The sequence below is a fragment of the Aethalodelphis obliquidens genome, unplaced genomic scaffold (assembly GCF_003676395.1).
Source record: "Aethalodelphis obliquidens isolate GAN/ISIS:26980383/991018 unplaced genomic scaffold, ASM367639v1 scaffold11, whole genome shotgun sequence".
Classification (NCBI taxonomy): Eukaryota; Metazoa; Chordata; class Mammalia; order Artiodactyla; family Delphinidae; genus Aethalodelphis; species Aethalodelphis obliquidens.
The window spans coordinates 16,124,525-16,268,703 of record NW_020837955.1 but is presented as its reverse complement, the minus strand read 5'-3'; the positions used below and the strand labels follow the sequence as shown (position 1 = coordinate 16,268,703).

The window sequence follows — 144,179 nt, the reverse complement described above, 5'->3', positions numbered from 1 at the left end:
CTCTGATCATGTGATTCTAGTGAGGTTGCCAATAACAGTGGCCTGTGCCTGGCTGAAAGGATGTGCGTGTAACCAAGGCCTCATCAATTCCCTTCCCCATTCACAGTGACTGGTCAAAGGGCTGGGCATGTGACCCAAGAAGGGCCAATTAGGACATTCTGGGGGATTTGATATAAGGACAACGGGAGAGAGGTTCATCCTCCATGGACAGTGACCAATGATGAAATAAGCCTGGCAGTGACAGTGGTCATATTCCCTACTACATAGAGAAAACTCTTCAGTGAAGAAGAATGAGGTCCCTGTACAGAGAGAAGAGCCAAGAGATGGAGTAATGAGGAGAGAGGTGGAGAAGAAAAGAGAGATGTAGGAGAGGAGAATGAGAGAGACAGAGAGACAGGAGAGAGAGAAAAGAGCTCTCCTCATAGTTGCCCTGCATCCATCCAGCCAAGTCCAACGCTAGCGGCTCCTCTTTATTCCTAGTTCCATGAGTCAGTAAATTCCACTTGGGTTATGTTAGTTTGCAGTGAGTTTCTGTTGTTTGCTATCAAAAGCATCCTGATGAATTCAGAGATGCACACATAAGACATGTGCACACAAATGTAGCACAATCCAGGCAGAAGGTAGTAAGCACCACAGAAGACATGCCAGGTGAGAAAGGTGAGAAAAGATACAGGGGAACGAGAGTCATGTCTGACAGGCTAAGGTAGATGGTGATCAAGGAGGGCTTCCTGAGAGAGGTCGCTTTTCCAGCAAAGCCTCGAAGAAGAGTAGCCTGTCAATGGATGTTGTATTTATTATTCTACCTTTTAAGGACCAGCAAGAGCATACCTCTCTTCCCCCACATCATCTCTTTCCGACCCGGACAATAAAACCAGAAGGCGATGTGAACTTTCCCTACTTTCCCATGACTGAAGATTGAATTCGTGTTAAAGAAAATGTTTCAGAAAAGTTCCCAGAGAGGTTTTTCCTCAGCCTTGCAGCTTCCCCACATCCCCCACCTCCCCGAATACTAATCAGGTGCCAGCAAAGTGGGAGGTGCTAAGGATATACAGTTAAGCAAGACTGACTCACACCCCCAGCCCCACGGAGCTGACAGTCCATTGGGAGTGGGCGGGGGCAAGACCTCACAAATACTGGTGAGAGCCATGAAAGAAAGCAACGAGGAGAGAGACGGAAAATGGCTGTGGGGTAGAGAGTGCAGGCAGCCACCTCAGATGGGTGGTCCAAAGCTTCGTTCAGGACTGGACAGAGAGAAGGAGACTGTCACTGGCTCATCAGGGCAAAGGACCCGCGTGTTCAGAGGCTCGGAGGTGGGGAGGAGCGTATAGTAGGGGAACTAAAAGAAGAGCAATATACGGGGTTTCCCTGGTGGCACAGTGGTTGAGAGTCTGCCTGCCGATGCAGGGGACGCAGGTTCGTGCCCCGGTCCGGGAAGATCCCACATGTCGCAGATTGGCTGGGCCTGTGAGCCATGGCCGCTGAGCCTGCGCGTCCGGAGTCTGTGCTCCGCAACGGGAGAGGCCACAACGGTGAGAGGCTCACGTACCGCAAAAAAAAAAAAAAAAAAAAAAAAGAAGAGCAATATGGATACAGCAGGACCAGGATGAGGAGCCTGAAGGGGGACGAGGCCCAAGAGACAGCCAAGGGCTCGATCACGCAGCGTCTTGACGGTCATGGAAGTTGACTAGGTTTATTCTGTAAGTATAGGGAGCCCCTACAGAGTTTTAAGTGGGGAGATGACACTTCCAGCCCAAATCCTAACCTTTGCCCCGTCAGCCCCACGTGGCGGGATCTGAGGGCCTCGCTCACCCGGCAGAGGCGCCTCTTGGAGGCCCAGTGCCACTGTCCTGGCGGCCGGCCCCTGTCTTGCATCTCCGTGCTCCAGCTTCAGCCTTTACTTGACCCAAAGCCCATTTTCTCCGAGATTCGGGCCCTCCCAGCTCTCATCCCTTCTCCTGGACTGGAGTTGCCAGAAGTATTGCCATCCCCCGCCGCCCCCTCCCAAGCATCTAAATCAGAATCACCCAAAGGAGCTTGTGCAAAACCAGCTGTAGAACCCTCTCCCCGGAGAGGCTGATTGGACAGGCCTGGGGTTCTAAGTTTATAGAAGATTTGAAGGCTTTAGAAGAATCCCCAGGTGTGAGGCGGGGCTCCCCCTCCTGGCATCCCTCCCCAGGGCCGACCTCTGCTTGCTGGCCCACCTGTTTGCTGTCCTGCTAGACGTCCAAACATGGACGACCTACCCAGAGTTCCCCCGCCTCTCCAGACTCCAGATAGCCGAGGCCATCTGCCAGCCCCATAACCTGGTTATTTCCTGCAGGACATCCCCCCGAGTGCTGGACATCTGTCTGAGCCACCAGCACCTGTCATCACTCTGTCCTCCTCTCCATGGCCCCTGGCTGCTCAACTTTCCCCCTTTGCAGCTTGGGATCCGCAAGCCCCACAGGCAGGTCTGCTCCCCTCACCACCAGGTGGCTACGCACGTGGGCTTTATGGCTGCACAGACATGACTTGGAATCCTGGCCTCACTACGGGCCAGGTGGGTGGCTGCAGGCAGTTACTCTCTTTGAGCTTCCATTTCTTGTCTGGGAAATGGAGCTAATAATAACAGCTTATACTTTTGCTATGAAGATTAAGTGAAAAATACATTTAACAGTTCCCAGCATATAGCCAGCACTCACTAAATTTAGCTACTATTGCTACCATTACCATGGTTACTATTATTATTCCCGGTCAGGGGTGATCTGCTTGACAACCGTTCTCTTAAATAGTGATAGGAGCCTTCCTCCTGACAGGAGCTTCTTCTCCCTGTTGTCCCTCCCTGAGTGAGGATGCTGGTCCATGCACTGTCATACCTGGTTCAGGAGATGGGAGATGGCAGGAAACTATTGCTCCAGGAAACAGATGTCCCCTTCCCCTGGCTGGGGCGCATGACCTGTGCTGAATTCTCAGGAAGGAGAGGGTCTGAGCCCCTGTCCTCTCCTCCCATTTCTGCTGCTCTGGCTAAAGTCTATTTTTATCAGACTATTCTGTAGTCCCATGAGCTGAGATGTTTGGCTGCAGAGAACAGCTTCTCCAGGGAAAAAGAAAACACACGACCTCCAAGCTTCTCTCTAAAATCAATTGCTTGAGTGGTTCTGCTGCCCTGGCACCTCTGTGTACTCCAGCTGGGGGACCAGCTGTCTAGGAGCGGGGGCCACTGAGCTGGGCTGAGGCATGCCTGGCCCTGGATGAGAGAGGAGTGCATTTTCTTCCAACCCAACTGCCTGAGGGTGGCCAGAGAGCTCCAGGGACAGCGCCAAGACAGACACAAACCCACATGTAAGCCATCCCCTTACCTGGCACCTTCAGGCCGCGTCAGGAAGAGAGCTGCCCAGAACCACACCTATTAGAGTTGGCAAGGACAACAGAGATCATCTCTTTCAACCCTTCCATTGACCAGCTGGGGAACTAACATCCAGAGGGGGAAGGCACTCTCTTCTCTGCGTTCTCAGTGAGGCAAAGCCACAGCTCCTGGCCTTACAGTGATCTCCCTGGGGACTCGCTGGCTGGGCTGTTCACCGGGTCATCTGTTGCCTGGAGTAACGGCTCCACACTTGGCTTGACCGGCGCTCCTTTCCAGCCATATGGTTGGCCCCTGGTCCCACTCTGTTTACTGCCAGCATTGCCTTCCTGTTTGTTTTCTTACGGGAAGAGCCAGAGGGGCCAGGCAGGGCCACAGCTACTGAATGGCTCTTCTGAGAAGCAGACTGTTATTCCAGCAGCTCTGGAATGTCTAGAAGGATGAAATGGAACTGCTGTTTGTAGTGGTGGGGAGTGACCTGGCCCCTGCTTCAGCTCTGTGTATTAGAGGGTCAGAGTTTTTAGACAATGCCAAACTCCAGATTCCAAAGCACGTGCGTGTCATTTTCATGCCTGCGCCTCCCAACGACCCTGGGAGGTCAAGGTCAGTGGGCTTTACAGCCACCACAATCTGTAGATGATCAGCTGAGTTCTGCCCAGTCAAGTGAGCAGCCCGGTCTACAGCTCCCATACTTCCCGCACTGAATTGAGGGTTTGGAAACCAGTTTAGTACCACGTTCCCAGGGCCAGGCACAATTGGTGGAGTGAGATTTTCTCTATGCATGATACGGCAAGTCCCTCAAAATTTATGGGGTTTCCAAATAGAGGACACTCCAGCCTATGCAGCATCCTTGCGCAAAGTAGAAAATAGTTCCCCTTCCACGACCTGTTGAGAATTGTGGTAACATATTGATTTTGTTAGTACAAGACACCTGATTGCCAGGAAACTGTCATAACTCATTTACAAATCTGTAATGTATATGATATGAACGGGGCCTCCACAGCTGTGCGATGCCTCACCTGCGTGGCAGTGTGAGGTGGCCTGGGCTGATAGCTCTGCTCAGCCTCTTATCTCAGATCCTCCCAAACTGGCCCCGTCAAGACCTTTGACTGTCTGCTTCCGTTCCCTGAACAGTTGGCTCAGCCTGGGATGGACAGCCTGCAGTGCCCCATAAATTCGGACAGTCTATTGATGGGGCCCTAAGTGCCTCCTCCACCCTCCCCAGCACAAAGAAATGGCCTGAGGCCCCAGGGCAGAGAAAGGAGCCCAGGCCAACATCTGCTTGGAACCAGAAGAGCTGGGCAGGAGCCTGAGAGCTGCCCCTGGCAGTGTAAATAGAGGATGCTGTTGGGGGTGATATAGGTGTAAGGAGGCAAGACAGCGTGGGAGAGAAGCAAATAGAAGCACAAAGCCAAATGCGTCCAAAATGCATCCCTGCCTCCAGGGTCTCTCTCTAAGCCGGGAAAGGAAAACTCTAGCTAACTTCCCCTCCAGAGGGAGAACATGAGAGGGGAGGGCTGGGAGAGCTGACTCCTGGGTCTCGTTCTCCTACACAGGCTGGGGAAGAATAGCCTAAACTGTTGGATACTCTCCACCAAAATCTCTCCAAATGGGGGGAGAAGAGAAAAGTCAGACCTGGGCGGGGGCGTGCGGTGGTTAGTTAATTTTCCCCTTGCTCTAGGAGCCAGAAAGACAGCGTTGCTCCCACTTCCTCTCATTCACCCCACGCCCCCCCCTTCCCTCCATCTGGGCCCTCACCCCGGTCACCGCCTCTGGGCTCATTATCTGCCCATTGATATTCAGAATGATTTCATTAACGTCATGGCAGATGCAGTCATGGAGAACTTATTAAGGAAGTTCGAACTGGCCAACGCTTCCCACAAAAAGCCAATTTAAATACCAAGCAAAGGGTCCATTCATGGTGTCAAAGACAACTCCCAGTGCATAGGGTCAAAGAAATATCGTTGCTTTTGGTTAATGCAGATGGTGCTGCCAGAAAGCTGCAGTAAAACTGTTAATATCTATTTTGGGAAAACGTGGATTAAAAATAAACAGCCTTAGCTGAGGGCAGACATGTGACGATGGAGCAAATGTGAAAGGCAAGTGCAAGGATGCTCAGTCACAGATTTCGAGCCTGAATGATCAAGCTTTATTTGTTCCCTGTACGGTTCATAATTTTATTACACAAAGCAGCCAGTTTGGTTTTACACAGCCAAAGGAGGCTTGGCATGATTAACAGATCGCATTTGCCAATCACTTCATCTATGAAAAGGTGGGTTAGCTTGAAAGAGATTAAGTTATTTTCAACTCTTTAAACATGGAGACATGGGCAGCCTAAGCCATCATTCTCTCCCGAAAGCTGGTGCAGAGAAACATGTACGGTGGGTATGGGAGTGCATGGGCTGGCCCAGGATAACCCCTGGGGTCCTGAGGAATAAACCCTCCCTGTGTAGCCAGTGAACAGCCTTCAGCCTCCAGAGGTTCGTGACAGAGGCTGAGCTACCAGGCAGAAGGGGTTAGGCTTTGTTGGTCCTCGGGAGCTCTCCAGGGTCCTGGACAGCTTCTGCTAAAACTCTTTCTGACCTAGTGGACCCTCAGGCCTTGAGCTGGGTCCACCGCCTCTGCCTTCCTGGCTTTGCCCTCCAGATACCAGCTACACCGAACATGAACAGCTTGCCAGTGTCTGCACCCTCCTTAGTCTCATACCACATGAAAAAGCTGCGAGGTGTAGTTGAAAGAGGCTAGATTTTCAAGTCAGACAGACATGGGTTTGAATCTGTTCTACACTCATTGTGTGAGTTGGGAATGTTATCTCTTCTCCTTGAGCCTTGGCTCCCTTTACTGTAAAATGAGATAATAACATTTGTCTTTTAGGGTCGTTGTAAATGTTTTAAAAGTTGGTGAATATAGAACACTTATCTGTGTCTGGCATACAGTAGGTGCTCAATAACAAATGCCTAACATTATTATCTAGTCAGCTTCAATGCTGTGCTTAGGCTGCTTTGGCAGCCTGTCAATCCCTGGACTGGTGACCCTTTTCCCTGTTCATGAGTTGGGACTCAGTGGTGGCAAGGAACAGAAAATGGGCATTGGCTTATGTAAGAAAAAAAAAAAGTCGAGGTTGCATTACAAGGACGTGGTAGTGTCTGGTGGAAGCCAAGAGCCTGGTGCACCTACCTCACCAGGATGCGCCACCATCTCCCATCTCTGGTCCTCTCCTTATTCCGTCTGTAGGCGGTTGTCTCTGTTATTCCATCCACCTGGCAGAATGTGCCCTCCATTGTTTATGAGTATTCACTTTGTAGGTCCAGAGTAGAGACTGGTCCAGACAGGCTCCATTCTCTCAGTCCCAATTCCAGTTTATTAGAGAGGGAAAAAAAAAACCGGATCGGACCAGTTTGGTATGACCCTTGACCCAAACAAGCCAGACTAGGGGCAGGTCACCCAACAGGAAGATGACTACTGGGCAGGGAGAGCCATTCCCAGGGGAGACAGGGTGAATGCACATCCAGTAGCATCATTTGGATTTCCAGTCCAAACCACTTTCAGATGCTGGTTGATGCATTAAAGCTGTTAAAATGTTGTACCATAGATACATAGAGAATAGATGATGATGATAGATAGATAGATAGGGCTCTAGGTGTGATAGACACAAAGGTACTTTAGTCACATATATTTTACATGCGTTTTTCTTATCATCAGACTCATGCAAAATAAAAAGCTAATGCCCTTGTCAAAGTGGGACATACCAATGCTGTCTGATAACTCTCACTATGTAGGGGCCGCAGTGGGAAACATTGCAAACTTGTATTTTCACAGAAGACCCCAGAGTCATCCTGTGTCCCTGGCAGGGAGGATGTCAGAGTGACGGGGCCTCTGTCACTGCTCCAGAGGCAGCATGACCCCAAACGAGATGCTCCTGATCAAGAAGGGCTGGACATACCTAGAGAGACCCGAATCTAGCATCTGCCCCCACACAGCCTGTTCTAGGAGAAACGTTCAGCCCGAAAATGCCTAACTGCATAGCTTCATCCTCCAGGTCCTTCAAACCCTTCCCTGCATCCTTTTCTCCTACCAGTGTGTCCTAACAGCCTTGCAGCAGCCTCTGTTATTTGTCTAGGCAGTGCTTCTCAACTTGGCTGAACATCAGAATCATTCAGAGAGTCTTAAAAATATAGACATCCTGGGACTTCCCTGGTGGCACAGTGGTTAAGAATCTGCCTGCCGATGCAGGGGACACGGGTTCAAGCCCTGGCCCGGGAAGATCCCACATGCCGCGGAGCAACTAAGCCCGTGCATCACAACTACTAAGCCTGTACCCTAGGGTCCGAGAGCCACAACTACTGAGCCCGCGTGCCACAACTACTGAAGCCCACGTGCCTAGAGCCCGTGTTCTGCAGCAAGAGAAGCCACCGCAATGAGAAGCCTGTGCACCGCAATGAAGAGTAGCCCCCGCTCGCCGCAACTAGAGAAAGCCCGCGGGCAGCAAAGAAGACCCAATGCAGCCAAAAAAAAAATTAAATTAAATATAAATAAATTAAAAAAATATATATAGACAGATCCTAAGACCACCACCCCTCCCCTTCCCAGGGACTGTTTTGAAAGCTCAGTGGTACTGGGTCAGGGGGTAGAGGGACAGAAACTTATTTTTAAACAGCTTCCCCAGTGATTTGGATTTACTTCAGACTTGACAGCCCTGAACTAGGGTAAACAGTCTCACGGCACAAACATAAGCTGAGGCTCTATTGTGCTATGCCCGGGTGTAAAAGCTTTAGATGTGATTTCTAAGAACTGCCTCTGCTTCATTCCTCAAAGGAAATGATGGCTTTCCTTTTTCTGCACTGGCAAGCTCGCCAGAAACAATGCCTTGGGGAGCACCCCAGGCTGATCCACAGGATGATGGCATCTGTACTCTTAAGGGTGTCATCCCATCTTCCCAAGAACCTTCAGAAGAATGGTACCCACAAGCCTGCAATTTGAGAAGAAGCAGTATTTGAGGAAAAGACAGCTAAATCAATGCCCATGGGGCAGCGGGGCAGGGACTTGCTGTGATTATAGGGTTATACTCTGCGTTGAGCCACTCTTTACATAAATCAGTAGCCAAGGCTAATTGCTAAGAGTTCATTGGGAATGGGAAAGAGAGAGCTCCCAGCCCCCCTAAGAGGGACAGAGAGGCCTGGGCCTGGGTGGGAGAGGGCAGTTAGGACCATCAGAGAATCAGGAGAGCTGGACCAGAAGCAGAGAATAAGAAGAAGCTAGAGGGACAGGGAAGCTCAGAGGAAACTCAGGGCTAAATCAGGGGAAGGAGGGAACTAGATAGAAAATACTAATTCTCAGGAAGTCTAGGAGAGAAGGATACTGCGCAGAAACAAGCTGACCTTAGCTGGCCTGCAAAGACTTGCGGGCTAAGTAATTTCAGTGTAGCTCATGGAGAGACCTTGGAACTCCCCCACATGGACAGAGAAGTTGGCCTTAGCGATGGGCATGTCTCTAACAAGCTGTGTGACCTTGGGCAAGCTGCCTAAACTCTCTGGGTCACGGTTTCCCCATCAGTAGAACAGCAGGGTGGGAGCGGTTGATCCCTATGTTCTCTTCTAACTCCAAGACTGTGGATGCTGTTGCCGCCGAGCTGGGAAAAACTCATCCCTGGCTGCCGTGCGTGCTGGAATCTCCCCCTCAGCCCCAGTCTGGGCCCTGTGAGGACCCTTCCACCACACCGAGGGGACCACCTGTAATGACTGAGTGGGAGGACAGAAGGTGGCACTGGGAGGGAACCATGGGAGGGGTGTCACGGCCATCTGGGGAGCAGAGAGGCCTGCAAGAATTAGGAGACCTGAGTCCAGATCAATGTTCCCATCGTGGTCTTCCTCCCTCACCACTGAACCCCCACCCCAAGGATCTCAACGGACCCTGCAAGGAAGCCTAACCACTTCTAAAGACAGAAGGGAACACATACTCTGCTCATGACCAGGTTACACAGGCTGACCAAGGCATCGGGTTTCTTCGCGTTGGGCTGGAACGGCCTCATTGCAGCGTGGTAACTGCGTAAGTTGGCAGACACCCACGCCTTTGACGGATGAAAAATGACAGTGAATTACAACTTCCTCGCGTAGTCTGTTGGCAGCCGTGGGTCTGTATCAGTCAGTGTCTGGTAGGGTAAACAGAAACCACAGCAGTTATTTTAACAGAGAGAATTTGATCTAGAGAATTGCTTAAACAGGTGTTGGATGACTGAGAAGGAGGAGACACAAGGGAGGCGAGACGCTGAGAAAACAGAGTGTAAGTGCAAGAGCAGCTGCCACCCCAGGGCAGGAACAAGGAAGGTCTGGGGTGTGGGGGTGCTGAAGCTGAAAAGAGGGGTTCAGGGGGAGGAGCCAGGCCCCGGGCTTCTGAGGAGGGGTGCTGCCCAGCCTGCCTGGCATATCTGAGTGGGCACAAAGAGGCTGACTCTAGAAGTGAGGCAGAAAAGCTGGAAACTGGAACTGCCTTCTGCTGCCAGGATGTGAACCACTGTTGGGGTGAGGGTGACCAGAACAAGAAGCAAATCCAGTCCGGGAGGAGCGAGTCCCAGCTCCCCCCTCCCCCTGCTTCTTGTTTCCCCCTGGCCTCCCCATCAGCAGAACCTACCAGGGACCCGCTGGTGTGCAGGGTCCCAGCCTGGGCGCCCCAGAGCCCCATCTAGAAGAGTAGGGCTGGGCTGAGAGCCTACATTTGGCAGCCGTGGGGTCTGCGGCAGGTAGGGAGAGTTAAGAAGGCCCGGGGTGCGGTGTGAACACGAAGCTACAGTCTGCCGGGCGCCCGTGGAATGGCAAGGGCCCCCCAGTAGCTGGGTTTGGGGGGAGGCTCAAGCCCGGCATGGCCATGGGCTGCTAGCCGGCGCCCCTGGAATTCGGGGCCAGACAACCCCATTCTGGAGACAGGAAACCAAGGCGAGGCCGGCTTGCAGGCTCATCGCCTCCACTTCCAGCACCTCTCCTTCCTTCCTGCGGAGGACTGGATGCGGACGCAGGGAGAGAGGGGCAAGCCCCGCTCCAGGAAAATCTCCCCCTGAACAGCGTCCCCTCGGGGGTGGGGGCACTGCCTCTGCCTCCACCAGCTGCCGTCCTTGCTGGGCCTAAGCCACTCGGCCCCCTGGAAGGAGGGACGGGAGCGCTTTTTCTCGTCACAGAGATGCCAGCAGCGTGTTGGGGGCGTCGGCCCATCTTCAGGGCTGCAGCGCTGTTGAAGTGTGGAGCCTGGGAAGCAGCTGCTTGCACGGGCCGGGCGCAGAAATGCAGCCCAGCGGAGCGGCCACACTGTGCCAGGCCGCTGTCCCTCAGCCTCTACTGCCTCCGAGCTGGCAGCCCAGCCTCCACGGCTGCCAGCACCGCAGCCTGCTCTGCCGTGGATCGACGGAATCGCCCTAACCGATGCCTGATGGAGCATAAATACCCCGGTTCCCTTGCTCCCGGAGGGGCTAACTCTGAGTGGCCGGTCTGTGCTGTTTCCCAGCAGAATTCAACCCCAGATGCCCACAGTAGTAACTCGCTTGGTCATCCTCTCCTCCCTGCTGTGCCCCTTCCTGCTCCGGCAGCAGTGTTTCCTGGGACCCACCTCTAGGTCTGCGGGAATGAAGAGACCAGAGAATGGGAAAAAAGGAGAGGGGCCTCGTGTCCAGACAGAAGCCAGCCCCAGGAGAGGAGCCAGCCGGGGACAGTGTGGTGGGCTGAAGCCTCACCCTCTGCAGGCGGCCCCAGCAGCCCCCTCAGGAAGTGTCCGCAGCCGGCCTGCCCTTTGGCGTCTGGCCTGACCCTCAGGCTTGAAGTTTCTCTGAGCAAGGCTGCAGCTGTGCCTGACTGCTGTGTTTTCCCCAAGACTGTCGTGCCGGTAGCTACATGACACCCGGGGCTTTGAGCTCTGCGTGTACTTTTGAAAAGGGAAAATCTGGGTCAGGCAGTCACCATCCAAGTGTGGTTTCAAAGGACTTTCTATCCCCCAAGGCTTTCCCCTTGAACTTAGACAAAAGTTTCCTCCCAGGCTGATATTTCTTCCACAGAATTGTAGCCCAAAGTGAAAAATGCAGGGCCTCGCTCACCACCAGCGGGTGGGGTTGTTTTTGAGACTGATGAGTAAGCGAGGAAAAGTACTGGCAGCTGAGAGGCCAGCGGCCCAGGCCCGCCTGGGGTTGCCCCACTCTGTGCCAAGGCCTCGCCTGTCACTCGTGACATGAGCTGCCACGCACGGAGCCCCCGTCTTGGAACCACAGCTGGTGAAAAGCACCGCCTCGGCCTTTTCTCCTCCTGCTTCCAGTACGGCCCTGTGGTATGTGGGTCGCCCCAAGAGCTCCAGCTCAGACAGGGCCAGAGGCCACTACCAACGTCGGTGTCACCACCCTGGGGGCCCTGTCCTGCATCCTTGGGTCATCCGTGCCTACATGCTCCGGGCTCGGTTGGCCAATCCAGGCTGACTTGATTCTGGAAGTCTTTTCCCATTCGTAGGGTGGAGCGACCGGGAGTCGGTGGCCCTGTGTATGCGTGTGATTTGGGGGTAGGGAGTGGGGTGGAGGGTTGACTTCCTTTCTCCAGGACCCCAGCAGGGCTCAGAGGGACAGCAGTACGTCAGTCACACCTCAGTCCCCACGGCCACCCAGCTACTCCTCAGCACCCAGAGGAAAAAGGGCCTTGGAGCGTCTCGGCCAGTCCAGAGAAAGCCTCAGGGCCTGCTGCCCTCACACCACCCCAGCTCCATGAGGGGGAAGGAGGCGGACACTCCTCCCAGAGCTGAGGGGAGTGCCACCCAATAGGCCCGAGCCCAAAGCAGAGTCAGAGCCGGAAGCAGGGCTCCGTCCTGCTGGTTTGGAGAACAGAAAGGCAGCTTCCACGAGGATGCCCCCAGAACGACCCTCCTCCACGTGAAGTCCCCCTTCCTGTGGCTGTCAGAGCTGGATGTGTTCCAGCAGTGGCGGGTCTTCTTTTTTACTTTCATTTTGTTTTGTTTTGGGCGTAGAGTTCTATGAGTTTTAGCGCATGTAGAGAGTCACATACCCCCCACTCTCAGGATACAGGACAGTTCAGTTCCCCCAAAACTGGTGCTGCCTTTGAATCATACTCTCCCTGGCAACCAATGACCTCCTGCCAAGGTCAAGGTAGGGAGAGGGGAACCCAGTAAACGGCAATGAAAAGGAAGTCTAAGAAGGAATAACGTGGTGGGCCGGGTGCTTGTGAACCATCTGGGACTTTCCGCTAAATCCCAGGTGCGCTTAAGGCTGAGAACACCTCAAGTTGAGGCTTCAGGCGGATGCAGGTGGACGTGAGCATCACGGGGAGAGACTGGGCTTGGTCACGGGAGCACCGGGTCTCAGCCTGGACTCGGCTGTGTGCCTGTCGTCAGGCTTCTTGGCTTCCCTGAGCCTCGGTTTCCTGGATTGATCCCTGTAGGCTTGATAAGGGCGCTTCGATCTTGAAGTGGCCGGGCTTTGTGCTGAGCATAAGAAGGTCTAAACAAAGGCTTAGGCCCGGCAAGCAGCTGACCTCCAAACCATGCTGAGGCAAAGAACACCTCCTGGAATATTGAGCAAAAGTTACTTCGTAGCTACACAAAAACTGTGCTGCACAGCTCCGAAGTCTCTGGTGCTGTGGGAACTGTTCTCAGACTTAGGGGACAGGGAACCCTAAGGGGGACAGATGTGATGAAGAGGATAGAGACCCATTCTGGCACAAGTGGCGAGTATATCTATGGTTGTGTCTGGACTTTCTCTCTGGACCGTGCCATGCCTCTGCCCTTGCCTGTCTCCCTAGGTCTGGATCTCAAGGATCTAAGCCTCCGCCCCCCTTCCCAACTCAACAACAGAGGGCTGAGAGCTTGGGCTTGGTACCAGGGGGACCTCATTCAATGCTGAGCCACTCTCTGGCTGGGTGACCATGGATAAATCACTCACCTTCACTGGCCTCAATTTCCTTGGTTGTAAGTGGGGTAATAAGTGTGCCTGCATTGGAGGGCTGTTCTGAGGGTCAAATGAGGCAAAAGGTCAGTTTTGTTTGTGGCCTGGTTTTGGTTATTGTTGTTTTTTAAACTTCAGAGATGGATGTTGGACCTCAGATCTCTAAACTCCCTCCCAGCTCTTGTGTTAATTAAAACAGACTGGGTCCTGCTTCAGCCATTCTAGAAATTTAAAGTTATGCAAAATTGATTTACTGGAAACAAGAGCTGCTCCGGAGGAAGGGCTAGTTCTGGCCCCGTTTTAACCACTGAACCCAAACTGACTCAGCGTCAGTTTTCTTGACTGTAGAAGACCAGGAATTCCTCAGCATCTCCTCCTCGCAGGTGGAAAGAGTCGCTGCTGAGAGGTCAGGGGCCCAGGGCAAGGGCTTCTGGAGGCTGAGCGAAAATGCAAGAGGGGAGCTGCGTGTTCCTATCTCCTCCCTCCCCCATCCACACGCGCATCTACCCCTCATAACACACTCCGCTCCTCAGTGACCCTCCAAACTCATGTTTTAAGTCACAGAAGTTTGCTTCTGGACTTTGTTTCGGCCACATGAGGGGAGGGGACATTCAACCACCCCCGACCTTGTAAATATACAGACAGACTCCATTTTGTCTCAACAGGTACCCGAAAACTGCATAATAAAATGGATTGTAGTAAAGCGGCCCACATTTTCCCAGAGGCCCAGGGTTGTAATTGGTGGTTACTGGTCTGATCAGTGGTGACTTAGCAGCAAATTTATACCACCACCAGCATCATAAAAGCAAACAGTGTATGTCTCCATGATCACCTGCAGTGCTTTAGTTATGCTCCAGGTCCTATAAAATGGGCATAAATATACACAACACTTTATTACATGAGAGGAACCAATGGCCTACATGCAATATATGTGTAGCTATAAAAAATACAACCACGTCATAAATTTGAATTAATATTATTGAACTAATATTATTGAACTAAACTAATAATATTGAACAAAACCAATATTCCGGCCTTAATGGGCATCAATTAAATATTTAGTTAATGCCAGTTTTCCCCCACTTGCTTTGAATTCCAAATGAATTTGGGAAGGATGATTTCAGTAGCTCCAATCTCTTTTAAAAAGTGCCCAGGGAAGTCTGAGTGGTTACCTTTGTCCCTCAATATATATGAAGGCCCCAGAGGCGGCAGCGGCATCCAGCTCAATGCTATCGGCTCGGAGCTGAGTGACTTTGGTTGTTAAGAATGGTGTTTATCCCGCTGGAGAGTATGTGCCAAAGGAAGGGCTGCCCCACACAATACTCCCCTGGCCTCTCCACCTCTGAACTCCACCCAGTTCCCCAGCGAGGCTGGGGGCCAAGCGCCCGAGTTACGGGAGGGAGGGCAGTTTTACAGAGTTGCCCTGGGAGTGTTGCGAAGGACCATTGGCATGAGAATCATGGCAAGATGGGTAAAATGCAGATGTCTAGGCCTCACCCTAACATCCTACTCAGTATGGCTGTGATGGGGCCGAGGAACCTTCATTAAACCAGACCGTTGGTGACTCTGGTGCACAGCGGGGTTTAAGAATCCCTGAAACGGGGGGTTATTCTCATCTCACCCCCTCCCGGCCATGCATTGCAGGCCACCACTGTTCCCCAGCTCTACAAAAAAAACGGGGCGTCAGGGCCCTCCTCACACTGTGCTGTAGCTACCCTCCCTTCCCTGGAGGTAACCCCGTCAGTCACTGGCTGTGCGTCTTTCTGGACCACTTTTTAAAAATGTATCTGCACACTCCCATATGACAAGAGGCTCGTACCATGTACACCAACAGCATCGTTCCACAGGCTTTGGTGTGGAACTTGCTTTTTTCACTCTACAAAGTGCAGGGAAACCATTCTGCATCAGTGCGTGGAGATCGGCCTCGTTCCTTTTCTCTTGCATCATATTCCACACCAGGGCTCTGCCACGGGTTATTGCATCTTCCCTCCGTCCTTTCCTGGTAAACTACCATGTTTCTCTGCACAGGTCCTTGGGTCCATTCACAATGTCTCACTTCCAAGGCCTGGGCCCTGGGCTGGGGGCAGGAGGAGGGAACAATGACCCGAGCTGTTGACGCTCCGCACGTCAATGAAAAACCTTTAAATAATCACCAGGCCATTAGCTCAGGTGTTAGCTTCTCGCGCTAACTTGCCCCCGCCTTAACTGAAGGTCCTCTTCACTTCACACCTGGGGTAACCCCCCAGCTATTTCTCCACTCAGGGGTCTCAGCCTGCGCTGCCAAACTGCTCTTCCTGACCCACCACTTGATCGTTGCAGCCCCACTAAGCCTGCAGCAGAGGGCAGGGGCCCGAATCCACACCCAGGCTGTCGTGCTCCCTCACCCCAGCACCGGACCCTCCTTTCTAGCCTTACCTCCCTTTGGTCCCCTGCACTGATCTGATGTTCCAGACAGGCCGGGAGTCTCTGTGTTCTCAGGCCTGTGTGGGAGGCTGTGGAGATGCCCGCCCGCCCTGTGTGTATCCACACGGGAATCCCCCTGGGATTGCTCGTAGTGCAAGACTCGCCTCCATCCTTCCCAGACACTCCCCAGGCGCTCATGTCCCCTCCTCCACTGAAGTTCCTCCCTCCAAACGGCTGCTCCCTGCGTGCAGGTCTCCTCTTCCCAGCTGGACGCGGCCCCTCAAGGGCAGGATTGCCTCTGTGCTGCAGGCATCAGGGCTAATTCAGCACAGTGCAGACGCTCTGGGCCCTGGTGAGCGGGTTCTGAAGGACACGGATGCTGCACTCAGCTCCTTCACCCCTTCCCACTTCCCGCGCAGGACCTAAACCTACTTGCTGATGAGTAAGTACATCTCCAGCCCTGCATCTCCCAAAGTAAAGACGACACTCCTTAGCTGGCTGCTCGAACTATCTATACGGAGGTCTCTGTGTGCCTGAAACAGGAGATAGAACCTGCTGCACTCTCCAGCCTCCGTGGTCTCTGATGCAGCAAACGAGCATGGCCGCCCAACCCTCTTCTCACCCGGCACAGGCCTCTGAAGTAGTTTTATTCTCAGCCTCCTCCGCTGAGCCTGTCTCAGTGGGAGTAAGGAAGCTCTCAGCCTAGTGGATCAGCCTTACCAGGGCCCTCGGCTGACCCAGAACGAATCCATCAACAAACGACGAGGTGCTCACTCCCCGTGGCCGTAGTTCTCCGCTGTAGCGTGCATGAGCTTCATCCGGGGGATTTGTTAGGACACACATGGCTGGGCCTCGCCAGTTCCTGATTCAGGAGGCCTAGGGTCGGGCCTGGTGATTGGCACTTCCACTAAGGGCTCAGGTGATGTTGAAGCTGTTGATCTGAGGACCACGCTTTGAGAACCACTGCCTTTCAGGGTTTGGAATTGGTTCCTGCTGCCCTAATTTTGGGTCAGAGGAGCCTGAGGCAGATCCCTAGTTACTTCACATCTGCCTCCAAGTCTTGTCTTTTTGCAGATGGTTTCAAGCAGCTGATAGAGAAGTTACCCGGCAGGGCTGGTGGCCAGGCTATCTGGCTGCTGAGCTAAAGGAGGAAGGGCCATTTTGTGGGGTCGTGATAGAAGGGCTTCAGGGACTCCTGGCATCAGCATCACCGTGGCTCAAGTCCCCCCTCCTCTTCCCTGGCTCAGGCCCTCTATCCCCTTTATTTCAGTGCTTTGTGTCCTTTGCAAGGTCACAAGACTGTGAGAATCTGATGAAAGCAATAAATTCCTCTCCCTAGAAAAGCTTACATACAGATAATTTTGCATCAGGGGACATCAGAGATACCCCCAAGGCCCGCCAAAGATCTCAGGTTGAGGACCATGCTAACTCAGTGATTCTTAACCTTCGATACCCAATAAAATGTCACCTGGGAAGTTAGAAAATACAGATGCCCTGAAACGCCCCCCTGCCCCCACCACTGCAGAGATTCTGATACAGTGAGTCTGGGCTAGACTGAGGCATGGGTCTTTTTTAACGTGCAGTCAGGTTGAAACGCTGCAACTTGCCTCCTTGCTTTGACCTAGCCCTTCCTCCCCTTTCTACGCTGCCTGTACCTGTGGCATCTCCAGGCCTTCTGCTCAGTGGGGCTCCTGGACAGGCCTGAGCCCCTGTTGCTGCCATGATGATTATGGGTGGATGGGGTGACTTGGTGTCTGTCCAGGGTCACCTCTTCTCAATTGTCATCCTCACAAGGGTTCACGGCCAATCTCTAGGCTGTGTCCCGTCTCTTCTCTGCGAGGGCATCTGGAACAGCGAACTCCATCCTTCCCACCTGGGAACGTCTGTATGCACCATTAACCGGGCCGCTCCTTCTCACTTAGATTCAGATTAGCAAGAGGAGCTGCTACTGTGTCCTGTCGTCAGAGACAATCAAGATGAAAAAGTATCTCAAGCAACCACGTGGAAATGTTGGCTTCAGCACAGGGTGTCCACACGCCTGTGAGACCCCCAGTGCCTGTGGTAGCATGCCAGGAGGACGCTCTAAGATTTCCAGAAGGCAGGACTCTATCATCAATACCTGGAGACAGCATAGGCGATTGTCATTGATTAAGTGAGATGCTTAAATAGACCGATCACAGTCTAATTATCGCTCATCGCTGACTCGAGGTACCCTCTGAAGTTATAAAAAACAGTCTGTGTCTTCTCCTTACTCCTGAGGAACTGAGCAGGAGGAGTAGAGATTGGGGGAGGGGAATCAGGGTGGGAAGAGGAACAGGGGGCTGGCTGTTGCCCCTGGCCTGGGCAGCTGGGGTTTCTGCCCGCCTAGTGCCCTTGCCCCTTTGTGGTATCAGCACTCCAGTTTCCCTTTGAGGAACTACCCGCCCCCTCCATTCCAGGATGCCTTGGTAACACTGTCAAAGCGCTCCCTTCCCACCCACCCCCTTGCCCCTGAGCAAGCTCTGGCCCAGAACAGCATCAGCCCCAATCAGACCTTCTGGTTGAATTTAAACTTGAGTGAGACGACCTGAGGCCATTCCACGCGCAGCAACCGGAGTCAGCTGCCCTTTCGTTCCTGCTAATAACCAGGTTCCCTGAAGCTGTTAGCCTGCCTTTAACCAGCCTGCGTTATTTAGCTTTTCCTGTTTCTTTCCAGTAAGTCCCTTTCTTGTTTAAGTTAGCGGAAGTTGGTGTCTATGGTCTGAAAGGTCAGAAGGATGACGGATAAGAGGCTGTATCCCACGTCTCTGTCAGGGCAGGGCCTGGGCAACTAAGCCACTTCAGGGTTACCGAAAGTGGGGTCACCATGCAGGTCAGGGCCATATTGCCGCTGAGTCCTTGTGGGATTTTTTTTTTTTTTATTCAAATGGAAAGTCACAAAAATTATAATCATCCTCATCAGTTCACTCAGTCCCATGTAGTTAATTTTTTTTATCTTGATCTTTTGTTAGCACTTTTATGAATTCATCAGTTTTCCATTAGGGTTCTGAAAATGCTTATTCATTCAGTTCAGCAGTATAGTCAGTTACCAGAAACCTGTATTTGTCAGAGTCTTTTCCATGAATTCCTTGAAGATGAAACCCTTTTATAGGAACATTTTTGCAGGTCAAGGTCATATTGAATGGGTACAAAACCCACAGATATGGCCAGCTGAGTCACATCAGGGATGAGGTCCATGAGGCCAGCAGACTACAGAGTGGCCACATCCCAGCAACCAGAGGTGACACAGCAATGGGGTAGCCGCTACATCTTTGGGGTACTTGGTCCTCTCACAGCAAAAGTTTTAGTCCGTGGCTGGTGTGCTAGCTTCCCGTGGCTGCCGTAACAAATTACTACAAACTAGGTGGTTATAACAACAGAAATTTATTCTCTCACAGTCAGAGGCGGCCAGAGGTCTGAAATCAAGGTGTCGGCAGGGCTACACTCCCTCTCAAGGATTCTCAGGAATCCTTCCTCGGCTCTTCCAGTTTCTGGCAGCTCTGGTTTCTTGACTTGCGGCAGCCTAACTCCAATCTGTGACTTCATTTTCACATGGCCTTCTTCCCTGTCTGTGTGTCTCAAATCTCCCTTTCCTTTCGCTTATAAAGACACCAGTCATTGGACTTAGGGCCCACCCTAAATCCAGGATGATCTCATCTCTAGGTTTTTAACCTAATTGCATCTGCCACGGTTCTTTTTCCAAACAAGGTCACTTTCATAGATTCAGGGAGTTAGGACTTGGATATATCTTATTCGGCCAGTTTCACAGGATACAAGGTCAATATGTAAAACTTGATTGTATTTTTAGATGCTAGCAAGGATCAAGTGGAAATTTAAAAACTTTTAAGTGCCGTTTACAATAGTACCAAAATGTGGAATACTGAGGCATAAATCTAACAAATGTATGTTATATGTGGGATCTTTATGCCAAAAAGTATAAATTACTGATTAAATAAATAAAAGGAGAAAAATAAACGGAGACCTATACCGTGGTCATGGATTAGAAGGCCCAATTTTCTTAAAATACCACTTCTCCTTACCGACTTATAAATTCAGCACAATCCCAGTCAAAATTCTGGCAGGCTTTTTTGGGTAGAAATTGACAAGCTGATGCTAAAATGTATACGGAAAGGCTAAGGAATTAGAATAACTAAAACAATTTTGAAAAAGAACAAAGTTGGAAGAGTCACTATCCGTTGTAAGACTTACTCTAAAGCGATGACAACACAGTGTGATATTGGTGAAAAAATAGGCCAGAGGCCAGGGAAACAGGATAGAGTACAGGGAACACAGCACAGCCCGGTCCGGGAGAGGCGTTTCCTCACTCTGAGGGCAGGTAGCACCATTGCTTTAGAAGCATCAACAAGTAGCCCCTCTGGCTTGGAGTTCAGCATTTTTGGCCCATGAGCACTAGCTACAAATACATGAAAAGTTTTTCTAGAAGCTTCTTAGGTAATGGACATCAGTGGTGGTGGTGGGCAGGGTTGGGGGTGTAGAGCTGGGTGGAAGATTATGGAAGATGCTGCAACCTAACTGTAGCTTACAGCCTGCTTTATGAGCGCATGTTGCCCACACCTTGAAAACTCCTAGATGTAAACTGAGTGAGATTGGTTGGGGGGGTGGGGTGGGTGCTGAATGTGTTACCGGAATAATAGAGAGAAGAACCTGGAAAATATTGCCTTTACTGTTACTGTGACCCCAGCAGTACCCTGGAGCCTGGGAAATTGGGTTAAGTTTACTTTTCTGGATTTCCCAAAGTGGCTACATAAATAATAGATGCTTAGCAAATATCACTGAACAAATAAGTAAATGAACCATCGGCTCCACACAAACAGATTGCACTGGCTGATGGAATTCACGTAACTCACATAAGGATATAAATATAATTCATGACTTATATTGAGGGCAGGAACTGGGTCTGCCCCTTGCCTGTGCCTAGCAATGTGTTCTCTGTGCAAATATGACAGATCCACGCCTAACATTTCGTACAGGATAATGCTCCCATCTGAATGAAACATTCACCCGTTAGCTCCGGTTTACAGATCCTTGCCCAAAGCATAAGGCGTTAACACCAAGCTCCCGGCACACCACCGCACCACAGTGACAGTAATTCAAAGAGGGCTGGTGGGCAGAATCATATGCTCATTAACTGGTAATGAGGAGAGGAAATTATTTCCCCTAAGAAGTTAAGTTTCTGCTGATATCTTGGTGGAATTCCTTCTCTCCCACCGTGTTTACTAGCACTCAGTGCTAAAAGGAGACATCATTTATCTACATTTTTTCTGGATAGTTCAGTCAACACTTTAGGGGTCAAGCTGTCCTAGGAAGAGTGGTTTTCAGTTAATGGCTAGGAAATGAAGCTTTTGTTGTACTTTCTGGGCAGTTTCCTTTGTGAACATATCAACAACCTTGTAACTGTTTAACTCCTCTCTGGCCACTGGTGTATCCAGAATGGTCCAGGACTAAGAATTGTTCCTGCAACTCAGGATTCACTGGGCATTATGAAAGCCAAGACCTACAAGGGGAAGGAGAGGGCATTTGCACGGGGCTCCAGGTCCCTCTGCCTGCCCAGAGCTGATGGACGGCAATGACACCTGTTGGCCAACCCCAGACATTCAGTCTTATGTTCACCACGGCGTAGATTTCTGTGGGGTTGGAGAGATGTTGAACTTCCTGTCATGGAGGAAGAGTCTGCCAGAAGCTAGATGCTGGCCTGACCTCCCACTCCTGGCCCAGCACACGTAGGGCCTCCTAAGGACATAACGAGGAATCCACCACCACACACGCCAATGATGTGCTCCTCAGGGACACGGAGGTTCTGGCAGAACTCTGCATAGGACAGACGATACGGCCCTCCCACCCCACCATGAAGGGACTGAAATCCCTTTGGGAATAACTGCGATATAGAAGACTGTGACCCTCAAAAATCAGCCCGTCGTACAAGGAGGGGGTCCTTCATAATGCAGGAGGGGCGCCGAGGGGGCTGACCCACCAGACAGGTCTGAGACTCCTAGGAAAATGGCATCCACAGGGCCCCAGACTCCGTCAGGCAAACATTTTCTGAGGGTGTGGTCTAGAGGTGGTTCTCAAATGTTAGCAGGCACTAGAATTATCTGAAGGACTTGTTAAAACACAGATGTTGGGCCGCATCCAGGGAGCTCCTCATGGAGTGCGTCCGGGGTGGGGCCTGATAACTGGCGTCTCTAACAGGTACCCAGGTGACGCTGATGTTGCTGGTCTGGGACCACACTCGGAGTGCTGCTGGGCTGGAGCTGAGCTTGCCAGCCTGCTTCCTGCCCTGTCTGGTGTTGTCTGAACAGATTAGCCCTGCCTTCTGGTGCGGCTTGTCTCTCACCCCTTGGCCCCCAGACTCGCTGGTTTGGCCTTTGACCGCCCTGATGCCCGTGGCTCCCCGTGTCACCTCTGGCTCTCGGCCCGGTCTTGGCTTAGCTCCTGCTTCATCCAGGGATTTCCCTTGACCTCTATTGTGGCAGGTCCCACCCTCTGCCCTGGGGCAGGCCTGGTCAGGGAAATTCCCCACGGGACAGCTCCTTGCTGCCCCCTCCTGGCTCCTGGAAGCTGAACATTGGCTGGTGCGTGGAAAATTAACCCTTCGTCGTAGTTTGTCAGTCCCAGCCTTGATCTTACATTCTAGCTGGGGAGATAAAACCAATTCTTCACAAAGAACCTTAAAAACGTGTGCAAAGCTCTAGATCAACAGAGTCAAATGCAACAGAATACAAAACCGTGTTTAGGTTGCCATGTACCTCTCTCTGGTCTATAGCTCTGTTCCAGAACTCATTCATATTTCTCACTGACGGCCTCAATTAATTCCAGAGATAATCCACAAATGGTTGATCTGGGGCTGTGAGTGGTAACTAATACTTTCGCGTTCAGTTTGGCTCGGCCCCCAAGTAGTCAACGATCTTGCCAAAGGGGCCAAGAAGAGGCAAGGCCCTGGGTAAGGGAGTGTTGTGCAAACTGCGAGGTTCCCGGTCTAGCCCACTAAGGCCAGCTGACCTCACCTGCCACAGGAAACCCGGAGAAGCAATGAGGTTACTGTATTAGTCATTTTAAGAGATCCAGGAAAATACCACGGAATAAGAAATGGTTTTTAATTTAACTTGTCTGGTGTCACTTGAGGAAAAAGGGGTTCAATTACTGGCGGGTGAGAAGGTCAGCGTAGTAGACTTGCGTGAGATTCTGAAGGGACCTCGGGGGCTTCGGGACTGTGGCACTGAGTCTTCATTGCATCTCATTTCTCCCAGAACTTATGACTTCCATTTACCTGAGTAGAAGCACGTCCAGGCACTGTGCCCATGTTTAGCTGCTGAGACAGGGAAACCTGGGGTTTGCAGGTGGAACTGGGGGGAAGAAGGAGAACGGGATGGGGTCATATTCTTAAGGGGCCTGGAGAAGACCCATCCCGGGCCCTTGGCAATGAGAGCGTGGAGTCCTAACCACTGGACCACCAGGGAATTCCCTGGGGGAGAGTTTAGAGAGGGGTGTGTGGCTGAAAGGGAAGAGGCAGGGAGAGAAAAGGAAAGGGGGGAGCAGGGCGTGGGGAGGGGTCTAGAGGGAGAGGGAGGGAATGATGATGGGTGGGGAGGAGGACGATGGTGAGGATGACAGCCTTCCTCAGCCTAGGACTTAACCTGAGACGCGAGATAATGAGCTGAGAGCACGTGTCTTCCTGCGGACGGAGGTGGCAGAAAAAAGGCTATGGGGCAAAGATGAGGGAGAACTATTGGTGTCAAATCAGATGAAGAGCCAAACATCTGTGGGAACTCAGGGCCTTTGCGCTGGGGATGCAGAGGTGGAGGCGGAAACGGGGGAGTCTCAGTCGGGCTCTCTGCCTTTTAGCAGCTTACTGGTTACTAAGATCCTCCCTGTCCTCGCCCCAGCTCCCCGCCTTTCCCAGGCCCTACCCCCTCCCACCAAAAGCTATGAATCCGTGAAGAGTTATACCAGCTCAAGATAGTACCGGAAAGATTAAGGTTCCTACAGCCCAGCTCTAATCAAACCCACCCCCAGCCCTCCTGGGAAAGCTTCCATGGCCCCACACCTGCCGAGGTAGGGCAGGGCCCACACCTGGCTCTGGGGCTGGACGGCCCAAGGCTTTCTTTTTATTTATTTATTTTTGGCTGTGTTGGGTCTTCGTTTCTGTGCGCGGGCTTTCTCTAGTTGCGGCGAGCCAGGGCCACTCTTCATCGCGGTGCACGGGCCTCTCACTGTTGCGGCCTCTCTCGTTGCGGAGCACAGGCTCCAGACGCGCAGGCTCAGCAGTTGTGGCTCACGGGACCAGTTGCTCCACGGCATGTGGGATCTTCTGGGACCAGGCCTCGAACCCGTGTCCCCTGCCTCGGCAGGTGGACTCTCAACCACTGCGCCACCAGGGAAGCCCGGCCCGAGGCTCTCTAAGCAGAGCTTGAGTGACTTGATACCCCATCCGCAGCCCCAGAGCCCACCTCGAAGCCACATCCCCGCCTCCTCATGGCACCTCCTCCCCCCGCCCCCAAGACTGTCCTTAGACTGGGCAAGGACTCCCTGCTTCAGGAGGCATCACTGTGGCCCTTGTCCAATCATGGTCCCCCAGAGGACGTGGCGTTCACAGGGCCAAGGGGATGTGCCCAATGGAGCCCACACCCAATTTCTAAACCCAGGCTCGGGGAATTCTTGCCCAAGAGGCCCGAGCCAGCTCCCAGCCCTTCCTCCTGAGGGTAGACTTCACCCAGGCTGTGCGCCCAGGCTCAGGGGGCCAAAGGGCCACGGCTGCAGAGGTCTGGACAGGGCCTGGTGTGCTCATGTTTCTGTCACAGCAGAAGGACCCTTGCCGTGTGGGATGGAGCAGAGGGTGGGAGGGGGAGGCAGGTGGGCCAGGCTGGGGCTCAGGGCCAGGGGTAGATACTCCCTGTAATAACATGTTTGACACAGAACTCCAAGAAGTAGAAAGTTCTGGATTCACACCTGGCCTATTCCAGGGCTTTCCAAAGGTGTATTTGTCAAGGCAGGAGGACAGACCATGTTTTATTTGACAGTGAGTGAGTTTGATTTTTAACTCTTAGATACGTGGACATACGGTACGAGGCCCCCTTTGACTCATGACCAAGCCCTGCAAATATTATTAACAGAGATTTTCCGGAAGTTTTCAGAGGAACAGGGAGGAAGACGACATTCCATATCACAAAGCAAAGCTTGCTAACGTTTCCACTGAGCCAGCTCTTCCCTCACATGTCCTCCCCTTACCCAGCAGACCGTTCGCTCCTGTCTCCCCAGGGCCCATCTCCTTGGTGAGCCTCTCCAGCCTGGCTAGATCCACCTCCTCGCTCCCCCATCCCTAAGATTTCTTAAGGTCCCCTCAGCTCCCACTCCCCAAACCCCACTCTAAACACAAGCCTAATAAACAGCTCTCAGCAAAGGGAAAACCTGTCCTCTGTTGAAATGGTCTCTCCTCCTGCATCTGTCCTGCTTTGTGTTATCACGGTCTGCTCTCCACCACTCTTGTGTCTTCGAGCCATCTCGCCCACTAGGCGGTGAGCAGAGACTGTGTCTGGTTCAGCGCCGTGACTCGGCCAGCGCCTTATATTTTGAGAGCATTTATGCAAGGTTTCATGGACGAATTCGTGGAGAAGTTAGAATTGGAGTTAGGCCTGGAGAACAGGTAGAAGGTGGAAAATGAAGTCAGGAGAAGAAAGGAACAGAGGGGACAGGAGAAGCAACAGTGGAATCACTGTATCCTGTGGGCAACAGCGAGCCACTGAAGATTCTTGAGCTAGGGCATGACAACACGTTAGGAAGATCCATCCGCGCAGGATTTACTGAAGTCAGGGTCAGCCGAGATGCAGGGAAAAGAGGAGGGCAGTTTGGCCCTGGGATGTCAGAGGGCAGGAGTGCAAAGGCAGGACAAATGGATGCTGGAGGCCGTACACTGGCCTCAGCAAAATGGCTTGCCTGACGCCACATGGCTCAGTCAGTTAGAACTAGAATTCAGGTCCCCAGTTCCCAAGATGTACAATTTCCTCCATACTGAGTCTCAAAGGAGGTGGGGCTGAGTCCCAAAGGCTGCTGAGGAGGAAGTTTTGCCCAGCGGGCATGGCACTGGGTACTCTAGCCAGGTTCTCCCCGGGCGGCTGCTGGCAACGTGCGAGATCACAGCTTTGTGCAGGAGATTCGGGCCTTCCCACTTGGGAGGAAGGGCCAGGCTCTGATTTGGGCGAGGACGAGGAACACCCCGTGGGGAAGGGATTCGTGTTAGCTACTGTTTAATCTCTCAGCTCCTCACTCAGAGGGGTGGGCAGATGGCAAAGCTTACACCTGGGGCCCTGGGGGACTGGGTGAGGGGTGAGGGGACATGGGAAATTCCTGACATCTGTAAAGTGCTCCATGACTTCCAAAGCTTTATTCATGACCACCCCACTTTCCCACCTCTCTAGCTAGTGAATCATAGCCACCCTCCAAGGCTCTTCTTCCATGAAGGCTTCAATCCTCAGACTTCCCTCTTCTGTAACCTCACAGCCCTGTGCTTAGGCTCCAATCTACCACTTGCTACCCTCTGCCGATAGGAGCTGTGTGACTTTGGCCAACTCACTTAACCTCTCTGTGCCCCAAGTTCATCATTAGTAAAAGGAGGGTAATGAAAGTATTGTCCACAGGGATTTTAAGAGTAAATAAGATGACACAGGGAACAACAGCTCCACACCTGCAAGCTGTTATGATGATGACGATGACGCCTCATCTGTTTGGCTGACTGTGGGTCTGTCTCCCCCACCACTCTGCAAATTCCCTGAGGACAGGGATCTCACATCCAGCTTGTCTGCTTTTCCACCAGGTCTGGCTCAAAGCACAAAGCAGCCCATTTATTCAATCCATCAGCACCTATCGAACACTTGCTATGGGTGCTAAGCCCTGTGATAGAAACTGTGTTTAGAGATAAATAAGAAGCTCGAGGGGGGCCCCAGAGTCGAGGTGGACACAGACCTGTATATCAAGAGCGCGGCAGAGGGTTTTGGCGGCAGCTGAGGCTGTGAGCACAGTCAGGCACGAAGGAGGAAGCGGACAGTCTCCATCAAGTCAAAGCTTATTGAGATGAACTGAATTGTCCCATTTGACCCCCAGAGCAACAGCATTTAAGGATGAGGAGATGGCCCTCAGCTGAGAAAATCCCACCGCTAGCACGTCATGGAGCTGGGCCTGGGACCCGAGCCCCGCCCTTCTGAAGCAGGGGGCTCACACTGACCCCCTGGGAAGTCCCTCCTTCCACTGCTCCCCAGCCGCAGCCTCTGCCCAGACTTGTAGGTTAAAGGACTTCTGGGCAGCATCCGTTCATTCCCTGGGCTCTAGCCCAGGCCGGGCCCTGGCCTCCAGGGTATTTTTAGTTCTGGGCGGCCAGGCCTGGGAGGGTGATTGGCAGCAGGTGGAGCCCATGTTTTTCGAGCTTCCTGTGTTGTTCCTGGCTCAGCATGAGAGGTGGCTGGGCATGGGGAGGGGGCCGAGGCATACCTGGCACCCCAGCCCACAGCGGGCTCATTGTCCCTGGGGGAGGGGCTAGGCCACTACTGCTGCCACTGACCAAGGCTGGAAGCATTCTTTGCTGTTGATTCATCACAGGGTACTCTTTGAGCCCAGCTGGGGTGGGGCAGGGCATTGGGGGGACATCTGGGGCATGGGCAGCCAGGGGTGAACACTAGTCCTCCAGTGGCCAGGTCAGTGTGACCTGGCTGTCACCCAGGAATCAAAAAGGTCTACCTTGCCACCCTAGCCCTTATCACATTCTGCCTTATAGTGATGTTTGCTCACTTGCGTCTGCCTCCGGGACCAGACTGGGAAGCCCCTCCCATCCACCCCTCCCATCCACCCCCTGCAATGTCTAGCAGTCTAGCCCCCTGTCCAGCAAGTAGGAGAAAATCAGAGATGTGCTGAATGATGGAGCCTTTGGAAGACCGTCAGGCAAGGTGGGGGGGAACAAGGGGAATCATACTGCACTGATCTGGGCCTAGGGAGGAAGCTGGGAGGCTGGAACTCTGACCATTTTACAGACCGGGGCACTGAGGAACTGGGAGGAACCAGGACTGGGGGAAAGAATCTGGAGGAACCAGGCTGGGATTCAGGCGTCTGGGTGCCCCCCAAAATTGATGGGACTCCCCTCTGTCAGCCCCTCCTACTTTTGTCTTATTCCACCGTCTCCCCGCACCCCACCCTCCGCATACACTCTCCGCCTAGGAGCCTGTCAAGGGCCAGGGCTGCCTCATTCAGCTCTGTAAGCGGTTGTAGTGGAGGATTTCAGCTTGTTCCATTATTGTTTATTACGTTGGGGAGCAAGTCGTGTCTCTTGGGGCTCAGTATTCCCAACTGTACAAGGGGCCTCATGCCCCCGCAGTACTCAATAAACTTCGAGGGACCAGGGCAATGGAGAGGACTGCCTGTTACCCCAAAGACAGCACACCTACACCCCACCATCCCGACCTCATCTGAACAGAGCCACCTCGCCACCCTGCCCGCCCCCGCCGAAAGGAGCCTGCGTTGTCCGAAGTAAACAAGCCGGTGGGACAGTGAGGCGCTACCACGTGAAGGGCGCTGCGCGTCTTAGGGACCCACTGAATGTAATCCCCAGGACAGCTCTGATGGTGGCCACACCACCTGGCTTTGCAGAAGAGGAAGCTGCGCCTCCGACAGGCACTCACGAGGCCACAGCGGCACTCGGGCAAACGCAGCCAGCTGGCGCCGAGCCGCAGTCTTTTCCCGGGAACGCCGATCCTCCCACAGTCCCTCCTGCTGTAGCGCGCCAGTTTCCTCCACGGAAAACAGCTGCCCCGACCCCCGCAGCCTAGCGACCCCGGGACTTCCCGGGCCGGCGGGCTGCAAGTGGGCGCCGGGCCGCGTCCGGGGGAGGGGGTCGCCGGGCCCTCGCGGGGGCGGACAGGGCGGGGCGCCCGCCGCGTCCAGGTCCGCCCGGGGGCGGGGCCTGCGGGCCTCCTCCGCGGCTGGCGGGCTGGAGGGCGGGGCGGGCGGAGCGGGGCGGGGCGGGGCGCGGGCGCCCGTGGGCCGCAGCTGGATAAAAGGGCCCCAGGGTGCCCCAGGAGGCCCGTTAGCGCTGCCCGGCCGCGGAGCCCCGGCCCCAGCCCCGCAACGTCGCACTGCAGCTGGTGAGCCCCTGCCTGGCCCCTGGCCAGGTCTGTCTCTCGCTGTCCTGCCTGTCTGTCCGACTTCTGTCTCTCTAGGGGTCAGCAAGTCTCTGAGGGTTCCTGAAGGCTGGGAATGGCAGGCGTGGGGGTCCCATGAACAGTTAGCCTAGACCCCTAGTCGCTCACCAACCTGCTGCCAATGGAAGTGACCGAGTTGGGGAGCTTGGCCCCATGGCCGCCCAGGGTGGTGCGTCGTGGCCTCGGGGTGCCTGCGTGTCTTGTTTGTGGACACGCTGCGTGTAGTGTAGCCATTTCTCTGGCCTCTCCCGGGGCAGGGTAGGGGGAGGCAGGGGAAGGGACAGGTGGGTTCAGACGTCATTCCTGTGACAGGGTTCAAAGAGGCAGGGTGGAGCCGGGCTCTCTGAAAAAAACAGACCAAAACTGAGTATGCTGGGGGTCGGGGGGAGACTGGGGACAGAGATGGAGGGTGGGCAGAGGGCTTCAAACTCTACATGTCCTATGCCTGGACACGTGGATATTTGCTGGCACTGTGTCAGGTCACCACAATCAGTGGTCCCAGGGAGGCAATCAGGGCTGAGAGGGGAAACCCCACCCCCTCCTCAAAGAGCTAGAGAGAAGAGGCTTCCAGTGGTTCCGGAGCCTGGTTCCCACCAGGACAGCACCCCAGCGCTCTTTCCTGAATACCCTTGGGCACTTCCAGCCTCTCTAGCAAGGCCAGGTCAAGCCAGGTGCCAGAGTCCCCTGGCAGCACCTGGATCAGGCGCCTCTCCCCTCCAAGTGGGCAGCACCTGGATCAGGCGCCTCTCCCCTCCAAGCTGGCAGCACCTGGATCAGGCGCCTCTCCCCTCCAAGCGGGCAGCACCTGGATCAGGCGCCTCTCTCCTCCAAGCTGGCAGGATCCTGGATCAGGCGCCTCTCTCCTCCAAGCTGGCAGGATCCTGGATCTGCCACTTGGTTGCCCTCAGCGCTGGCATCCAGCCCGATGCCCTCACACCACGGCTGGGTCATAAATCAACCAGCAACAGGGTGGAATTTCATTCATCTCCCTGCCTCCCTTCCTTCTTCCCCTGCTCCCGTGTCCATCTCTCTCCTGACTGGGAACCTGGTGCTGGAGCCAGGCTGCCTGGGTTTGAATCCTGGCTGGGCAAGTTACTTAGCTTCTCTGGACCTCGTGTCCTCACCTATAAAGTGGAGATAAGTATTCAATAAATATTTTTAAATGTATAATAAACTTATTGTGATTAGCCTGCCCTCCTCCTCAGCCTCACTCTAGCCCTTTCTCCTTCACTTTGGAAAAGATCCACTTTTGAGGCTGTTTCCTTCTCTGAGGGGGGCTTCTCAGCCTGGTCCTCTTTTTGCTCAGCTCTGGGGGAGCAGTTATGGGAGACACTCCCCTGGGTTGTGGAGACAGGAAGCAAAGACACCAAGTGCTAGGAAGGTGGGGGTCCGGGCAGGGGACTTAATGGAGGGGGTGACGTTTGAACTGGGTGTGGAAAGATGTGTAGGAATTTAACAATCTGAGATTGAGGGAAGGGGTACCCCAAGTAGAAGGAACAGTGAGAGCAAATGCTTGGAGGCTGGGAACTGAAGGATGTGTTTGGGGAACGTGAGAAGACAAGTGTGATGTGAGCGAAAGCTGCAGTGGGCAGGAGGGCTGGGAAGTGGGCTCTCCCTGCAGATGACTCGGTTCCTGCTACCGCCCATCCACCTCCTGGGCGGCTTTCATAGAAGGGAGCTGATCTAGCACCAGGATCCTTCAGCAGAAGGCCACCCCTGTCCCCACGGAGGCCCCTTGGAGGGGAGGGGGCCTGTAGGCCCAGGAGTGTCCACAGCCTCTAATAAGACCTCCACAGTACTCTGGGGATGTCAGCCACAGCTACACAACTGACCTTACCAGCCCACCCCCTGGCCCATATCGTAGATGGGGGACCTCTAGTGCCACCCTCTCATTTTAGAGGTGTTGCACCTGAGTCTCAGAGGAAAGCATCTGAATCATGTCACCTAATTTGGTGGCAGAATGAGGAGCATCCTGACTGCTGCTGACAGGGAGCGGGGTCATCTCTCAGGCCAGACCCAATGTGACCCCTGGGTCCTACCAGCTGGTGGGCCCTGAGCCCAATCTTTCTATCCTCTCATGTCATCTGGGGGAGGTCTCTATCCACAGTGACTTCGGTTTGGCTCAGTCACTAGCTGTCCACCTCCTCCTTAGGGGTGCAGGGAGGAGGGAATGGGAACATCCCAAGCAGCAGAGAGCCTTCTGCATGTGGTGACAGCCAGCAGGGAGCCTCCCCCGGCTCCTGAGTGGGGAGGGACATGAAGAAAACAGTGCTTAAGTCTGAGAAGGAAGTGTCGCAAAGAAGGGTAGCAGTACTGGGGACTTGATGTTGAGTTGGGAACGCGGCCTCCATTCCTTCTTTATCCAAAGAGAGGCTGGGACCAACCTAGACCAATGGTTCTGTAGTAGCTGTTTCAGTTGCTGTTAATAATAGCTGTCAGATGAGAGCTTGCTCTTCTAAGGGCTTAACGTGTATTCATTCATTTGATCTTCACAAGAATCGCACCCCCATTTTATAGAGGGGATAAACTCCATGAGAAAACTAAATCACTTGAGATTGAGAAACTAAATCACCTGCCCAAGACCACCCAGAAACCAATTGGTGGAGGCGGGACGTGAACTCAGGCAGCCTGACTCCCAGTCTGCACGCCTAAGCGCAGTGCTATGCCACCTTGCACCCACGCATCTACAGATATCTACGGGGTGCCACCTACATACCTGGTACTGCTCTGGGCACTGGGGGCACAATACAAAGTCCCTGTTCCCGTGGAGCTTCGTTCCTGAGCTCATCATGTGCACTTCTAGGAGCCCACTGCCCCCAGCCCTGGGCTCACCAAAGCAGGCGGCTTGGTAGCTGAAGTGGGTGGGACTGGGCGCGGCCAGGAACAAGGACCGATTCTCAGCCAGAAACCGGCTTGTGGGGAAGGGAATGGCAGGGGGCCCTGTAAGACGCTCCCCACTGAGACTGACCAGCTAAGGAATCCCCCTAAGAATAGCAGTGGCCATGGGAGAAAGAGGGAGTCTCCCCAGAAGGAGCCCTTTTAAGCCTCAAGCACCGAAGAGGAAGCCCAGGACCCGACTTTCTCCCTCCACTTCCAGGCCAGCCTCAGCTTCCCGTCAGCAGTAGAGCTGGCCGTGGAGGAGCTTCGGCACTGGTGGCTGCAGATACTCTAACAGCTCCAACCGGGGATGACCGTCCTCTGTGCTCGTCCCAACCCTGCTCCTAGGAGCAAGGCTGCTAATGTATGAGGGGGAGCCCCCAACTCGTCCCCTGTAAGGACCCAGAGAGCATATGACAACAGCTTCCTGGAGATGGGAGCCCTCTTCTGTGTGTGGTCACTGCCTAAAACCCTCCCAGGGCCCTTTACTTCCTGCAGGATGAAGGGCAAACCCTCTGCACGGTGCACAAGGCCCTTGATCATCTGGCCCCAGCCCGTCCCTCCACCTCAGTCCCCTCCAGGCCCCCAATACTGCAGTACAGGGTTAAGAAAGGGCACTCCCTGCTCTTGCACAAACTCACCTCTTTCCCTGTTTCCCTCTTTCCTCATCCTGTTCTCTCTACCTGGAATTCCCCTTCTCTGAAGGGGAATAAGAGAACTCTTATTCATCCAACAAGGCCCTGGTTAAGTGTCCCTTCTCTGATTCCTCATCTCTGAGCTTCGTGAGGGCAGAGAGTAGTGTCTGATGTGTTCACTTCTGTGTCCCAGCACCTGGCCTAATAGTTGGCCTGAAGCAAATATTTCAAAAATGTTCGTTGACTCAATGTACAAACTATGCATGTAGGTGGACCTGGAGGTGGAGCTTGCTGTGTGGCTTGGGCAAGTCTCTTAAACTCTCTAGGTCCCAATTCCTTATGTCTAGAGTCAGGAAGTTGATCCAAATACCCTCTATCTCCTCCAGCTCAGACAGTCTAGCCCTTGGGGGCTCCCCATGACTCAAAGTGTAGGCACCCCACCTTCTACATATAAGACGACATCAAAAATGGCTGTTCATCGAGCACTGGCCGTGTGGCAGGCTCGTGATAAGCACTTTATGTAGGCACTTTACATCCATACTTTATTCAACACTCACAACAGCACTGGGAGATAAGGATTACTACCCCCACTTTACAGATGAGGAGACTGAGGCTCGGGAAGGCTAAACTTCAACTTCCTCAAGGTCATATGGCCAAGGAATGGTGGGTTTGAACCAGATCGACTAATCTCAGAGCCCAGACCCAATCCATGCCACCACACACACACACACACACACACACGCACACGCTCTCGGAGGGACCTGTGCTACCCTTTGTCTCTGCTAGCAGAAGAGACCCGAGGTCAGGGGTAGACGTGGTCATCATTGTCACATTTACTCGTTCCCAGGTGCCTTGACCCACAATGTGGTCCCTACCAGCTGCCTTCCCTCCTCTCCTGCTGCTCCTGCTGCTGGGCCAGACCCCTCCCAGCAGGCTGCAGTCACTGAGCACCATGAAGCTACGGCTGGTGGGCCCAGGGAGCAGGCCGGAGGAGGGCCGCCTGGAGGTGCTGCACCAGGGCCAGTGGGGCACCGTGTGTGATGACGACTTTGCGCTTCAGGAGGCCACGGTGGCCTGCCGCCAGCTGGGCTTTGAAGCCGCCTTGACCTGGGCCCACAGCGCCAAGTATGGCCCAGGGGAGGGTGAGTGACCGGTGCTCCCCTGCAGGATGACGAGGAGATGGTAGCGGGCTTCTCTCAGGGGCTGGGCTCCCTGAGGCTCCAATAGAACCTGTCACGTTCCCACCAGTCCTTTGATACCCAGCTCAAGTGACCACCTCTGTGAGGCATTTCCTGAGTGCTCCAGCTGCAAATGACCTGTCGTACTCTCCCATTCTCACTTGCGGTGAGGCCACCACCATCACCACCATCACTACCACTCAACTCTCAGTTCCTTGAATATAGCAATCACACACAATGGGTGCTCAGCAAATGCTGTTGAGTGAATGACTAGATGGATGAATGAGGGAACAGGTAGATCTAATTAACAGACCTACCTGGCATTTTCCAAAAGCAGATTCTATGGGACCTGAGGCCAAGAGGAGACACTAGGCAGGGATGTAGATACCAAACTTCCAGGAGAACCAACTCCTCTCTCCACCCCCATTTTCTACTCAGGCTTTGGAAGAGGAATGTTGATAACTGTGGGGTCCTATCCAGGAGGTAGAGCCCGTGACTTGCCTCTCTGTGCCTGTCCCTGAGCATCACTCATCCCCTCCCACACAGGACCCATCTGGCTGGACAACGTTCACTGTGTGGGCACAGAGAGCTCCCTGGACCAGTGCAGGTCTAATGGCTGGGGCGTCAGTGACTGCAGCCACTCGGAGGACGTCGGGGTGGTGTGCCACCCGCAGCGCCAGCGTGGCTACCTTTCTGAGAGGGTCTCCAATGCCCTTGGGCCCCAGGTGAGAAGGCCGTTCAGGCCCCGGCCTGAGCTGAGGAGGGGGTCAGGGGACAGAGGGCGTCCAGGTGGTGAGCCTGGAGGAGGAAGGAGAAGAAAGGGAGCAGAGCGCGGGCTGGGGCCCTGAGGCCTGCTTGTGGCCTGGAGCAGGTGCACGGGTAGAGGGCCCCAGCTTGAGAAAGGGCGGGCAGGGAATCAGAGGCTGGGTCTGCCGGAATCACTGAAGCTGCTCCCCACGAGGGAGGCAGCAGCAGGTAGGGCTTGCCTCAGCCACAAGGCCCAGCCACAGTTGCTGTCTCTTCCTGGCACAGACAGCTCCAAGCTAAGAACAGCCCAAGCCGAACAGCAGGAGCAGGCAGGGCAGGTCTCTCGACTCTACCCTCTGCTGCCAGACGGCCTCAGCCTGAGGACAGCTGGCCGTGGCCCACTGAACGGGGCAGGCCCTGACAGGGGGCTTCGCACCGGTCTAAGTCATCCAGGGTTAGGGCGGGGGTCTCGTGGGCCAGAGGATCCTGCTGGTGGTCTCAGGCAGCTGGTCTGTGCCCATCCTCTGCCCTCCCCAGGGTGGCGTGAAGAAGGCCCCCTTGTGCCTGGCGGAAGCCTCCCAGACTCCAAGGGCTCCCATCCTGGCCCCAGGAGAGCATGGCTCTGCTTGGTTCTCCTGGAGTTGAGGAAAGGACCCTAAACAAACCGAGCTTCTGCCTCCTACTCACTGTGTGGCTTTCAGCAAATGCCTCCCCATCATCCCCGAGGACCGAGCCACGTGGCCTCTGTTTCCTGGCCCGTCCCATGAGGGCGCTGGGTGGGGTGATCTCTAAGTGCTCCGAGCCCCAGCTTTCCCACGTGAAGACCTGCAGCGGGCTCAGCGGGGGCAGGAATCCTGGGGCCCACGGTGACCACGCGTCCCACAGGGCCGGCGGCTGGAGGAGGTGCGGCTCAAGCCCATCCTTGCCAGTGCCAAGAGGCAGAGCCTGGTGACCGAGGGAGCTGTGGAGGTGAAGTACGAGGGCCACTGGCGGCAGGTGTGTGACCAGGGCTGGACCAGGAACAACAGCAGGGTGGTGTGCGGGATGCTGGGCTTCCCCAGCGAGGCGCCTGTCGTCAGCCACTACTACAGGTAGGAGGACGGCTGGCTGGAGGGCCGCGCGGAAGGCGGGGTTGTGGAAGCGTCTGAGTGTGTGTGTGTGCGCGCGCGTGCACGTGTCTGTGTGTGATGTGGGACCTTGGAGACTGCAGTGAGATTGGCAGGAGTAGTGTCTGTGGGAGGACATTCAGTGGGTGTTGGGATTGGGAGGGAAACAGGCCCGGTGGAGCAATGTGCCTGGGTTTCCTGGGTTATGGATCCCTCAGTAATTAAGACAAGAGTGAGGATGAACTTGGAGACCCTGGGAAGTTTCTAGAAACAATCAGAAAATAAACATCGTACTTGCCAATCAGATAAAAAGAATTGACTATAGTGCAGAGTACTCCCCAAATGAAATGTAAATAAATGTAAAATTGTGTCCCTGATTAAAAAATTAGACCTAACTAGTAAAGATACAGTGCTACTCGCAAGTACAGATGGCCTGGGTTCTGGTCTAAGCTTTGCCAACAACGAGCTGTGGGCCTCGGTAGGGCATCGGGGCCTCAATTATCCAATCCGCAGGGAACTGTCTGAACTTTGTCTCAGTGAATTTCCTCAACTGCGATCCAAGCCAGGCTCTGACTGGGTTGCGTCCAAGCCAGGCGTGGGGTGGGGCGGCATTTGGGAGAGGGAACATAAAAATATTCTGTCAGAAACGTGACAGAACTGTCCCAAGACTGCATTAGCCTGTAAACGATGACGAGTCATAGTTCTACCAGCTCCGTCAGTGAAAACTTCGTATGTTTCTCATCAAGGGATAAACCTCCCACGAAACATCTGAGTCATCTACCCTTGCCCATCCCCAATCACTTTTAGTTGGTCTGTCCCGTGTCTCTGACTTAGATGACCCTGGTTTCCAAGGCCAGCCACGTGGCCCCATCCTTGGGGATGACTGGGAGCTGGGCCCCTGACTCCCTGCTGCCCGGTAATTGCACATCTGGGCCTGGCTGGCTTGCCTACCTCCCCTGAGGAGGGCAGCCCTGATTATAGCCTCAGTATCTCTGCCTGGGCAGCTCCCACCAGAAAGGCCTTCAACTTGCACCTGTCCCCAGAGGACTTTCCCCAGGGCCCCTTTTCTCCGGTTGCCCCCTGAAGGCTGACCTTCATCTGGACTGGGGGAAGGGCGAGCTTGGAGCTGCCTGCCCCAGGGCAGCCCGGTGCAGAAGAGACACCCACTTCGGGCTTAGTCAAGGGAACTTGCTCGCCCTGCTTTCCTTCCCTGTAAAATGGAGATCATCGTTATCTGTGGGGTGGCCACTCCCTCAGGACTGTGGTGAAGCTCAGCATTGAAGTAAGATTAATGAACAAGTTTACAAACCGAGTCTAGTACAGACTCAAGGACAAGTATGGAGAGGCAGGGTGACGGCGGGTAGGACTTCTGCACCCACTCGACTCCCCGCCTGTTTGTTCCCATCCAGGAAAGTCTGGAATTCGAAGATGAAGGATCCCAAGTCTAGGTAAGGAGCAGCACCCTCAGGGGAGGGTGCAAAGGGGTGTGGCATGAAGGGCCTGCTTCCCCTCCCTTCTCCTCCCCTCCAGTCCCCTCTCCCCTCCCCAGTGCCTTGGCCTCCCTGAGTCCTGAGCACAGCCCTCAACCCCTCCCCTGCCCTCAGTCTCTCTTGTCTTCCAGACTGAAGAGCCTGACAAAGAAGAATTCCTTCTGGATCCACCGGGTCAACTGCCTGGGAACAGAGCCCCACATGGCCAACTGCCAGGTGCAGGTGGCACCAGCCCAGGGCAAGCTGCAGCCGGCCTGCCCGGGGGGCATGCACGCTGTGGTCAGCTGTGTGGCAGGGCCCCGCTTCCGCCCTCTGAAGGAGAAGCCCGGGAGCAAGGAGTCCTGGGCAGAGGTGGGTCCCATGCAGGCCTGGAGGCACAGGCCCCACCCCACGGGGAGGCGCTGATGGGGAGGCAGGGGAGGAGCGGCGAACCACCCCTATCAAGGGGGCATCAGTTCAGACCGGGAGGAGGAGAGCAACTCACAGGACGTAGAACTTTGGGATTTACTTAAAAGGGACAGTTATAACCCTACCGTAAATGGAAAGCTGACAACTGTAATTACATTGTAGCTACATCCCATTGAGGGCCGAAGGTATGGAGCCCGAGCCTGGCCCTTCGTCATAAAAAGCAATGAGCAGGTGCTGGTAGGCACTGGGGCAGGGCAGCACCATGTGAGGTGGTCTCCTCGATGAAATCGGAGCAGGCGGGAGGCCATTAGAACGGAAGTGACTTGCCCACTGTGCGTTTCATTGACACATGTCCCCGCAGGTCTCTAAAATCATTTCACAGATCTGCTGCGGAAGTGTTGCTCTGGGTTCAGCCCCAAAGGACAAAGCAGCAGTGAGGCTGGGCAAGAGGAAGGGACTCGCCTAGTGAGCAGGTGGCAGGCTGTGAAGCCCAGGGACCCCCAACTCCTAAGGCTCTTTCGTTAGGGCTGGAATCTGTGATTACTGTGGCCGCTCTTTGTCACCGAGGAAGGGGGAGGTCGAGAAAGAGCTTATTCAGAGGAATAGCCACAGAAGTCAGAACTCCAGGCCTTGGCGCTGCCTGTCCTGAAGGGGCTCTGCCGGGGGTGTAGCCCCCACCCCTGCCTCCTCGGCCCTCCCTGAGGCCGGGTTTTCTCCCAGCAGGAGACGAGGGTGCGCCTCCGCTCGGGGGCCCAGGTGGGCGAGGGCCGGGTGGAGGTGCTCAGGAACCGCCGGTGGGGCACGGTCTGCGACCACGGGTGGAACCTCATCTCCGCCAGCGTCGTGTGTCGTCAGCTCGGCTTCGGCTCTGCTCGGGAGGCCCTCTTTGGGGCCCAGCTGGGCCAAGGTGAGCGAGGAGGCCTGGGGTGGGGTGGGAGAGCCTGGATGTGCCACCGGTCCACCCTCTGGTGGTCCTGGGGTGCCAGGGCCCAGGCCGGTTCTCCCCTTCTGTGGAGGGGGAGCCGCAGGTGTGGGGTTGCAGAGATGGACCTCCCATGGCCTCTCTCCCTCCCTTCTGCAGCGCTGGGGCCCATCCACCTGAGTGAGGTGCGCTGCGGGGGCTATGAGCGGACCCTTAGTGACTGCCCCTCCCTGGAAGGCTCCCAGAGTGGTTGCCAGCATGACAATGATGCTGCCGTGAGATGCAACATCCCTAACTTGGGCTTCCAGGATCAGGTGAGCCCCGAGCTAGCCTGGGACACTGCTTGGAGCCAGTGGGGAGCGGTTCATGAGAGCCTGCCTGGAGCCAGCCTGGAATGCCCTCTCCTCTGGGAGTCTCCCCTGGCCTGGACTACTTCCCCTCAGGGCCAGGTTCTAGCCTTCAGAGTTGTCAGAATATCAGTGGGACTCTTCAGGTGCATGGGCTCTCCCACCCCACCCTCTCAGGTCCCCTGTGAAGCTGAGAGAGACGGTGCCTAGGGCAGAGGGCCACAGGATGTCAGCACCCGGGAGTGGCACTGGGAGGCTGGGTGGGGTGGTCAGAGTTCAAGGGTCACGCTAACATGGACTGTGGGCAAGTCTCTCGCCTCAGACCTTGGTTCTTTTCTGTAAAATGGGGTCAGCTGTCCCATAGGGTCATTGTGAATGAGACGATAGCTATGAAAGCCCTTGGCAATAGGCACATTGTCATCAGTGGTAGGATTTCAGGTAGCAGGAGGGCAAGTACCAGAGTGAGAGCCCCAGGTGCAGGCACCCAGTCAGATTTCTCGAGCGGGCAGGGACGTTAGGGACTATCTGATAAAACGTCCTCACTTTACAAAGGAGACTAAGCCAGAGAAGGGGAGTGTCACGTCCAGGGCTGCAGGTTTCCAGGCCGGCAGCCCCGAGCTCTCCCCTGCTAAGGCGCCCCCCCCCCCCCACCTCACACACTCCTGACCGTTGCAGGTGCGCTTGGCTGGCGGACGCAGCCCCGAGGAGGGGGTGGTGGAGGTGCAGGTGGACGTGAATGGGGTCCAGCGCTGGGGGGCCGTGTGCAGCGACCACTGGGGCCTCAGCGAAGCCATGGTGGCCTGCCGACAGCTTGGTCTGGGCTTTGCCAACCATGCCATCAAGGTAGGTCCTTGCTGTGCTCCAAAACTTCCTGTGCTAAAGCTGCTGACCCTTCATTCATTCACTCAACAGTTAATTATGAGTGAAACCATGTGCCAATATAATGCTGGGTGCTGGGATACTGTGGTGAACAGGACGCACAGTTCCTGCCTAACGGAGCAGTCAGTCGCCACATACAGTCAAGTGAGGGATGCAGTCATTCATAAAACGTTCACACAACAGGCACATGATTGTGTCTGTAGGAAAAATGAATAGAAGTGAGCCAGACGAGGTGGGGGAGGAATAAAGAGCCCATGCGAAGACCTTGTGGCCGGAGAACGCTTGACTCTGTTGAGGAAATCAGGGGCCGGGGGTGGAGTGTGGCTATCAAGAGGGAGTGGCGTGAAGCGCCAGGGTGAAGGAGGAGATGGGCCACACCATTCAAAGCCCGCAATGCAGACTTTTAAAAGATTTCTTCCTTGCTGTGCGGCAAACAGTTGGGGTGGAGATTAACATGAGTACAGAGAAACACTATTGCAGTAGCCCAGCTGAGAATGGTGCTGGCTTGGACCCGGGGAAGCAAGTGGATAGATTCCAAAGATATCAAGGAAACAAAATCAAGAGGCCTGGGGCATGGCTGCCATGGAGAAACCTCTTCAGCTTCGCCCACACTGGCCTGCCAGGCAATACTGGGCATACTTCACCCGGGAGAACTGGGCTCAACCCCGAGCACAACCGACCATCTAGGGTTGTATGAAGAACAGCTGGGGAAATGGGACAGGCCTGAGTGAACAGGAAGGGAACAGGACCTTCCTCTTCAAACAGCTGAGGTCTGCCGTCAGGGAGAGTGATGGCAACAGGGCCAGCGGTGGAAGCCATAGCAGTGGATTTTTGCCTTGACACGTGGAAGGCATTTCTAATACCAGAGGGGTCCAGAGTAGCATCACTAAAGATTTCAGGCCAAGGCTGGGCACAGCCCGGTGTGGGTGGTCTGATGGGGTCCAAGCCTCAGATGGGAGTCAGGTGACTCTAAGAGCACATCTCAGCCCTGACTGGGTGATGCTGGCTGTTTTCTTAGGACACCTGGTACTGGCAGGGGACGCCGGGGGCCGGAGAAGTGGTGATGAGCGGGGTGCACTGCTCAGGCACAGAGCTGGCCTTGCAGCAGTGCCAAAGGCACGGGCCGGTGCACTGCTCCCACGGTGCAGGGCACTTCTCAGCCGGAGTCTCCTGCACAGACAGTGAGTAACGGGAGGGGCCGGTGGGACAGGCTGGCCCGGGCTCCCCTAATTTTGCAAGCCCACACCTCCTGTCCTCAGGGAGGGCCCTGAGTGCTGGTCCCAGCTCCAAGGCCAGCAGGGTTAAGGGGTGGAAGGAGGGCTGGATGCAGAACACCAGCTCTGCCATTTACCACGTGTGGGGCCAAATCACCTGCCACACGGGGATACAAACCCTGCCCTGCCCATCTCATGGAGTTACTGTGAGAATTACTGTGAGTTACTGTGAGAATATGTGAAAATGTAAGGATACACAACAGTGTTTTCCAATCGTTGCATCACGACCAATAGTTTATAAAAACAGGATAGAAAACAATGATGTGATACATTTAGTAAGGGTAATATTTTTCTCTTGGAATTATTTATGTGTGTCACATTAAATATATTTCTTACTACAGTCTGTAGTAAGAAAAGAGTTTGAAAACTGTTGTAGAGGGTGTGGAAATGTGAGGACACATGGGGCCTACGGTGAGCTGTGGGACTTAGCCAAAAGACTTTAGGTCAAGACCATTTTGAGGCATCGGTCTGCCCCACACCCCCAGATTCTTGGGGTAGAAGCATCTGTTTGACATCTGCCAACCTGGTCTGGGCCAGGATAACCGTAGCCAGTCCAAAGGCTGCAGGCTGCCACCAACCTGAGTGGCCACTTGACCTTCTTCCCAGCCAGGCTTCAATGCCCAGACATCCTTAACTCTTGTCAGCGAGCTCTAGGGCTTCCTCTCTGTCCAGCGCACGCTGGAAGAGCGCCAGCCCTTACAGCACACCCTGCCCTGCAGGGCGATGGGGCTTGCTCCCAGCACACTGGGGCCTGCTCCCCTGTCTCTCCCCTCCCAGGAACATGTACCCCTCTGTCCTTCCTAAATGCATTTGATGCTTCACAACGGCTGAGCACAGACAGCCAGCCTGCCATCTCTGTGGTCATCCCCATTCCTCCTCTGTCATTTTTCTCCCTTCTTTCTTGCCTTTACCCTCTCTTCTTCTCTCTGAAAGCACTCTTTTCCCTCAGGAATTCTGGGGTCTGTCAGTGGGCATACCCTTAGCTCTCTCCAAAATATGCCTCAGGAATTCCAAGAGCATTTAGTGGTAGTACAGACACCATCCAGCAAATAAGCTCCCACCCTCGACGCCCGTGTTCCCATCTCACCATCGTCAGTGCAAGCCTCACCCATATGATAGCTCTGCCCCAAATCTAAAGTGTAACCCAGTTTTTGCATGAACAAACATTGAGAATTGGCAAATTTCTCTCTTGACGTTACATGCAAAAGCTGTGCACTTCCTCATTTCTGTGCTGACACAGTGAGGGACAACACGCTGGCCTCTGAGGAGGGTAAGAGCCCCCGTGACAGGAAGGGAACGGGAGAGGCACTGAGCAGCTTACGGAGACACAGGCTCTAGCATGTTGGATTTTTACGCACCAGAATGTCCACGATGCCTCAGAGGAGAATGCACAGGATGCCCTGGTACGAACACCCCTGATAGCAACCAGGGTAGAACAGGACCCTTGGAAGAAGCACAGGCTTAGGAACTGCGGCAGAATGCACCGGAACGGTAGAACCCAGGGGCAGACTCGGTGCTTAACCCTTCCAGCTCTCCAGCCCTCTCCCTCTGCCCCTCGCATTGCTGGAACTGAGGCCCAGAGAAAGAGTGAGCTGAGGTAACAAGCTAGGGGTCAGCAGAGCTTACTGCGGGGTTATATGAGCTAGGCTACAGAGGCACTTATGGGCTGAAACGCATTCTACAGAAGAAATACTAGCTTACATCAACCGCATGCCTACCGTGGGCCAACCATGATCTAAGCACGTTACAGGTACTATCACACTAACCTTCTTCTTCTTCTCCCCGTCATCCAGATGAGGAAAATGAAAGACAAAAGGCTGAGCAAGTCCCAGAGCTAGTTAATGGTGTAACTAAAAACCAAGCCAAGAGAGGAACCCAGGCAGTCTGGCCCCAAAGCCAGCAAGCTTAGGCTAAGGTGATAGAGCTTTCCTGCTATTAGAGCTCACATCTCCTGACTCCTAAACCGCCCTACTCTTCCGGCGCCTCCAAAAGAGCTTAGTCTGGAGGCAAGGCTGTCCCCTAGGCCAGGGAGCCAAACCGGCTGCCTTCCTAGCCTCTGGGTCTCCACCGTGCCCAGGTGCTGCAGACCTCGTGCTGAACGCCCAGCTAGTGCAGCAGACGGCCTACCTGGAGGACCGCCCGCTCAGCCAGCTGTACTGTGCCCATGAAGAGAACTGCCTCTCCCGGTCCGCTGACAGCATGGACTGGCCCTACGGACACCGGCGCCTCTTGCGCTTCTCCTCACAGATCCACAACCTGGGCCGGGCCGACTTTCGTCCCAAGACAGGACGCCACAGCTGGATTTGGCACCAGTGCCACAGGTTAGTGCCTGCTTAGGCCTTGGCTCTAGGGGAACAAAACCAGGGTCCAGGGAGCCAACCGGTGTGGTCTCTTACGGGCAAGCCTTCCTGGGAGGGGCGTGCGCTCTGGGAAAGAGCCTTCCTTCCTAGACGCCTCACTGGCCTTGCCTCCGGGAGGCAGTGAGGAATCCCAGGAGCATCAACCTGCCCTCTCCATCACTCCGTCGGCTGCCCAGGAGGTACCCACGTGTCCATCTCCACCACAGTGTCCAACAGAGCAGTCCTTGCCAGCAGAGCTGGTCTCTGTTAGAATGATAGTGGACAATTTTTCTGTTGGCCCTGAGGCCTTGTCTTTAAAAGCCAGGTGAAGTGGGGACTCCTAGAAACCTGGAGACCCAAAATAGCCATCCCGTCCAGGATGCTGGCTGTGCAGAAAAAGCTAGCTGGTTTCTGCAGCAGCAAAGCGAGGCCCGCAAGGAAGAGCTGCTGGCGCTGGAAGGAGACAATGAGTGTTCTTTCCTATCAGGAGCCTCCAGCCCAGACAGAAGGAGAGGTGATGTCTGTGACAAAGGCAGAATGGAAAAGGGTGTTTTTTTCCTTCAGGACACAGCTGTGGGTGGGGAAAGCTGAGAAGAACAGGCAGTGACTTTGGGACTTGGCCTTGCTGAGAAAATAAGTACCTTTCCCGGCAGCATGAAGAGCTGTCATTAGAACTGGAAACAGTGGTAGCAATTTGGGCCCAGGCTGGCAGGGAGCAGAGGAAGCATCCCTCCTCACTCAGCAACTCGGCTCCTGGGCTGGTCCCTGGACGTGTCTCTTCTTTCCACCTGCAGGCCTCAGGCCTTGTAGCCAGGCAGCCTCCTGGAGCTTTGACCTCTCCTCACCCGGGTGAGACCCTAGGTGACGAGGGCAGCTGTCTTGCTGCCTGGCAGGGGTGCCAGGAAAGTAGGCCACGGGTCACACTCATCTTGGGTTTGAGGGGGAGAAGGGCACTGCCCTGCTATTGTAACGTTCCTCTCTGGGTAAGGATGGGGCCTAGTGCCTCAGCCTTCCCTACCAGCTCCTCTGTGAGGACCCTCTCCTGTTGCTGCTGGCCTGACAGCTCTGCCCCTTCTGCAGGCACTACCACAGCATTGAGGTCTTCACCCACTATGACCTGCTCACTCTCAATGGCTCCAAGGTGGCTGAGGGGCACAAGGCCAGCTTCTGTCTAGAGGACACAAGTTGCCCTACAGGTATGTGGTTTCCTGTCGGCATATCCTCCTCTGTTAGATTCCTCGGCCCCTTTGGGCTCAGGATCCCCTCTGCCCTGCTTAACAGCCTCAGGCAGCTGGAGACTCCAGCCTGGCAACAGTCAGCACTCAAGGCGACTCAAAAAGATCAATTTCTTACCCTCTCTACTTCCTCTGCATTCCCAACATACTGTACCACTTTTGAAATGCTTAACGCTTTCTCTTTTGGATAATAGTTGCAGACCTGTTTCACTTCTAAGTCCTTTGGGACTTAGCATGGATTGATTGTCTGACTCCTATTCGCACACCCACAGTTCCTAGCCCTTAGAAATGGCATGGTAAAACACTGGCTCTCCTCAGGGTTGTATGGGCAAATGAATTAGCGTAGTAGGGCTGGAATCTTCTAATCACATTTCCTAGGCCAACAGGAATTTCCACTAGTGCATCCAAAGAAATAATCTCTGTCACAGATGGGCTTTGCTATGGTGCTGGATTCATGCTTAGTAGGAATTCTGGCTCCAACAGGCAAGATATTTAGCTGAAGCCCAGGCCCCTAGTCTGACTGCATTTAATTGGCAATTCAGGGACTCAATAACTGTCAGCACCCTCCATTACAGGAATGCAGAGGCGCTACGCATGTGCCAACTTTGGGGAACAGGGAGTGACCGTTGGCTGCTGGGACACCTACCGACATGACATTGATTGCCAGTGGGTGGATATCACAGACGTGGGCCCTGGGGATTATATCTTCCAGGTAAGTGAGCTTAGGGATTCCCCACAGGAGGTCCATTTCTTCCAGATGTTCCAAAGGCTCCCTGAGGTCAAATGAAGAAAGAGAGCTTCATAAATAGGATCTCTGCCAGGTCTGGCGCTTGAAGGAGCTACACCGTAGGGGAAGGGATCAGAATCCAGGACCTAGGTTTGAGTCCTGATTCAGTGAACAAGGGGCACGTCACAACTCAGTCCCCATCTATAAAATAAGGACCTTACTGCCTCCTTCCTGGGGTGGCTGTAAGGGTTAATGAAGAAGACGAGCACAGTTTGCAAGACAACAAATGTAAAGGATGTCACAGCCACTGTCAACTCAGAAGCCCAGTCACCTGTTCTCAGCTGGCCCATCTCTCACCCCAGGTGGTTGTGAACCCCAAGCTCGAGGTGGCAGAGTCCGATTTCTCGAACAACGTGATGCGGTGCCGCTGCAAATACGATGGGCAACGGGTCTGGCTGCACGACTGCCACACAGGTGACTGCGGGCCACTGTGAGACCAGCCCCATGCGAGCTCGGGGAGCTGGAAGACCCTGTGTCCCTGTGTGTGACTTCAGTGTGTGTACAAGGCTGGGGAGGGGACAGAGATGAATTGCCTTTGACAACTTCATAGAAGTTCATAGATTTCTGGAACAAGCTGCATCAGCCCCATCCAGTAACTATTCCTACATCCCTCTTTGTCCTTAAGGTTGTTTGGATTGTAATCTCAGTCTGCCATCTGTCCTGGAATCTTTCCTGTTACTTCAGGCCATGTCAGGATTTCCCCTTTCCAGCCTGTTATTTCTCCCCTTCCTTTCATAGGGTCTTTCTTAGTTGCCTCCATCCCAGGCTGACTGCCTCACAGGCAAACGTAGAAGTCCCCCGGATCCGTGTTGCTACCGCCAGCCCTGATCACTGCTTACAGGACGCAGACCACGGAGAACAGGGCTCAGGACACTTGCAGGATTGGTAATTTCAGGCAAAGAAGCAACAATCCAGTGGGGAGCAGAGTAAGGAGGTGGCTGCCTCACTTGCCTGTACAGAAAGGAAGCAGTTCCTCTACCTTAGAGTTTAAAGTGCTTGTATTTGCTGTGGGGTGTGTGCAGTCACTCCCACGCTTCGCACACAGAGGGTGGGGCAGGTGTGTTCATTTAGTCCACAAACATTTATTAAGACCTACCTCTGTGTTGAGCACTGCCAGGCACTAGGAACAGAAATAGGAGTAACAGGCAGAGCTAAGTGTCAGGTAGGGTAAGCAGACACGCAAATGGGTAACCCCAGTCCTACTGGGTACCCCAGAGCGCTGTGAACCACTGCTGAGCAAGCAGAGCGCCCTCCGAGCAACCACCTGGAGGCCAGCCGGGGTTTCACAGAGGAAGGGACATCTGAGCTGGCTGCAAGGAGAGGCACAGGCCAGAGAGGGGACGAGGAGAAGGCGCATAGGATTTGGCTTCAGAGGGCTTCACTGGGCAGCAAATCCAGTTCCACCACCTTCTGGCTTTAAGACAGTCAGGAAATCTCCTCCTCAGAAGCTGTCTCTTTTGTAAAATACGGCTATGCAGTCACACCTACTAGAGCTCTTTGCAGGGAGGGTTACGGTGGCTCCTGCTGAGAGAATGGACTTGATCCCGTGGGCTTCTGGGAACCACTAACAAATTTCAGCCAAGGAGGCAGGGAGATCAGATCAGATTTTCAAAAGATAACTCTGGCAACAGATGGAAGACAGTGAGAAGAGGAATATAAGGATTTGAAAATCGTGAGACTGCGTAGATGCTGCTGCCATTAAGTGAGACAGGAGCGTGAGCGAGATCAGGGGTTGGAACCTAAGGCTGCCGGCGTGGAGGCACAGCCTCCGTGATGCTGCGGGCAGGCTGCAAGGGGGCCAGGGCAGCAAGGAAGGAAAGAACACTACCCAGCTCTGACCCCTCCAGGGTCCTTGCAGGAAACACAGGGCACACTCAGGTGAGAGTAGGTTGTTATTTAATGAGAGGACTACACTGAGGTGTGAGTAGGACTAAGGAGATGAGGAGTGTTGAGACGTCCAGGGATAAGCAAAAGTGGAATGTTGTTATCACCTTGGGCTTGAAGGGGCAAAGTGTGTCCTGGAGCCAGGCGAGCGCTAGCACTGAGGAGGAGGGAGCAGCGGGCAGGAGACCATCACTGCACAAAGAGGGGAAGAAATGCCCTGGCCTCTCTCCTTCCATCCTCTAATCTCGTGCTGTTTCTTCCCAGTGACCTACATCAGTCGGCAGTCTCTAGGGGTCAGGTCTCCAGGGCATGAGAGAACAAGAAGGGTAGAGAATGAACCTGGGGAGGGGCGAGGGAGAGTGGCCAGCACAACCCTTCCCACTCAAAAGCCTATCTTCCCGATGTCCCTGCAGCTACGCATCTGTTGGCATCCATTTCCATAAAACGGATTGTTTGTGCCCACGACTAACCTGATGGAAAGGCTGAGCTGGGCAGGATGTCTTGGTGTTTGTGACGTTGTCAGGGAGGGGATGAGACTCCGGTCAGGTCGACGACTTACCTGCCCTCCTCTGGTCCGCAGGGGACGCACACCGAGCTAACACAGAGCACTCCCCGGAACAGGAGCAGCGTCTCAGGAACAACCTCATCTGAAGGCACCCCTGCGCACCCCCAGCTGCTGCCCACACACCAGATACCTCAGCTTATTGGAGCCATGCCCTTCACAGAGCCCTAACTCAGAGGGTAAGGGGCCAGTGCCAAGGGGCACCAAGAACCAGCTCAGGAAGCCTTCTGATGGCAAGATCACCACACCAGGGCGGCACTGCTCCCTCAGGATGGCTCTGGGTCTATCCCCTGAGGGACTTTGGTCTCTGGACTATGGCCTTTGGGCTTTGTTCAGCTGAGCTCCTCTTCCATAGGAGACCCAGTCCTTCCCGGATCTTGCCCCAGAGTTCATGGTTCAAGAGCTATCAGTTCCTTAGGAATGGACTGTGGCCCAGTCCCCCATCTAAATGGTGCTTTGCAAATGTCTTGGAGGAGGACCGAAATACACAGGAGGAGAGGTCAGCTCTCTGCTAGGAGCTCTGTGCAACACAACTTGTATCAAAGTCACAACTGGCAAAGAAGCTGGTGACTTCAGTCCCTTGCTTGATAGGTCCGCATTTAGGATTCAGCTACCATACGCTCTAAGAGTCTGTTCTTTAGTGCCCTTACCTTTATCCTACTGCACATATGGGTGTTTCTAATATCCTGGAAGCTTAGGCCTCAGGCATCCCCTTATCTCCTGACGGGCCCAAACCACCAGTTACCGAGTGCTTGAGACGGGGCAAGATTCACAGGAGTGGCCAGATATGGCCTTCCCGCAGAGCAGCAAGAGGAGGCCGAACAGAAAGAGTCCCGGGGTGCTGTGGACCCCAGCTGCTGCCAGGCCCTCTGCCAAGGGAAGAACACTTGTCCTGACCCCGGCAGGCAAGGTCACTGTGCGCCTCAGGACCGGCCTAAAGGTCGGGTCCCCCAGGCTTCTGGAGTGAATTTTGCATTGAATAAAGTTTTGCAGTGGAAAGAACATGGGTCAAACAGGCCGCTCATCTCTGCAGGAAAAAGAAGACAGGTCTGGTAGAGTGGAGGACAGGAGACTACGGAGAGGTCAGAAGGGGAACATTTAATTTAGTTAAGGACTAAACCTAGGAAAGGCCACCATCCCTGCTTGACCTGGCTGTTGGCAGGCCCTTGCTCAGATGGTATAAAATCCCATGGTCTTCCTGGACATGATTCTTAATCCTGTCTCCACTAAGACACACTTGAGAGATGATCCTTACAGGTCTGATGCCCTAATGCCAATAAAGGTTGCTCACTATGGACTGCTACAAAGACGAGACTGGCTGTGATTCTTGGCAGTTCTCAGCACCCTAACTCTCCCCCTTTTCACTGCTGGTGACCTGGTTACTAAGATGTGTGGAGCCCACATACTACTCACAACAGCCCCACTGCACTTCTCCGACATCAGCCTACAGTCTGCTTCACAATTCCCTCCCTAGGCTCCGTGGTGAAACATGGGTTGGAAAGGTTAAGGGATGAAAAGTAGGAGGAAAGAAGAAAAAGTCCAAAGATGGTAAACTTTTACAACCAAGGCTGCAAGGCCAGAGTGAATGGTGGTAGATGGGGCAAGATTACAATAGTCCTCCCGTCCTCACATACGAGAGCTGCCCTTCCTTAGCCGGTAAAAAGGGACCCGCTCTGGGGTATCCTCTGTGAATACAAAGAAGCGCGCTTTTCCTTCTCCTCTACCATCCCTCTTCTCAACTCCCTCACCTCCTTCATTAGGGCAGAGGGAGAGCTTTACTTTGGCATGGCAGTTTAGGTAAACAAGGGAAGGACTGATTTCCTGTTGGATCCAGCAAACATCTCCCAAACAGTAACAACATTATACTCGCACATGCACCCAATGGTCTGTGAAAGAACGTGTAGCTGGCGGGGGAGCGTGTGGTGACTGATGACTAGATTCAGGCAGGGAGGTTACCTACAGCTTCTGGCTGGATCCAAGTTTCCAAGAAGGCCAGAAAAAGCAGGCCAGGCAGCCAGCCACCGGCTCTGGTCTCAGTCTTGCTGCCCACATCACACATTTGATAGGTGCAGCCAGTTCTAATTCTTGGAAAAAGCTATACAAGGGTTGTGCCGTTACACCTCTGACTTGAAAGGGAAGGATATGGGAAGATGCGGCTGGCATGACTTGTAACTAGATGAGGAATGTTAACAGAATAGCAACCACCAAATTCCAGACGGAACCAAAAATGTCTGATGATTTTCACCTCGGCATTCTTGTCTCAGAGAAACTGAAGTACTAGGAACCTCAGCTTACCATTCAGATGCCTAATTTATTCCTATTCCACAAAGACTTCCACTCCATGAGGAGTATACTGGAACTCAAGGGGAATGTCTCTATCTACTATAAATTCCAGGTGATACTGGGATTCAGAAGTTCAACATACATGAAGCAACATATAACACACAGCAGAGTGCGTTAGCTGTCTTCTCAAATATCTACCCGAGGAGCCAGTGGCAGCTACAGGGTGCTCTCCAGTTAGCTCAGTGTACAAAGGCATGGTGTAGATATGACCAAGGATCTGATTCCTGTCTGGACAAGCTCAAGTAGTCCGTGCTGGGTCAGGGCAGGTGCTCTTTCTTACCTCCAGCCAGTATACATCAATTCCAGCTACTGGAAAAATACAACTAAAAAGCACATTCTCTACTAAGGGCCGAAGCAGGAGCACTCCTTAGCTTTCAGTTTTGGCTAAAAAAATCCTTTCTCTGGATCTACTTATAAGGATAAATCTGAAAGTTAGAGGTGGCTGACTGTTATCCGAAAAAAAGTGTAAGTTACTAGCCACCAAGTACACAGCATTAGAATGAGGACAAAAGTAACTTCTTGAAATTATGAGTACTACAAGAAAACTGGGTAATAAACACGGGACTATGTGTTACCATCAACAATGCCCTTAGAAGCCAAAATGCTGCCAGAAAGGGGAAGCACCCTCAAAGGCAAGTGATAGGAACAATCACTTTTTTTTTTTTTTTTACCACCCAAGGCCATTCTCAGCCTTGAAGAATCAAAACAGAGCAAAGGTCTACCTCAGAGGTATACTGTTCAGTACGAAACCTGGCTAGTTTCCTGCATTTCCTTTCAAAGGCAGCCATACTGTTCAAACAGACTTCCCTACGATGATAGCACAAGCTGTACAGCCAGCTGCCCTAAGCAGTGCTGGGGCAGAGGGTCGAGAGGACCTAATGACCCCTCCAAACTTGGAATGGAGGTATTGAACATGAACAAGGGACAGTTTCAGAACAGACAAAGGATGAGAAAAACAATGCTGAGGAACTGTAAGAGGGCTCTAAGACCGAAACAGCAGCAGGGATCAAGACCCACGGCCAGTGTCATTTGAGGAACGTTTGGACGGAGCCCCACTACACCATCTTCTAGGCAATGCTATAACCCATCATTGTCATGGGCACTAAATCATACAAAAATGAGGCTGCTGCCCTCACTGAAAGCACAATGAGACATCATTTCTTGCTCTCTCAGCATCTGGAGGTCTACCACTACGATTTCTTCAAAAACACTGAGAATGCAGATATGAGAAGGATAAAGCCTGAGCTGACTGTTCTGACTTGTCCACGTCTTTTAGGAAATCTCTTACTGCCCAGAGGTGTGTGACTCGCTGCTCTTCACTATAATGGACGAGCTGGTATGGCTTTTGCCAAATGCCTGTGGCAAAGGCAGAGAAGATCATACCAAGAACATGCTGTGTGCCAGATGCCTCCTGCAGGATGTCAGATTGGACAAAAATGGCGAAAGGCAAGAGGGTGGGGATGTGCAAAGAGGGCAAGAAGGGGAGAGGAGCCACCACATACCAATCCCAGGAGAGTATTTTGTAGTATACTCTGGGGCACAGAGATGATCAGCAGTCTACTGCTGATCAATAAAACCAACAGATCCACCGAATCCACGCACAGCATTACAGGGGTGAAGATAAGGGAAGAACTGCTCTCTAATTTCTTTAGGGGCATGACAAAACTGGCCAACAGCAGAGTGATGCATGTCATAAAATGGGCTTTAATGTCTTTCTCTTACAACGTGATAGTACTGCTTAAACTGGAACTGGCACACAGCTCCCAAGACCGGCTTCCTGTAAGGAATGAAGCGGGCATGCCCCAGGCTGCCATGCGGCTGGAGCAGCCCCAGGCACTCAGCTTAGTACAAGCTCTGGAGTCCAAATACCTACACCTGCTGCAGTTCACCAACTTTGGGGTTCTGGAACCGGCAGTGCAGATTCTGTGAATACCAAGCACTCCAGATACCGTTCCATCTCCTTGTACTAACAGCTCCCTCCCCTCTGACTGCCCACCTCACCCGCCCCCTGCAATACTGCTGTTCTCAGCTTTGTGAGGTACTAAGGAACACCCTGCCTTTGCGGTGCCTTAATCTCCCATCATCACAGGTTTGAATCCTCTGTTTTGCATTTGCTTAAAACATCTTGGAAGTGTGACTTGCCCTGTCCAGAGGACTCTTGGAAGTCACATCTTCCAAGTTTCTTCCTAGCTGATGGCTTCCTTCCACGTCCAACACAGTTAAGGCAGTTCCAAAGAACTGCATTTAGGAGTGAAGACAAACAGGAGTCTGTCTTCCTCCGATACCTCATCAGCCCTTGTCTCGATCGCTTATCTCTTTCTTTCGTTAACATGCACATCTGCATGTACACAGAGCTCTGGAAAAATCCTCTGAAGACTGGAAATATTTTCTGAATTCCTGGAATTATCCCTGTCATCAAATGATGTTCAAACTGCAGACTGGTCTCTGCCTTCCCAGATGTCTTCCCGTTGCTTGGCTTCCAATTGTTTTCTCTCTGTAAATAAGGGCAGTGTTAGGATGGTTAAGTATAACTTCACATAACCAGTGACTTTCACTTAATCTGAATTACAAGGCAAACTTTAATCATGAGACAGGTGAATCCCCTGGTTTTCTCTTACCTGATTCCAAGAGTCAATATTTTTAACTTTCCAAGTGCTTTGTAAGTGGGAACAATGTTTCTCTTACTATATAATAAAAAGAGAAAGAGCTGTGGCTAATAGAAATAAAAAGCATATGGAATAAGTCAGAACCGAGCAGGATCCAGATTTTTGTCTTGCTGATAATATATTTATTTTAATTATCTTTCTAAACTGTGTTAGTGCTTCAGTAAAATTGCCCATTATTCCCAGTCTACTGATCTATATAAATATTTCAATAGGCATCAAGAGTATGTTTCAATATTTTTCTTCTACTTTTTTGCTCAAATGGAAATAGTAGCCACTGGGCTTTAGTCATATCTCTCTAATACAATTCTACAAAAAAAAGAAAGAAAAAAAAATTTCACAGGAAAATCAAATTTCAATATTTTCAGAGCACTTTCAGGAGCCAGAAATCTTCTGGAACACCAATTCCAACATGGAAAAATGACCACATATAATGGAGGGAAACTAAGAACTGTTTCTAAAAACAAAAAATGCACAAATCTGGGCAATCCATCTTCAAATTTTAACACAGAAGCTTAGTTTCCATTTAACACTTCCACCAATACCTGAGACAATAAAGCCCTGACACGGTGTGGTGACCCAAGGACTTCACTAGATGCCACAATACCAGTTCTAATTTCATGGCTAGTCAGTCATTGATCTTGACACCATAAAATGTAGATGATTAAGCCTAAGTGCTTCCTTCCAAGGGCAATTATTTCGACTAAAAGATTTTGCAAGTCATGAACCAGGGGGATTACAGAAATCAAGGTGAGTTTAGAGTTAATTCTTGCTATTCTGACATATCTTTCCAAATCAGCAGAATCCCTTACGGAATTCCTATACTATATTTGACTCAACTTTAAGGGCAAAGAACTTGATAAGGAAGCTAACTGGCACTTGGAAATGTGAGAAAGAGAAATTTGCTGCTATTTGGGCACCATCTTGTGGCATTATCTGAAAATAGCAGCAAAGTTACAAGAGGCAAAAAATGGGGGTCAGTAAATTCCAAACTGAAGGCTCAGTGTCATGTGACTCAGCTTTAAGGCAGGCTTAAATTGGGTTGAGGTTCTCCAGGGAGATAGCACGAAGGATAACTGGCTTGTCTAAAGGATTCTGGGATTTCCTAGGAAGGCTGACTGTGGTTCTGATTCAGAGAAAAGTTAGGAGAGGATCTAAAGGCAAAGGCAACCTTGGATGAAAACAATCAAAAAGTGGTCCTGGGTTCCAAGAAAAAGTGAAGAGACTAGAAAAGTGAATTATTAGAACTCAGATTTTTCAATAAACTCAGAAACTTAAACCAGAGAGGCAATATGGAAAGCTTTAGGAAAAGAAATCCAGGAGCAGTAGAGAAACGAATGACTGGTCCATAATCCACGATTTCAAAATCGAAGTAGCACTGAAAAAAAAGTTTTTTGTTTTTTAAAAAGTTTGGGGTCAAAACTCCTTTGGTGGTAAATATAACCTGAAAGGACATAAGGCCACAGAAATATTAATGCTAATGTGTTCGATTTTGGTGTTATGAAACATGTATTAATATATTATTTTTCTAAAATTGGAAAAGTTTAGAATTCTGAAACATTTCCTACACTAATGCTTTCCAACAAAAGACTGTAGATCTGTATTACCAAATATATGTAAATATAAGAGGAAATTCTGGTGGTAAACCATATGATAAAGTCAGCAAGAATAGAGAGACAAACTGAGAAGCACAAAGAAATAGTGAAAATGTGAGGCTTAAATTTATAAATATAGAACATGAACAGAATACAGAAATACAGGTTAGGATGAGACCTAAAAATATTTTCTTCATCTTAAAAGAAAAAATGGAAGCTTGGAGGTGTTAAGTAACTTGCCTACGATTACATAATCAGTGAAAACCTGAAGCTGGAACCCAGGTCCTTAATTCTTAAATCAGCATACTTTCTACTGTCCTGACCTCTGAAGAGAGGATCTGAAAATATTTACACAGAAAAGGAACAAATGTGGGGGAAAAAAAGTATTTTGCGAAAGATAAAGAATAAACATGTTTCCACTTTATCAAAGAGAAAAGAAAGTAGGTAATAGCTGATAGACTGTATTAAAAAAGCTCCTATTAACTTTAACTCCACCAATTAAAAAAAGTAAGAGAAAGCCCAACAGCAGCCATAAGGGCAAGGAACTAAAGAAGAATATAGTGTTAGCATGAAATGACTAACCTAAAGCACTAACGTAAGCTGGCCCTGAAGACTTTTATTTCTCAGTATAATAAATAAATTGGCAGAAACGATTACATTAAATGAGTTGACTTCTCACTGAGGGAACAGAAAGTGCTAAAGACGAAAAAGGGGCCAGTTTGGTGTTGTGTTTACAAAAATAAAGAAAAGGGATGGAAATTAAAACCTTCAAAATTTACTTCTACACCTAAGAAAATAATGAAGAAAAATCATCACAAAATCCACTTGTAGCCACCTACAGAGTAATAATCAACCTGAAGACTTGAAGTACAAGTCTGGTCAAACTAATCTAACTGCCTTCTTTTATGGATTGACAGACCTGGTAGATCAAGGAGAGGTAACATAAATGACCTCTTCGTTTTAGATTTCAGGCTTACCAAGTATGTATTAATCATTAATATACTGGGAAAAAATAGTCTGGCTCACGTAAGTGTTAAGGGAGCATTTAACTCTAGAGGGTGGAATGATTATCAATGTATTAAGTATAACACGTGTTATTTACTTAGCAATAATTGGTGAAATGGTCAGTCAGCCCATAAACATTTTCATCTCTGATATAGGCCAGAGACGTGAGTTTACTAAACAGCAGGTGACACCAAAAATATGGATAAATACTGCATTCCACAGAAAAAGGTCAGATTAAAATGAAAGGAAATGTGGTTAGAAATGAAGGGAACTTCACGTCCAGGGAGAAAAGACACCAAGAAAATGCCGTAAGACCTAGATTATGAGTCAGCAACGCAGCACTGTTCTTGAAGGCAGAATAATGGAATTCCTAAAAAGGATTTCAGAAGGCAGCTGACTGTGATTAAATTTTTATTACAGTTGACTAAGTATCCTATAGAGATGATTTTACTTTTAAGTTCTCAGTGATTTCATTAATCAAACTAAGGGATCAAATTATTGTTTACCTAACTCTGCCTCTCAGGCCTATGACCCAAAAGATGGCCTTTTAGAACCAGCCAATTAATCATATACCCCCCAAGAATAAAATGGAACAAAGTTATGAAATAAAATTATGGCAGGCTTTGAAAATGAGAGTGGCTTATTCTGAAAACTTTGATTCCAACTTTAGGTGGGAATCAAATGTTCTGATAAGTGGAACATGGGGAAATTTTACACGTATTCCTGAGTCTGGTCTTTAAAATGTGGTTTTATCATTTAGTGTGAATCCTTGATTTAAAACGTGATTAAGTCAAATACAAAGTACTCAAGGACGATCTCTGTTTTCATTTCCCACTCTTAGTATAGTTCTAATCTGTCATGCGCTCTGCTAGACTAAAAGATCTATCTGTTCCTCACACTCAGGGACTTGTGTCTAAAGTTCTTATTTTCCAGATATATAAAATATGATTTGCTTAAAATGATTTGAGTACTTCCTTTTTCTCGATTCTCCCCAGAGTAGCTTTAATTTCTTAATCTCCTTTTTAAGGATTAAGACAAAGACTTCTCAATAAAAGGATAAGAAGACCAAAGTAGGGTAAAGGAAGTTATCAGGAAAGTATTTATACCTCAAAATCCCAAATTCCAAATTCATTAATTAGAAGGGTTCCATATGTAATGTTCAACTCTGGATTTTATAAAGAAAATCATGGAGGACTTGAAAGGGTTCAGAGTAGAATCATGAGTGAAATAAGACATATGAAGAAAAATTAGAGTAACAAATGTCATTCATGTATTCAGTCAATGAATATGCACACTGAGTATCTCTTTATGAACTAGGCACTGTGCCAGACAGCAGAACTCTTGAAGTGGGAAAAAGAAAGGCTAGGAAATTATTCTATAGTATTATTAATAAAAGTACCTATATCAGAATGGCACAAAGATTTCAATTTCGATTTCTATGCTAATTCTGATCTATTGGCTACGGTCAAGTCAAAACTCACCAAGAGTGTCATGACTGATTAGCACTGTCTGTCATGGATAATGAACGGGGAGCAACAGTACACAGTACACATTTGTCATTACTGGCTTATATTATTATAATGAATACTAATTTCCCAAGAGTCACATAAATAATAGTATTCTAAATACGTAAAGCACCTTTTAAACATTTTTATACATGTTAACTTATGTTGCTCAAAAAATTCTCCATGGTTAGGTAAGTCAGGCATTGCTTTCACTTTGTTGGAAACTGGGGCGCAGAGAAGTATAAGAAAATTGCCCATGGCCATATAGCTAGTTAACGGCAAAAACTCTATTATAGCCCAGATCCTCTCACTCCTAAATGATCTGCCCTGATCTTTACAGTTAAAGGCTGTTAGAACAGAATGATGTCCAGATGTTCCTGAATTTCTACTAAATAAAAAAGAAGAGGAAACTGTTTTAAACTATTGTACAGATTTAAGTTAGACCTATGGAAGAATTTTCTGACAGTAAAAGCTCTAACCATTGGAAAGGATAACTAAAAAGAAGCCTGTCATATTTTATTTTCTGAAGACCTTAAAATGTTTTAATTTTTTTTTTTGGAAAAAAATGTTAATTACCCCAAAACTCCTTCAAAAGGGATTACACTATTATAAAAGGAACATGGGTTTTAATTAGAGAGGCCTAGGTTCAAATGTCTCCTTTCAATTTACCAGTTGGGTGACCTTAGATCAGCTACTTCACCTCTCTGGGCCAGCTCTAAACTGGAGATAATACCATCCCCATCCAGAGTTATCATAACATGTTATATTGCCAGGAATTTCCTTCCAATCCTTTTAATTGCAAAAACCTCTATGTGGCTTTTAATCTTAAAATCTTCAGAACTGAAGAGAGAGGAGAAACAACTGCTTAAAATATCAGGTTCATATTTTCTTTCTTACTCAAGGCAGATATCCCCACCAGACTGCAAGTCTTAAGGAGAGGAACAACATCTTGCTGTTTCTCTAACTTTCCTAATTAGGGAGCACAATGCCTTGCACAGGGTAGGTACACAGTGAATTCCAAATGTAGTTGATAGTGTATCACAGGCAATTGAAAATAAAAAGAGTAATGACAAGAAAAAAATACGTACTGGAATCTGTGCTGGACTCACCATAAAATGATATTTTGCTACTATTACTAAAAACAGCAGCAGCTCATATTTATCACACACTTATTATAGGCCTAGAGAAACAGAAGGGAGAGTGTTCCTATCGTTTTTAAAGATGACTAAGTATCTTTTGTGGATTATCTCACTTGATTCCCATTTTATGGATGAGGAAACAGAGGCCTCCAGAGAGTAATTACCCAACTGGTAATTTGCCTAAGGTGACATAGCCAGTAAATGGCAGAGTTTAGATGTAGACCCAGGCAGTCTGATTCCAGAGTCTATAATGTTATTTCCTATGCTGTACTGACCCCTTTCCCTCCAGTGGAAGAAGAACTGGAACAGAAGTATCTGTTCTGTTTAATACCTAAACAGTACTTTTAATTTCCACAGAAAAAAATCTTTAAGTGAGAAGTCTTGGGCTCCATGCAATTACAAGAGTATATGCTCAATGCATAAAGAAGCCAGAAAGCTATATCAGGAATTTTTCCATACGCATTTTGTCAGATATAAAGAATGGGAGAGTTCTGAAACATAATAAAGGAAGAGTCCTCTATAACCTGTAAAGATTCAGGACCAATGGATAGGAGAAACTTACCACCGTGGGTCTCTATTCACAACTAAACGCCTTCTTTAAAAAAGTAAGTAACAGGGTACCCACTTAGCCAACAGCCTCATTTTTAATTTCATCACTGAAATGTCCTTTGCATAGCTGAGCATTTAAAACAAATTCAAGGGGAACAGTAGTATGCTGATGTGCCTACAGAGAAACAGAGGGGGATACTCAGGTGATAGCCATGCAAAACTATTATTGCAGTACCTGTAGAAATACAAGTGATATTACACACATAGGGAAGCAGGAAACATTGCAAAAAGAATCATATCTCCTTTTATAGATACCATTGCTATTACCCTCTATTGATTTTCTGAGATAACTGTGGTTATCACAGAGAAATCATTTTCCTCAGAGATAACCAATTAATAAAGGGTTAATTAATTAGGACACTGCACATTCTACTTTAATCTAGCTCTGACAGTGCCATATATAAAAACCAGAGGAATCTTCCCCTGTTTCTATAGTCTGTAGGAAGCCTTTGAGTCAAGAATGCATGGAAAAAATCAAAACTGCCTCATTATAATCATTAAGGTTTCAAAAATTAGTTGGGTTCAACTCTGAAACTCTAGCACCTGCCATGACACCCTCTGTCACTGGTTATCTGGCCAGTGCAGCTGAGAGTCTGCAAGCTGCCTGCTATCACCAAAGCAGAGTGGACAGGAAGTATTAATGGCCTTGTTAGACCGGCAATAAACAAGGAGTTTGAAACTTCCATTCGTTTAATGGAAAAATGAAGTTACTTTTCGGTAAGTGGAATTTTCAGAATAAACTGTCTTCACAGATTCCACAGATCGAGGGCTAAGACAATCAGACTGTCTAAAGCCTGAAGGTTGATAAAAAGCACTTAAGTGCTAACCGGAGTCCCAAGCCTTTACGTACAAGTCAACAGCCTATAAAGGGGAGAGAGACATTTAACCTCAACTACAAACTATAGGGAAAGAAAAACCCTGCTTGTGGATCAGTTGAAATATTCTGAGGACTCTTAAGTACTGGAAAATAATCAGAAGATTAGGCTAACCTAGATGTGCTCTAATGGAGCCACTCAGGACTGTCTTTAAAGAAAAAATTACCTTCTACAGTTATTATCAATGTCAGATGCTGCCTTCTCCTTAATTTGTCTTCTATCTAAGATCTAAACCATCTGATAATATCATGGCAATCATGGCCCAGTAAAACCACAGCAAATAATGTTTTCTGCCTGGGAGACTATTATGTCTTCATAGGAATATTTTTCTGAGAGTCGGGAGCAAGAACTATAGAAATAGCCATGGATAAGCTAAAAGGACTGAACCTATCTCTTGGAAAACAACAGTAGGAACACGGATTAAGATGCCTTGGTGTGGAACAGGCAGACAAATTCTAAAATGTCTTCCTCCTAAATATAAGGCATGAAAACAATTTCAATATATGTAGGAGGCTTCTAGGAAATGGAAATGCCGAAATGGAATGGGCTTCATTCTTTTTTTTTTTTAACACATGCCTTATAGTGAACTCTAAAGGGACTAAAGAAAACACCATCAACTTCAACTCACCGCGGGCTTCTTGCAGTTTCTTAAGTTCTGCTTCCCGTTCGGTTTTGCTCTGCTTACTTCGAACCCCAAGGGCACTGATGACTAACCTTCTGGCTAGGGCTGCTGAAGTCTCAGGACGCTCCTTTGCTGGCTGGAGAAACTCTGAATGGGAGAAAGGGAGGGAGCAGGAGGGAGTAAGGAAGAGAAAGTACTCTAGCTCCAAGTGATTTAACTCAGTAATTAACATACCAAATAGACTAACAAGGGCTGTATCAGCAGTAATTAATACAAGCCTGATAGATGAAGAGCAGAGGAAATTAACATGGCAAAGCACAAACAACCCTGCCTTCATTATCTATATTAACAATTTCTTATAGTGACTCTATCAAACAGCTAAACACAGAGGTAAACTAGATAAGGATGTCATCAGAAAATGGTTGCTGCATTGCTTGCAGTTAGTATCTCCCACTCTCTCCAAGTGGCTACTCCAGTGCTATATTTCCAACACAGCCTTTTCTCCTTAAAATAATATTTCCTTTAACACTAAAAATAAAAGTGATATGTCCTTAGAACTCTGGATGCTATACAAGTGCTGGAAAAAACAATATCACCACTATCAACAAGAAAAAGCTCCTGAGATTATAGGCTTACCAGCATAAGCTCTAGCTTTGGCCTTGGCTGCTCTCGTGGCCTGCGACAAGGGCCGGATCTTCACCATGGTATGTTTACTACCCAGAGCATCACGAGCTGTTAAGAGAATAAATATAAAGAAGTAGAAGACGTGAAGAAGAGTGATGCAAAAAAATATTTAAGGCTAGTTCTTAAAAGTATTTCCTAGATGTTATGCTTTATTTTTCATCATGAGCAAAAGAAATGGTAAGCTCTAGAAAATCCGTAAGAAACAAAATGGCAGTGATTATTTTAGAACAGGGATCAGTAAACTATGGCTTTGTGACCAAATCCAGCCAACCACCTGTTTCTGTAAAGTTTTACTGAAACAGAGCCATGCTCATTCATTTGCATACTGTCTAGGGATGCTTTCTGGCTACAACACAAGAGTTAAGTAGTGACAGAAACCTTATACCCTAAAATATCTACTATCTGGCTCTTTACAGAATAAGTTTGCAGACCCCTATTTTAGGTGATTCAGACAGGAATCAACATCTCTAATTTCTTTGAATGCCTCTGCATCAGATCTATCATGAGGCCAATGATATAAGTGAAAAGGCCAAATCATATATTCAGAAAGTAGGTATTACAAATGCTCACTGGACAGGTTAAAGGGCTACTGCAAATTCATTTGTCGGGGAAGGGGGTAGAATCAAAAATACTTTAAGATTTAGTCATACTGGCTTCTTAAATCTTTACCTATAATCTGTCTATGCACTATCATAACTGACAGCTATGCAGCAAATAACCTTGGAAGGAGCTCTCTCTCCAAATACCACTGGATTAGGATAAAAAGGGAGAGGCGGAGCAAATGGGTACCAAAGTAACATGCCTCAAAAACCTCTACCTGCCAATTATCTGTATTAACTGAATAAAATGTCAGGTGGCTGGAACAGAAAGCAAATAAGGACAAGTAGTCCTTAGGAGACTACTTGTAAGAGAAAGTAGGAGAAAACGGACAACAAGCACACTGAAATCCATTGGGTGAATACCTGTAATCGGACTGGAGAATACTCCTAGGGCGTGTGTATCATCCACCCATTTAATATCAAATCCTTTCTTTCTGCAACAAAAGAACAGAATTTTATGCCTTAAAATAAAATTTACTTTTAAAAAACATCTTTCAAATAGAGTCTCATAAAGCATTTCATAATGAGATAGAAACACTCAACAAGCACACAGGTGGAATGGGGATAATGACACACAAAATGGCTTGGGGTACAGAAGAAGCCACTGAACTTTAAAAGCAATAATACCATCATAAAGAACTACCTGGGAGCATTTTACATTGTAAGCCAGTTTACAAACATCAACTAATTAATCCTCACGTGTTCCCTGGGGAGGTAAAGTATTTATCACACTATTTACAAGAGATGTTTTTAGGGGACTGGAACTAGAAGAGGTGGAACAGGAAGCATAGGAGGGGTAGAAGAATATTAGAGGAGGAGGTAGGCAGGGAAGGTCACCTGGATTTAATGCAAATGTAGGCTCAAGGACAGAGAGGAAGAGGGAGACAGGTCATTCAAAGCAAAATCAATCAATCAAATAAGGGAGAAAAGGGACAACTCTAATCAGAGAGGCTGACCTATTCTTTCTTTCCAGTTGTAGAAGTGAAGTAAGAAAGGGAAACTCAGGTTCTGCCACCTTCAGACCATGGGCAGGTTTAATCTCTCTGTAAGCTAGGTCTGCTCATCTGTAGAAATGGGTACAGTTCCTTCATAACAGAGTTGCTGTGAAAACGGAAGTGAGATCATCCATGACAAGGTAAAGGGCACAGTGTTGAGCACTTAGTGGACATCTAATAAATGAATAGTGCCCATTATTTTTTATTATTAATAGCAATATTCATCAGGAAGATGATTAATATTGATGAAGATGTGATTAAAATATGAAGTTGACTCTGGTGTTTGACTCAACAGGCATTATTATTATACGCTTTTGCACCATGACCTTTTCTTTTTTTTATAAAGCACTATAAAGAAAAAAAAAGGCAACTGCTAAAATATCTTCCCTCTTTAACAACTAGTCAAGAAAAAATTTCCTTTGAAGGAAAAAGGAATAAAGAGGCTTTGAAGGTTAGTTAGACAATTTCCTGAATGTAAGGGTCAGTTTGACCATCGCATAAAATGACCACAGGGGTTGAAGACTATGAGAAAGTTCAACAGTGGAAGTCTATATTATAAGATAGTTGACAAAAGAAAGAGAAAACTTAGACGGGCTCTGGAGGGCCTTTTAGACTTCAGAATTTCATAACCCTTTAAAATGCTTCCCCCTTTTGAGAATGTTTTCCTGTTTCATAGAAAAATGATCTGCAGGTAAGATTAGGAAGAAACAAAGCAAGGGAAGTTAATAATTCTTAAGAAATAACTAATCTTCAGGAAATGCCAGACATCAACAAAATCAATTCTTGGTCTTAAAAGTCATCATTATTAATGACAACCTAAGGTAGTTCTAATTTTGGATTTAATCTCATTGACTGCTTTTTAAAACCTATTATGCACTTTATCTGGAACAGACCCTGATACCGAGTCTTAACATAATTGTAATGAATTAGACTGACTGATCTACACTATATGTTTAGTGTAAGATCTATGGCAGAGAGTGTTAACTGTCCTCCATGATCTAGTCACTCCTCCTCTCTTTTAGTTACATAACTGATAAGTGCTACTCCTGTCCCCTCAACCAACAAAATTTAAGTGAGATACCTGGCTGCTAGTTTTGCCTGTTCTAGAGTTTTACAAAAAAACAGCGTGCTTGTTTTTGTACATAAAGTTTCAATGAATACAGCCACACTCATTGTCTGTAGCCACACCTGTTGTCTATGGCTACTTTTGTGCAACGATGGCAGAGTTGCCTAAAATAATTACTATCTAACCCTTAAGGAAAATTTGGGAGCTATACCCTAATTCAAGATGCACATGAATTGAATTTGAACTTTAAATTTGTGTATCAGACAACAGACCTGGTTCATTGTTAGATCTGGTTCATTGTTAATGTCAGGATTGGAGCATTAAAGTATAATCCCTTCTTGGTAATGACTTTCTTCCAGACCCTGAAAATCTTTTTCTTAATAACTTATTTTGGGGATTATTTCTTTATTCCTGAAGCTTATTTTTTCTTATAAGCTAAAGATACAGAGGTATACTTCTGACTCTTTTACCTTCTCATACATATGTATGAATTACATACATATATAAGAGGTAGTGCAATTATTCTCAAACCCACTTATATCAGTTTTAATTTACATTTTCACTACATAATTTAATTTATTAAATAAAATTAAAACGATGAAATATGAGTGTGAAAAAGAAAAGTTGTGTCTATGGTTTGGAAGACTAGAGAAAGATAAAGTCACTAAAAAAACCGAAACAGCTATTATCAATTATGTTTGGGCAAAAGAGCTAAAAAAAAAAAAAAAAGAGAGAGAGAGAGAGAGAGAGAGAGGGAATTCCCTGGTGGTCCAATGGTTAGGACCTGGCACTTTCACTGCTGTGGCCTGGGTTCAATCCCTGGTCAGGGAACTAAGACCCTGGAAGCCATGCGGCACAGCCAAAAAAAAATTTTACGAAGAGAGAGAGAGAGAAAACATTTTAACCTATAAGGAATTTGCACTCAGGTGACTCTGAAGGGACATTAAAGTTCTTGCTGGAAGACACAGGTGATATCAGGGTGACATATAAGAACTCAATAGAAGATAGTCTGCCATCAACAGACTAGTTACTTAAAAAAAAAAAAGGCCTTGGCACCATATCAAAGACTGGCAAGTAAATGGACATTTATATGTCTTAAAATAAACTGGTTGAGACATATAACAATCATTTTTTTATCATTCTCTACTTGACTATTTCTATCTCGGTGGTCAGAATAACCTCAAATCAATAATTTAATTTACAGCTCTTTTGGACTGTTAGGGCCCCTGGTGCCTGGCAGAAGAAAACACATATCCTCTCAAGAGATATCCTCTTCTTTTACTGTAAGCCTCAATTCTCATAAGTAAAATTCCAAAGGAAATGGTCAGCTGTACAGTTTTTTAAAAAAGTAACTAAACCTCCAAAAAAGAAGCAAGGCACTATGAGTGAGAATTTGCAGAAAGAGAATTAAAAGGACTTCAGGTAAAGAAATTACCAGACATAGACTACAGAAGGTCTATGTTCAATATACTTCTTGAAAATATTTGGAGAAAAAAAAGAAACTAATGACCATGCAGATTTGAAAAATAGAGAACTTTGAAAAATGAGAAACATAAAATGAAATTTAAAAATTCAATGGACAGATTTAACAGCAAATTAAACACAGCTGAAGAAATCAGAAAGCAGAAATTAGAGCTAAAAAAATTACTCAGCATGTAATGGAGACAAAGAAATGGAAAATATGAAACAGATAACACGAGGATTAAGTGAGAAGGTTTAATCTACTTTTAACTGGCATCTTAGAGAATATAAAAGAGACTAGTACAGAGGCAATATTTGAAGAGAGAATGTCTAGTCTTCTCCAAAACCAATGAAAAATACAAGCTCAATAATAATAATAACAAAAGAAACACAAAGCCACATCATACTGAAAATGCACAATACCAAAGACAAAACAATAAGAGCACCCAAAGAGAAAAGACAGATTACTCTCAGAAGCAATAGTCAGATTTTCAGCTGGCTTCTCATCCTACACTAAGAAAGCCAGGAGAAAGCAGAATAAAATTTTCAAGTTTCTGAGAAAAACAATTACCAACCTAAGATTCTCTACCCAGCAAAAATGTCTTTCAAGAATGAAGTTGAAATAAAGCCATTAAGAAACAACGACGATGATGACAACAAAACCCAACTAAGTGTGTTACCAGCAGACTGTTACTAAATTAAATACTAAAGAACATGTTTCATTCAAGAGGAAAAAGATTTCAGATGAAAGGTATAAGACACAAGAAGGTATAAATGAAGAATACAGAAAGTGGATGAATCTGAATGCTGATAATATAAAATAATAATGTAACATCAAATGGAATTTAAAAAGAAAAAAAGATTCAAAATACTAAATCACAATAGCATATTAGTTGGAGGTTTGGGAGACACTGGAATGGAATTGGGGAATGGAGTTTAAAACCCTTAGAATGTTTGGAAAGAGTGTAAAAATATTAACTTTAGCCATTGATAAATTAAGCAGGCATTTTATAATTTCTAAAGTAACCACCAAACAATAGAAACAGGATCATTTCCCAAAAATATGGAAGGAGAAAAAAATACCTCATCAATCCAAAAGAAGGCAAGAGAAAAGAGAAAAATATGGGACAAGTAAACACACAAAAAAAGATGGCAGGCATACATCCAAATATATCAATAATAAATAAATAAATATCAATAATAAATAAATATAAATGGACTAAATGTACCATGAAGACAGATTCCAAAGTCATTATTGATGACATTCTTCTTAAATGCTAAAATGGGGTCTAGAAAGACTATTTAGCATTTTTTAAAGGAACTGAGAAGAAGAGTGGTTTGATACGGATTTCTAACGGACTTGGAAAAGACAATAAACAAACTTGATGCTAAAGTAAACGCCGGGAATAGAAAAACAAAAAAGATGATCTTTCAGAAGACATTTTAAGAAAACTTCATTCCACCTTCCCTAACATCCCCAATCATTTGCAAGTACTTACTGATAAGTGCAGAAAATCCGTAGAAGATCTTCAGTACGAAATTCTTGGGGGAAGTCATAAATTTCAATGACATGTGGGAATTCACAATCACTGAGGTCAATATCAGGAACTTCATGGTTGTAATAATCAAATATAGGTTCTTGGATGCTTTCTCTATTCTTCATATTCCCTGATAACTAGAGAGGAGGAAGCATATATGTGACTGTTACATCAAGCCAGAGCATTGTAAAATATCCTCCCATATATAAACAATCCTTTTTGTCTCCATGTTCCTATTCCTTAACCTTTATCATTTGTCTCTGTTCATGAACACAGTAATGACTGGGCTCTATCACCCAGCTTATATTATACATGTGGAATACTTTGATTAATGTGGTGAGTTATGAACAACACATCTTAGAAAATGAATTTCAGAAAATAGCTGAAGAGATGAATTAATAACATTTGTTTTATTTGAACTTATTGATCAGACCCATAGTTTTGTTTCTGAAAGTGAACAAAAACAAAACAAAATTTTTAAGAATAAAAACACTTTGTTAGTCTACCTTTCGTTGACAGTAGCTTACAAAGAAATTTGTTATGACAAATGTAAGTGGCACAAATAATTATATTTAAGTTCCCTAGCATGAGAGCTACCTAAAGGAATTTTCATAAAGCAGGTTAATACAGGAATTAATAGTAATGAAGAATACTTAAAATTCTACTATTCTATGGTGTGCAGATTAAATGAGATGATGCAGTAAGTGTTAGCACACTACGTGTCACCTAAGTAAGAATTCAATTTCAACCCAATTTAAACATATTTTAACTAGGTGCTAAATCTATTATAGGCCAAGCACCATGTTATTTCTACCCTGCTTAGGATGTAGAAATCAGGAAGAGAATATTCCTCACACCGTAACAATGAGAAAAGACCAACTGACCTATAAAATCATAACTTTTCTTGAGTTTACCATACAGCTGAGTATGCAACACAGAGTACACAAGAAAATAGAAATCCACAGGATGACATGTCCCTCCAAAGAGAAACAGAATATATAAACTTTTTTGCCTCTGGCAGATCATGGGAAGAAGTGGCCACCACATGAGTGGGCAAGAAGATATCAGCTAAATGTTTAACAAATCCTTAAAAGCCTACAGTGGACTGGTGTATCAGTTTAGAATAACTCAGAGCCCCAGAAAGGAGGGTAATCTGCAATTACTTGCAAGTCCATCCTTATGCCAGTGCCACACTGTCTTGATTACTGTTGTTTTATAAGTTTTGAAATCAGGAAGTTTGAGTCTTCCTACTTTGTTCTTTTTCAAAATCATTTTGGCTATTCTGAGTCCCTTGCATTTCCAAATGAATTAGAGGATCATTTTGTCAATTTCTGCAAAAAATACAGGACAGCTGGGATTGAGCTGGATGTGTTAATCACTTTGGGTAGTATCTTAACAATATTAAAGAAGATAAACATGGGATGTTTATTTAGGTCTTCTTTAATTTCTTCCAAAAATGTGTTGTAGTTTCAGGGTACAAGTTTTACACTTCTTTTGTTAAATTTATTTCTAACTTTTTAATGCTACTGTCCTTGGAACTATTTGCTTCATTTTTGAATTTCTGGCATGGACTTTTTGAGTTACTTTGCAAAAACCAAACCAAACAAACCACTGCATGTCCATGCATTTATAAATTGGGGCTAAATAATGCATTGTGAGAGGTAAACAATGCCTAACTACAAATATCTTGGAACTATAAGAACTGATTATAAAGAGGAAGAAAAAAGAGAGGCAGGATAGTCTGGCAAGGAAATTTGATTATGGCCCTTTGCTCTAATCTGGTCAGCAAATTTGAACTTGTATACTTACATCCCATTTTTGAGGTAATTATTAAACACTTCAGCTTCTGGTACTGATTAAATGCAAAGTGTAAATAATAGCAAAACACACAATTCCTACTCTACATTTCATGGGAAAATAGATATAAAGCCTACAAGTAACATACTCCTGACTAGTTTTTCCTATAACACTCAAGACTCCACTATTATCAGGGACTCCTAACTTTTCTTAAGAGGAGAACTTTGTTTCATACTCCCATGGTACTGATATTGTTGGAATCAGCTTACATGTCTACTGGCAACACATTTTGGGGGGAGGTAGGCTGAGAGGTAGCAGGCCATACTATTAATGGTGTTTTCTCCTGAGAATTTCAACAAAACATTCAAGGGGGCCTTGACAGGGTAAAGAGAAAGGAATATGTGGCACAGAAGGGGGAAATGCCTAAGAGAAGACAATATGGTATAAAGTGAGGATCAGAGCATGATTGTGAGAGGGGAGTGGGGGCGGGTAGGGTAGAGACCACTATCAGACAGGGGTTAGACACAGTAATACAGATGTATTTCAGGAAAGGCCCTAAGATTTGATGCGATGACTTTTTTGCAGTAGACCTGTACTGTCCAACACAGTAGCTGCCAGCCACATGTGGTTACTGAGTACTAGAAACATGGCTAGTCTGAATTGAGATGTGTTTTATGTATAAAATACACATCAAATTTCAAAGACTTAATACAAAAAATAGAAGATCTCACTAATAATTTCTTATATTGATTACATGTTGAAATGATATTTTGGATATATTAAAAATACGTTCTTGACTTTACCTGTTTATTTTTACCTTTTTAAATGTGGCTCATAGAAATTTTAAATTATATACATGGCTCACATTTGTAGTTTGCATCATATTTCTTCTGTAGACAACTGAAACATTTACTGTTAAGAGTCACATGTATTGAGATAATACTTGTCACAACTGTCAATGTGAAACCTTCGTATTTTATGACCAACCTTCATATATTTTTCTTTCATATGGCTAATAAATGTTTGATAGAGCAACAATAGAGGGGAACGGTTTACAATTTGATTCATTCTAATCTATTACAGTCCACAGGAAAGGAAAGTTTGCAAACAACTCAGCAAATAATTTTGAGTTATGAATCACAAATATTTTATGATTTTTACCAAGGGCCTGCTTGCTGTTTATAAAGCATAAGTGAAATCTGAGTAGTCCTTCATATGTAGAACCAGCTTCCACAAAATCAACTAAATTAAATTATCTTCCCAAAGTGAGGGTTTTAAGACTCTTATAAGCCTAGTAACCTGCTCTTGAAAGCAAGTCTAAAAAACAGTACCGCTTCAGAGCTAGGGACACATACAGACTGAAAATGAGGGGATGGAAAAAGATATTCCATGCAAATGGAAATCAAAAGAAAGTTGGAGTAGCAATTCTCCTATCAGACAAAATAGACTTTAAAATAAAGACTATTACAGGAGACAAAGAAGGACACTACCTAATGATCAAGGGATCAATTCAAGAAGATATAACAATTGTAAATATTTATGCACCCAACATAAGAGCACCTCAATACATAAGGCAAATGCTAACAGCCATAAAAGGGGAAATCGACAGTAACACAATCATAGTAGGGGACTTTAACACCCCACTTTCACCAATGAACAAATCATCCAAAATGAAAATAAAAAAGGAAACACAAGCTTTAAATAACACATTAAACAAGATGGACATAATTGATATTTATAGGACATTTCATCCAAAAACAACAGAATACACTTTCTTCTCAAGTGCTCATGGAACATTCTTCAGGACAGATCATATCTTGGGCCACAAATCAAGCTTTGGTAAATTTAAGAAAACTGAAATTGTATCAAGTATCTTTGCCAACCACAACGCTATGAGACTAGATATCAATTACAGAAAAAAAACTGTAAAAAATACAAACACATGGAGGCTAAACAATATGCTACTAAATAACCAAGAGATCACTGAAGAAATCAAAGAGGAAATCAAAAAATACCTAGGGACAAATGACAATGAAAACACGATGACCCAAAATCTATGGGATGCAGCAAAAGCAGTTCTAAGAGGGAAGTTTACAGCAATACGATCCTACCTCAAGAAACAAGAAAAATCTCAAATAAACAACCTAACCTTACACATAAAACAATTAGAGAAAGAAGAACAAAAAAACCCCCAAAGTTAGCAGAAGGAAAGAAATCATAAAGATCAGATCAGAAATAAATGAAAAAGAAATGAAGGAAACGACAGCAAAGATGAATAAAATTAAAAGCTGGTTCTTTGAGAAGATAAACAAAACTGATAAACCATTAGCCAGACTCATCAAGAAAAAAAGGGAGAAGACTCAAATTAACAGAATTAGAATGAAAAAGGAGAAGTCACAACTGACACTGCAGAAATACAAAGGGTCATGAGAGGTTACTACAAGCAACTATATGCCAATAAAGTGGACAACCTGGAAGAAATGGACAAATTCTTAGAAAAGCACAACCTTCCGAGACTGAACCAGGAAGAAATAGAAAAATGAACAGACGAATCACAAGCACTGAAATTGAAACTGTGATTAAACATCTTCCAACAAACAAAAGCCCAGGACCAGATGGTTTCACAGGCAAATTCTATCAAACATTTAGAGAAGAGCTAACACCTATCCTTCTCAAACTCTTCCAAAATATAGCAGAGGGAGGAACACTCCCAAACTCAGTCTGTGAGGCCACCACCACCCTGATACCAAAAGCAGACAAAGATGTCACAAAAAAAGAAAACTACAGGCCAATATCACTGATGAACATAGATGCAAAAAATCCTTAACAAAATACTAGCAAACAGAATCCAGCAGCACATTAAAAGGATCATACACCATGATCAAGTGGGGTTTATCCCAGGAATGCAAGGATTCTTCAATATACGCAAATCAATCAATGTGATAAACCATGTTAACAAATTGAAGGAGAAAAACCATATGATCATCTCAATAGATGCAGAAAAAGCTTTCAACAAAATTCAACACCCATTTATGATAAAACCCCTCCAGAAAGTAGGCATAGAGGGAACTTACCTCAACATAATAAAGGCCACATATGACAAACCCACAGCCAACATTGTTCTCAATGGTGAAAAACTGAAACCATTTCCAGTAAGATTGGGAACAAGGCAAGGTTGCCCACTCTCACCACTATTATTCAACATAGTTTTGGAAGTTTTAGCCACGGCAATCAGAGAAGAAAAAGAAATAAAAGGAATCCAAATCGGAAAAGTAGTAAAACTCTCACTGTTTTCAGATGACAAGATACTATAGATGCTACCAGAAAACTACTAGAGCTAATCAATGAATTTGTAGCAGGATACAAAATTAATGCACAGAAATCTCTTGCACTCCTATACACTAATGAATAGGAATAGATGAAAAATCTGAAACACTCCCATTTACCATTGCAGCAAAAAGAATAAAATACCTAGGAATAAACCTACCTAAGGAGACAAAAGACCTGTATGCAGAAAACTATAAGACACTGATGAAAGAAATTAAAGATGATACTGACAGACGGAGAGATATACCATGTCCTTGGATTGGAAGAATCAACATTGTGAAAATGACTATACTACCCAAAGCAATCTACAGATTCAATGCAATCCCCATCAAACTACCAATGGCGTTTTTCACAGAACTAGAACAAAAAATTTCACAATTTGTATGGAAACACAAAAGATCCCGAATAGCCAAAGCAATATTGAGAAAGAAAAACAGAGCTGGAAGAATCAGGCTCCCTGACTTCAGACTATACTACAAAGCTACAGTAATCAAGACAGTATGGTACTGGCACAAAAACAGAAATATAGATCAATGGAATAGGATAGAAAGCCCAGAGATAAACCCACACTCATACAGTCACCTTATCTTTGATAAAGGAGGCAAGAATATACAATGGAGAAAAGACAGCCTCTTCAATAAGTGGTGCTGGGAAAACTGGACAGCTACACATAAAAGAATGAAATTAGTACACTCCCTAAAGCAATACACAAAAATAAACTCAAAATGGATTAAAGACCTAAACGTAAGGCCAGACACTATAAAACTCTCAGAGGAAAACATAGGCAGAACACTCTTTGACATAAATCACAGCAAGATCCTTTTTGACCCACCTCCTAGAGAAATAGAAATAAAACAAAAGTACACAAATGGGACTTAATTAAACCTAAAAGCTTTTGCACAGCAAAGGAAACCACAAACGAGACGAAAAGACTGTAGCACAGTGGTTAAGAATCCGCCTGTCAATGCAGGGGACACAGGTTCGAGCCTTGGTCTGGGAAGATCCCACATGCTGCGGAGCAACTAAGCCCCTGCACCACAACTACTGAAGTCTGCGTGCCTAGAGCCAGTGCTCTCAACAAGAGAAGTCACCACAATGAGAAGCCTGCACACCACAACGAAGAGTAGCCCCAGCTCGTCGTAACTAGAGAAAGCCCAGATGCAGCAATGAAGATCCAATGCAGCAATAAATAAAATAAATAAAATAAAATAAATTTATCAAAAAAAAAAGAATGGGAGAAAATATTTGCAAATGAAGCAACTGACAAAGGATTAATCTCCAAAATATACAAGCAGCTCATGCAGCTCAATATCAAAAAAACAAACAACCCAATCAAAAAATGGGTGGAAGACCTAAATAGACATTTCTCCAAAGACACACAGGAGGAATTAGAGAAATGTACATCAAAACCACAATGAGGTATCACCTCACACCAGTCAGAATGGCCAGCGTCAAAAAATCTACAAACAATAAATGCTGGAGAGAGTGTGGAGAAAAGGGAACCCTCCTGCACTGTTGGTGGGAATGTAAATTGATACAGCCACTATGGAGAACAGTATGGAGGTTCCTTAAACTAAAAACAGAACTACCATATGACCCAGTAATCCCACTACTGTGCATATATACCCTGAGAAAACCATAATTCAAAAAGATACATGTACCACAACGTTCATTGCAGCACTATTTACAATAGCCAGGACATGGAAGCAACCTAAGTGTCCACCGACAGATGAATGGTTAAAGAAGATGTGGCACGTATATACAATGGAATATTACTCAGCCATAAAAAGAAACAAAATTGAGTTATTTGTAGTGAGGTGGATGGACCTAGAGTCTGTCATACAGAGTGAAGTAAGTCAGAAAGAGAAAAAGAAATACTGTATGCTAACACATACATATGGAATCTAAAAAAAAAAACCCGAAAAACAAATGGTTCTGATGAACCTAGGGGCAGGACAGGAATAAAGATGCAGACCTAGAGAATGGACTTGAGGACAAGGGGAGGGGGAAGGGTAAGCTGGGATGAAGTGAGAGAGTGGCATGGACTTATAAATACTATCAAATGTAAAATAGATAGCTAGTGGGAAGCAGCCGCATGGCACAGGGAGATCAGCTTGGTGCTTTGTGACCACCTAGGGGGTGGGACAGGGAGGGTGGGAGGGAGATGCAAGAGGGAGGGGATATGGGGATATATGTATACGTATAGCTGATTCACTTTGTGATAACAGCAGAAACTAACACACCATTGTAAAGCAATTACACTCCAAAAAACATGTTAAAAAAAAAAAAGTACCTGACTTGCTATGACATAATTGCCTGATTCCTATTTGTAGAAGGGGACAAAAAGGGTGCAGAGAGCAGAAGGTCAACTAGGCATGGATCACTGAGCTTTTTATTTTTTGTTTGATACTAGGTTCTTCAAGATACAAAAGGAAAAACAAAAAGTTCTGAAGTCACAAGTTACTCTCTACAAACAAAAAATAAATATATGCTACATTATTTTGGGATAAAGTTATATTTATATCTGTCAGATGGGCATGTTAGATCAGCTGCTACTGTTATCCCAATTTTAAGGATGGAAAATTACATCACAGAGAGACTAAAGGACATCCCTAAGGTTACAAATCAAATTACTGATAAAGTTTGAATCATAACTCAGGTCTCCTGACCGCTAGTCTAGTATTCCTTCCGTAACATGATGAAATGGCCTTACAGTGAACAGAATCAGAAACGGTGGCTATATCAATGTTCAGGACAACTAATTCCCTCTGATTAAGGATTTATGGATACAAGCAGTTCTGGGAGGAAAGGAGGGATGGAGGGAGGATCAATGGCAAAGCTGAAAAGAACTCAGGGGTGCTGATTTCTTTCCAGTCCTATATTCGAGACACCATATAGCTTATAGATTAAACTTCCCAAAATACTGCTTTGATCATGACATTCCTTTGATTAAAAATCTTCAATGGCTGTATTTAAAGCTCATAACCTGGACCCAACCTACCTGTGGTTGGCAGAATGACAGCCTCTCAAAGATGCCCATGTCCTAATTCCCTCAACTTATGAACATGATACATGGCAAAGGAGAATTAAGGTAGCAGGTGGAATTAAAGATGCTAATCAGATGACTGTAAAATAGAGAGATAATGCTGGATTATCTAGGTGGGCCCAATATAATCACAAGGGTCCTTAAAAGCAAATTGTTTCAGAAGAGTCAGTGTGTCAGAGTGAGGCAATATGAGAAAGACTTGGCTGGCCACTGCTGGCTTTGAAAACAGAAGGGGGCCATGAGCCAAGGAATGTGGGCAGCGTGTAGGAGAAGCTGAAAAAGGTAAGAAAATGGGTTCTCCCCTAGAGTCTTCAGAAAGGATCACAATCCTGCCAATACCCTAATTTTAGTCCAGTGAGACCCATTTTGGACTTCTACCTACAGAACTGTAAAAGACAAATTTGTGTTGTTTTAAGACAGTAGTTTGTGGTAATTTATTACCTCATTAATAGTGTACTAAAATATATACATTTCTAGCTTTATGTCATGTCATCCCTTAAAATATGCTACATTCCAACCAAAGAGTAATACTATGCCTAAACACATCTTGCTTCTTCCTGCCTATTGCTTTGATCACATTATTTTTGGTCACATGTATAATCTGACTCTTCCTCTAGACTTCTACAGTGTTTACCTCATCTGCACTACTTTTACAGTACTCACTGTATAACACCCTATATTAATAAGACCTGTCTCTTCCTCCAACTTCAACCTGACCACCTAACCAACATTTAATGTACATTGAACATAACATTAGAGAAAGAACTTGAACAAAGAATTTTAATATGTAATAAAGTTATAAGAATGAAGAAGGTATTACCAGTGGATAGAGGGGAATGAACTTTGTTTCGTTCACTGCCCAAGTAAAGAAATTATACAGAGAAAAGTACCATAGGCAGAAGTGTGCAAAGGCATGCAAGGAGTGTGGTATTCATTAAACAGTTCAGTGTGGTTCCACTAAATAATGTGAGGGCTTGGGGGAGTGCTATGGGCTTAATTGTGTCCTCTCAAAATTCATGAGTTAAAGCCATAAACCCCAGTACCTTAGAAAATGACTGTATTTAGAGATAATGCCTTTAAACAGGTATTAAGTTAAAATAGGGTAGACCCTAATCTGAGTGGTATCTTTACAAAAAGAGGAAATTTGGACACAGACACAGAGGGAAGACCATGTAAAGACACAGGGAGAAGATGGCCATCTACAAACCAAGGAGAGAGGCCTCAGAAGAATCTAACCCTTGCTGCCACCTTGATCTTGGACTTCTAGCCTCCAGAATTGTGAGAAAACAAATTTATGTGGTACTTTGCCATAGTCAGTCTAGGGTACTATGCTCTGGCAGCCTTAGCAAACTAATACAGGGAGTAAGGCTGGAAAGAAAGGCTGGAGTTTCAGTCTCCTCATCAATATTCTGATTCTATAATTCAACTACAAGGGATGTGTCATATTTATCCCTATATTCCCCCCCTGCACACGTTACCTTGCACAAACTAGGCGTTCAAAAAATACTTGTGGAATGAATAAAATGCACATGCCCCAAGTTAATTACTTTGTCCAAATGCATGCTTATCGAGACTGATTCTACATAGAGCCCCCATCAATAAGAATTTGATTTATGAAATACGTATTTTTTAAATGATTCTGGATGGCATTCTGAAATTTTGGGGGAAAATGACACTTTTTTTATTTCCCTTTGCCAATAAACTTTAATTGTTCTGGCTATATAAATCATGCAGAAAATCCAATTTAATAAATTATAAAAGGAAAACAACAACAACAAAAACAAAATTTCAAAACAGATCATCTAAACTTCTGATAGTGACAAATTCAGGACCTAAGCCTGGGAACGTTCCATATTTTATACAAGCTCTCACAGCCTGGAATGCCTTGTCTGCTCCTGATCCTTCTCTTTTAAGACCCAGCTTCAATCTTCATCTCCTCTTGAAGCGTTCCCTATTGACTCTATTTTGATGGTTTCTCCATTCCCTATACTACCATATCATAACCCTTGGCAGTTGGATATATACCGTATTTCATCAGTTCTAAGATGCACATTTTAACATCTCCAACACCAGTATGCATCTTAATCATGCATATTGTCACTGCTTGTCTGAATATGAATGAGCACCAAAAGCACCAGTACCAAAATTTGCAGAAAGGGTGGTCAGCAGGGTGGAAGAAAATCTGAATATAAGAATAGCCCTATATAAGTGCAAAACTGGCTTAAGAATCCAGCAACAACGATTTTTGCTTCTTTTATGTATTCTTTTAAGAAATGCTGTATCATCAAAGTTGTTGATGGAACAGAAGATGGTAACAGGATGGAAAGACATCAGTATCAATGACTGAGTCAAAAAATTATTAGGACTTCCCTGGTGTTCCAGTGGTAAAGAATCCACCTTCCAATGCAGGGGACATGGGTTCGATCCCTGGTTGGGGAACTAGGTTCCCACCTGCCATGGGGCAGCTAAGCCTGCACGCCACAACTTCTGAGCTCACGTGCCTCAACTAGAGAGCCCAGGTGCCACAAACTACAGAGCCCACGTGCCCTGGAGCCTGCACGCCACAAGTAGCGAAGAGAAAACCTGCACATCACAACTAAAGAGAAGCCCATGCTCCACAACGAAAGATCCTGCATGCCTCAAATGGAGATCTCACGTGCTGCAACTAACACCCGACGCAGCCAAAAAAACAAATAAATAAAATTAAATTTAAAAAAAAAGGAAGAAAAAGGAACAGTTGGGTTCTCATTCCAAAAAAAAAGAAATCATTAGAAAGAGTTGGACTATAAACACAAAGTTTTAGGAAATGAGAACCAATTTATTTCACCTACATTTTCTTTATGTAAGAGATGACATGTGATAAAAAATTTATGTCTAATTAAGAGCTCTTTCCGTATGTATAAAATTAAAATTCTAAAGGGTAAGCATTGTGTAAAAGTTTAATTTCTTTCTTAGTGATACATAAAATAATGATATATTTCACAATCAACAGCATTTTCAATTCAATGAGATAGAATACTTCTTTATTTTTTTCCAGACATTTCTGAGAATAAGTTTCATCAGCTCCACAAGACTATAAACTCCTTAAACATTCTTATCCTTCTCTTTTATCCCTCATATCACCAATATCAGAGCTGGGCACAGTACGGTTGTACAATGTCTGTTGATTGGCTGAGAGCTTTAGGTAGAGGCAAAGGCTTACTGTCATGGAAAAAGCCCAGGGTTAGAAACCAGGAGACTGGGATTCTAGTGCCAACTCTGGCACTAACCTTAGCTAGGTCAGTAACAACCTTTCTGGGCCTTACTTGCCTTATCTATAAAGCAAGAGGTAAACATAAAACATTATGTTACAGGTCCCTTTCAATGCTAACATTCCACTTTTTTAAAAAAGACGTACAGTTTTCTCTCTTAGACAGGTTAAAGTTCCAGGTCTTAGTCCTTATTGTTCAAGGCCTATGTTATAATCCTGCCTCTGATCTTGGAAGGTAGGAATAAGAACACTTCTGTAGGTACTTTTTTTTTTTTTTTGCGGTACGCGGGCCTCTCACTGTTGTGGCCTCTCCCGTCGCGGAGCACAGGCTCCGGATGCGCAGGCTCAGCGGCCATGGCTCACGGGCCCAGCCGCTCCGCGGCGTGTGGGATCTTCCCGGACCGGGGCACGAACCCGCGTCCTCTGCATTGGCAGGCGGACTCTCAACCACTGCGCCACCAGGGAAGCCCCAGGTACTTTTAATTAAACGTAATAAACCATTTTAAACTATAGTTGTGGCTATAACAAATTTAAATATTAGGGATATCAGGGGGTTACAGGGACATGGACAACAGAGACTTGACCAGGAGTTAATGGTATAACATTACTGCGGTTGCTTCAAATATCACCATGTCTATTTACATAATTACTTACAGAATTAACCCATATAGCTAATTCTCAATTATGTAGGTTAGGTTATTCAAACCTTTTGTTTCTATTTTCCCTTCCACTATTACCCTGTAGCTACTTAACTGCTTACTAACTCAGTTTCTACTCTTCAGTAGAAACTGAAGAAAATAAATTGTTCATGTTTGTCCATGGTAATGTGAATAAATCAAAAGCTAGAATTAAAATCTTTCACCCATTTAACTTCCTATCTTTGGCAAATAGGGAAATAACACTATTTTTTTAAAAGTATTTCAAGCCTTTTCAAATTTTTCATGACCTAAGTTCTAACACATCCAAAAAGAGTTCCCTTAAAAGATAATAAAACTACAGTGTATAATATACAGCATAAGTTATGGCTTTCATCCCTTTTCTATACTGCTTTGGGCATAAATCCTTTACAACAGCAGAAGGATACATTCAGACTTTTAAACTCCAACTTTTTTTAACATTAATTTTCATTAGAGTATAGTTGCTTTACATAACATTTTATACATTAAATATAAGAGTAGATAATGTCTTCAGTGGTGTTTCCTATCTGCAAATAAAATTATCTAATATATCTAGGCTATGCCTCCACTGACCTTATCAAGAAACCAAGGCCAGAAATGCAAACTTTGACTTCATAAAATTTATTAACACAGAATGAGTAGAATGCCATTCAAGGTGCCATCTAAAGATTTCTCTAGGGACTTCCCTGGTGGTCCAGTGGTAAAGAATCCACCTTATAATGCAGGTTCGATGCGGGTTCAATCCCTGGTCAGGGAACTAAGATCCCACATGCCGCCGGGCAACTAAGCCCGCGTGCCACAACTACTAAGCCCGCGTGCCACAACTAGAGCCCACATGCCGCAAAGTTCAGAGCCCACTCGCTCTGGAATCTGCGTGCCACAAACTACAGAGCACATGCACCCTGGAGCCTGCGTGCCACAACTAGAGAAGAGAAAACCCACATGCCACAACTAGAGAGAAGCTCACAGCCCGCAACGAAGAGCCCACGCACCACAAGGAAAGAGCCCGCATGCCTCAATGAATATCCCACGTGCTGCAACTAAGACCTGACGCAGCCAAAAATAAATAAATAATAAATAAATCTTAAAAAAAATATTTCTCTAGAATAGGTATCAGCAACATCTCAATATCACTGATTATCATCAATGAGAGAAATCCATGGCCATAGCTTTGGATTAAGGCACAGTAAAAGAGAAGAAAGGGCAAAAGTGAATAAGAATGCAGAAAAGGAGAACCAAAGGAAGAAAAAAGAAAGCTACAATAATGAAGCATGTCAGATGATCACTTACTGACCCCAGTGCCAGAGGACAAATTTGAGAGCTCCAGTTTCCTCTAATGAATAGTAACATATGGTACATGAATATATGGGCAGGGACCAAGTGAATATCCTGAACCAACTTGGACTTGGCTCCTATTTAGACAGTACAGAAAGGTTAATATGGCAAACTGATGCTGGCATTCTTGGGAAGATGCTATCCAGACTGAACAGTGAAAACACTGTGGCAGATTAAATTTTAGTCAAGAGGAAGACTGAGAAAGCCGAGGAGACATATCTGGATTTCCTCGTCTTCCCAGCATGATTGGGAAGACCAGATGGAAAGATACCACTGACGAAGTATGAACATGAGTAGGCACACACAGAAGGAAGATGGTTTGGGAATGAATGGTGTTCCTTTTCTCTTTTCCATGGTCATACCTTGTTAGCAACCTTCTATAACAAAAGGAAACTCCTACCTAAATATTTACCGCTATCTAAAAACACACATCAGGACCAGAAATGGCCAGTGAAGGGACCAGATGTCAGTGTCTATCAACATCAATGTTATGCTGCTGGTATCTTACTAACCCTCCTACCAATAGGTTTGCTGATCAGTACAGGAGGCAGCAGAGGAAGTTTTATCTAGACAACAATAATTCCTGTGTGCTGGTACCAAGATCTCAAAGGGTTAAAAGAAGTCATGCCAACATCCTTTTCTTTATCAATTATCAACTTCAATTTCTGGGCATCCCATACCAGGGTTTTAGGAGATGTGTAATCTTTGGAGACTCATCAAGAGTTGCAGTTCTGGGAGCTCAACAATGACCTAAACCCTTCAGGCAGTTTCAGAAGTTCAAATGTCACAGGAAACTGCTTCACATGCCAATGGCTACCACACCCTGCTCGAGAGCATACTTCCCTGCCTATTAGAAGTACTAGGCATACCTGTATGGCTAGCCATTGTCAACAAAGAAATAGGCCAGCTGGGAAAAGAGCCAAAAATCTTTGGTTGGAAAGTTTTCAAGGTAGACAGACACTCTGGTTTAGCCTTTAATAACGTACATTTGGAACAGTATAAATAATAAATTAGGAGTAATAGTCACCAAAGCTATTAATGTTCTTGGATTTGTGACATCTTTTAATAACATTATTATTATTACATCTTCTAAAACCCAGAGCACAGGAGGCAATAGCTTGGAGTTGGATCCATTACTTGCATTCTCAATCCAACTTCTTTCTTGCTCTCTTCTATCCTCATGCCTCCACACAGACTCCAATCTCTACCAAACACCTCAGAAGATATACAAACGCAATACCCAGGCACTGGCTGTCTTCAGCTTAAAACACGACCTGCTCCGTTTTCCTGCCATTCCCAGCTTTAGGTCAGGCTAGTGTCCTCTGGCTATATTACTATGCTTCTCAAAAGACTCAGTTGCCTAAATTCTTTTGCACCTAAACAGTGTTAAGAGCTGAACAACAGAGTTGCACACCTAAACCTCCCTCCCGCCAATACAGAAGCCATATCCCTAACCTACCACACAGAATCCAAGTTCCGGCAGCAATGATGTTTTGAAAGCTCCTGGAGGCTAACCTAAAAAGGCAGAAAGCAACTCTGCCCTACTGCCTACATCCATTCAGTAAATATTTACTAGGTCTACCATGTACAAAAGGCTCTGTGTCCCATGCCCTTCTTTTGTAGGAAGCTGTTTCTTCTCTCCCACGTACACCTGTGCTCTCCTACCCCCTTAAGCAGTCCCTTTGCCAACTCCTAAGAACACTGCTTCCTTCCCCAGACTAAGGCCTTCTCCCAATGTCTGGATCCTTATTAACTTCTCTATATTCACCTAACTTACCATATTATTAGTACATCTTAGCCTGATTTGGGTCTAAAACCTCTGCTGAACAGTGTTTTGCTTTCCGATTATGAGCTGACAGCCACTTCTGGTTACCACACTCACATCTTGATATAATTTAAGTTTGTATGTTGTCTTTGAGCTGTGATTCTCACTTTATGTGCATCAGAATCACTTGAAAGTCTCATAAACATAAAGACAGCCTGGCTGAAGAGTCTGCATTTCTAACAAGTTCCCAGGTGCTGCTTATGCTGCTGGTCCAGGGACCATACTTTGGGGAACTTTCACCTTTGAGAATCCGATAAAAGTTATGAAAAACTGCACTTACATACAAAAGTCTGCATGCAATTTCAAAGGATTCATGAATGTTAATTTGTAGGTGCCTTCTGCTCTATATTCTTTTAAGAAATGTTTAAGACCTGCTGTTTCCTGACTCGCCCATAAGAAGTACTAACTGTGGTACAAATGTGCATGCAAACACCTCCTAAGAATAAGGAGGAAGTGCATGGTACTGGAAAGTCAATTCTGTCCAATGCGCTGCCCTCTTCAGTCTCACGTGTCTCTTTTATACATGCTTGTGAACATTTTTCTGTACTTCTGGTTCAACTCTCAGAATCAAAAGACTCATCACTTAGTATTTAAAAGGCTCTATGGAGTCACTCAAACAAAACTATTTTATAGGGGAGGAAGTGGTCTGGTAGAAAGAACATATATACTGGATTAAGACAGAAGTAGATTGAAATACTGATTCCGCTTGTCTTAAAGATACAACCATTAACCTTCAATTTCCCCATTTACAAAACTGGAGATTTTATAGGGAAAATCATTTTTTCCCCTCCTGGGCAAAGGTGTAAGGAATAAAAGGGGGAATGATTCTACTATTCAAAACCAATGATTCTTATTTATGGTAAGGAATTTAAATGCTGGAAGAGGGAATGTCTAAACTAAGAAAATGAAAAAAATTGAACTAAATAATTTCTAAGATGCCTTCAAATCCAACATTTTGTATTTATGAACTCTAACTAGCCAGCATATTCAACAATCATTTACTCTTCAACTCAGCACAAACTCCTTAAAAAAACAATCATACCTTCCTTTATTACACCCTTCCCTTCCCTCTATAGTGTCTAACATCATTCCAACATCTGCTGGAAAAATAAAATAAATATGAATAATAAATTATTCTTCTCCCCTCAAATAGGCCAGTGTGAAATACATCTTGTCAACACAGAAAAGCCCTTTGGAAGAAGTTTCCCTCTGTATCTTCTCAACAGTTAGCCAGAATCCATTAAATTCATCTTTAACCTATTCAGTAAGATCTCTCAGGATTTGGCTATAATAGATATAGTTCAACACTGTATGCTTTGTTTCTTAAAGATCTATCAGATATTCTTTTCTCAATCTACAATCCTATTACTGGGTTGGCCAAAAAGTTCGTTCAGGTTTTTCGTAGGATATTATGGAAAGACCCGAACGAACTTTTTGGCCAACCTAACAGTTTCTTGCAAAACTGTTACATTGGATGTAATGTGTGTGAATGTATAAATATGTCTATCAAAATTACCCCTAAAATCCTAGGTCCTATGAATTGATGAACCACCTAAGAGCCAACCAGTTTCCACTAAAACATACCTCTTGTAGAAGACGTGGGTCCAGGCAGTCACCATCATCATTAAACATAGACTCCCAGCTCTCCTCAGTAGCAGCACTTGCTTCTGTGTGAGACATATCAGTTGCTTTCGATTCCATGGATGTTTCCACAGACACTGATTCTATATCAGGAAAGGTTACACCAAATTCTGTAGTCTCTGAGCCATCTTCTTCTTTTGTTTTGAACTCTTCAGCAGTTTTAAGTTCATGCAATGCCTCTGTTATATCACCAGTACAATCTTGATCACTGCCCAAAGCACTGTCTGAAAATACTTTTGTCCCACTTAACATACTGAGTTCAGAGTCCAAAAAAGTGTTACAATTACTACCAGCAATCTTCTTTACAGGTAAGGAGGAAGCACAATCTGACAAGCTCTCTATCAACTTTCCTGTTGACTCTGTGAAACTAGATGAAACACTCTCAGCATAAGTATCTGAGCAAGCAGTCAGGTTGCTGAAATGTTCAGTGTCATTCCCCCTTTCAGCTACATGAAGAGGGGATGTATCTGCACTTATTTCGAAATAGTCTGAGAAACTACTTGTGTTGCTACAGGCCTCATGAGCTACTCTAACAGCAACTACAGTTATTTGATCAGATATGATATCTGTAATGTCCATCATACATGTCTTATTGGTAATGTCACCTACACTCTTAGATCCATTATTTGTATATGTTTCATGAGCAAGGACAGCTGTATCAGAAGATTCACACTTTACACATAACTCATCAGCAGTGCTGTCATTCTCCTCACACTCTCTAATCATTGTTGGATCAAAAATGCCATTTATGCTCTCTAATTTGCTGACTGTAGTCATCTGATGAGAGATGTGACCCATAGTCTCAGGAATGGAATCTATACCTTTCTGACCCAAGATGAAATCTGTACTGTTGGCTGTATCACCAACATTCTCAGCATCCAAGTCTATGCAAGTCTGATCAATGATACCAACTGGACTTCCAGGAACAGAATCAGTGGTGATGCCTCCGTTGCTGCGCTTCAGCATTCCACCCGATGTCTGCATGCCTTGTTGTACAATTCCAGAATCAGAGCTTGGTTTTACTGGTGCAATCATACTCTCAGGTTTCACCACAGAACTAAAATCTCCAGGAAATTGGGATAGTATCTCTGCAACCCTGGCATCAGTTTCCATTCTGCTTTCCAAATTTCTATCTTCAAATGTTTCCCCATTTAGTTCATGCCTATTGAAATCACAGAATTCCACATTTTGGAATGGTTTGTTTGGAACCTGAGCCTTACCGATTTCTGAACAAGACTGAGATTGAAGCAACCCATCCTGTTCTGTCACATCTCTGGTTTCAACCTCCAAACACTCTACCTTCTTTGGTTTAAAATGTCTTTGTAAAGGTATGATAGGTATAATCCCAGGATTTGGGACTCTTTGCTGATGTCCTTGGGATAATACTTTTTTGGATGCTGTGGTTGCCCTCTTAGTACAAACACTATCTTTATTTCTTTCTTGAAGCCACACATCTTTATTAAATTTTGTTGAAGATTTCTTTCCTTCCCTATGATTGTGTTCCTTTTTATCTGGATTAATACTTAGTCTTTGAGCCTCACGCTTGTCTCTAATGATCCCCTTTTGAGAGAAAGAATCTTCCTTTTGTTCTTCTTTTACCACGGAGTTAGGTGGACCACAGCTTTTTCCCTCATCACCTGATTTGTGCACTACTATGCCCCTTCGAGCTTTGGGTACATAAAGTGCCATGTCAGGCCTCCTGACTCGAACTCTGCATCTCTCTGCTTCTCGCTGCATGGCACCCCCTCAATCTGCAAGAAAAAAGAGAGAAAGAGTCAATTACCAAAAACTAATTACAATGTATTGAGCCAAGAGATTTTAAAAGACTAGGTAGAGGGCCTACTAATCCATCCTATAGAAACCCTTAAGTTAAAAAAAAGTAAAACCTGCCATAAAATAATTAATGCAATCAGGTAAGCAACTAAGGAGAGTAAATTCCAAAATAACTCATGAGCCCATGAATTTTATCCATATAGCCTCTTTCCTCTACCTTCCAAGTTCTCTCTACTTTTTAACAAGTAGCCTTGTCTTCAGCTGAATTAAAACAGATGAGAAAAGTGATTACAGGCTATCAGGTACTCATAAAACACAACCATCTTAGGAGCTCAAAATTTACACTGAAGAATACATTCAAGGAGAACCCCTAAAAGCACATTTGTTCAACATAAATATATATACATAAATATGATTTTAAGAGTAACATATGAATGAGAGTAACTTGAATGTGGGCTAGAAAATGAGACAACTAATCATGGACTGCTTTCTAGAAGATGCTTCTTGTGCACTATGATTTTTAGGAAAGAAACAGGTAGTGGGAAAGAGAAAGTCATCATTCTATTAACACTATTTAATCAAGTGACCTACTATAAATTTTTCTTCCTTCTAGTAGCAATAAAATGGGTCTGGGTAGGATAAAGGAGAGTGGAGGCCAAGGAATGTGATGGGACAACTCACTGGTAACTCCCTGACAATCTCTACCATGGTTGGTCGATGGAATTTAACAAGGAGAAAAAATTTAACAAAGGTTAAATAAAACTTTATTTACTATCTACAAAATATGAGGAAATGCACTAGACAATCTCATACTGAGTTATTCTTTTCATCTTCAAAATAATACTGTGAAGTACATACTAGTTTGCCCAGAGCAAAGAGAATAAGAAGGTCCTACACATAGCAAAGAAACACCCATATACACTCAGAAGCACCCACTGTTAATATTTCACCACATACCTTTCAAAGGAAAAAGACAGTAAGAGGGAAAGGCTAACAAATCCTGTCCACTCTATTACAGATCCCTAAAATTTCACCTGATCAGAATACTTCCTCAGCGAAGAAGCTCCACTTTCATGGCCAGGCAATTTTCTTTTCAGCCCAGGGATATACCATGGCCCTGATCATCAAGTGTCTCCAGTGATCCACCTGTTCCTTTTCTCTTTTGATGTCTTAATTATTATCTAGCTCATCATTCTGCATGGCTTTTCTATCTTTCCATTTGTGGAAGAATATGACTTCAACATTTAGCCATGCCAAATCTTTTTGAAACGTCTATTTTTCAAAATAGAAGTACTAAAGTATATTTCATTGGAGGGGATGCCATAGACACAATGTATCTTGATCTCAGGTAGCAAAACACCTGACAAAATATATCATGATGAACTGTAAGATGGTAAAATATGGGCTACTAAGAACTGGTAGGTGGACTCACAATAAAAAGTAATGATAATGGGTAGAAGCAAATTTAGAGAGGGTTATGTAACGGAGAACTATCTCCCCATTGCCCTTTAAAATTCAACATTTTAAACAATTTGGATGCAAACAATGAACACAGTGTTTATCGAATGTGAACCGACACAAAATCGACAGGATTAATAAATAACAAAAATGATTAAATTACAATTTAATATCATTTCTATAATCTGGAATGCTGTGCTGAAAGCAATATGAAGACTAGGAATGAATAAATACAAAGACCTGCTTTGGGTTAACAGAAAAAAAAAAGAATCAAGCAACACAGAATAAAATGTATAATTTGCACAGAAAAAAAAAAAAAAAGATCTGAAGGCTTTTACTTCATCTACAAAGTCAATAAAAGCCAAAAGATAGTGACGTGGATGTTTAGAAAGGCAACAGTCTTAGATTACAAAGTCTAGAAAATATACAACACAAGGTATGGTTAAAGGAACTAAAGGTATACTCCTTACCCAAAAAGGTCTAAATGGAAACATCCCAGCTACCTTTATACGTGAAGATTGGTTGCTCTACAGGATTGGTTGGTTCCATATTTCTTCAGAAGTCAGTTACCAGAACCAACTGGTAGAAATTAAAAGAAAACAAAGTTTACCTCAATATAAAAAAGAACTCTACTTTTAGAGTTCTCCAACGCCATTATCAGGTATTCTGTCTCTAGAATAATTTAAATACAATCTAGATGATGGACTAATACTAGAGAAAGAATTTCTATCTGTAAGGCAGATTGGTCTGGATTAATTTTAAGTGTTCTTCAAACTCTAAATTATGATTCTATTTGTCATACACAACAGACATATATGAAAGGCTTCAAATTTAAAATTATTTTGTGCTACAGCAAATGGCTTTTAAAACTCTACCTTCTTTTTTTCTTAGTTAATGTCTACATGTCATCAATGGTTATTTCAAAAGCTGAATAACAGTATAATAAATTTATATTATTATCTATTTCTTACCAAAGCACTGAATTCAATTATGCCCATCCAGCACTGTGCTGGTAAATGTTTAGCAACTGGCTTTCCAAGTGTAGTTTGGAGTATTATTTTCACTTACATCAATGATGTCACCAGTGTGAGTGATGTGACTTCTTTATGGAAGTGGATAATCATTTTTGAATGAAAGAATATATTCTCAATTTTTTGAGCTATGCACAATATAATAAATAGCTAAAGACATAGCACTTTTGTAAGTCAGCATTATTACCATTTCTCCATCACTTTAAGTCTAGACAATCAATAAGCAATAAATCAAACCGTGATTTATGGCATTTGCTGATCTCTGTGATGTAAATATTCCTACCGTGGCTAATTTCAAGCTACCAATGTGGTGTTATCAATGAACCTGGAGTTAGGAAAAGGACACACAGTAGCCTACCACGACACAGTATTTCAACCATAAAGGAACACTATACATAAATAACTTCAAGAGCACAGATCATAGTAAAATGAAATAATTAGGAAGTGATGAATTTTAAATATTTATTAACTTTTTATAAATGTCACTTATTTAATAATGAGCTATAATTTAATTTTTAATAATGGATAGGTTTAATAATCAGTTTGAAAAATTCCTAAACAGTTAGCTCTTACACCAGTAGAAGATGCTCCAATATACCACCACTGGCTGTTTTGTTAAAATCAGTATCCAAAAAGATCTACACACTGCATTGGTCTTTCATAGGTGCCTGTCGCACTGGCTTTGTTTTTGTTTTCCCATCTTGCCATTCATTTGTTAAAGAAACTGGGTTATATGTCCTTTAGAATTTCCCACATTTTCGAGTTTGCTCATTGTACTCTTTAGCATTAATAAGTTTTTATATATAATCTCTGTGCTTCCTAAAAAGTAGTGGTTGATCTAGAGTCTTGATAAAATTGGGGTTTAATTATTTTATAGCAAGAATATGTCATATATGGTGCTATGAACTTCCTACTGCATCACATCAGATAGCAATAATGTCTGATTATTTCCTTTTTGTAATAATACACATTGATCAGTGGGTTCAGGTCCATCAGCCTGAACCGTCCACTATAAAGTTTCCTCTCAGTCTTTTACCCAGTGGTTTTAATAGCTTTAGAGGAATACTGCCAAGATACACTATTTCATCAGGGTTTGCAAAATGATGACATTCTAATTCTGACATTCACTGTGCATTTGTTAGCTGGAATTCTTTTACAGTAAACTTTCCCTCATCAACTATTTTGTGATTCTGAGGTACAGTTTATATAGATAAGACAGAATATTTGATTATTTATTTACCAGTTTCTGAATGAATTGGTTCCATGACCAACATTTTGTTGTTGTTGATTTTAACAAAACCAAAAAACCTCACAGATTTTCACTTATTTTGTTTCAATCCAATGCAATAATGATTCCTCTTGAAGCTCAAACTATCTTTGGCCAATGGCAGCCCCTTCAGGGTCCTTTCTACACAAGCCCAAGTTATCCTTGATAGTTCCTTGCTTTGTAGTATGACAGCTTGTCATACTAGACCAGAGCTGGAATCAGCCACTTTTTTCAAGAAGCCCTAGTTCACTTTAGTGAAAAATAGTATTTTAACATGGGCACTACAGGAATTCACTGCTACTTGGTTAGTCACTGTGTCTAAGCCTTTTCAGATCTCACCGTCAATCTCACATTGATTTTTGCAATGACATGATAATGAAAATACATATTTCCATGCTTTCTTCATCTCATAAGTTATTGAGAAGTGTCTGCCAAATGTATATATATATATTTTTAATTACTTTTAAATTGATTTCCAACTTAATTACACTGTGGTATAAATGAGATCAAGTCTTCAAAATGTGTTGATTTTGTTTCATGGTCTAGTAAATGGTCAATTTTGGTAACTGTCTCATCTGTGCCTAAAAATAATGTGTAACAGCTAAATTTTGGTGTTCTGTGTATGTGTATTCATAAAATCAAGTTTATTAAAGTATTGTTCAAATCATACTATTTACTGTCTGTGCTTAATCACTGCAAAGTATGGATAAAATACCCACTGTGTTTGTGGATTTATTGATTTCTCTACGTTTGTATATTTATTTTTATATAATTTGTCAAAGTAATGTTATCAGATACTTACATTTAGGATTGTTCTGTCTTCCTGGTAAATTGTTACTTTTGCCATTATGAAGTGATCCCTTCTACTAGTGACCCTAAAGGGGATCCCTTCTATTGGCGGGGTTGGGGGGGGAACGACCCAAAAGTCTATTTTGTCTGAAAGTAATATAGCTATAGCAACTATATTACTTAGTTAGGTATCTCTTCTTATCCTTTTACTTTCAGACTTTCTGTGTCATCATGTTTCAGGTGTCTCTTGCAAACAGTATACAATCAAATTATGAATTATTTAATGTCTGTCAAATTGTCAATCAAATTTGACATTCTGTCAATGTCAAACTGTCAAATTTAGTCAATTAACATTATTGTGATAATAGATACATCTGGAAGTATTTCTACCTTTTTATTTTGTGCTTCCTTTCCATTTATCCTACTTTTTGTAGTTTTCTTCTTTTTCTGCTTTCTTTCAGGTTGATGGAGTTCTTCTACTGCTCAGAAAGCTCTATACTATATTCCTAGTCTGTTCTTTATCATTTTATCAATAACATGAGTACTTGTCTAAATATCTCAAGTTGATCATTATTTGTATCTGTCTCCTAGACAACTGTACAATGGTTTTATTTTACAATCCCTTCATATATACTCTTAGTTTTTGTCTGAAAATATCTTTACATTGCTCCCATTCTTTAATGGATTTTGACTTCTACTGTTACTGTTAAGAAATCTGTTGTCAGTTTGTCACTGATTTGTAAGTGGTCTCTCTTTCCTCTCTGATGATTCTCAAGATATTCTATTATGTGTATGGTGTTTTCAAGTGTGTACTATGTGTTTTAGTTTGTGTTTTGTATTATTTTTCTACTGGGATAACACTATGCTTTTGAATTTTACCAGTTCTATTTATTCAGGGCAGTATCTTCAGATCCATCTTCTAAACCACTAGTTTTCTCTTCACATTTGTCTATTTTGCATTCTATCCTATCCAATCAGTTTTTTTTTTAATTTTAATGACTAAAGTTTTATTATAGAAGTCCTATGTATCCTCTACCCTGCCTCTGTTCTCCCTGGCCTTATGTTTTTGATAGTTTTGTTGTTCTTCTATTTGTTTTCTTCTTTTATCTTTAATCATTTTTAACATTTCTATTTTATTATTTAATGTTCATTATTATAACTGTGGCATTTACTTTTAAATTAATTTTTAATTGGTTTTAATTATTTAATATTAAATATTTATTATTCAATAGTTCTACTTTGTGAAGTTCCTGAGGATTTAACTCTGCTGTCTCTTGCATCTCTGACTTTTACTTAAAGCACTGTCTTCTTTTGTTGGTGGTGGCGGTGCTGTAACTTTGGGTAGTGAGTTCAGCATCAATGAGCCTTTATCAGTGGGAATTCCATACAGCCAGACTATAAGTATTCCTCTATACAGTGATTCTTCATTAATGTGAATTTTTAACTTTGAAGTTTTCTGAATGATGCAGTAAATATAAATATGAAACACAAACCCAGATGAGAGTAAAACAGTAGCTATACAATCTCAGGAAACATTCCCCCCTCACTCAGAACCCAGGTGAGAACAGACAAGCGTCCTTATTTTCTTTCTATAACTCTGAATAATTTTTTTCCCCTAGTCTACTCTTTGAATGAGGGTATAACACTTTGAGATTCAAGGCTTTAAGTGGTGAACTCAGTTCCAACTCATCTCTCTCAGGCCCAATGCCTCCACTCTTATTTCCCACATGGCTATTAAAATCCAAGCCTCTTAGTTACCAAGAACGTCAACATTAGTAAAATAAAAAATAAATAAAAACTGTAAAGAAAATCTAAATAGGGGAACTGTCTTAAAATTACAGCCCATCCACATAATGGGTTGATATCCAAAACATAATACTAACTGAAACAAGAAAATTACAATCCAATTCATTTTTTTTGTTTGTTTGTTTTTGCACAAAAGTGCACCATCAAGTATAGGCTATGGTTCCCAGCCCAACGTTTGACTAGCCCTTATATCAGACAAACTACTTAATTTTATTGTGGCAGAAGTTACCACTTTAAGCCTTAGTTTACTCAAAGTATAAAATGAGGATAACAACAGACCTATATCATAGACACATTGAACAGATTAATTAAATGATGCACATATAGAAACTTGCTAGTCATGTTAAAAGTCTCAATAAAAGTTAGCTATTATTTAAATAGGCAGTTGAGTTCCTTAAGTTACAAGTTTACACAAGGAATCAAAAGTCCTTATAATACAATAATATTCAAAATGTGCCTTGATCACATATAAAATCCATTTCTACTTGACACTAACATCTACTGCAACTATATATCCTGGCTTTGCCCATCAATCTCTCACTAATAGTCTAATGTTGTAAGCATCCAATAATACAAAGTAAACACAATGCAATTCAATTGTAAAGTGAAAATACAAATATTGAAAAGAATGCAGGATTTCACGAAGTCTATAAAAATACTGAAGGAAGTACTCATCTCAGAGCAAAACCCTTGGGGAATGAAGTTCTGGCAGAATCAAACCAGTGAACAACTGAAGAAGGGAAAATCTAACAAGGATGATGACAGGACAGGAATCAAGAAAGGAAATGTCAAGGGCTAAAGAAAAATCTCTTGAGAAACTGTTAAAGCTCTCAACAGTTTTGGTAAAACTGAAGCTCTTGTCTAATCTGTATGATAAATACTAAGAAAATCAAAGTAAAGGATGCTATCAGACTATCACACAATTTTAGTGAAAAAAATTATACAAAGAAAGCATTTATATCATTCTTTGTTAATTCTAAGAATTAGCACAACTGTAATTACAACCTCAATTTTATTAAATATGTGGTAAAATAAACATTTTCATGTCAGAAAAAAAAAAAACCTAACAGGTTTTTTTTCATTAATAATTATGAAACTTTAGTCTCCATTTTAAATAGGTCCACTTTAAGACATATTTTCAAAGTACCAATTTTCTCATTTAACAAAGTTTTCTCATAAATATATATTCCTAAGGGGAGAAAGGCTATCATCTAAACTGTTAACAGTGGTTACATCTGGGAGAGCAGAAAATGAGAGAGGGAAAAGAATTAAGAATTACTATCTTTTTATACATTTACCTCAGTTTGTTTGAATTTGTTACAATAAATGTAGTTATTTTTGTAATTAAAAACAAAATCACTAAAATTTAAAGATATGCTATTGCTTTAGTATAAGAGGCCATTACCATAAATTGGTGTAGGAGAAAGCAAAGGTAATGAAAACTGACAAACAGATCTTTATTGGACAAAATTACTATAAGTAGGAAAATGATGAATGGAGAAAAGGGCAACTCTTTAATATACTTCATAGAATAATAAAACAAACAGCATAGAAATTACTTGACATTGGAAAGATAATCTCACAAATGTTGCAGAATGCTGAGCAACCTCTACTTTTTGGTCTAAGAATAATCTAGAACTACATTGTCCAATACACTAGCCACTATCCACATGCAGTTACTGAGCACTTGAAAAGTGGCCAGTCTAAATTAAGATGTGCTGTGCTTGTAAATATCTCTGGATTTCAATGATTTGGTATAGCAAATAAAAAGTAAAATGCCTCATTAATATTCTTAAATTGATTATATGTTTAATAATACTATTTTGTATATAATGGATTAAATAAAACACATTGAAAGTAATTCCATCTGTTTATTTTTATATTTTTTAATATGGCTACTAGAGAATTTAAAATTACATACGTGGCTCATATTTTTGGTCTGTGTTATATTTCTAATGGAACCGTTGCACTAGTCTAAGATCTTGCCATGTCCTTAATGCCACAAGAACACAGTCTGGCTTTTCCTCTTGTGTCTTGCCTGTTTCAGATTTTTTCACTTTCAGCAAAAAGGGAATGTACCAAACCAAGGAATCAACTAAAACATGAATGTATAGATAAGCTTATCTCGGTACAAACAATTTAATTTTTCCAAATTTCATAATGATAAAAAAATAAAGCATCAAAAGAAGTAAAGTCTACTTATATTTCATAAATCAGAAAATAAGACTGATTGGACATTCCCATGTGGTGAAATCTACCCTCAACAAATTTAGGAGCATTTTTTCATATATGTTTAAAACTGTGCAGGGTCTTAGATTTAGAATCATTTAACAACTGCCTTTGTTTTACTGGACTATCAAGAGCATTCACATTCTCACTGGTCTACTTAGAAGCGGGCAAAACTAAGAAACGCCAACATCCTTCAGTTCGGTAGCATATATGTGCATCTGTAAAGGAATAAAAGTATCCTAAAAGCAGATTTAGTACGTTTATAATTAAATGTAATATACAAAATATATTAAGTGACACACGTAAACCAATAGATTTCTGAGCACTAAAATATAATTATACACTTTTAACTTCTAGGCATCCCCTCAGAAGATTCACTGTCCTTCCCTCCCTAATTTCATAGTCTGGTGAATGGTATCACTATCAACCCAGCAGTTCAAGCCAGAAACCTGGAAGTCATTATCTATGACATTTCAATCAATTAACAAGCCCTGTTCATTCTACTTCTATACTGCTTCCCATGATTTTCTAAAATACAAGTCAGATTTGGTCATTTCCTTGTTCAAAACTCTTCAGTGGCTCTTAATCACGTACATAAAGTATCTTGCATAGCAGATTTGGCCCTACATGATCTAGCTCCATTGCCACACTAAAACTGCCTAGCTGCCCTCAGCGGGCTGTCTCAACTCCAGCCGCTCCTAATATCAGACTTTAGAGTCCACTGATTCCAACTCCTGATAGTACTAGAAACATGCCCAGCTGCCTTCTCACATCTCTGTGACTTAACACACATTATTTTCTCAGTCTGATGTCTGCCTGATACTCTCATACCTGCCCTTCAAATCTCACCTTAAAGGTTACCTCCTCTATAATTTCATCACTGACTCCCTGATATACTACGGTCCTGCCCATAAGTTCCCACTACATATCGTTACAAATATCTTCATTAAAACAATTATCATATTGCTTTACAGGTATGTGTTTGCATGTCTGGCTCTCTTCTAAACAGTAAGTTCCTTCAGTGTAGGGTTAGTGTCTTTTTGTCTCATAGCACTGCATTTGGCACTAAATAAATACTATCTGTTAAAACATGGCAAGTAAGACTTCTCAATAGGTGATGCTCTCCCAACCCCCAGTTGAGATTTGGGGTCCCATTCACTCCACAAACATTTATTGAATACCTAGTATGTGCTAAGTCCCCTCTTAGACATTGGGAACACAGCAATGAACAAAACAAAGTCTGGCCTCATGGAGCTTACACTGTAATGGTGGAGATAAAAAATAAGCATTTAAATATATATTATAATGTTTGACAGTGGTAAATGTGGTGGAGTGAAATGAAGGAGGGACAAGAATACAGAGTGATGGGTGTGTGGCTATTTTAGAAGGGAAGACCATATGGAAAAGTGGGGAAGACCACTCTGAGGATTTAATACCTGAGTTTATACTTGAGTTGAATCAGTGAGTCACAGAAATTATCTGGAAAAGAGAATTCCAGGAAAAAAAGAAGAGCAAGTACAAAAGCTATGAGGCAGGCCAAGCTTGAAATGTTCCCGGAATAACGGGAAACAAGTGCGGTAACAGAGTAAAAAGGGGCACCGAAGTTGGTAAGACAGCTAAGGGCCAGAACAAACAGGGACCTGCAGGCCAAGACAAGGTCTTTGGATTTTATTTTGAATGTGTGGGGAAATCACTGGAAGGTTTCAGCAAGAGAATGACAAGATCTCACTTAACCTTTGCTAAAGATCATTCTAGCAAAAATGTGAGGAATTGACAATAACGGATAAGAAATGAGGAGGAAAATCTGCAAGTCTAACAATAGACATGCAGCAAGTCTAGAGTAGTAACAAAGGAGGTCACAAGAAAAGGTTGGATTAATCATATATTCTGAAGGCAAAGCTAACAAAAACTTGGTGGTATGGTTCTATGGGATGTAACGGGAAGAGAGGAGTCACTTTGAGAGTTTCGGTCTGATCAACCTGGGTGATGACGGTTAAATTTACTAAGATAGGGAAGACTGGGGAAGGAAATAAGAAAAGAGGAATCAGGAGTTGTGACATGGACACTTTAAATTTGAATGCCTGTTGGACATTGTACAGTTGTTAAGGAAGCAACTGGAAATATAAGTCTGAAGCTCAGAGGAGGTGTAAGAATTGGAGATAAAAATTTGGAAGTCATCACCATAAAGATTCAAGCCAAGAACAGAAATAAAACTACCCAGGGAGTGACAGAGAGAGAAAAGGCTGGGGGAATTGAGTCATGGGGGAACTACAACTCTAGAGGTCAGGAAGGGGAGATGCAGCCAAGCACAGGAGATGGAGGAAGAAAATAGGAAGAAAACAGAAGCATGTAGTATCCCAGAAACCAAATGAAGGAAATTTCTTTAAAAGGCAAGAGTAATCATTTGCATTAAATGCTGAAAAGTCAAGTAGTAAGAACTGAGAATTTTCTATTGGATTTGACAGGATAGAGGTTGCTGGTGACACTGGAATAGTTTCAGTGGAGCTGGGGAGATAAACACCTGGAATGAGGTGAGGAAGAATGACCTCACTCACTGGAATGAGGTGAGGAAGAATGACCCAATAGGAAGGGAGAAACTGATGATGAAAATAGGAGATGCGGAGTTTAACTGTAATAAAGGCATATTTACAATAGTTTTTAAATCCTGTAACAAAAAGTTGGCAATTATAAGATTAGAAATTCTATCAATACCAGCTTTGTCATATTATTAGAAACACAAGGGGAGTATTAAATAGAATATGATACTCTGAATTGCTCAAATATTCACCTCAGGACAGTTAAGGTACCTTGAGCCTCAGTATTTCATATATAAATTAAGCTTACATACTCAACATCTTTCTTTAAAGTTTTTTTTTTTTGTGGTACGCGGGCCTCTCACTGTTGTGGCCGCTCCCGTTGCAGAGCGCGCAGGCTCAGCGGCCATGGCCCATGGGCCCAGCCGCTCCACGGCATGTGGGATCCTACCGGACCGGGGCACGATCCCGTGTCCCCTGCATCGGCAGGCGGACTCTCAACAACTGCGCCATCAGGGAAGCCCTTTAAAGTTATTTTTGCCTTAGCAAATTTCAGGATTTATTAAAGCCTACTGAAAATCAGTCCTTCAGGCATCTGAATTCAATCTAAGAAACACAAACAAATGAATTCTGCTTCTTTAGCAATGGCCACTATACACATACATACATTTTTGGAGTATGGGTAATCTTATGAATGTAGCAGTAAATATTCATTTACAAACTTTTAGAGAGTGTTCAGTGTTCTGCTGACAAAACTAGATTACAAAGTTCTTTTACTTGGTCACTATGGCCTGAAGACTCCAGGTAGGAAAACATGGGATTTCCTTAAACAGGCAACCCTTTCTTAAAGGATAATAGATGGCTCAAAGGTCTATAAAAGAGGGGAAATCTAGTTTTAAGAAAAAATTTAATGAAGTGTAAAGCTAACCAAAAAAAGTGATTTTTTTTCCCCTTAATACAAAAGCATCATGCAATAAACCTAAAAATAAATTTTAAAAAAATCTGTGTTGTCACTTTACAGAGATAACCACTATAAACACCTTACTATATGCTTCTGGATCTTTTTATATTTTTTAAAAAGCTTTGTGAATGAAACTGATCGGCTATGAGCACAGATTCCTGTATAGAAAGACTTTCTGAGCCAGTTTTTTTAAACTTTTTTCTGCACTCCAGTTAAAAACATTTCACATCATGACGCAGTACACACAGATTCACATATTTATACGTGACTGAAAAAAGTTTCATAAAATACATATTTACCCTTACTGTTCGCACTGCTCTTATTGTTTTTAATGTTTATTTATTTACTTATTTATTTTCTCATTAGTCATCCATTTTATACACATCAGTGTATACATGTCAATCCCAATGTCCCAATTCATCACACCACAACCCCTATCCCCGGCCGCTTTCCCTCCTTGGTGTCCATACGTTTGTTCTCTACATCTGTCTCAATTTCTGCTCTGCAAACCGGTTCATCTGTACCATTTTCTAGGTTCCACATATATGCGTTAATATATGATATTTGTTTTTCTCTTTCTGACTTAACTTCACTCTGTATGATAGTATCTAGATGCATCCACGTCTCTACAAATGATCCAATTTCGTTCCTTTTTATGGCTGAGTAATATTCCATTGTATATATGTACCACAACTTCTTTAGCCATTCGTCTATCCATGGACGTTTAGGTTGACCCATGACCTGGCTATTGTAAATAGTGCTGCAATGAACATTGGGGTACATGTGTCTTTTTGAATTATTGTTTTCTCTGGGTATATGCCCAGTAGTGGGATTGCTGGGTCATATGGTAATTCTATTTTTAGTTCTTTAAGGAACATCCATACTGTTCTAAATAGTGGCTGCATCAATTTACATTCCCACCAACAGGGCAAGAGGGTTCCCTTTTCTCCACTCCCTCTCCAGCATTTGTTGTTTGTAGATTTTCTGATGATGCCCATTCTAACTGGTGTGAGGTGATACCTCATTGTAGCTTTGGTTTGCATTTCTCTAATAATTAGTGATGTTGAGCAGCTTTTCATGTGCTTCTTGGCCATCTGGATGTCTTCTTTGGAGAAAAGTCTTCTTTGGAGAAATGTCTATTTAGGTCTTCTGCCCATTTTTGGATTGGGTTGTTTTTTTAATATTGAGCTGCATGAGCTGTTTATATATTTTGGAGATTAATCCTTTGTCTGATGATTCATTTGCAAATATTTTCTCCCATTCTCAGGGTTGTCTTTTCATCTTGTTTATGGTTTCCTTTGCTGTGCAAAAGCTTTTAAGTTTCATTAGTTCTCATTTGTTTATTTTTGTTTTTATTTCCATTACTCTAGGAGATGGATCAAAAAAGATCTTGCTGTGATTTATGTCAGAGTGTTCTTCCTATGTTTTCCTCTAGGAGTTTTATACTGCCCGGTCTTACATTTAGGTCTCTAATCCATTTTGAGTTTATTTTTGTGTATGGTGTTAGGGAGTGCTCTAATTTCATTCTTTTACATGTAGCTGTCCAGTTTTCCCAGCACCACTTATTGAAGAGACTGTCTTTTCTCCATTGTATATCCTTGCCTCCTTTGTCATAGATTAATTGACCATAGGTGTGTGGGTTTATCTCTGGGCTTTCTATCCTGTTCCATTGATCTATATTTCTGTTTTTGTGCCAGTACCATATTGTCTTGATGACTGTAGCTTTGTAGTATAGTATGAAGTCAGGGAGTCTGATTCCTCCAGCTCCGTTTTTTTCCCTCAAGACTGCTTTGGCTATTCGGGGTCTTTTGTGTCTCCATACAAATTTTAAGACTTCTTTGTTCTAGTTCTGTAAAAAAGGCCATTGGTAACTTGATAGGGATTGCACTGATTCACTAGATTGCTTTGGATAGTACAGTCCTTTCACAATATTGATTCTTCCAATCCAAGAACATGGTATATCTCTCCATCTGTTGGTATCATCTTTAATTTCTTTCATCAGAGTCTTATAGTTTTCTGCATACAGGTCTTTTGTCTCCCTAGGTGGGTTTATTCCTAGGTATTTTATTCTTTTTGTTGCAATGGTAAATGGGAGTGTTTCCTTAATTTCTCTTACAGATTTTTCATCATTAGTGTATAAGAATGCAAGAGATTTTCTGTGCATTAATTTTGTATTCCACAAGTTTACCAAACTCATTGATTAGCTCTAGTAGTTTTCTGGTGGCATCTTTAGGATTCTCTATGTATAATATCATGTCATCTGCAAACAGTGACAGTTTTAATTCTTCTTTTGCAATTTGTATTCCTTTTCTTTTTCTTCCCTGATTGCCAGGGCTAGGACTTCCAAAACTATGTTGAATAACAGTGGTGAGAGTGGACATCCTTGTCTTGTTCCTGATCTCAGAGGAAATGCTTTCAGTTTTTCACCATTGAAAATGATGTTTGCTGTGGGTTTGTCGTATATGGCCTTTATTATGTTGAGGTAGGTTCCCTCTGTGCCCACTTTCTGGAGAGTTTTTATCATAAATGGGTGTTGAATTTTGTCAAAAGCTTTTTCTGCATCTACTGAGATGATCATATGGTTTTTATTCTTCAATTTGTTAATGTGGTGTATCACATTGATTGATTTGCATATATTGAAGAATCCTTGCATCCCTGGGGTAAATCCCACTTGATCATGGTGTATGATCCTTTTAATGTGTTGTTGGATTCTGTTTGCTCGTATTCTGTTGAGGATTTTTGCATCTATATTCATCAGTGATATTGGTCTGTAATTTTCTTTTTTTGTAGTACCTTTTTCTGGTTTTGGTATCAGGGTGATGGTGGACTCACAGAATGAGTTTGGGAGTGTTCCTTACTGCAATTTTTTGGAAGAGTTTGAGAAGGATGGGTGTTAGCTCTTCTCTAAATGTTTGATAGAATTCACCTGTGAAGCCATATGGTCCTGGGCTTTTGTTTGCTGGAAGATTTTTAATCACAGTTTCAATTTCATTACTTGTGATTGGTCTGTTCATTTTTTCTATTTCTTCCTGGTTCAGTCTTGGAAGGTTATACCTTTCTAAGAATTTGTCCGTTTCCTCCAGGTTGTCCATTTTATTGGCATAGAGTTGCCTGTAGTGGTCTCTTAGGATGCTTTGTATTTCTGCAGTGTCTGTTGTAACTTCTCCTTTTTCATTTCTAATTTTATTGATCTGAGTCCTCTCCCTCTTTTTCTTGATGAATCTGGCTAATGGTTTATCAATTTTGTTTACCTTCTCAGAGAACCAGCTTTTAGTTTTATTGATCTTTGCTACTGTTTTATTTGTTTCTATTTCATTTTTCTGCTCTGTTCTTTATGATTTCTTTCCTTCTGCTAACTTTGGGTTTTGTTTGTTCTTCTTTCTCTAGTTCCTTTAAGGTGTAAGGATAGATTGTTTATTTGAGATTTTTCTTGTTTCTTGAGATAGGCTTGTAGAGCTATAAACTTCCCTCTTAGAACTGCTTTTGCTGCATCCCATAGGTTTTGGATCATTGCGCTTTCATTGTCATTTGTCTCTAAGTATTTTTTGATTTCCTCTTTGATTTCTTCAGTGATCTCTTGGTTATTTAGTAACGTATTGTTTAGCGTCTGTGTGTTTGTGTTTTGTTCGTTTTTTTTCCATGTAATTCATTTCTAATCTCATAGCGTTGTGGTCAGAAGAGATGCTTGATATGATTTCAATTTTCTTAAATTTACTGAGGCTTGATTTGTGACCCAAGATGTGATCCATCCTGGAGAATGTTCCGTGCGCATTTGAGAAGAAAGTGTAATCTGCTGGTTTTGGATGGAATGTCCTATAAATATCAGTTAAATCTATCTGGTCTATTGTGTCATTTAAAGCTTGTGTTTCCTTATTAATTTTCTGTCTGGATGATATGTCCATTGGTGTAAGTGAGGTGTTAAAGTCCCCCACTATTACTGTGTTACTGTCGATTTCCTCTTTTAGAGCTGTTAGCAGTTGCCTTATGTATTGAGGTGCTCCTATGTTGGGTGTATACATATTTATAATTGCTATATCTTCTTCTTGGATTGATCTCTTGATCATTACATAGTGTCCTTCCTTGTCTCTTGTAGCATTCATTTTAAAGTCTATTTTATCTGATATGAGTATTGATACTCCAGCTTTCTTTAGATTTCCATTTGCATGGAATTTCTTTTTCCATCCCCTCACTTTCAGTCTGTACGTGTCCCTAGGTCTGAAGTGGGTCTCTTGCAGACAGCATATATATGTGTCTTCTTTCTGTATCCATTCAGCGAGCCTGTGTCTTTTGGTTGGAGCATTTACCCATTCACGTTTAAGGTAATTATTGATACATATGTTCCTATGACCATTTTCTTAATTGTTTTGCGTTTGTTTTCGTAGGTCCTTTTCTTCTCTGTGTTTCCCACTTAGAGAAGTTCCTTAAGCATTTGTTGTAGAGCTGAATTCTCTTAGCTTTTTCTTGTCTGTAAAGCTTTTGATTTCTCCATCGAATCTGAATAAGATCCTTGCTGGGTAGAGTAATCTTGGTTGTAGGTTCCCTTTCATCACTTTAAGTATACCATGCCACTCCCTTCTGGCTTGTAGAGTTTCTGCTGAGAAATCAGCTGTTAACCTTATGGGAGTTCCCTTGTATGTTATTTGTCATTTTTCCCTTGCTGCTTTCAATAATTTTTCTTTGTCCTTAAGTTTTGTCAATTTGATTACTATGTGTCTTAGTATGTTTCTCCTTGGGTTTATCCTGTATGGGACTCTCTGCACTTCCTGGACTTGGGTGGCTATTTCCTTTCCCATGTTAGGGAAGTTTTCAACTATAATCTCTTCAAATATTTTCTTGGGTCCTTTCTCCCTCTCTTCTCCTTCTGGGACCCCTATAATGCAAATGTTGTTGCGTTTAATGTTGTTCCAGAGGTCTCTTAGGCTGTCTTCATTTCTTTTCATTCTTTTTTCTTTATTCTGTTCCACAGCAGTGAATTCCACCATTCTCTCTTCCAGGTCACTTATCCGTTCTTCTGCCTCAGTTATTCTGCTATTGATTCCTTCTAGTGTAGTTTTCATTTCAGTTATTGTATTGTTCATCTCTGTTTGTTTGTTCTTTAATTCTTCTAGGTCTTTGTTAAACATTTCTTGCATCTTCTTGATCTTTGCCTCCATTCTTTCTCTGAGGCCCTGGATCATCTTCACTATCATTATTCTGAATTCTTTTTCTGGAAGATTACCTATCTCCATTACATTTAGTTGTTTTTCTGGGGTTTTGTCTTGTTCCTTCATCTGGTACATAGCCCTCTGCCTTTTCATCTTGTCTATCTTTCTGTAAATGTGTTTTCTGTTCCACAGGCTCCAGGATTGTAGTTCTTCTTGCTTCTGCTGTCTGCCCTCTGGTGGATGAGGCTATCTAAGAGGCTTGTGCAAGTTTCCTGATGGGAGGGACTGGTGGTAGGTAGAGCTGGCTGTTGCTCTGGTGGGCAGAGCTCAGTAAAACTTTAATCTGCTTCTCTGCTGATGGGTGGGGCTGGGCTCCCTCCGTGTTGCTCGTTTGGCCTTAGGCGACCCAACACTGGAGCGTACCCGGGCTCTTTGGTGGGGCTAATGGCAGACTCTGGGAGGGCTCATGCCAAGGAGTACTTCCCAAAACTTCTGCTGCCGGTGTCCTTGTCCCTTGGTGAGCCACAGCTGCCCCCCGCCTCTGCAAAAGGCCCTCCAACACTAGCAAGTAGGTCTGGTTCAGTCTCCTATGGGGTCACTGCTCCTTCCCCGGGTCCCGATAGGAGACCACTACTTTGTGTGTGCCCTCCAAGAGTGGAGTCTCTGTTTCCCCCAGTCCTGCCAAAGTCCTGCAATGAAATCCCGCTAGCCTTCAAAGTCTGATTCTCTAGGAATTCCTCCTCCCGTTGCCAGACCCCCAGGTTGGGACACCTGACGTGTGGCTCAGAACCTTCACTCCAGTGGGTGGACTTCTGTGGTATAAATGTTCTCCAGTTTGTGAGTCACCCACCCAGCAGTTATGGGATTTGATTTTATTGTGATAGCGCCCCTCCTACCGTCTCATTGCAGCTTCTCCTTTGTCTTTGCATGTGGGGTATCTTTTTTGGTAAGTTCCAGTGTCTTCCTGTCAATGACTGTTCCCGCACTGCTCTTATTTTTTAAAATCTATTCCATTTCACTTTTTTAATTAAAAAAATATTTAGATTCTTATAACTTAAAATCAATTTATTCACTAAGTTGTTTCACTTGATTGAAAAACTATTCTAAAACAGCATATTCAATGTCAGAAATTTTCACAGCAGGGATAGAAAACATGCTCTATTTCAACTGAGTTGCAATTTTGGTTGTGGAGCAAGATAAAAGAAAAAGTAAAATATGAGTGAAAAATTAGCAGATTATATCACCTGACCAGAAGTCTTTAGTAAAATAATAAAATGAGGGATATACCCAATCTTTGCACACTTTCAAGTTCCAGCACTCCCAGTGTCAAGCACATTTCTACAAACAAGAAACCAAGAAATGTCCTCCCTTTGCAAAAGGGCTTCACTTAAAAAACAAAAAACAAAACCTGATCCAAACACAACAAAGAGACACTTGTGTGTGATATAATAACATGATAAATTATACTTGGACAGCAAAGAAATGGTTTCATATTTTTAAAACTATAAAATCTGTTAATGAACCACAATTGATTCTGCTGTAGTTTTCTTAATGCATCCTTCCATAAATGCACTTGCACTAGTTAATACAATGACATATTTCACACTTGAAAACACAAAATAATTTCTACATCCACTTGGTTTATTCTTCCATTCAAACCAGGTTTATAAAATATATGCTGTGATTTAAATTAACAGAATAAAGACAATAATGTGTGACATTAGTGAATCTAGGCCTTCTCTTTAACATACCTGGACTGAAGAGAAAAAAGGTTTTAAATCAGGTAAACATTCATTTAGAGGCCCTTACTCAAAGGTAAACAGATTCACTAATGGGAAGCAAATGAGGAGTCAAACAGCCCTATTCAAACTGCTAAACTGGCCACTTGTTGAGTGACACATCAAGGCCTTATTCATTGTGAAAGAATGTGTTCTCACCTCACAGACAACACAACTATATTATGACCTCAGTTTACTATTTTTTAGCAGAGTACAGGATTTTTATTGTCTCTGTCTCTTCACCACCTGTCACTTCTTGCCACTCTAAGCATTTTTATTTTTTTGAATCTAACAGGTACTGTAAATTCCAGCGTGTTCAAATTATATACAAAATAAGAATAAAAAGGCTTCTCAGTAAGGATCTGAGATGCTTCTTATTTGAGCAAAGTTTATGAACTTTAATATATGAACTTTATGATACCTATTTTGGCCACTTACCAAATCTTATGTAGCTTACTTGATGACATTCGAAATAGTTAACACCCTCACTGAAGCCTCCCAACAACCCTACAAAGTGAGATTATTACCAGTCCAATTCTACAGATGAGAAAATGAGGCATAGGATGTTAAATAATACGTCAAAGGCCAAGGACCTAGAAAGTGCCTGATTCTAATCTAGATAATATAACTCCAGCGTTTGTGCTCATAACTGCCTTACGGCAATATGAATACAACAGTGTTTAATGCCCTCCACTTTAATATCTTACAGTGCTCTGGGAAAGAAAAATATTAGGAATAACTGTATCAATCAGTTGATGTCTCAGAAATGAGAAACCTTAACCACCCTCCTTTCTCTTCAAAAGCTACTCCAAAAGACATAATGGAGCCATGGAAGTGAAAAGCCAGAGGAACACCAGTGGGTCAACAAAACTGATCAGCAAGTTTTCAGGGGTCTAACCTTGTCTAGGATTACACTGTGCCTGCCCTATAGTGAATCCAACCCCAATACTGCCCATTGCCATTTGAAGACCTACTTGCCTAGGATCGTTTTGGACTGTTCCTTTTGAGATACAGCCCTAAATGATCTCTGAATGCCTGCTGCATGCTGTAGATTTCAATAAATATTCTTTGAGAAAATATGGGCTAGGTATTTTCAACTCCCTACTGTCATACCAAACTGTTAGCTTGTCTGACTCCAATTATACCTTGAACTCCTTGAAAGTAAGAAATGCCTTATCATTTTTAAATCCTCAATGCACAACACCATTCCTCGCACATGGATGGCATTCAATAAATGTTTGGTAAAAAATGAGGATAAAAACAAATGTTCCTAACACAAAGTAATATCAACTCAGATATTTCTCCTTAACTTGAGACTGTGAATAGATGAAAGGTATGTGTATTCTTGATCAAAGTTAAGAATTCTTTACCGTTGTGTTTTTTTTTTTTAATTCAACTCATTAGCTATTTTCCTACTAATATAGACCCTTCTTAACTTGTATATGTGACACATGATATAAATATATTTACAGAAAGAGGCCTTATGTGCAAACTAATGGTGAGAGCAAAATCAAACTATAGCCAGATTAAAGGCCTGTCCCCTGTACCTGGTTCACTCTTGAAAACCACAATGTCCTGCCACCATTAAAGAAATGATGCTCTACATTTTTAAGTATTACCCATTTTTACAGGTAGATACAGAGACATATCCCAATCACAAGAAATACTGGAAAGCACTAAGACTATGAATATTTCGGAGATTATAAAAAATCTTATAGTATATTGGATCTTAAAAACTACAGAGTATTTGTCCTGCACTAAAGAAGTCAATGAGTGGAAGCACTGTGCTAAGTGCTCATATATTATCTCATTTAACCATCATAACAACTCCTTGAGGTATGTATAGTTATTATTACCATTTCACAGATAAGGTAACTAAACCTGTAGGTCACACAACTAGCATGTAGGAGCCATAAGTGAAACCAAGTTTTGACTGCTTCCAACTATGCCTCCCATAGTATATCCTCAACAAAACAACTCTGAATTTTCTGAATCATAGATGCCTAACTTTAACACTGTGCTAACATACCATGGTTACTGTTAACTTCATCACTTTGAGAAGTAAAATTGTTTACCTTTATGAGCTCCACACATACCGTCCCACCTTAACCACTGAAATCTTGAATCACAGGGGTGCTGTTTATCATTAACTTTCCCTTCTCTGAAAATTAGACTTTGTCCCTCCTATACCAGGAAAACACTGTTGGCACCCACCACACTGTTCTGTATAAAACTTGCCACAGCTATTAGTGGTGCTGGTCACTACCTTAGATAACTCTGGAGTCTTAGAAGACTTGAACTCTAACACAGTTTCTAAAATATCTACCACAATAAATGCTGAGTAAAAACGTCTGGGAAAAACAAGGAAATTATGTGATTAAATACAGTAAGTTTCTCTCTGCATGGACCAGCTCTTTGAGAAGATCAATTGTATGCTATTTTTGTTCCAAAAGAACAAGAAAGCCAGTTTGCAGATTTTATTTGTTTATATGCCAACAGGCTAAACATCAAAATTGAAGGTATCAAACTGCTTCTCTTTTTCTCAACACTCAAAAACGACCAGGGAAGAAAATTTTATTTGTCATGACTTAGATATGATTTAGATATTTTCCTTTTCCCCTTTTCTGACTTACTTTCACCCAAAATCTCATGCATGGGCCATGAATGGTGGTATTTATTAAAGCAAACCAAGGATCTTTTCTTCTACTCTCCCTCTCAAAAGAGGAAGAAGATTTGGAGGTTCTGCAGAAACATATCAAGACTTATGGATACACTTCAAGTCTTCCCTTGCCCTCACCCTCTACATTCAATCGACAAATTCCACTGATCTTCATACCTGCTTATCTCTTTAATCTGCCTAGTTTTCCCTATCCTTACGCTACCCCAAGGTAAACCAACACAAACAAATGCCTATATAGTATTTTTTTTTTTTCCAGTATGCGGGCCTCTCACTGTTGCGGCCTCTCCCGTTGCAGAGCACAGGCTCCGAACGCGCAGGCTCAGCGGCCATGGCTCATGGGCTCAGCCGCTCCGCGACATGTGGGTTCTTCCCGGACCGGGGCACGGGAAAAAAAAAAACAACAAATGAACAAAACAAACAAAATAAAAACCTAAAACTATAACACTACTAGAAGAAAATATGGGAGAAAAAATCTCTGTGACTCTGGGTTCAGCAAAGATTTCTTAAATACAACACAACAAGCATAATTCATAACATTTAAAAAAATTAATCAATAAACTGGACTTCAGAGAAATTAAGACCTTCTGCTCTTCAAAGACACTGTTAAAAGAGAATGAAAAGACAAACCACAAACGGAGAGAAAGTATTTGCAAACTGCATAAACGAGAAAGAACTTTTATCCAGAATACATACTGAACTCTTAAAACATAGTATCCAAAAACAAACAACAATTTGTTAATTTTTTTTTTTTTTTCTGCAGCACGCGGGTCTCTCACTGCTGTGGCCTCCCCATTGTGGAGCACAGGCTCCGGACATGCAGGCTCAGCGGCCATGGCTCACGGGCCCAGCCGCTCCGCGGCATGTGGGATCTTCCCGGACCGGGGCACGAACCCGTGTCCCCGGCATTGGCAGGTGGACTCCCAACCACTGCGCCACCAGGGAAGCCCACAAACAATTTGAACAATACTTCACCAAAGAAGATATAAAGATCAAAAAATGCTCAACATCATATATATCAGTAGGGAAATACAATTCCATTTATATGACTTCTGGAAAAGGCAAAACTTTAAGGACAGAAAATGTATCTGCAGTTGCCAGAAGCTCAGGTTCAAGTAAGGGGTTGACTACAAAGGGGCACAAGGGAATTTTTTGGATCGATGAACTGTTCTGTATATTAACTGTGTGGGAGTTATATGACTATGCTTTTGTCAAAATTCACAGAATGTACTCTAAGAAAAGTGAACTTCATATAAATTATATCTTAATTTTTTAAATGAAAAATAATCACATTCTCTAGAAATTCCTACCAAAACATAGCTGACCCCACTGACTCTTTAATTTTTGATTCTTGCCTTTAAAATATACCTATTTTATACAGTGAGTAAGCAGTGCAGCCTCAATGATGTTATATTAGCATGACTAAAGATCAATTTCGCTCAGGATTTCAGGCTACAGTCTTTCCTAATTTAATTGTGCAGTCATTACTTAAAACTTCCATTGTCTTCTCAACTTTGCATGAGTAAAAACTGTAAAACTTGGTCTCCTTTGACTGTCTATTATTTACTCCATATATAACCAAAACACAATTCTTTGCATTGCATTCAGGGAGCTATATAAATCTGGATATTCTGATTCTGAACAACCTTAGAAAAGAAGGGTGTATTCTAAGATACTCTGGCAATTCCAAATGACATTGGCACATGAATATATAATAATTTTTTCTAAAACACCTTTTTTCATAATTCCTTGCTCAAAAACCTTAGTGATTCACTAGAGTCACTAAACTTAGCCAGCATTCAAGGCTCTCCATGATTTGGTGTCAATCTGCTGTTCCAGTCATATTTCTTCCACTCTCAGACACAAATCCTCCATTCTGTACCAAATGGCCTCATGATCTGTTCATTCCAAATTCTGAAATATCGTCCATGAATTATCTCAGCTTAAACACTCCTCGTTACTAGTCATTCAAAAGACTTACATCTTTATTTGAAGACACGCTGATTTCACCCTTCTGTGAATTCATGTACATTCATTACCTATGGTATTCATTTGTCATTATAAACAACCTTATATTCCTGTTTTACTTATGAATGTCATTCTCATACTCTATAATAGTTTCTTGAGGGCAGATACTGTTTCTCAAATGCTTCTTGTATTCTCAGGAACACAAAAGGTACTCAACAAATATTTAGAAAAAAAAATTAATGTGGAAGTTAATTTTAAATTAATTTTAAATCCCTTTAATTTCAGATTAATTTTAAATTAATTTAAAATACTTACACAACGTTCTGGAAAAGCTTACTTTATAGCTTGAGAGACTAAAGCTAGGGGCACTAGACTTTGCTCCCTGAGGTCTGCTGCTATATCACATTCATCTTCATATTTCCAGAGTTGAATACAATGTCTGACACATGGAAAACGCTCAAATATTTAAATATTTAACTAAATTTCACTTTCTAAGGCCACAAAGTAGGAAATGGAACCCTGGAGTTCTATCCCAATCCCCCCAAGATTATATTAGTGCCTTGAAATGTTCTCTAATTTCTCATATTTCTTCAGATTCTCCCTGAACAGACTACAAACATCAAAAAGACAAAACTGTGCTTTCTCCCCTCTTTAAAGCTCACAGAGCAATTACTACAGGACATGCACAGTAGGGCAGGCAATATTTCCATCAGATTTCTTAAAAGTAACAGAAAGGCAGCTTATATATATTTCTCTGCCCCATGAAAAAACATACCAGTTACTACTCTTCCTACTAGGAAGATTTATTTTTCATCATCTTTAGCACAAATTCTAGAATGCTATCTGCCAGCTCCCATGCCCCAATAAATATGCATCCACAAGCAATTATGGAGATAGATAGCTTATGGGGAGGGGGCACTCTTTGGTCAGGTCCCAATGCTGTCCCGTGGTTAGGTGGAAGGGTAAGTGGGGGTGGGGGGGGCGGCCTTGTGATAAATTACTGCCCACTCTGCTTAGGGGTATTTATCACAGCCCGCTGTCAGGTAAATCACTGGAAAAACACCTCTTCGGTAATTAATGTGAAGTGACGGATGGACAGCCCCTGGGCCCATTAATCAGGAACATCAGCAGCCTACTGAGATTATGAATGTCAGGATGCATAAACTGCCGGTGGATCAATAGGCCCAGGAACTCATCCAAGGCTCTCATTTCCGAGGCATCTCCGGTACATTAGGCTCCCTCGACCCCTCCCCCAATCTAAAATGAAAAGCAAGCCTTCAGAACAAAGGGCAAGAGCTGAGGTCTAAAGTGACCACTGCAAGAAAACAGTCAAGGAACGTGGCCATGGCTAGGGAAGTCACCAGGATAGGTAACATGAGCACAGAGCTATACTGACCAAGAGGCTCTCAGAAGTCTCAGTGCACTGGGAAAGCAGGAAGATAACAGTTAACATTCAATACTCAGAGTCTGATTATCTATTTTAGGGGTAATCCAGGTTCTTGCTTCTAATCTTTTACCATTTTTCCTGTCCACATTTTCCTTTCTTTCATATTGGCACCACTAATACAGAGTAGAGAGAAATAAGCAATTTCTGCTCTCTAACAACCTAGGTAAAAATTTCAATTTTAGAGGAAAAAGAATCTGTATAAAATAAAATCATTGAATTATCCCTGAATTTAATTTAGCCTCATCCTTCATTACCATGACGAACTGAGAATTGCCAGCAGAAGTACCCACAGTGTTTACAATTGAGAAAAAGGTGATCTTCCTGATTCATTAGCATTTACAAAGCCGCCTGCCAATATACGACATGGGTTAAAGGCTAAACTGTGTGGTAGGATTCCAGAGAATTAAATCAGCTCTTAATTCTATTTCTTCTCCAAGTCAAACAAAACATTCTCCATCAAAAGAGTCTGCTCAACTTGTAAAACAGAATGGACCTGAAAGAGAATTACTGTTTGCTCGTCACCCAAAGTTTAGTCAAATTTGTATGGGAGATTCGGCTGTGCTCAGCCTCATACTGAACACACTCTAGGCTGGCAGTGGCGGGAATGTGACTGCACTTGCTGTCACATCCCGCCAGACCCCAGCGCGGTGCTCTGTGGTCAGACTAAGGCCAGGGCTGCAAGCGTTGGTTAGAAAGTGTCTCAGAGTTACGGCTGCCTGTTCCGCTAAATCTCATTTCATCCTACTGATGGATGGATGGACAGATGGCTGCTTGGTGAAAGCAGCATTATCAGGCAGCTTCTATGAAGCCTCTGAATGATGGATAGCCCTCTTTCTACTTTCTCCAAACCACCATCGATCCAAGCCATATTTCAACGGTCAGAAGCCCAGTAATATTAAGACACGCAATAAGGTTAAGTTACTTACAGTGTAAACCTTTAGAACAGAAATTCTAACACCTCTGCTTTGCTGTCAGGAACTAGGCTGAAAATGTTACAGTCCATTCTTTCTAGCTGCTAACCCAATGAATTCCAACAGCTCAAAGCCCAACAGCTGGGCTCCATTCCTAGGAGCACTTGAAAAGCTAACTTGCCTGCCAAATTTTTTACTAGCCAGTTCTGTGAAATGAATTCTGCAGTTGTAGTGAACAGATCTGTGACTATGCATATCCACTGGAGTGTGAAGCTATTAGAAGCATACAAACCATGCAGAGTTTGTCAATGATATGTAATCGCTAGCCTCAAACGTGTGGTGCCCTGGATATACCAAGTTGGCATGACTACCAACATCAAGGAGGGTGATTAAAACCAGGATAGATTAAAATTTTGTCTTCTGCACATAATCCTAAAATGCTGTTTCTATCTAGCTCGCCTGGCTGGCTTCTACTCTCTTGTGTACATATCAAATCGTAAGTACTAATCCTTGCCTGTTTTCACAAGCACACTTTTACATCCACTTGTCTGTCACCTTCTAGACACTTATCTCAGCTTGTTTATTTGGACTACATGCCCTCTTTGTTCCTTCCATGTTATCCTGTGCCCTCAGACTCATACAACTGGACTCTATATCAAAGTTACTTCCATTCATGTGGTTAAAGAAATGGACTCTGAATCCAGCTTTGTGATATAGATTCCTAGACCCCACATGCCCTCTCTTTCTAAGCTCACTCATCCCCAGATGACTTCTCTAAATGCTTCACTATCAACTATACCCCATATCAGCTTGGCTTGGCTCCTGGTCCTGCCCTTCTTGACTGACTCACTGCCACTCTGAGCCAACGTTCAGAGAATTTGTTTGTATTTGTTTTGGGGGTTAGAAAAATGTCTCAGTGGAGTGGCAATTGTCGTTCTTCTTGCCATAATGGTAGTTTAGTTTAATACTTTAATATTTGTGCCTTAACAACACCTATAGTTCTATTCCTAGCAAAAAGAAAAAGAAAAAAATCATGTGCTATTTTTATAAGATATTGCTTAATTATAATGTCTTATCAAGAATAGCAGTGTTGGGTGGGAGGGAGGGAGACACAAGAGGGAAGAGATATGGGAACATATGTATATGTATAACTGATTCACTTTGTTATAAAGCAGAAACTAACACACCATTGTAAAGCAATTATACCCCAATAAAGATGTTAAAAAAAAAAAAGAATAGCAGTGTCCTTCACATAAACATTAAAGAATTTTTACAGAATCTTAAATTACATTATTGAAAAAGATTGTATAGGTCAGAATTCAAATAAAGAAATTGAGGATCTGAGCTTGTAATGTGCATGGTTAGATAGATACTAAGTAGCAAAGCAAAACTGGAACCCAGATTTCAATTAAAAGTATTGTGCTTATTTTATTATATTTCTCAGACATCCCACTTTCATCCTTGGGATTTCAGAGGGAGTGAGGGTAATAAGGACTGAATGTCACTTGTATGTGTGCCTGTGTGTTTGTGGGGAGGAAGGTGTCTACAAGTAATTTAAATTTAGCCACTCATACTATTGTGCTTCCCATCAAAGTTGCCAATGGGTCATCTGAGACTCACTCTCTATCTTAGAGAACAAAATTAGATGAATCCCTGACAACTAGAAACCGCTACCTTTCTCTTCTCCCTTCTTTACCTAGAAGGTTGAAAAGAAAAAAAGCAGAAAAAAAGCAGAAAGATGTCAAATTCAAGTAGAATCGTAACAGCAAGAAGCTCCACAACTTAAATTAAATGGATAGAGGAGCAATGTGTCCTCTTAATTTCCAAGGTTGTCACATACTGGTCAAATACAGAGCACAAGCTGACTGATTGGACTTCACCCTCTGTTGGTGAAAATGTGTCACTGCTGCATTTCCTGATTGTCAAGCTACTCCATACAGATCTTTATACCTTACAGCTAGCTGAAAAAGACCTTGGAAAATCATGTCCTATAACCTCCTCATTTTAAAGATGAGGAAACTGTTTGAGGAATTTACTTAAGACTTGTAGCTGTTTGAGTGGTAAGTGAGACCAGAACCCAGATCTCCCATCAACTAAACTAAGTAGTTTTATCACCATCATAGCTGCCTTAACCGGTTTTCCACCTAGTATATATACTCAGGATATACTAGCTGAGCAAAGTTTAATCAGGAAGTCAATTGTGCTGCAAAAATAATCACATAATACACATCAAAATACAAAAAAAATAAACACATAATACACATCAAAACCAAATATATTATTCACACTAAGGCACATCTTCATTAGTAAATGATCAGGATGACTTTTCCCTCCCATTCCCACAAAAATGTCCTCGAACATTGGACAAGAACTCTACTACAACTATTCTTAGGACCAGACAAAACATTTCTCCTAGGAATTCAAAAAAAGGCAACTCCTCAGAAAAAATAACTGGTGCTAGGTGAATAATAAGGAATGACAATTCCTTAAACTCTTACTTTATTTCTATATACTCCCTAAGTTCATAGAAAAGCTGTTTTATTTGCATTAACCAAATACACTTTAGAATAATCAATTTTTTTACAAGGCTATCTCAAGCCAACACAAAGATCCTTTCCTTTCACTAAAAAGTCTTTTTATAGAGTTTCTATTTGGTTAAGAAAGATCTATTAAGCAATAGATTAAGCAAGAGAACAGTGACATATTTTTCAAAATCTGCTGCTGTGAATCACATCTAATTACGTTTTCTGTTCCATTAAGGTGTAGGCTCTACAAGCAAAAGTGAAGTAGTGGCAAAGTAGTACCAACAGTAGTAGCAGAGGAAGAGAAAGAAAAATTAAACAGCTACCTACCATTCAATGAGGACTTAGATATGACAGGGACCGTGCTACATATTTCATATATCTAATTTCTCATTTGATTCCAACTATAATACTATGAGGTAAATATTATTACCTCAATTTTACAAATGAGAAATCTGAAGCTTAAATAACTCAAGATCACATAGCTTCTAAGTGATCTTCTAACTCAAGATCACATAAGCTTCATAGTTGGTTAGGATTTCAAAGTCCCTGCTTTTAACTACTACACTAGACCGCCTGATATTCAGCAAGATGATCTCTTACAATCATCTATTAATTTCATAAATATCAACAATTTGCTTAGAATCTGTATAAATGCATAGCAACCAAAGAGAGCTCAAAGACTGCTGCAGTAAAACAGGAAAATCAACTAGGATAAGAATGAAAGATTAATGCTTTCATGGCATGACTACTCCCAATAACCTTCCAGACTTAAAAGTGCTGACAATAATAATCTACTACTATCTCTGAAACTTCCTCATTCACCTTGCCTCATCCTCAAAGCCATATGGTGAAGAACCTCACCAGGTGTCAGGCGAGGAATTCCCTCTCTTCTATTCCCCGTAAGAATAATCTCTATACTTCTTCCTGCCAACTCCCCTGACCATTTGAAAACGTTACCCTTCTCTACATTCTTCCCTTTCTCCAGAGGCACATGGGAACATGGGAACAATGACCAGTGAAACTGATGACACAGTTCCTAGACTGCAGAAGCCTTCAAAGCAGAATATAGAGTGCACTTTCAAATCTGAATCTAAAAAGAAAAGAAACTTGTACATAAAATACCTGCTGCAGAAGGTATTTTCAGATGTCATCTTAAACAGAATATAACAGTTACAGTATTTTAATATTAGTCTGCTTCAGACATTTACAGCCTTCGCCTCTGTGCATGCAGTTGAACGAAGAATATAGCTTGCATAACTGGAAGAAAGATTTCACAAAAAATCTGAGTATCAAGACAATGAAAGATGATTGTCTGGATAGATGATTCCAACGGGATCTTGAGGGCCCCAAAATATGTAAACAAACTATGGCATGAAAAGGTTTTTCTTACAACATAACACAATTCACGCTCCCAACTTATTTTACACTCCACTGGCCACAGTCGCCATGCATTGGCACCAACTGATTTCATGCTTTACAGGCTGGGAAACAGTCCGCAACTTAGTCTTTTTCACACTCCACTGATGTGGTAACCCCATGGTTCACCAACTTAACTGTTCCAAATTTAATGTTTGCACCTACTGTTGACCACCTCAAAAAGTAGTCAGATCAAAGCTTTAATATAACTGAACAACAGCAATATAATATGTAACAGAAATGTAGAGAGAAAAGTCTGCTACCTGCTCTGTATATATACCTGGTGGTAGGGAGGAGAGAGGAAAACTCCCTCCTAAAATTTCTTTCCCTCACTATACATCTGGAGGTTGGTCTGTCCTTCTAGACTTATTTGAAATTAGTTCCTCTCCTGGGTCTATCCTGGGTTGCATTGATATCCTATACTTGACAATAAAAGAGTTGAAATGAATAAGGTTTTCAGGGCTGTGCCTCAAACCTGACATACATTAAGCTTGATTTTTTTTCCCCTTTAGGATTCACAAACTAAAGCTAATAAACCATTAAGTAAATTTTGAAAGTAGAGACTACTAGGTTTAATCTGTGCTAAGTGTCTTATATATGTTATCTCATTTGACCCCAAGTACATACTAAGAGGTAGCTATTATTTTCTCAATTTTACAGATGAGAAATCTGAAACTTACTTAAGATCACACAGCTTCCAAGTGTTGGTTAGGATTTCGAAGTCCCTGCACTTAACTACTACAGTAGACTAGAATACATGCCTTCTAAAAAATGGGGTAAAACAAAGCATAGCACAGTTTTAAAAAACAGAAATACCAAAGTGCAATAATAACAAAAGAGAATAATTGTAAAGGAGATGGAGTACTTATGTTAGAGATATAGTTACAACAACTCTATGTCTCCTTCCTCTTTGTAGCTACAGTACCAAGTGTGAAAGCCAAACGTGGCTAAGAAACTGAGACACCAAAAGAAGCAAGCTTCATTTTAAAGCAGGCAAAGAAAACATCAGATAATTAATAAAAGCTTCTCTTATACGCAGATTGAAAGTTTATAATTAGAGTTTCAAGAATAACAAACAATTATCTTAGAATACAGTGATATCTTCAGAGAACTGCCCCTTTAAGGATCAGGAAGACTGTACAGAGTGCTACAAAAGGTTTTCAAAGTAGAATAATCTACTGAACAAACATGGCTCAGGTACTAAATCCTATTCTAATCTATTATTTTTATGATACGAAAAGCAAGATAAATGTTAAAGGTTGGTAAAAGCTAACAATAGGTGATGGTATTTTCTTGCAGCAAACAAATATTTATTAAGTGCACATATTGTACTGAGACCTATGCTGGGACAGTGGAAACTGTAAAGTTGGACCACAGGTAAGAACATGGTTTGAACCACATGAATAATGTAGCCTCCTCTTTAAGTTATCTCTACTTAATTGGGAAGATAAGAAATTTTAGAAAAACAAAAAAAGTTGTTTTAAGGTAGTATATAATTGCCAAACAAAGAGAAAAGTTGTAAATGATAAAAAGAAAGCTATCACTTAGGGCCTGGAATAGCTGAAGAAGATGTCATAAGGTAGGAGGAACTGGAAGCTGGTATGTAGACTGAGAATTGAAGGGAGATATTCCAAGTAAAAGGAATAGCCTGAACAATTTGAAGACGCAGTAAGCAAAAAGCATTATTTTGGGACTTCCCTGGTAACACAGTGGTTAAGCAGGGCACACGGGTTTGAGCCCTGGTCTGGGAAGATCCCACATGCCGCCGAGCAACTAAGCCTGTGTGCCACAACTACTGAGCCTGCGTGCCACAACTACTGAAGCCCACGCACCTAGAGCCCGTGCTCCACAACAAGAGAAGCCACTGCAATGAGAAGTCTGCACACCGCAACAAAGAGTAGCCCCCGCTCGCGGCAACTAGAGAAAGCCTATGTGCAGCAATGAAGACCCAACGCAGCCAAACATAAATAAATTAAAAAAATAAATTTTTTAAAAAAAAGCATTATTTTGGAGACAGCTATAGAAACTACTAGAGCCAAGGTTCAATATAGGAAAGTGTGGAACATTCTGCCAGAAAGATTGTTTTCAGCCTGGAGGGCCTTCAACACTAGGTTTAGACATTCAGTACCCCAAGCAATGGAGACTCAAGTCTAGACCATACAGACAATTCCTGAGAAGTGATACTATTACTGTGTCTCTAGTTCTCCATACCTTCCCTTATACCATCTGCCCATTCATTTACCCTGTCATCTTTTTTAATAGGTACCATCAGGTAAATGTGATGAGACAGCACACAATGTTAACACTGACATTTCTCTTATGCTTGCTTAACCCGATAGTATCAATGAGCAAGTGTAACATTTAACCAAAACCCAGAAACAGGATCAACAGGAGGGATGGGCTCCAAAACAATGTGCCCCAAGTCTAATCCCATACTCAGTAACAAACATTACATCTAGGGGAGCAATCAAATACACTTATTTTGTATAGCCATTCTCAGAACCAGAGAAAGAACTGAACCAAAGCCTGCGCCACATTATATTCTACTCCACAATCCAAATAATACCCAGAAACTCATGCCTTGATACCTGATGAAGACTCCTATAGTTGGCCAAGTGTTTCTGAAACAAATAGCTGGTGATATATGTATATGTGTATAAAATCTAATAAACAAATAAGTAACAGGATATACATTTGTCTGAGATAAAAGCCCAGTCATTCTGGATCTAGATAAGGTAACTGGCCTTACTACCACTGTAACAGTTCCTAGAAAAGATAAGACCCATCCCCATTACACTGATTTTTATAGTTTCATTTTCCAGCATGAAGTGATATTTCTAGTCTCTTCAAAACTTTTCAATCCATCCAATCCCTACTCTCATCAATAGAACATCTAACCTTACAGTTTTGAAGACAGAATGAAACAATAACAGCTTGAAAGGAAAAGTAAAACACACTACTTCTACCCCACCAAAACCAACTCCAGCTGTTCGTTTCACAATTGTATCAGCAGAGCTAACAAGGAGAATAGCTACCATTCTAATTGCCCACAGAACCTGAGATGCTCTGCTCTTCTCTCATTTCTCCCCCTTCCCATCTCCTCTGCAACTTGCACACGACCACCTCACTCTGCTGTCCATCCTCCCCAACTGCTGCCCAACAATTCACAGGCTGCCACAGATTGTCAGCACTGTGTTTGGGGACTTCGAGAATTACCCCTGTGGGACAGTGCAGTGTGTTAGGACAGCATTTGCCCGGACACAATGTCGCTCTTTATAGCCAGTTGCAAATTAGTTTCTTCTTAAAAAAAAATAATACTCTCAATAAGACAGGTACAAGGAGATTTTAAATAACCAAGATTAAAACTCACTTGGTTTGCTCTGAGATCTGGGCCGTTTCAGAGTCAGGTACAATAAAATCCCATGCCTCTACTCACACGAGCCATGCACATCATCTAGGAACATCTGAAGTCAGCTTTCCAATGCTAACAGAAGCAAAGAGGCTACCAAAAAACATATCAAAGGAGAATCTTCCTTCCCCTTTTTTCTGTGCCTATGGCTCCTCATCCTTAAATTTTATCTGACAGTACTTTGTTTTAAGCTCAGCTCTCAATATTAACATTAAAAGGAAATTCTGGAAATCACCAGTATCGTTTCATTATAGTTTCCATCCAATTCTTTGCCATGTGCTTCAGCTGCACACAAGTACAGTCATCTTCTGACAGTTGCTGTGCCTGACCCTCTGAAAAATCCTTCATCCTATATATCAGCTTCCCGGTTGCCACTGGCTACACATGAGAGTCAGAAGCTGGAACAGACTGAAAAGATCATCAGAGGATGTGGGGAAGAAAAACCTCTCACAAAACAGCAGGTCATATCAACTTAAGTCTTCTTAGAAAAAGGAATTAATTAAAAATAAACACCTATAGAGTAATATTTTAAAAATTAAAATCAGTTTTACTAGTTATCTAATTAGTTTTCATTTCTAAGTTCTTTGATAGCATTACTCATTCTGCTTTATTATGCTATACTGAGGATTTAATTGCCCATCTAGTCTTCCCGAATCAGTTCATCAAACCTCTACAATAAAACTGCATCTTTGCTGCTCCCTAAGTGAACTACAGGGAAGCTAGAGCTGGACAGGAAGGATGTTAATTCTCAGTTCTTACAGTAGAAAGAGACTGAAAAGAGCAAAGATAGTAATTCAACTTTGAGAAATAATTCCAATATTTAACCAGCCCCTGTTCTCTCTACAACAAAACCAAAATTTAAGAAAGACAGTAAATAGAAGCAAGAAAATCTTCAAAAGACCCTGAACGCCTTTCAGGATATTGCCACTTTCAAACTTGTTTTACATGAGAGTTACAAAATAAAATGACACTTAAAAAACAAAATATAAGCAAACAGAGTAAATAAACAATACTTCTAAAATATACATAAGTATAGTTAACTGACTTACCAAATAAGTGACATTTATTTTTTGAATGATAAAACTCTAGAACGTGCAGATAGACCGTGTCTGAGGCAAATGGTACAAAAAGTTCCCTTCTGACAGATAGCAGCCTCACCTGGAAAATAACAGTAATAAAAATTATTTTTATAAAAATATGTAGTTATCACTTCTTTGACACCTGTCTGTGCATTTAACTTTCATGATCTCATTTCATGAATACTAACAGTTTAACACAATGATTTACCATAGAAAGTGCATTGAAAATAAACACACACTTTTTAGAAGCTCAACAACAAAACAGAATAAGGAAATGTCATGTTCTCTCATTCTCAGTCCTCTGAGAACTAGTCTGAGGGGGACAAAACATCTAACTGCCATCAAAAAAAGAGAGAGAGAGATAAGAAAATAATACAAATGATCAAAACACAAAAAGATGTTCAACTTCTAGTCATTACTATAGTTCTAACTTTTAGGATGGCACATGGTGGATGTTCAATAAGAATATGCTGAGTGGGGCTTCCCTGGTGGCGCAGTGGTTGAGAGTCCGCCTGCCGATGCAGGGGACACGGGTTCGTGCCCCGGTCCGGGAAGATCCCACATGCTGTGGAGCGGCTGGGCCCGTGAGCCATGGCCGCTGAGCCTGCGCATCCGGAGCCTGTGCTCCGCAACAGGAGAGGTCACAACAGTGAGAGGCCCACATACCGCAACAAAACAAAACAAAACAAAACAAAAAAACAATATTTTGAGTGGATGGCTGGATGGATGAATAAAAAATACACCTTATCAGTTAGCAAAGAAAAAATAAATCACATCAGTTAGCAAGGAAATCCAAAATAAATATATTATTTTACCCATCAAACTGGTAAAGATGAAAAAAAGAGCAATAAGGTCCTGTTTTGGTAAGTACAGACTAAACAGGACTCCACACTGTTCATGGAGGTACACATTTTATTAATGCAGAAAGCATTTTAACAATATTTCAAAATATTTTATATATCAAAGGACCTTTGGACCAGGCAATTCTCCTTCAAAGAATGTGTCATAAGGAAATAACTGGATTTCTACAGGATACTTATTCCACAACTATTTATAATAGTGAAAAATTATAAATAACTTTAATGTCCATCTATATGGGCCAGGTTAAATTATGGTACATTTATACTATGGAAAACAATACAGACATTAAAAAGAATAATGTGGGGCTTCCCTGGTGGCGCAATGGTTAAGAATCCGCCTGCCAATGCAGGAGACACGGATTCAAGCCCTGGTCCGGGAAGATCTCACATGCCGCTGAACAACTAAGCCCGTGTGCCACAACTATTGAAACCCGTGCGCCTAGAGCCTGTGCTCCCAACAAGAGAAGCCACCACAATGACAAGCCTGCACACCACAACGAAGAGTGGCCCCCACTCGCCGCAACCAGAGAAAAGCCCGCGTGCAGCAACAAAGACCCAACACAGCCAAAAATAAAATAAGTAAAATAAATTTATTTAAAATAAAAGAATAATGTAGTTCTACAAATATTGGCATAAAAATCTACAAACCATATTAATAAGTTTTTAAGAAATGGAGAATTTGACAAGAAGTGTTCAAAAACAATATAAAGAAAACTTTAAAACATTCCTGAAAGACAAAAAGTAGATTTGAACAAATGGAAAGATATTCCTCATTCTTGGATGGAAAACTCAACATCATAAAGATGTCAGTTCTTCCTAAATTAATTTATAAATGTAATGTAATCCCAATAAAAATCTCAATATGAGCAAGCTTTTTTACAGAGACAGACAGCTGATACTAAAATTCAACAGAAAAATAAACTTGTAAGAATAGCCAATAAAACATAAAAAATTTTAAAGCTGGCCCTTGATATACTATCAAGCCTCTATAATTAAAAGTGTGATAATGATGCAGGAATAAACAAACTGGGATAAAAGAACAGAAGTCCAGAAATAAACTCAATGGAAACTTAATATAGGATAAAGGTGGCATTTCAAGATATTGGGCAAGATTGTACTTTTTAAAGAAAATATGTTGAAACAAGTAATTAGCATCTAGAAAAAGATTAGTAACTCATACATTATGCATTAAAATAATTCCAAATGAATCAGGGATCCAAATGTAACAACTAAAACCATACGAGTACTAGAAGAAAACGTGTGTGAATTCCTCTTTACCCTGGGTAAAGGGAAAGGTTTTCTAATTATAACCCAAAATTCAGATGCAACAAAAGACTGAAAAATTGGACCACATAAAAGCTCAAACACATGCACAGATGCACAGACACACAGACACAGACACACACACACAGTAAAAGACAACTGACAAACTGGGAGAAAAATATGTGCAACATATATCACTATAAACAGCTAATATACCTAATATATATATATTTATTTATATACATATATTTTTAAAGACACTTAAAAATTGAGGGAGAAAACATCAAAAACCTGATAGAAAAATGAATTTAAAAATACAAGACAATTCACACAAAAAGATATTAAAATGGCCTTTATATATTCTATGAAAAGATCATTAACTACTACTAAGTGAATATTAAAACTGTATCGAGATACTATCTCGAACTATAAACAGGTTAGCAAAAATTTAAAAGCATACCAACATACTCTGACGATGAGGCTGTGGGAAAACTCATGCACTGCTGGTGGGAATTCAAATTCGTACAACCCCTACAGAAAGGGATTTAGCAATACTTAAGAAAACTATATTTGCTTTTAAACTTTTGACCCAACTCTCCTATTTTAGGGATTTACCCAAACATACATTTCCAACGTACAAAAATATATATAAACAAGGTTAGTACCGCAGCAATGTTTATAAATTCAAAATACTGGAAATGGCCATAGAGAATGGTTAACATCCTCACAATAGAGTACTATGCAACCCTAAGAGGGAGGAAAAGACAAAGGGAGGGAGGGAGGGAGGGCAAGCTCTACAAATTGATATGGAATGGACACCAAAATATATTTAAGTGAAATGTTAAATTAAAAAAGCAAAGTACAAAAGACTATCCATAGTATGCTAAATTTTGCGTAAAAAGTTAAGAAATAAGAAAATAAACGTGTATCTCCTCATTCCTGGGGGAAAAACACACAAGAAGGATAATTCAGAGAAAGATAAGATTGGTTACCTATAGAGGATGGGTGGAAACAGGGTGAAAAGGAAGAAGAAATGGGTGACAATGCTTTGAGTATATATATATATATATATATATTTTTAATACAATTCTGACTTTTGGAACCATATTAATGTTTCACATGCTCAAAAATAAATAAGATCAATTAGGATGGGGAGAAAAACTTAGAATACAATAGAAATGAACTGTATTTCAAATAACTAACATAACCACGTTATAGGAAGAATGTGGGGGAGAGAAAACTAATCCAAGTAACTTCTGAACATGGTTTCTTGCTCAGTGATGTCCAACAGAGAGACGATGGATGCCACATATGAAATTTAATATTTTCTAGTAGCCACATTAAAATAAAAATAGGTAAAATTAATTTTATAAATTTATTTTACCTAACATATCTAAAATATTTCAACATATAACCACCATATTATTTAAATATTAACGAGGTGTTTCACATTTCTTATTTCATACTAACTTTACAAACTGTGTACAGTTCACACTCACAACACATCTCAATTCATGTGGTTAGTGGCTACTTTATTGGCCAGTGGAGATTTAGACTATATGCCCATAGGGTACAGGAAAAAACTATAAACAAATATTGAACTCTACTTACTAGGTGTCTTTTAAGTAGTGGTATGAGCTAGCAATTCTTAAACTATTTTCTGGTATTCCAGGATTAGGCCAATAAGTAAAAACATGAATAATGGGGGCAGGTTTCTCACTTTTGGAACAGGGAGTTATAAATACAGAATGAATAAACCCTGTAGTGTTGGACTGGAATCAGAGGTATCAATATAAACTCATTGCTTTCAGTAGACAGATGAAGATGTATATGAGCGTGAGTGGACACACACACATATCACATATTTCTATTTCCTAGATGTCTACTGAAAGGGCCTAAAGGCAATGATACTGACACCCAGCAGCACTGTCAATGGACATCTAGAGTCCAGTACCTGGCTTATAGAGCCATTCTCTACTAAAACAAACCAGAGCTCTTTGAGGAAATAACTTATTGCAGGACTCAGGCTGGAAGAGTGCAAGATAAGCCTAGAACATCTTGTAGTAAAAAGTGAGGAAGTGCTCCAAGAATGACAAGGGCAAGGCAAAAGGAGACAGGAATCAGCCTGAATGGGGCTCCCACTGGCCAAATCAGGAACAGCGTCAAAATAAATAATGAAATAAAGTATTATAAATAAGTGTATTAGACATGATGGAATTAGAAAATCGCCATTTAGGAACCATCATGAAAATGATTCAGGCAGAAATCACCAATGGATACCAAAGTTAGTGAGCAAAAGTTCAAGGAGTAACAGGATATTTATAAAATCTCAAAGTATTTTTGCAAAGATGCCTCAAAATTACAAACAAAATGTCAATGCACTTAATCCCACTGAACTGTATACTTAAAACTGGTTAAAGTGATAGTTTCTGGCCTTACATTTCGGTCTTTAATCCATTTTGAGCTTATTTTTGTGTATGGTGTTAGGGAGTGTTCTAATCTCATACTTTTACAGGTACCTGTCCAGTTTTCCCAGCACCACTTATTGAAGAGGCTGTCTTTTCTCCACTGTATATTCTTGCCTCCTTTATCAAATATAAGGTGACCATATGTGCGTGGGTTTATCTCTGGGCTTTCTATCCTGTTCCATTGATCTATATTTCTGTTTTTGGGCCAGTACCAAACTCTTAGAGGAAAACATAGGCCGAACACTCTAGGACATAAATCACAGCAAGATCCTTTTTGACCCACCTCCTAGAGAAAGGGAAATAAAAACAAAAATAAACAAATGGGACCTAATGAAACTTAAAAGCTTTTGCACAGCAAAGGAAACCATAAACAAGACCAAAAGACAACCCTCAGAATGGGAGAAAATATTTGCAAATGAAGCAAATGACAAAGGATTAATCTCCAAAATTTACAAGCAGCTCATGCAGCTCAATATCAAAAAAACAAACAACCCAATCCAAAAATGGGCTGAAGACCTAAATAGACATTTCTCCAAAGAAGATATACAGATTGCCAACAAACACATGAAAGAATGCTCAACATCACTAATCATTAGAGAAATGCAAATCAAAACTACAATGAGATATCATCTCACACCGGTCAGAATGGCCATCATCAAAAAATCTAGAAACAATAAATGCTGGAGAGGGTGTGGAGAAAATGGAACACTCTTGTACTGCTGGTGGGAATGTAAATTGATACAGCCACTATGGAGAACAGTATGGAGGTTCCTTAAAAAACTACAAATAGAACTACCATATGACCCAGCAATCCCACTACTGGGCATATACCCAGAGAAAACCATAATTCAAAGAGTCATGTACCAAAATGTTCATTGCAGCTCTATTTACAATAGCCAGGAGATGGAAGCAACCTAAGTGTCCATCGACAGATGAATGGATAAAGAAGATGTGGCACATATATACAATGGAATATTACTCAGCCATAAAAAGAAACGAAATTGAGTTATTTGTAGAGAGGTAGATGGACCTAAAGTCAGTCATACATAGTGAAGTAAGTCAGAAAGAGGAAAACAAATACCGTATGCTAACACATATATATGGGATCTAAGAAAAAAAAAAAAGGTCATGAAGAATCTAGGGGTAAGATGGAAATGGAGACGCAGACCTACTAGAGAATGGACTTGAGGATGTGGGGAGGGGGAAGGGTAAGCTGTGACAAAGTGAGAGAGTGGCATGGACATATATACACTACCAAACGTAGAACAGATGGCTAGTGGGAAGCAGCCGCATAGCACAGGGAGATCAGCTCGGTGCTTTGTGACCACCTAGAGGGGTGGGATAGGGAGGGTGGGAGGGAGGGAGACGTAAGAGGGAAGAGATGTGGGAACGTGTGTATATGTATAACTGATTCACTTTGTTATAAAGCAGAAACTAACACACCATTGTAAAGCAATTATACTCCAATAAAGATGTTAAAAAAATAATAAATTAAAAAAATGTTAAAGTGATAAAATTTTGTTATGTATATTTTACCACCAAGAAAAATTATAAAAGGAAAAATAGTGGAAAACCTGGCAGATACTACCTTAATGAAGTGATCCAAGATCACATTACTAATATTTCAACATCCTGTGCCTCCTGACATGATGCCCTGAGAAGCATAACATTACTCCTGTGGTACTCGTGCCAGAAATGAGAAAACAGCAGATATACCCAAATTACAAGCATTTTACAAATTAACTGGCCTGTACTCTTCAAAAATGTCAATCTCATGCAAAAACAAAGACTGAGGAAATGTTCCAGATTAAAGGAAACTAAAGAGACATGACAACTGAATACACTTCATGAGCCAGAATTTCCTTCTGCTATAAAACAGTACATTATTGGGACAATGAGTGAAATGTGAAAAAGTCTGTGGACTTCATAATAATATTAAATCAATGTTAATTTCCTGATTTTGACAACTGTACTGTGCATTCATACAAGAATGTCCTTGTTTTTAGAAAATGCACTCTGAAGTATTTAAGTATACAGGGGAATAGATCTGTACCTTACTCTCAAACAGTTCAAGAAACAAATATTGCAGGTTGGGGGGAAGAGACAGAGAAAGGAAATACAGTAAAGTGGCAACATTTGGGGTATCTGGGTAAATTTTTTGTTCATTCTTGTAATTTTCTGTAGTGTGAAATAATGTCAACATGAATTAAACAGAAGAAAGATGTTAGCACAGTACCTGGCACATAAATCAAATACATAAATCAAAACAAAGAAAGACACGGGATATGGAAAACAGGATATCCAACACAAGAGAGAAGTGAAGGAATATTGGTGAATGGGAATTCCAGGATGCTAACTGTGAACTAGAAGGAGAATGCAACCATTTCAGATTAAAGCTTTGTGACAGAGACAGGCATGTTGAAGGCAGTCATCCCCAGGCTCTCCGCCATAGTACCATCTTTTTAATACAACACAACTACTAGAGGATGTGCTCCACTCAAGCAAGAGGGTAAATGAAGAATGAAGAAGATAAGAGTTCCAACAATATTGGGAATCATATCCAAACAGAGAAAAGTCTAAGGATGACAACAAAGGAAAATCATCCCAGGAAAAGAGCTGTGCAGCAGGCCCAAAGAGTAGGCTCAGACAGGAGGACAAAGGAAGTCTCCAGAAGAGAAATTTCCAAGAATTTTTTTAAAAAAGAAAGAAAATTTGAAATGACAGATTACTGTTACTGACCTTGTGGAAAACTGCACTTAGAGGCCACTATTTAAGACACTATAAGCAAATAAAATTTGCACAGACATAATGTAAACACAACATTAACTATTTGATTTAACCAAATATTGTAACAGAAACTGCGAGGCCAGGGGAGGAGCAGCAGTGGTGATTGTGGTTTAAGAACAATAAAACTGGGCTTCCCTGGTGGCACAGTGATTAAGAATCCGCCTGCCAAGGCAGGGGACACGGGCTCGAGCCCTGGTCTGGGAAGAACCCACATGTCACAGAGCACCTAAGCCCGTGCGTCACAACTACTGTATCTGCGCTCTAGAGCCCGTGAGCCACAACTACTGAGCCTGCGTGCCACAACTACTGAAGCCCGCATGCCTAGAGCCCGTGCTCCGCAACAAGAGAAGTCACTGCACCGCAACGAAGAGTAACCCCCGCTCGCTGCAACTAAAGAAAGCCCGCGTGCAGCAACGAAGACCCAATGCAGCCATAAATAAATAAATAAATAAATTTATAAGAACAATAAAACTTTATCATAACAGAAACACAACGTATAATGAATAAATTGGTGAATCAAAAGACAGCATTACACACATATTATTTTAAAACACGGAAATTTGTAAATGCCAGAAGGAACAACTTAAGGAATTGAAAGTGTTTACCTTTAGGGAGAGGACTAGAGAGAGTGGGCAGGAATGACACAGTAACTATTCACTATATTTTGTTACAAACCCTTTTTAAACTATATCTATTTTAAACTATATGTCTGTTGACAAAATATAAATAGCAACATATGAATTTCTTATCTTAAATATATTGTTCATCGTTCAAAAATATATAAATAAAACATTTTCAATTGAAAGGGACAAAAATCCTAGGGAAAACATAGTCCCCTTTTTGTTAGAAGACCTTCATATTTCCAACACTAAAAGAACATAAACATACAAAATATGGAAGCTTTAAAAATAAAAAAAAAACTCTAAAGCAAATAATTACCAATTTAGTGGATAGAGAGAATTCAGTCATGGTAATACTAGGAAGATTGTAGGTCTGACCTTACTTACAAATTGATTAATGATCAGGATATGCTCATTTATCTATTTTGGGAAGTATTAACAGCAGTGAGAGAGAGTGGTAATATAAAAGGACAGAGACAGATTAAAAACAGTGGCCCAAAACAACCAAATTGGAGAGTGGATAGAAGGCTAGGTAAATTAGAAGCTGAAAACAACTAAAGAAAGATATCAGAGGCTTAATTATCATCAATTTTACTGCATGCTGCTGCCATATGAAGAAATTCTGGCAAACACTAATGTTAAGTGAGAAGATATATACATTATATATATAATATATATGTCCATGTCACACGTATATATACATACCCATAATCTTTTTCGTTATAAGAGACTGATAATCCTAATTAAGTAGGGATTCATGAAGGGATTATACCCTAAAAATAAAGTACTGTTGATGCAATTTGATAAGAGTAGTTTCATACTCATAGTTTCGCCAAGTACTGAAACTCTTATCAAGGATTACCAATAATGAATTAAACTATCCTAAAGACAATTAACTCTGTTATCTACCTGATAGTCCTCATCTAGCTACCCTTGGATTATCCTTATTGTTCCTGTTTTTTCTTCCCAGGCACTGACCATTCAAAATAGTTTACATTTCCCAACCTCTCCTGCAGGAAGATGTGGCTATGTGACCAATGGAATATGAGCAAAAGTGGTATATATAACTTTTAGGAAGTATCCTTATAGGGAGGGAGATATGTTCTTCTCTTCCTCCTTTCTGTTGGTTCGAACGTGGATGAAAAGGCTGGAACTCCAATAGCCATCTTAGACCATCAAGTGAATCCATGCACAGTGGAGCAACAACATGACACCATGATAAACCACAACAGTCCTAGACTACTTCTGGAATTCATGACATCGAGAGAAATGAAATCTATCATGCTTAAGTCTCTGTTATTTGGTTGCAAACAAATCTAATCCTAATTAATATAACTTCTATACTAATGTACACTCCTTGTTTTCTTTTGTTCTCTAAACAATCTTCCACTGCCCTTCTGCCGGCTCGTTTTCTGCCTCCCACTCCGTTACTATGAATATTCCCCAATACTCCATCCTTGGTCTTTTCTGCTCTCCTCCCACTAAGTTCTAGGTCAAACATTCTATAAAACTTCATCACTATATGTCTGATCATTTATTTGAGGTCTACTTTTATCTCCAGCTGTCTATCATTCCATTTGTACAAGACATAATTAAACAGGAACACAAGTGATTTTTAAAACAAAAAAGATAAATAGCCAAAGTGGTGGTGGTAGCAGTAGTGGTAGTTGTTGTGATGGTAATAAACAGCTAATATTTACTGAGCTTTTAATATTTGCCAGGCATTGTTCTAAGAGCCAACCCTCACAATAATCCTATGAAGTAGGGCATATTATCACCATCCTCATTATAAAAATGAGGAAACTTGAGACCCAGACAAGTTAAGTAACTTACTCAATACACAGAACTAATGTACTAAAGAGATCATTCAAATCTAGGCTTCCAGAACCCACCCTCTTAACCAGCATGCACTACCACCTTTTCTAAGGATGCTGTCACAGCTTTTTAAGGTTGTCCTCAGCAACGCTGATAGTTATTTAAATATTCACCACGGTAATAAATTTCATGTCTCTGCAGATTAACTTTTAGGAACTGTCAAATATCACTTAGAAATAAAAATGGTAAATAAGATGAGTGATCAAGCAAGATAATACTCTTGGGCACAAAAGATATGACCATAAAGTAATGAGACTGGTTTTCTTATATGGTTCTATTGGTTCTGAAAGCAGTTCCAAAAGACAAATTCCAAAGAATATTTATTTGCTAAAATAAATGCATGGTCTTAAAAATGGATTACTTTCAAAGGGACAGCATTCATTTATATTATTAAGTTCTTTATTTTTAAAGCACCAGATTTTTTCAACTGCCACTCAAATTATCCAATACCTAAAACTTGTATTAGCAGTTGAACTCATTATCTTTCTCCCTAGACCTATCTGAGATCCTTTCTCAGATAATGTCATTATCAAGACACCACAATAGGGACTTCCCTGGTGGTCCAGTGGTTGGGACTTCACCTTCCAATGCAGGGGGGGTGCACATTCAATCCCTGGTCAGGGAGCTAGGATCCCGCATGCCTCGAGGCCAAGAAACCAAACATTAAAAACCAGAAGCAGTACTGTAACGAATTCAATAAAGACTTTAAAAATGGTCCACATCAAAACAGATCTTAAAAAAAAAGACACCTGGGGCTTCCCTGGTGGCGCAGTGGTTGAGAGTCCGCCTGCCGATGCAGGGGAAACGGGTTCCTGCCCCGGTCTGGGAGGATCCCACATGCCGCAGAGCGGCTAGGCCCATGAGCCATGGCCGCTGAGCCTGCGCGTCCGGAGCCTGTGCTCCGCAATAGGAGAGGCCACAACAGGGAGAGGCCCGCATAACGCAAAAAAAAAAAAAAAAAGACACCATGATACACTTGATTTGTCAGGCTCAAAACTTTGAGGTATTCCGACTCTTTCAGCTTTTCTAACCCCATTCTTACTGCTCTTCCTTCACAAGAGCTATCATGTTTTCTATTTCCATATTATTCCATGATTGTCCTATTGAGATACCCTACAGCCACTCCCTGCTTGACGTTATCCCACAAAGCTACCAGGACAACCTTTCTCAAATACTGTTTTCATCATATGACTTTCAACAAAAATACCATCATCTATAGGATCAAATCTAAGTTCTTCAGCCTAGCCTTCAAAGCTTCCCATTAATTCTTCATTACCCCCACAGACATGTAAGCCTGACAAATCACATCTCTTTACTACTCATCATCATCAGTAAAATCAAACCTTCCATTTGTGCAATATTTTTAAAATACCCTTTTTGTCTCATTCAGTTCACATATATTGTACTTTTTGGCTTCTAACGTCTCATCACCCTATGTGGAATTTTCTTCTGTCCTCTCAAGTCAATTTGCCATTCTATCACTTCCTTCAAGATCCTCCTCTTGCTTGAAGCCCTAATAACCTCAAATAGATACTGCTATATTTTGCATTCCTCAACATACAGTTCATCTAGTAGAATGGGAAGAATTGCAAAGATTGACTGGACTATGTAACAAAATTGAGAGCCCAGAAATAAACCCACACTTATACGGTCAATTACTCTATGACACTGGAGGCAAGAATACACAGTGGGGAAAATATAGTCTCTTTAATAAACGATGTTGGGAAAACTGGACACCAACATGCAAAAGAATATAACTTGACCTCTTTCTTACACCAAATACAAAAATAAACTCAAAATGGATTAAAGTCTTAAATGTAAGACCTGAAACCATAAAACTGCTAGAAGAAAACACAGGCAGCATGCTCTCTGACATCAGTCTTAGCAATATTTTTTTGGATCTGTTTCCTTGGGCAAGGACAACAAAACCAAAAATAAACAAATGGGACTACATCAAACTCAAAAGCTTTTGCAAAGCTTTTGCAAAGCATCAGCAAAATGAAAAGACAACCTACTGAATGGGAGAAGATATTTGCAAATGATATGTTCGATAAGGAGTTAATATCTAAAATATATGAAGAACTCGTACAACTCAATGTCAAAAATTTCACAGCCACCATGCTGTGAAGAAGCCCAATTAAGTCTATGTGGAGAGACCATATGTAGGTGTTCCAGGGGACAGTCAACTTCAATCATGAGGCACATGAGTGGAGAAGGCTCCAGATTCTAGTTTTCAGCCACAAAATTACCACCAGCTTTCAAGCCTTTCTAGCTAAGGTTCAAGCCATCTCCACACTGCCCTGTCTGAATTCTGGCAGAATCCATAGCATAATAAAAGGCTGTTTTATTGATACATCACTAAATTTCAGAGTAGCTTGCTACATAACGAAAGCTGACCGGAAAAAGCACCCCTTTCCTAGTTCAGTAACTTCATATTAAAAACACACACACACACACACACACACACACACACACACACACACACAGCCTAAAATCAAGCTTTTCTCAACATTAAGGAAGATCCAGTCTGCCGATGAGAAATTGGACAGAACTATTTAAATAGGAAAGTTTCTAATTAGAGAACTTAACAATTCATCTCAAATATATTGAGTACTTACTATATGTAAGACACTTGGTTAGTCTAAAACACAAATATGAATAACAGATAGCCTAGTTATTAATCTAACCTAGGGAGGTAGGAAATAAAAATAGGTATACAAATACTATAGTTTATGGAAGCACCTAAGTGCCAAAATAGGAATATAAAGTTAACTCCACCACAAACAGTTAATTTAAAAATGATTTTGGGGACTTCCCTGGTGGCACAGCGGTTAAGAATCCACCTGCCAATGCAGGGAACATGGGCTCGAGCCCTGGTCCGGGAAGATCCCACATGCCACGGAGCAACTAAGCCTGTGTGCCACAACTACTGAGCCTGCGTGCCACGACTACTGAAGCCCGTGCGCCTAGAGCCCGTGCTCTGCAACGAGAAGCCACCACAATGAGAAGCCCGCAACGAAGAGTAGCCCCTGCTCGCCACAACTAGAGAAAGCCCACATGCAGCAATGAAGACCCAACGAAGCCAAAAATTAATTAATTTTTTAAAAATGATTTTGGACTTATAAACAGCTTTTTGGTTCTGTTAGGAAAGAAGAAGAGCTTTAATAAATACCTAAAAAAAAAAAAGACTGTAAGTAAACATGAAAAATGCAGGCCTCATTATGTGTTGCTTAGATTGTGAGATTATGAGTTTTGTTGTTCTTTAAATTTTTCTGTATCTCCCAAGTTTTCTACAGTAAGCATATATTAGATATTTTTAAGAAAAAATATTTCTAAAAAAGAAAATAATCATTTTACTTCATTTTTTAAAATGTGTTTAAACTATACTATGAAGGGGTCAAGTAAGTAGTCAACAAGCCTGTAACAAAAGTTGGCTTGGTGTTTATATGTTTAATATGCCATATAAAGTTAGTGTTTAAGGGAAAATTTTAGTGTAATAAAAACTGCATAAACATGTTTCTTGATTTCCTATTAACATCTGCATTTCTTCCCTTTCCTGGCTAATTACAAACGTCTACAAGATCTCCCCAAATAACAGACAAAAACTAACTCAATAAGCTCCCATCCCTTGGTCATGCCCTGCTGGTTGTTCCTCCTCACAGTCTCTCTTTCTCCAGCTCCCTCCCTGCATCCACCTGTCATTTCTAAGTCAGCCCTTCTCTCTACATCTCTGATTACCCTTCTTTCTAACTCTAAATGCCTCAGTCTGACTGTCCCTCTGTGTTTCCAATGTCCCCTCTCTATCTCTGACTAACCCTAACTCTCTGCCTTTGGTGTGTGTGTATTCCTCTTTCTACCTCTCCCTAAGTGACCCACCCCAGTGTGTGTGTTTTCCCCTCTCAGACTCTGCCTTTCTATAAGTCTCTCCCCTATAGTTACCCCATTTCCAAGAAATTCTTGTTAACTTTTCCCTCTAATCTTTATAAATAAGCAGGCTTGATATTATTAACTCTATTTTACAGATGATAAAGAAAAACAAACAGGATTATTGGTATAAATTTGAGAGATGAAGATTTAAATCCAAGTGCTTCCCTTCTTTCTTTAATACTCTTCTGGTATTCCATGGCAAAGAACTTGAAACAGCCCAGATGCAAGCCAGTATTAACACTACACATATTTTTTCCTTAGAGGCAAACCTGATATTAAGGAGCACCACACACCATTTGCCCATATTTTTGCCTCTGCACCAGGTTAAACAGTCATGAACTGTCAGCCACTTGCCCATTCCAGAAATCCATTATCATATATGCACAGGTTAACCTGTGTTATTTGGGAACCTCAGAATACTAGACACCAGAAACTGCTGTTTCCAACAGTGCTTCTCTGCTTGTCTGTTTTTATCCCTAGTCCAAAACCAGCCATGTTTGACTTAAAAAAAAAAAAAGAGAGATACAAGAGGGACAATAGATAGTAATGAAACTGAAGAGCAAACTGGAAGAATGAAAAACTAGACAGAAGGCTAGCATGAGATCGTGAAAAATACACACCACAAACTGGGAGAAACTGGTCCATGTTTTTACTGAGAGGAGAAAATCCTCTTCAAATGCAGGCTTACCTCTGCAAAGCAATACCCTATAACTTGTCTCCTATCTAAACCTCTGACAACTGGAATTTCTCTGTAATTCAATAAGCTCTTAGGAGTTACCAGGGCTTCATCCATCCTACTGGGCTCATTAACAGAAAACTCTAAATGTTTTTCCCCACTAGGTAAGAGCACATTTTCGGTGGGTGGCACAGTAGAAGTAGGGTTCTCTTTGAAGACATGAACAGCCTAGTTCCATTTCTTCTCACTTCTCCTGTGGGTGGGAAGCCTGCAACCAGTACACTTCAACAACTAAAAGAAACGTCTAAATTATAGTTCAGGTTAGTGATTGTCAAAGATCATCCTACAGGTCACCAGTTTTATACATAGTGTGACGGCTACTCTTGTATTATAGGTTTATAATTAAAAATATATACTTTTACTTCTGCCACTAGTTCATTTACTTCTACGATATCTAATGAGTGCACAGGTGCCAAATCAACAATATACCAGTCTTATCATTCATTCTGGTGAGATATTTTGTGAACACTGAGCTTATGGAGCTAATGAGGACAGGGTCACAGATTCAAAAATATTAGCCAATTAATTTTGCTGTTTTTCAGGGTTCAATGGTCACAGTCAACAAACTTAACCTTGACTAACAAAAAAATACAGTGATCATGTGAAGCATTTTGGGAATGAATATATATGTATCACCAAAATTCATGACTATAAGAAAAAATATAATAAAATTAAATATAGTAATAATAATAATACGATCTTTCACTAAGCCTGGAAATGGGTCTACCTTCCAAAAACTCAAGTAAAAACCAATCAAGAACAAAAATGTTTAAAACATAAAGGAAAAAATAACACATTATAGCACACAAAGTAGATTTTAATGGAAATGACTCTCTACTGTCATAGTTTATACACAAGTCTGTAGTAAAAAAAATAGTTATCTTGCTGATTCTTAACTATATGTCAGGATGAAACTGGCAAAGCAGAGCCAGGGAAAACCACATCAAGAAAGACAGTAAAGGAAACATTTGCATCTGCAGACATCTTGTAGTCAACACAGCATCTGAAGGAATGAAAAGTAAACATTTCAATTCTTAACTCTAAGACTTTGCTTTGACCAACACATCAGTTTTCTCTATTAGGCATTCCTCCTTGGTTTCTCTGAACTCGCTCCTTACAGATACACACACACACCAGTGCCACCATCAGCACCTGTCACTAAGTGTTTCCACTTTCAAAAATGCCGGTCACCAAATCTTCTGGACACTACCCACTAGAATGAACTTTTACAGTCAAATACTCTGGCTTTAAAAAAAAGAAAGGTGGCGAGGATGGGGAACCAACAAAAAATGCTCTGTAAAACTCTGTCCTACATAAATCACAGAAAGATCTTTTTTGATCCACCTCCTAGAGTAATGGAAATAAAAACAAAAATAAACAAATGGGACCTAATGAAACTTTTGCACAGCAAAGGAAACCATAAACAAGACAAAGACAACCCTCAGAATGGGAGAAGATATTTGCAAATGAAACAACTGACAAAGGATTAATCTCCAAAATATACAAGCAGCTCATGCAGCTCAATATCAAAAAAACAAACAACCCAATCCAAAAATGGGCTGAAGACCTAAATAGACATTTCTCCAAAGACACACAGGCTGCCAACAAACACATGAAAAGATGCTCAACATCATTAATCATTAGAGAAATGCAAATCAAAACCACAATGAGATATCACCTCACACCAGTCAGAATGGCCAGCATCAAAAAATCTAGAAACAATAAATGCTGGAGAGGGTGTGGAGAAAAGGGAACCCTCCTGCACTGTTGGTGGGAATGTAAATTGATACAGCCACTATGGAGTATGGAGGTTCCTTAAACAACTAAAAATAGAACTACCGTATGACCCAGCAATCCCACTACTGGGCATATACCCTGAGAAAACCATAATTCAAAAAGAGTCATGTACCACAATGTTCACTGCAGCTCTATTTACAATAGCCAGGACATGGAAGCCACCTAAGTATCCATCGACAGATGAATGGATAAAGAAGATGTGGCACATATATACAATGGAATATTAATCAGCCATAAAAAGAAACAAAACTGAGTTATTTGTAGTGAGGTGGATGGACCTAGAGTGTGTCATACAAAGTGAATAAGTCAGAAAGAGAAAAACAAATACCATATGCTAACGCATATATATGGAATCTAAAAAAAACGGTACTGATGAACCTAGGGGCAGGGCAGGAATAAAGACGCGGATGTAGAGAACGGACTTGAGGACAAGGTGGGGGTGGGAGCTAAGACGAAGTGAGAGAGTGACATGGACATACATACACTACCAAATGTAAAACAGATAGCTAGTGGGAAGCAGCCACATAGCACAGGGAGATCAGCTCGATGCTTTATGACCACCTAGAGGGGTGGGATAGGGAGGGTGGGAGGGAGGTTCAAGAGGGAGGGGATACATGTATATGTATAGCTGATTCACTTTGTTGTACAGCAGAAACACAACACTGTAAAGCAATTATACTCCAATAAAGATGTAAAAAAAAAAAAAAACTCTGTCCTAGTAAATAGTCAATATCTAAGTCATAAACACAGATAATTGTTCTGCTACAAGCTCCAATGTACAGACAGAAAACTGCATTCTTACTATGGGTTGTAAATGAAGCAGCAGTCCAACAGCACACCCCAACAACAAGAGCATTTTGGAAACCTCTAAAAGTAAAAAATAGCCTAATATAATCTTTAGATAAAATGCAATTGCTTAAAAAAAATTTAAAAAAAACAACCCTGCAATCTGAGCACTTCTATTTACAGCTTTTTTTTTTAAGTTTATCAGTTAAGGATAACTATCCTCATTTTACAAACAACAACAAAAAAGAAATGGAATCTCAAGAAAATGCTTTACCTAAAATTATCATCGTCATTTTTTACCATCATCATAGTCATCAATTACAACAGCAACAAAATAATGAGCACGTACTCACTCCAACACTACTTTATATTCACATCTCATTTAATCCTTATAGACAGACACCTTGTGAGGTAAATGCTATCATCTCCATTTTATAAATTAGTAGACAGGCTTAGGAGAAATAATTTGCCAAAAGTCATAAACTAGAAGTCACAGCGCTGGGATTTGAACTCAAATTTGTTCAACTTTGTATATTCAACTAAGTCACTGTACTGCCATCCTCTTTGTTTTTAGAACCACATTCAGGTGTTCTTCAACCAATGATTGCAGAATAAATACAAGATTACCTCATTACTATACCTCCAAACCCACAAAAAGTTGTTTGTAAAATCCTCTCTCTCTACAAGGGGAAAAATACCACAAAAAGCCACCTGCTTGGAGTCTCAGAGCTGAACAGCCAGAATAAAAACTAGACTGGAATATTGGCTGTTTAGATTCTGAATTCTAACTGTAAGGTAACACAGACTCCGAACACATATACCTAGGGAGGTGAAAATAACCCCAATAGTTCTTGTTTCAGCCAGTATACACAGGATAGTGGTACCGTATTAGAATCAGAGCTAGGTTTAGCACAAGCAGTATCTGAAAACGGGGAAGACACAGCAGACCATCTAGAGACAGGCATCAGCTTAGCGCATGTGAGGAACATTAAGCGCTCTCTGGGATACTCGTACCTGTGTAGCACTGAGGAAAGGACGGCTATAACAAAGCAAGAGGGGAGCGAGCGAGAGAGAGAGAGAGAGAGAGAGAGAGAGAGAGAGAGTGTGTGTGTGTAGACAGAAAGATAGTGAGCTTGCTGTATTTGAAACGTGCTTTCTCGCACATGTCACTTCTGCTGAACCCCATAACACCGGAAGGCAGGCAGGCCAAAGACGATTACCCCCATTTTTCGGACTGGGAAAACGAGGCTGCGGTAAATGTGCTACAAAGGACCACAGATCTAGCAAGTGACATACCCGAAACTCCTCCCAGCACATCAGATTCCAAATCCCGTGCTTCTTCCCTACTCAACCCTGAGAGGAGGCTTTACTGATAAAAGAAACTTTAAAAATCGGACCTGGAGTTTTCCGAGGGCGGCCCAAGAAAACCAGGAAGTACACCCTCTCTACTAGACTGCTCACTCCCAGCCGACAGCCCGGGGCTCCGTGGCAGTGCAGCAGACTCGCCCCAGAGAAATCGCCGGCAGCCCCGGGGTCGTCTCGGGCGGCCCCCGCCGTCCACAGCCCCGTACCCCTGGGGAGAGAAAGGGGTCGCCACGTCCCCGCTCAGTACCTGTTGAAACCAGGAAAGGAACGGCCCCTCCGCAGACAGTAACTGGGGAGAGGGCCCCAAGCGAGCCCGCAGCCCTGGTAAGTAAAAAGGGCCTTGAGAGGGTCCCCAGCAACCCAGGGCCCGCTGGGGTCGAAGGACGGGAGCTTCCCAGTAACCTCCGCCCCAGGAGGGGGCCGGCCCCACGCCTCACTTGAGAAAAACACCGATAACAAACAAAGGGGAAAGAAAGCTTGTGCCAAGTGTGGAGAGAGAAGTGGAAGCAACGAGCCCCAGCCTGGGGTGCGGCGAGAGGGAAGGACAAGGACGCGGAGCGGATCTTTACCGGCGGCACAGTCGCTCCCCGCATCCGCCGCCTCCTCAAAGTTCCAGCTCTTCCGCTCGCGCCGTCGGGGCGCGCGCCAGGCCTCGGCTCCGCCCCCCCAGCGCCGCGGGGCCTTCTGGGGGCTGTAGTTTCCGCGAGGCCGGCCTCCGCGGGCCGCCTCCCGGTCACGTGGGAGGAGGAGGCAGTCAAAATGGCGCGAGAGGGCAGATGTTTGCGATCCTGTCTGCTCAACCCTTCCCCTACGTCTTAGCTGTAAACGGGCTCAAATCTCCTCACATACAGCTCGATCATACCATCCCTCCTCTTTCTACAGATAAGTTTCTTGAAAAAATTAGTCTAAACTCGCTGTCTCCGGTTCCTTCGTCCTCTACCCGGCAGCTTCTGCCCCCACAGAAAGTGGTCTTGTTGCCATCACTCATGTCATCTAACTTAAGCTTTAGGCACCATTTGACGCTGTTGGACATTATCACTTATTTTCTGACACTATTCAGGTTTTCCTTCTTCCTCTCTGGTCATTCTTCTCAGTCTCCTTCAACAATTCTTTTTCTAACCTGCTTCTTAAATATTAGTGTTCACAAGAATTCTTGGAGAACACTAATATTTAAGTGTCCCTTCATGTCCCACAGGCATCTCAAATGTAGCAATTTCAAAGTGACTCTTCCCTCCTCCCTATTCACTAATATTCACTCCAACCTTCAACCTAGATTCCTCCCTCTGTCTCACTCCTTCATCCACTTATGTCCAAATGGGCACCAAATTGTGTAGATTCTATGTCCTGAGTATCTCTTGTATCTGCTCCCTCTTCACACCACTGCCAGAGATTTAAATCAGACCCGTCTCATTTCTTACCTGGTCACAGCGTGGGCTTCCTTACTGGTCCCAGCACTTCAGCACCTCTGAGTCCTCCCTACTGCCATCAGGCCTATTTATGCAGCCAGCAAAAATTAATCATATCACACTTTTGGTTAAAGCATTTAAAGGATCCACTTGATTGGCTTTGGAAAGAGAAATGGAAGTGAACCTCCTAAGTGGTTTTTACAAAATATGGACACCAGCCCCACTACTTACTCTCCATCCTTACACATGTTGTGGTTCGGAGGTTCAGAGAAGAGAGATTTATAGCAGATCTTATTTCAGGGTAGGTGGATATCGGCATGTTTTAAACATTCCCCAGATGATTCAGTCATTCAGCAAGATGTATTTGGTTGATGCTATATACCAGACTTTGTGCTGAGTACTGAGAAAATAACAGGGAACAAGACAGTCCCTGCCCTTGTGGAGTTGATGGTCTCTTGGAAGAGATAGATATTAATCAAATGATCCCATACCAAAAAAATGAAACCAACAAAAACAAAACCCACAATTACCAGCTGTGAATTATGCAGGAATTATTATGCAGGAAAAGTAATCAATTCCTTTCCCTTTCCCTCTGCCACCCACCCTATGGTGTGAATCAGCATATCAAACAAAGCCTGTCAGGAGCTAATCTCCTCCCACTGCCTCCTATATACTTCTAGATTTACCGAAATGCTGAACTGCATAAATTGTTCCTCTGTTTGGAAAACCCTTCCCTTTCTCCCTTGACTAACTTCTGTCTTACTCTGCTGCATTCGAAGCAAACCAGTAGAATACCAGGCTCATGGAAGGATTTTCTGAGGATTGGACTACGTCAGGTGATAACTCCCGGGCAAGGAGAGATGAGCTAGCTGAGTAGAGGAGCCAGGCACATTTGAACATGGGCTACTGGCAGCAGGGCTGTGTTAGCCGCTTTGGAGGCAGAGGGCCTGAGCCAACATACCCAACCTTCAAAACACAAATCAAGTGTCACCTCCTCCAGGAAGCCTTTGCTGAGCTCTCCCAGGATGAACTAATTGTTCTTTCCTGGGTTCTCATTGCACCCATGCTGACCTCTCTTTCAGTGATAGGCTAGAGCCAGCTCATTCCGGCTTTGAAAAGCTGTTTAATATTCAGGAATATTACAAGTCCGTTTTTAAACCATTGGTAACTTGAAATCAGCTGTGATGGGACTATTTACACCACCATGGAAATCAGCAAATGACAAATCAGGGGGGTTTTGTTTGTTTGCTTGCTTTTGAGCATCAGTTTACCAGCATATCACTGCCTGTGTCTCAAAATGCATCTCTACACTGTATTGTAGTGATTACTCCCATATGAGAGACAAATTCTTTGTAACGACTTCATTTAGCAAATATTTGTTGATGTTTATCACTGTGCACCTGAGACTAGCAAAATGCTGAAGGGATTTACAGTGAAGAACAAACAAACATGGTCCCTACTGTTATGGAGCTTACAATCTAGCAGATATGACAGAATGTAAACAAAGAACTGTGTGCTTACCAACTGAGCTGGGCTGCTTTGTTGTAGAACATACTGGCAATGAGTGGCGGTGGACATAGAATACTATGCTACTTTAACAAGGTGGTCCAGGAAGGCTTCTCTGAGGAGGTCACATTTCCAGTGAGCACTGAAGGATGAGAAAGAGATGATCAAGGGGAGAACCAGGGAATCAGTGTTCCAGCCAAAGGGATGAGACCACACAAAGAATGAGCTAGGCTGTTTGAAGGACAGTATGGTCAGTTTTGTGGAATGGTGTGAAAGGTAATTTTATGTGTCAACTCGATTGGGCCACTGAGTGACCAGATCAAACACTATTTCTGGGTGTGTCTATGAGGATGTTTCCAGATGAGATTAGCACTTGAGTGGGTGGACTCAGATAAGTAGCTTATTTGCCCTCCCTAATGTGGGTGGGCATCACCCAATCTGCTGAGGGTGTGAATAGAATAAAAAAGGGGAAAGGGAGGAGTCCTTCCCTTCTTGCCTGCCTGCTTGAGCTGGGACATCAGTCTGTTGGTATTCTTCTGCCCTCAAACTGGGATTTACACCATTGGCTCCCTGGTTCTCAGGCCTTCGGACTTGGACTGGAATTATACCACTGGCTTTCCGGGGTCTTCAACTTGCAGACAGCAAATTGTGGGACTTCTCAGCCCCAATAAGATCACATGAGCCAATTCCTCACAATAAATCTCCTTTTATATATGCATATATACACACACATACATATATACAGCTATATAGGAGATATATATTTATCCTATTTATATACACATATGTAGGAGATGCATATATATCCTATTGGTTCCTATTTCTGTGAAGAACCCCTGACTCATACAGATGACAAGAGTGTGGGTTGAGTGATCCAGATGACGTGACAAGGTAATTAGGACCAGATGTGCACAGCCTTGAGGACATGATGAGGACCCCGGACTAAATTATAGCCAAGAAAATGTTTAAACAAGGGGGTAATGTTATCTGATTGACATTTTTATACAGTCATTCCTGCTTTTGTTCAGAGGACCAGAGTAGAAGTAGAAGCCCATTTGCTGCAGTAGTCTAGGTAAGAAATTATAAAATGAAGTGCTGGCAGTGAAAAAGGTGGGTGGCAGACTTCCCTGGTGGCACAGTGGCTAAGAATCCGCCTGCCAATGCAGGGGACACGGGTTCGATCCATGGTCCGGGAAGATCCCACATGCTGTGGAGCAACTAAGCCCATGCGCCACAACAACCAAGCCTGTGCTCTAGAGCCCGTGAGCCACAACTACTGAAGCCCGCGGGCCCTAGGGCCTGAGTGCTGCAGCTACTGAGCCCACATGCCGCAACTACTGAAGCCCGTGCGCTCTAGGGCCCATGCTCCGCAACAAGAGAAGCCACCGCAGTGAGAAGCCTGTGCACCACAACGAAGAGTAGCCCCCGCTTGCCGCAGCTAGAGAAAGCCTGCGCCCCGCAACGAAGACCCAACGCAGCTAAAAAATAAAAATAAATAAAAATATTTTAAGTTAAAAAAATGTTTTAAAGACTTAAAAAGAAAAGAAAAAAGTTGAGTGGACTTGACATATATTTTGCAGTTTGAGTCTACAAGACTTGCTGATGATTGAACGTTAGGGGAGGATGGGCGGTGAAGGAAAGAGGACCCAAGGGCAGAAATTGTTTACATCCATCTCCATATTCTCAGCCCCTAGATTAGGGCCTGGCACATAGTAGGTGTTCAAAAACCGGGTGTTGAATAAATGCAGCCATTCTGTGAGCTGAGCTCTGTGCCCTATCACTACCACCTTGCTTCACACAGGGCCCCTACGAGCCCATATACTACTTTGTGCAAATTAGAATAAAGTGTCCCTTTCTCCAGGCGGACCCTGTCCATCACCAGGATGCACAGATTGATGAGCAGAGTGTGGGCTACATTTCAGCACCCACTTACCCGCTCAGTTGGCACCCTTGTGCACTGCATAGTCTGTAAAACCACATATGGCAGCCCTGGCTTAACATCCCTGGGAGACGGTTTTGTGGAATTAATCCTAGTATTCATGGGGAGAATTTGAGGTCCAGGGAAAGGAAGCTTCCTGCCTGGGGTCGCCAGAGCTGCTGCTGTGACTGAGAGCCAAACCTTTGCCCTCTTAATCCCTGTGGGCTCTTTAGCTTTGGAGCCATACTGTCTCTTCCAAATCACTCAGCCCATCAATAAAGAGCTAAACTCAAAATGGTAACTTTGCTTCCTTGAGTTTCTCATCTGTCTCAGTTACTATTGTTAGAGTATTTCCCATTTACATAGCATCCAATATGTGCTCGGTGCCTTACAAAATACAATAAAGGAATGTGAAACAAAAGGACCTTGATTTTTTTTTTAACAGAATAAATAAGGAATGGCTGGTTTAAAGGGCCCTTAGCTCTTGGATTAAAATGAACTGTGGTATATTGGTTTACGGTGATGCTGTAAGCAATGCAGAAGAAAATATGCCCATGTGCAAGCTGTTTTTCCTTTGCATGCCTGACCAGAAGAAGAGAGGATATTGGAGCAGCTGGCTTCAGAAATATAAACAAGGGGGATGGGGGGTTAAGGACATAAGGAGGAGAAACACCCTAGAGCAGGAAAAGAATTCTCCCTTTAAGAAATAATAGCGTTTAACACTTAGGTGCTTAATGTGTGCAGGAGCTGTGCTAAGCCCTTTATATGCCTGATCTGAGTCAATCCTCACACAATCCTACAAGGTATCATCTATTATTACCGTCATTTTAGAGTGGAGGCAGCTGAGAGCCAAGACTGTGCAGCTAATAACTGACAAACCTGACATTTGAACCAAGACAATCTGGCTCTGGAGTCTGAGCTCTCAACCACTAAATTACATCACCTCTCATTCACAATCTCCTGATGCCAGGTCCCCTCTTTTAGTAGTGTGACCCTTCGGAATCCTTGAGTAACTAATAGAGGATATCTGGTCCTCGGACTCTTGGAGATTCCATGTTGCCTGTCTGTTCAGTGATTAGGGCTTGGTCATCTACAGCCTAGCTTCAAAATGGACAATTTGAACAAGGCATATATAAGAGAAGAACTCTGCTGGGGACATTTCACAGTCTCCTTGGAGTTTCAATATCCTCCTAATATAATACTATAATTACCCAGATGGCATGGATGGTGGAGGAGAAAATGTTATTAGGAAAGAGGGACTAAATGAGCCTGCCCCTTGGAAATGTGGGCCCTATTGGTCCCTCCTAACTTGAGAATTCTTTCCTTCAGTGACCTGCAACCAATAAATGCAGAAGGATCCAAATTTTATTGGGCTTTTGGGCACTTGGTTCCTTCCCTCATGACTAGCATCAGTAAGTGCTACTATCTAGAACTGTATCAGTCTTGGGTATCAACTGGAGGAAAAATAAGACTTTTTAGGACAATAGGAGGGCAGAGTATCAACCAGACAGCTC

At 43.5% G+C, this 144,179-nt stretch overlaps 2 protein-coding genes across 10 annotated transcripts; one reads left to right on the top strand and one right to left on the bottom strand.

Annotated features, from left to right (window-relative positions):
- The first annotated feature begins 28,735 nt into the window (after positions 1-28,735).
- On the top strand, positions 28,736-48,861 carry LOXL4 (lysyl oxidase like 4). 4 transcript variants are annotated; one of them, XR_003433866.1, is made up of 16 exons: positions 28,736-28,825; positions 33,242-33,536; positions 34,119-34,297; positions 35,205-35,410; positions 36,835-36,873; positions 37,047-37,266; positions 38,047-38,230; positions 38,405-38,559; positions 39,268-39,435; positions 40,490-40,652; positions 42,823-43,066; positions 44,165-44,280; positions 44,895-45,031; positions 45,409-45,520; positions 45,845-45,991; positions 47,571-47,683. XR_003433866.1 is itself a non-coding variant. In XM_027112251.1 (15 exons), exons 2-15 carry the CDS (start codon positions 33,257-33,259, stop codon positions 47,639-47,641), a joined length of 2,274 nt encoding a protein of 757 aa, XP_026968052.1. In that variant the 5' UTR covers positions 28,736-28,825; positions 33,242-33,256; the 3' UTR covers positions 47,642-48,861. The 4 variants fall into 4 exon arrangements, 3 of the variants coding, with proteins under 3 accessions (XP_026968052.1, XP_026968054.1, XP_026968053.1); XM_027112251.1 differs by lacking the exon at positions 45,845-45,991 and having other exon boundaries at positions 47,571-48,861; XM_027112253.1 differs by lacking the exon at positions 47,571-47,683 and having other exon boundaries at positions 45,845-47,108.
- Positions 48,862-51,579: 2,718 nt separating this feature from the next.
- Positions 51,580-138,500, bottom strand: R3HCC1L (R3H domain and coiled-coil containing 1 like). 6 transcript variants are annotated; one of them, XR_003433865.1, is made up of 9 exons: positions 137,292-138,365; positions 119,322-119,430; positions 83,093-84,900; positions 66,213-66,388; positions 61,555-61,625; positions 60,545-60,640; positions 59,915-60,055; positions 58,365-58,526; positions 51,580-52,389 (listed from the first exon to the last, which is right to left on the bottom strand). XR_003433865.1 is itself a non-coding variant. In XM_027112247.1 (9 exons), exons 4-9 carry the CDS (start codon positions 84,884-84,886, stop codon positions 52,322-52,324), a joined length of 2,346 nt encoding a protein of 781 aa, XP_026968048.1. In that variant the 5' UTR covers positions 84,887-84,900; positions 86,851-86,959; positions 119,322-119,430; positions 137,292-138,363; the 3' UTR covers positions 51,580-52,321. The 6 variants fall into 6 exon arrangements, 5 of the variants coding, with proteins under 5 accessions (XP_026968048.1, XP_026968051.1, XP_026968049.1 ...); XM_027112247.1 differs by lacking the exon at positions 58,365-58,526 and adding an exon at positions 86,851-86,959 and having other exon boundaries at positions 137,292-138,363; XM_027112250.1 differs by lacking the exon at positions 58,365-58,526 and adding an exon at positions 86,884-86,959 and having other exon boundaries at positions 137,292-138,363.
- Between the last annotated feature and the right edge of the window lie 5,679 nt (positions 138,501-144,179).

Bases quoted from the DNA above. Each gene is read 5' to 3' on its own strand.
- LOXL4 (XM_027112251.1), top strand. From the start codon at position 33,257: ATGTGGTCCCTACCAGCTGCCTTCCCTCCTCTCCTGCTGCTCCTGCTG. The intron at 38,560-39,267 runs GTGAGCCCCGAG...TGACCGTTGCAG, and splicing joins ACTTGGGCTTCCAGGATCAG to GTGCGCTTGGCTGGCGGACG. The intron at 43,067-44,164 runs GTTAGTGCCTGC...CCCCTTCTGCAG, and splicing joins ATTTGGCACCAGTGCCACAG to GCACTACCACAGCATTGAGG.
- R3HCC1L (XM_027112248.1), bottom strand. From the start codon at position 84,886: ATGCAGCGAGAAGCAGAGAGATGCAGAGTTCGAGTCAGGAGGCCTGAC. The intron at 66,389-83,092 runs GTATGTTTTAGT...CCTCCTCTCTAG, and splicing joins ACCCACGTCTTCTACAAGAG to TTATCAGGGAATATGAAGAA. The intron at 61,626-66,212 runs GTAAGTACTTGC...CTTTTGTTGCAG, and splicing joins CGGATTTTCTGCACTTATCA to AAAGAAAGGATTTGATATTA.